Source organism: Pongo abelii, chromosome 10 (genome assembly GCF_028885655.2).
Source record: "Pongo abelii isolate AG06213 chromosome 10, NHGRI_mPonAbe1-v2.0_pri, whole genome shotgun sequence".
Lineage (NCBI taxonomy): Eukaryota > Metazoa > Chordata > Mammalia > Primates > Hominidae > Pongo > Pongo abelii.
Genome location: NC_071995.2, coordinates 31954327 through 32098505, shown reverse-complemented (window position 1 = coordinate 32098505; position 144179 = coordinate 31954327). Strand labels below are relative to the sequence as shown.

The following is a 144179-nucleotide window of genomic DNA, read 5'->3' as shown; positions in this document are numbered from 1 at the left end:
CTGCAGCCGGGAAGGGGCACCGGAAGGCGGCGGTGGCGGGGCGGCCGGGGGCGGAGCGGGCCGGGGCGGGGCGCGGCCTACAAAAGCCACGCGCGGCGCGGTGGGCGGGCCTGGGCGCGAGCAGCGAGAGTCGGTGGGGTCCCTGGCGCTGCAGAGGCCGCGGGCGAGGCCCGGGAGGGGAGAGGGAGGAGACAGGAGGAGGAGACGCGAGTGCGGGGTGGTGCCGGTCCACCTCCGCAGCGCTCCTGCCTCCCCCCGGGTTTGGAAGGCGGGCCCGGGCTGCGGCAGCGGCGGCCTCGGCTGCCTGGGGAGGTGAAGTCGGGCTGCGGCGGCCTCGGTCGGCGCGGCGGAGGGAGGCGGCTGACCCGGCGAGGGTGGGCAGGCCTGGGCGGTCGGCGCCGCGGCGAGGTGGAGGGGCGGCTTGGCATCCCCGGGGCGGGGCGGGGCTCCCGAGGGCCGCGGCCGGTGCGTTTTCCTCAGGTCAGCCTCCCCCGGGGCCTTGCAGAAGCAGCTTCTGCGTCCCCGGGGCGTCTGTGGGAAGGGTAGGGGTCGGTGCCTGCAGGGCTCTCCGTGGCCGCTCGGGAGAGGTGCTCTTCGCTCAGGCTCCCCCGGAGACTTGAGGGGGTGCGCGCTGGCGTGCATGGGGCCTGTTCTGTCCTTGCTTTGGGGATGCTCCTAAGGGGGGAGAAAGGGATACCTCGGGTGCTTGGAGGTCGAGAGATGGATACGTAAGTGCGCAAGGGCCACTGATTAGGGCACGGGAAGGGCTGGCTAGAATGAGCTCTTAAACTGGTTGGGTGTAAGCGGTTTTGGGCTAGTCTAAAGCAAACAACCGAGAATTAACGCGGGGTTCCTGCAGGTTGAGAGAGTACCTGTCTGCAAATGTCCAGTGTGATGGATTGCCTTGTAGGCCCCAGAGCAATCGGGGAAGTTAGCATTCTTGTTCAAGAAGCTGCTGGTTCACTTAGAGCTATAAAAGAATGTTGTGAGTTTGGGATTTTCTTTCAGACGTTCAGGATTGAGGTTAGGGGTGGTGGTGAGGGATCATGTAAAGAGGTTTGAGTGGCTGCCTTAGGTCCCAGTGTGGAAAGCTTATTCTTTTGGTGTCATCACGTGGCCATGGGAATTATTTAGAATGTGATCTGCCCTCATGAGAAGAAAGGAACTCTGAAGCCATTGCAGTTCTTCCTCCCTATGAGGAAAATCGAATTTCTGGAAACATCGTCTATATTGGAGATTTTGCCTACGTAAAGGCTATCCTTATTGGCTAACGGCACTAATTACTTTAAAAGTAGGATGGCAGTACAAGTATCTCAAGCATCATTGGGTTTCGAGCTCACTTCTGTGGAAAAGAGTTTAAGGGAGTGGTCTAGACTTTCCAGGGAAGTTATTGCCTGGCTGTGTCCCTCTAGTCCTAATTTTATACTTAACTTTCCCCCACCTCCTTCAGCCTCATCTGTTTCAATGGTGCAACTCTCTTCATCCCCTTTTGGTTACCAGTCACCTTCAGGCCATTCAGAGGAGGAAAGAGGGGAATATGAAGTCAGCCAAGCCCCAAGTGAACCACAGTCAGCATGGGGAAAGCCAGCGGGCCTTGAGCCCCCTGCAGTCTACTCTGAGTTCTGCTGCATCTCCTTCCCAAGCGTATGAGACCTATATTGAAAATGGACTCATATGCCTTAAACACAAAATTAGAAACATCGAGAAAAAGAAGGTAACTTTTTTTTCTTCCAGTCCTGTATATGCATGATCTTAAAGATTAAGGAGCTGACATTTTTCTTTCAGAGCTCATAGGTGTTCTTTACTAAAAATTTAACTAACCTTAGGTTTAGCTGCTTTAAACAAGCAGGCTACATGTTGGAAATATTAAACATTTTCTGTTTGTCAAAACAACTGAATAAAAATAATCTTCATAGTTAAATTATGCATGCTGCTGTTGAAATGCTTTAAGAGCTAGCTATTTTAGGTCAGATTAATTCCTTATGTAGTATTAATGTTTCTTTTCATGGATGTGTTAATAGCTGATTTTTTAACTTGTTTTCCTTGTGACTTTCTGCAGCAGTTGATATTGCAGTGTAACTGCTGCAGTCGTTGGAAGGTTTAACCGTGGTAGAACTAGAAAACGTTTTACCACTGACTTTTGTGGTGTTAGGTGAAGATTTAAGATTGCTAGGTAAAAGCGTGGTAGTCAGCCTTGTAAAGAGACCCAGGAGTTAAGCCTAGCTACAGAAAATGCTGTTGTGAAGATCTAAATCCTTCTTCATTTCCTGAGTCATGTAGCCTGTGAAACAGACTGCACGTTGCTTTGCTGTATTACGATTCTCTTCTGCTTTTGGACAGGTGAGGTTGAGTGACTATCTGGACCTATGTGCTCTTAAATACTTTTGTGCCAAGACCTAGTTAAACCTTAAAGTTGCTTTTAATGGAGGAGTGTGAAGAGGCTCTTTAGAGTCTGGTTGACTCTTTTTTTTTTTTTAACCTAAGAAAGTAAAGAAGGGCAAGTTGCTAGTAGCTTCTCTGTAGCTCTCACCATTTATCTTTTTAATGCATGCAGTTGATCACAAGTGTGGTAAGGTGAGTGTGCCAGGTCAGCACAAATTCCCTATCACTATGATAAATGGTCAAAGCAGGATCTATTGACGCAGCCTCCCTCAGGTGGAGGAACTACATATATGTTTACTTATGCTGTCTAGCTTACCTATAGTACCTCTTTAATTTTGAATACCTGATAGTACCAGTACTTTTGTTTCAACCTTCTGGGAAAGAATTTTTCCACTAAAGCCAATACAGGAGAAGCCTAAAAAATGCTTTTAGAATACCATAGTGGGTCCGGGTGCGGTGGCTCACACCTGTAATCCCAGCACTTTGGGAGGCCAAGGCAGGTGGATCACCTGAGGTCAGGAGTTTGAGACCAGCCTGGCCAACATGATGAAACCCCGTCTCTACTAACAATACAACAATACAAAAAGAATTAGCCAGGCATGATGGGGGGTGCCTGTAATCCCACCTACTCAGGAGGCTGAGGCAGGAGAATCTCTTGAACCTGGGAGGTGGAGGTTGCAGTGTGCCGAGATCGCGACACTGCACTCCAGCCTGGGCAACGGAGTGAGATTCTGTCTCAAAAAAAAAAAGAATACCATAGTGGGTTTATGTCATTATTATGGGGCCAACAAATGCAATTTATTTTTCATAATTTCCTTAAGTATCAAATATAATATGAAAAATAACTTCAGGGTGAGCCTACTCTAATGATAGAAAAGAATTCTTTATGTTTCTGTACTTGGAATAGGAGTTTCCTTTTAGGAAAATGCCACATAATTCAACAGGTAACTGAACTAATAGTTTAAGCATGAGATTAGAGTAGGACTTCTCAACCTCTACACCACTGATATTTCGTACAGGATAATTCTTTGTTGTAAAGGGCTGTCCCGTGCATTTTAAGATGTTTAGCAGCATCCCTGGCCTCTAACCACAAGATACCAGTAGCACTCTTCACCTCCCTTCCCCCTCCCAAGTTGTGATAACCAAAAATATCCCTAGATATTGCCAGGTATCTTTGGGGGACAAAATTGTCCCCTGTTGAGAAGCTACTGTGTTGGGGACATACGATTTACTAGGTAAGTCCCCATGGGTTAAGTAGTCTAGTTTGTTATTAATAGAGTCATTAAGAGAAAATAGTTTTATTACTGCTTAGCTTTTGTAATTCCAGACTCTTGCGATTCTGTGTATTTTTTCTCCGCTGACTAGAACTCATCTACAGTTGCTACATGCCTTATAGTAAAATGATAGTCTTGCAGATTGATAGCTTACTTCAAGGACTTTGTTTCCTAGAGACAAGATCTGGCATTTACTTTATTTGCTTCTGAATTTTATATCAGACTATGGCAGATACAAGTTTCTCTTTTGTAGCTCAAACTGGAAGATTATAAGGATCGCCTGAAAAGTGGAGAGCATCTTAATCCAGACCAGTTGGTAAGTGGCTTATGATCTTTTAGTAAGACTTGCTGGTTTTCTTTTCTTAATAAAACTCTACATGGATTTAGTGAGACCGGAGTCTTTATAGCACACACACACAGTTAAAATCCATAGTTTGTTCAAAACTGTTTCAGAAGCCTTTGTTGTTTGTGCCTGTTAGATCTCAGATATGACTTTTTTTCTGTTGACTAGAAGATGGTATGCATGGGGGTGTAGATTGTTAAACAGGAGTGAAAGTGTAGACTGTCACTAAGAGTTAACATACAGATTTAAATTAAACTTATGTGCCAGAGTGGACTGAAGGAGAAGAGAAGGCATACTCTACCTTTCAGCTCTTCACTGGTATATTCTAAACCTGACGTCTTTCTGCTCCAAACTGTGAAAGAATATTTACTGTAGCTTACCTTAGTTTTCTCTAGCTGCCTCACCTTAATTCCTTTCATGGTCTCTTCATACTTTTCTATCCTGGGTTTTCGTGTCCCCTCTCAGGAGGCATATTATCTGATAGATATCTGGCCTTTAAAAAAAAAAAACTTACTATAAACATTAGGCTACTTGCATTTTTTCCATCGGTTAACTTCTGAATGATATACCTGGTAATTGCAAATTTTATGTAATTTGTGAAGGAGAGTTTTTGCAGCGCGGAAGGAAAACAGTGCTTCGTGGATGTTTGCCATTTTGACTTGATCATGTCTCCTGGCCAAGAAGGGACACATTTATTTGAAAATTACTTCATCTTGTTTGTGGGTCTTTTGTCTTTATGTTTTTCAACTAAAATCTTTGGCTATACATCATAGATACTGGCATTCAAGGACTTTTCCCATTCCATAGTGACTCCTCTTCACTGACCCAGAATTTTCATGATGTAGTAAGTTATAATTTTGCTGAGACACATATTTGAATTGTGTGAGCTCTGCAAATGATGCGCTCACTTAGCAGGGGAGAGGACTTAGCTGGACATGCAGCATTTCAGCGTGGCTTTGTTTTAAAGTCATGGTGTGTTCAATAACTCTTAAAGTGATAAAACTTTTTTGTGTGTAAATATTCTTGAATGAAGTGTCCTGATAGAGTTGTGTTCTTTATTTTTAAGAAACATCGGGGAGAGGGGGTTGGAGATTGATTGTTCCCATGGTAGCTCTCTAAGAAATGTTAAGGACATGCTATATTTCATTGCTCCAGCCAGGCAAACTTCATTCTCAGTATTTCTTACTGTCTTTATAGCCACATGTTGCTTCTATAATAAACGTATGAACTTTGATATCTGGAGTAATATGCTGACAACTGCCCAATTTATATTGCCAACAGATCAGTCCACTGAACTCAATATTTCTGTGTCCAGTTGCCTATCCGACACTTCATAATTTTTCCCTGTTCCCCAAAACCTGCTCCTCCTCTAATTTTAGCTATGTCAGTTGATGGCTTGATCAACTAGAGAGAGTTTGCAAAAATCTTGGAGAATTTATCTCCTTTCTCCTCATAGCTCACATCTAGCTCATCAGCAAGTCTGCTCACTTCTCCCTTTAAGATAAATCAGGAAACTGACTATTTCTGCCATCTTCATCTAGGCTATATAACCTTTCATCTGCATTACTTATTACAGCAGTAATTACTTCTGCCTCACAGGTTTTTCTATTTCTGCCCTCTCCAAGTCTGTTCAACGTAGTAAACTCAGTGATCCTGTTCTGATGCAAGTCAAGATGGTTATTCCTCTGCTCAGAAGTCTCCATTTGTTCCCATCTGGTGGTAAAATGTCCTTACTGTGTCTACAAAGCCCTACAGAATATCCTTCCCACTTCCTTTCACATTTTGACTCCATTTCCTGCTCTTCTTTCCCTCGCTAGCTCCATTCTACCTACCCTAGCCTCCTTGCTGCTCCTCAGACATCCCAGGCACTCTTCTGCAGGGTTTTTTGCATATGATGTTCCTACTGCTTGTGGTGTTCTTTCTCCTGATGTTTCAATGGCTCAATTCCCAACCTCCTTCAGCCTTTTATTTGAAGGTACCCACAGTGAGATCTGTTCTCACCTCACTATACCTCCATTTGCCCATTCACACTGCTTAGCTCCTTTCCTTGCTTAATTTTTCTTAATAGAAGTTAGCACTTCTCTGACAAGCTATGAAGTTTTATTTTGTCTCTTTCCTACCCTTACAATGTAAGTTCCATGAAAGTAAGGATTTTGTCTGTTCATTGCTGTATTCCTAGTGCGTAGAAAAGAGTGAAGCATGTAGTAAGTAAATAAAATATTTATTACATATAGATTTACTAAGTATAAAATGAATGTTAGGTCTTTAGATGTAACTAAGCACGTAGTTGGTGGTACTTTTGAGAAATCACACCTCATACATGCAATATGTAAGGTAGAAAATTTAGAAAATGCAGATAAGTCAGAAGGAAAAAAAATAGAGTCTTCAGAGAATTGTTACCAGTATAGGCATACCTCAGAGATATTATGGGTTCTGTTTCAGACCACCACGATAAAGTGAAGATTGCAATAAAGCAAGTCACACAAATTTTTGGTTTCCCAGTGCATGTAAAAGTTACAGTTGTCCTATACTGTAGTCTGTTAAGTGTGCAGCACTGTGTCAAAAAGGTACACACCTTGATTAAAAATTATTTTATTGCTAAAAAATGCTGATGATCATCTGAGCCTTCAGTGAGTTGTAATCTTTTTGCTGGTTGAGGAGGGTCTTGCCTCAGTGTTGATTACTGCTGACAGATCAGGGTGGTGGTTGCTGAAGGTTGCAGTGGCTGTGGCAGTTTCTTAAAATAAGACAACAGTGAAATTAGCCACGTTGATGGACTCTTTCTTTCATGAAGGATGTCTCTGTAGTATGTGATGCTGTTAGATAGGATTTTACCCGCAGTAGGACTTTTTTCAGAATTGGAGTCAGTCTTTCGAACCCTGCTGCTGCTTTATCAACTATAAGTTTATGTAAAATTCTAAAGGTTTTGTCATTTCAACAATGTTCATAGTATCTTTACCAGTAGAGTCTATCTCAAGAAATCACTTTCTTTGCTCATTCATAAGAAGCAACTCCTCATCTATTAAAAGTTTATCCTGAGATTGCAGTAATTAGTCATATCTTCAGGCTCTACTTCTAGTTCTCTTGCTATTTTCACCACATCTGCAGTTACTTCCCCTGCTGAAGTTCTGAACCCCCTCAGGGTCATCCATGAGTGTTAGAGTCAGCTTTTCCGAAACTCCTGTTCATGTTGATATTTCGACATCCTCCCATGAATCACAAATGTTCTTAATGACATCTAGAATGTGGGGAATCTTTTCCAGAAACTTTTCAATTTACTTTGCCCAGCTCTATTAGACAAATCACTATCTACGGCAGCTCTAGCCTTATCTAAATGTGTTTCTTTTCTTTTTTTTTTTTTTTTTTTGAGACGGTGTTTCGCTCTTGTTGTCCAGGCTGGAGTACAATGGCGCGATCTCGGCTCACCGCAACCTCCACCTCCCAGGTTCAAGCAATTCTCCTGCCTCAGCCTCCTGAGTAGCTAGGATCACAGGCATGTGCCACTATGCCCGGCTAATTTTGTGTTTTTAGTAGAGATGGGGTTTCTCCATGTTGGTCAGGCTGGTCTCGAACTCCTGACCTCAGGTGATCCACCTACCTCAGCCTCCCAAAGTGCTGGGATTACAGGCATGAGCCACTGCACCCGGCCAAATGTATTTCTTAAAAAGACATGAAAGTCAAAATTACTCCTTGATCCGTGGGCTGCAGAATGTATGTTGTGTTATCAGGCATGAAAACATCATTGATTTGTATATTTCCATCACAGCTCTTGGGTGACAAGGTGCCTTGTCAATGAGCAGTAATATTTTGAAAGAAATCTTTTCTTTTCTGAGCAATAGGTCTCAACAGTGGCCTTAAAATATTCAGTAAACAGTGCTGTAAGAAGGTGTGCTATCATCCAGGCTTTGTTATTTTGTTTATAAAGCACAGAGTAGATTTAGCATAAGTCTTAAGGGTCCTAGGATTTTCAGAATTGTAAAGGAGTATTGGCCTTAAAGTCATCAGCTGCATTATACCCTAACAAGAGAGTCAGCATGTCTTTTGAAGCTTTGAAGCCAGGCATTGACTTCTCATCTCTAGTTATGGAAGTCCTAGATGGCACTTTCTTCCAATAGGAGACTCTTGCGTCTACATTGAAAATCTGTTGTTTAGTGTAGCCAGCTTCATCAATTACCTTAGCTAGATTTTCTGGCTAACCTGATGCAGCTTCTACATTAGCACTTGTTGCTTCATCTTGTACTTTTACGTGATAGAGATGACTTCTTTCCTTAAACCTTATGAACCAGCTTCTGCTAGCTCCCAACTTTTCTTCTGCAGCTTCCTCAGTCTCTCAGCTTTCGCAGAATAAAAGAGAGTTAGGGTCTTGTTCTAGACTAGGTTTTGACTTAAGGGAATACCACTCAAATCTTGTGCACGTCAGCAAAGCATTTGTTTTCTTATTATTCATGCATTCACTGGGGTAGCACTTTCACCCCACACAAGCTCAACCTCTTCCACTATCAACATCTCTCATCAGAGAAATACATTTTTTACTTTCTATGAATCTACGTTGACACATCATCATCACCCAAAGTTCGTAGTTTAGAGTTTACATTAGGGTTCACTCTTGGTGCTGTACATTCTGTGGTTTTTGTTGATGTGTGTTTGTTTGTTTTTAAGAGATAGGGTCTCTCTCTCACCAGGCTGGAGTGCAATAGCACAATATTGTAGCTCACTGCAGCCTTGAACTCTTGGGCTCAAGTGATCCTCTTAGCCTCCTGAGTAGCTGGGATTACAGGCGTGAGTCACAGCACCCAGCTCTATGGGTTTTGTTAAATGCAAATGTATCCACCATTGTAATATCATACAGAATAGTTTCACTGCCCTAAAAATTCTCCGTGCTCCATCTACTCATTCACCAATTCTTTTGTTGTTGTTTTTAATATTGTGGCAGTGTTTCTACTGTACGTGGTCTTTAAAGTTTGGTTGAATTATTGTGTGATAAACTATCTGTGCCTGGTTCTCTTTGAGGTGGGACCTCTTTGAAAATATGCTCTATGTTTTTCTTTGGAGATTGATTTTGTTTACATTTCTTCTGGCATCAGTTTTTAAAAACTTCATTGAAAATCACCTATTTCATTCAGTTTTTAAAATTTATTTGCATAGATTAGGGCCAAGTAGTTTTTAATAAAAGTTTAATACAGCTTGTTTGTGTTGTTACTTTATAATTTTGTGTGGTTTTCTTTCCTCAGTTTACTCTTAAATTATCTAGGGGCATATTCCACCCCCCACCCAAAATCAGCTTTTGGACTTACTTTATTCCACTTTTTAAAAATTTTTCTGCTTTTTTGTTTTTTGGTTATTTGCTTTTTCAAATTGTAAAAATTTTCTAAAATTTCTTGAAGACTGAATTTTCCTTCAAGCACTGGTTCAGTTGTATTTGATTTGATATTGTATTTTCAATATTATTTGTGATAAGTTTTATAGTTTTAGTTTGATTTTCTTCTTTAACCCAACAGGTACTTATAATAATGTAAATAAAACTTGTAATGTTCTATATGGCTCTTGCAGCCTCTTTGAAGTAGTAACTCTTAAGGGATCTGTCAAGGCTAAGCTACATAAGGTTTATGTTAAATTGGTAACATAGATTTCTCTTTTCAAATAGTAAAAAGAATGTCTAATGAAGTTATTTTTGGAGTCACTTTAACTTGTAGTAATTTAATGTAACTTTATAATTTAAATAACTTAAATTGTTACTTTTATAACTTTAGTATGTTTGGTTCAGATCTGGATTTGAAATAAAGAGCTGAGATTCAAGTGAATTCTCAAGCAATAGGCAAGGGAAACTTGATGTCTTTGGTTCTACCGAAGTTTTTGTTGTTAAAGAATTAGAATGTGGTACCCATTTTTGCTGCTGAACTGTGATCCCGTGTTACATTTAATACATCTGTAGTAAACTCAATAAGTAATATAAATCTTCCCTCTTTTGTAATTCTACTGCTATTGGCGTAGTCAAGGCAAGCCACCTAAACTTTACATATGCTTCCTAGTTGATATCCTTGTCTTGAGATCTTACCTTCAGTTCACCAGTCCTGTTGTCTGTGGTGTCCTTTTCTTGAAACAGCTCTCAGTATATGATTTCTTTCAAAAGCTTTAAATTGTTCAGAATCTTGAGCATATCTGATGCTCTCTAAGATCATCTGAACTATCTTTTATTCATTCAACAAGATATATTAAGTATCTACTCTAGGAGGTGCTGTACTTAATATTAGGGTTATAATACCTAGGGGACAAATGTGATCATTACCACATGGAGTCTATAATGTAATGGGGAAGAGAGTGGGAATAAGCAAATACAGATATGATGGATGTTAAGAAGGTGAAGTATAGGATGATAACGGATTGTAATGCAGGATCCATCCTAGTCTAGAGAGTTAAGGCCAGCTTCCTTAAGAAAGGAAGAACTTTAGTTAAGACCTAAAATATGAATGAGACTTAGCCAGTGAAAGGGGGGAGGGAGGAAGAAGAACAGAAGGCTAGGCAGATGCTTGCATGTGTAAAGGCTCTGAGAAGGAACAGATTTTTGGTTTTTTACAAAGAGCTTTTACAAAAACTGTAAAGAAGGTCACGTGGATGGGTGATGAAGCTGGAGGGGGTAGGTCTTTGTACACCATTTGAAAATTACTTTTTCCCAAAGGCATCAGAAATGGTACAGATATGTTTAAGCAGAGAACAACTACAGATTTTTAGTTAAAAAAATCACTTTGCAGTGTGAAGTATGGTTTGGAGATGGTGTATGGATGTAAGGAAATTAGAAAAGAGTTGTTTGTAGTGTAGGTGAATGATTATGGGAACCCTACTAAGGCAGTGGCAGAGGAACTTGAGCAAGTAGCTGGATTTGAGAGGTAAAATCAGCATGGCATGGTAACTGGTTGTAGGAGTAGAGGGTAGAGCTGAGAGTGGTTTCAGGTTTCTTGCTTAAACAGTGGATGGATGGCAAAACCATTTATTAAACGTGGGACCACTGGGGCAGAAGGAGGTTTTGGGAGGATGGAGTAGGATAAAGAGCTCAATTTTGTACTACTGATTTTAATGTGCCTGGGAGACATCAGTGTCTGGTACCAGGTGTTTAGGTAAATGAGTCTGGAGCATGGAGAAGTTTAGCCGATAGAAATATCACCTGTATGACCGCTACTTGAAACCATTAGAGGAGATAAGACTGTCTTGGATGAGAGTATAGAAAGCAGAATAGAGAAGCCTAGGACAGAATCCTGAGGAATTCTGACATTTAATGTTTGGACAATAACGTCTAAAAATGCGGTGTGCTTATTAGGGTCAGGCATCATTCTGAGTGCTTTATACATACACAGTCATTTAAATTGTACAGCATCTTTGTGAGGTAGGTTCTATTACTCCTATTTTACAGGTGCTAAAAGCAGGTGAGAGAAGCTAATGGAAAAATTGCTAGTAAATAAGCAGCTGGAGAAATGGGAGAAAAATGAAAGTTTAGTGTTAGTAAAAACAAGAAATGTCTGTAGAGCAGGAGTGTGCCTTTTAGTTGAAGGCTGCTGCTAAGTCAACCAAAATGAGAGCTATGAAAGATCCATAGCTTTAAAGGATGGCATCAACAATTGCTAACTTCAGCTAAAACAGTTCTGGTGGAATGGTAGAAACAGAATTCAGGTTGATGAGATCTGAAGAACTGGAGACTGAAAACACGTTTGAATTTGTGTAAGGCTGGAGGGAAGTAGTTGTCACAGAAGAATTAATTTTTCTTGTTCAGATTGGAGATGACATGAACTTGTAAAATGCTGATTTAAGCATCAATAGAGAGGGAGCAGCTCTTTGTTAGAAGACATTAAAGACAGAATCCTAAAGTAAAGTTTTGTATGAAGGCACAATTCCGTAGGATCCAGGGCACAGGTAGAAGCGGGGGCGGGGCGGGGGGGGGATACCTTCTTCACTTAGTAAAGAAAGGAAAAATGAAAGGATAGGTCTACATTAGATGATGGAAAGTTGAGGTAGTTCCCAGCTGATGCTGCTTTTCTTGAGTCTAAGTTAATACCATTTGGGAGTAGATATGGAGTATTTCTTTATAGTTTTACATCCCTCTGAGGACTGTATATCCTGGTAATGTTATCTGCTCATTCTTGTTTCTGTAGCAGGAAGATCTCTATACCTTTTTATTATAAAATATATGGCTGAAACAATATATTCCATATAAGTTATAATACGTAATAAAGCAAGCACTAGAACCCAACTGTCAACTCAAATAGTATGTTTCCAACAGTGTTGAGGCTCCTTTCTCGTGTGGTACTTTCTCCTTCTTGTAACCATGACCCTGAAGTTTTCCCTTGCTTTTAAGAGCATTTTTTTTTTTTTGCTGCCCTGTTAGAGTTGCTTTTGTTTGTACCTTATAGTAAGTGGTATCATGCTATATATTCTGCAGTTTGCTTTTTTCACTCATTATATTTAGTATTTTTATATCAATACAAATGCCTGTATTTTATTTGGTTCTCTCTACTTAGTTTTAGTCTGTAAATAGATGGATGCTTGAGGTTTTGGGGTTTTTTTGTCACTATGAAGAATTTTACTTTGAGGAATCTTTTAGGTAGTACTGAGAATCAGGAGTAAGATTTTTTTTCAGGGTACATATCTATCATTAGGCTGTAGGACATGCTCATGATTAACTTCATAGGTAAAAATTCTGAACTGTTTTCCAAAATTATTGTACCAATTTATACTAATACTGATATTATTACATAGGAGTTCCTGTTGTTCTGTACCTTTATAAAGACTTAATATCAGTCTGTTTTTTTCAACACTATTGAGGTATAATATACTTAACACAAAGTAAACCCATTTTAAGTGTGCATTTGTTTATAGTAAATTTGTAGAGTTATCGAACTGTTAACACAGTCTCATTTTAGAGCATTCCTATCATCCCCCCAAAGTTCTCTTTTGTGCTCTGATTTACTTTCTATCTTTAAAAATTTGTCTTTTCTGGATATTTCGCATAAAATAGTCTTCTGCGTCTGGCTTCTTTTACTTAGCATAATATTTTTGAGGTTTATCCATGTTATAGCATGTATCAGTATTTCATTTGTTTTTATTGCTGACTAGTATTCCATTGTATGGGTGTACCACATTTTGTTTATCCACTTACCAGTTGCTGGATATTTGGATTGTTTTCATTTTGGGCCATTATGCTGCTGTATACATTTATATACAAGTCTTTATGTGGACATGTTTTCATTTCTTTTGGGTAGATACCTTGGAGTGTAATACTTTACTATTTTAATTACTGAGGCTTTATAATATGTATTTATCCAGTTGCGCAGGTTCTCCACCTTGTTCTGTTTCAGATTGGTCCTTTCTCTTCTGTATAGATTTGAGTTAAAGTCCCATGAAATGCCCCCCTCTTTTCTGTCAATGTTGTTCATCTGGGAAATCTTTAAAAAAAAGTTTTGCTCCTTTAAATTTCCTGTAGGACATTGCATATTGTTTGTTATAATACTTATTTATTTTTGTCTGTTACAGGTAATTATTCTAAATCTTTCCACTGTATTTTAAATGTCTCGAAGTTGCTTGTTCATCTCTCTGATACTCACCATGCTATTTGTGTAATATGTTTGAGTAGTGAATGAATATTAACAGAGAAATCCTATTGGCTCAGTGCTATTAAAACCAACAGGGCTTTCTGATCTTAGACTTTATAGGGGTAAAATTAGGACTCATATTTCTAATATAAAAATTGAATTTCTGGCATTAGAATAGAATTTTTAAATGCAACTTAATATAACTGGTATTAATACTCTTTCTCCTTTTTCTTTAGGCAAGTACTTTTTTTTGTATGTATAGTAAATAGCCATAAGGTCTTAAATCTCTTCTACTGTATTTAAGAAACACTTATTTTCACATATTTATACTTAAACAGTCACAAAATTGATGTTTTCTTATCCTATTTGGTAGGAAGCAGTAGAGAAATATGAAGAAGTGCTACATAATTTGGAATTTGCCAAGGAGCTTCAGAAAACCTTTTCTGGATTGAGCCTAGATGTGAGTATGTTTTCTTTGCTTTTCCTGAAACCAGTTTTAACCATTGATCTTGGAGAAAATGTCAGTGTGTCAGTGTCTAGTAATGGTGTTTGGTTATTATTCTTCTAATTTCTGCTGATATTTTATCGTGATGGAGGGTTGAGGATAACTGTTGGAGAACTAGTTTTTTCAGATTTCTGTAGTCTCAAGGGAGAACACAAATGGCATCTGAATATGAGACATTGTGAATAAAGCATTAGTTATCTAATGTACGTTATTTAATTACAGAATTATAGAAATCATTGACACAGGGAATCAAACTTTTGACAAGGTATATTTATTAAAGATATTTTAGAATATAGGCTTGTAAATTTATATAAGATAGGCTTCTTTCACATTATTTAACATATGAGACAACAGAGTTGGTAGTCTTCTTGAAAGCATGAAAATTATTAATGGGAAAATTAATGACTCATGTTAGAGTTAAATCTGGCCTCACTACTTGTTAGGTTCTCTATGTTGGCAGTTCAGACTTTTATCTCTGACAAATTTAATCAGTAATATGAAGTCTTAAACACTTCTCAGTGAAGTATTCTTTACTTTTTCAAATCTCAGCATTAGAAGGTCCTTCAAAGGTCAAGTTCCAACAATTGCGGAAATTTTTAAATAAATTCATTCCTGGAGAGGAGAGCATGCCTCGTAAGATAATCTCTTCTATTTTTTTGGATATTTTCATTTAAAAAATTTATATTTTTTTTATTACATTTTAGAGACAAGGTCTCGTTCTCTCACCCAGCCCGGAGTGCAGTGGTGTGATCATAATTCACTGCAGGCTTATAATCCTGGGCTGAAGGGATCTTCCTAACTTGGCCGCCCAAAATGCTGGGATTACAGGTGTGAGCAATCGCCCTGGCCTGTTTTTCTTTATAGTGAACTAAAATTCTCTTCTCCATTCCTCTGGAATAAAAAAAAATTCTTCTGGGCTGGAGACATTTACCATCCTAATTCTTGGCTAAGAAGGATTACAAATATGGTTAGAAGTATACTTTTATGATATTTAAAATTTTCTGTCTTCTGTCTTTACTCAGAGTTATCCAGTAACAATTTAGTTTTTCATTCAGGTCTATATTTTTCTAATATATGGTATTCTTTTCTTCTTTTTAGATTAAAAACGTGTAAAAAATGCCTACCTTGTGCCAGGCACCTGTGCAGTTCCACTTGATTTTTACAATAGTCTGGGAAGTTGCTATAAATAGTCTCATTTTACAGATCAGGAATCTGAGACTCAGAGCAAAAGTAACTTTTTTTTTTTTTTTTTTTTTTGAGACGGAGTCTCACCCTGTCGCCCAGGCTGGAGTGCAATGGCGTGGTTTTGGCTCACTGCAAGCTCTGCCTCCCAGGTTCACACGATTCTTCTGCCTCAGCCTCCCAAGTAGCTGGGATTACATGCGCGACTTATTTTTAAGAAAACTTTTATTTTAGGTTTAGGGGTATATGTGCAGGTTTGTTATAAAGGTAAACTCATGTCATGGGGATTTGTTGTATAGATTATTTTGTCACCCAGGTACTAAGCCTTGTACGTAATAGGTATTTTTTCTAATCCTATCCCTCCTCTTACCTCCACCCTCAAGTGGCTCCAGTGTGTGTTGTTTCCCTCTATGTGTCCATGTGTTCTCATTATTTAGCCCCCACTTATACGTGAGAACATGTGGTATTTGCTTTCTATTTCTGTGTTAGTTTGCGAAGGATAATGGCCTCCAACTCCATCCATGTTCCCGCAAACGACATGATCTTGTTCTTTTTTATAGCTGCATGGTATTCCATGGTATATATGTACCACGTTTTCTTTATCTAGTCTATCATTGATGGGCATTTAGATTGATTCCATGTCTTTGCTCTTGTGAATAGTGCTGTAATGAACATACGCATGCCTGTGTCTTTATGGTAGAATGATTTATATTCCTTTGGATATATAACCAGTGATGGGATTGTTGGGTCAAAGGGTGGTTCTGGTTTTAGCTCTTTGAGGAATTGCCACACTGCTTTCCACAATGGTTGAACTAATTTACACTCTCATCAACAGTGTGTAAGCATGCCTTTTTCTCTGCAACCTTGCCAGCATTTGTCAGTTTTTGATTTTTTAATAATAACCATTCTGACTGGTGTTAGATGGCGTCTCATTGTGGTTTTCATTTGTATTTTTCTAATGATCAGTGATGTTGAGCTTTTTATCATATGCTTTTTGGCCACATATATGTCTTCTTTTGAAAAGTGTCTATTCATCGTGTCCTTTGCCCATTTTTAATGTTTATTTTTCTTGTAAATTTATTTAACTTCCTTATAGATACTGGATATTAGATCTTTGTCAGATGCATAGTTTGCAAAAGTTTTCTCCCATCCTGTAGGTTCTCTGTTTACTCTGTTGATGGTTTCTTTTGCTGCATAAAAGCTCTTAAGTTTAATTAGATCTAACTTGTCAGTTTTTGCTTTTGTTGTGATTACTTTTGGCATATTTGTTACGAAATCTTTGCCAGTTCCTATATTCAGAATGGTATTTCCTAGGTTATCTTACAGGGTTTTTATAGTTTTGTCTTTTACATTTAAGTAAAAGGAACTTATTCAAAGTCATATGGCCAGTAAGTGATAGAGCCAAGATCTGGCTCTAGGTACTTTTTCTCTATATCATGAATATGGTGTCTTAACCTGTTTTTTTTTTTTTCTTTGTTGCTGTAGTCTAGAGGTAGCTCCCAACTCACCACATTTTGTTAATATCCATGAAATTATTTTTAGTTGCCTGTGTTTGAGATTTACTTTCATTTTAGGTGACATGATAAAGTACTTTGGAGGTTGCCTTACTGAATCAAGACCCTGAAAGGTGCTTGGCAGTACTTTTGAGGGTTTTTTTTTCCCCTCTGGTAATTTTTGGGCTCCTCTTTTAAGTTTTTCTTTTGTCAGACATGTTCTATGATAGCCAGTTTTGCAGTTTGTGGAATATTTTCTTTTTTCCCTTCAAAGTAAATTTGGAAGTCCTTCTTTTCGACCTTGTTACATTCTGCTTTGTCCTCATGAGCTCTGTCTCCTGGTAGGGATTCATCATTTTGAGTCTCGATTAAGAAAACCGATTTTATCGGCCAGGCACGGTGACTTACGCCTGTAATCCCAGCACTTTGGGAGGCCGAGGCGGGCTGATCATGAGGTCAGGAGATCCAGACCATCCTGGCTAGGATGGTGAAACCCCATCTCTACTAAAAATACAAAAAATTAGCTGGGCGTGGTGGCGGATGCCTGTAGTCCTAGCTACTCGGGAGGCTGAGACAGGAGAATGGCGTGAACCCGGGAGGCGGAGCTTGCAGTGGGCCGAGATCGTGCCACTGCACTCCAGCCTGGGGGACAGAGTGAGACTACGTCTCAAAAAAAAAAAGAAAACCAATTTTATCATTCAGTACTACTGATTGAGAGTGGTTTCCTTTCCAAACTGGTCCTCAACTGGAAAAAGAGAACAATGTAACCCACCTTTCTAATTTTCATCTAAAGAAGGAGAAATTGGCTCTTGTCCATGGCTTTTCGTGACAGCTGATCATGATCTGGGAGACTTTCCTGATAGTTTGAGGCCCTGATATTTGTCAGACTGTGTGCTGGGCATTAGTGAATGTTGGTAAACAGTAGATGTAGTCCCTGTCATCATAGATGCAGATAAATAAAAAATAGCCAGGGATGGTGGCTTACATCTGTAACCCTAGCCCTTTGGGAGGAGGATTGCTTGAGTTCAGGAGTTCAAGACCAGCCTGGACAACATAGAGAGACCTCATCTCTATTAAAAAAAAAAAAAATTAGCCAGGCATGGTGGCATGTACCTGTGGTTCCAGCTATTTAGGAGGCTGAGATGGAAGGATCACTTGAGCACAAGAGGTCGAAGCTGCAGTGAACCTTGATTGTGCCACTGCACCCCAGCCTGGATGGCATAATGATACTCTGTCTCAAAAACAAACAAAAAACCCAAAAATACTTTGATAGGGGAAGTTCAAGGTGGCATGAGCCCATATGACCACCCAGTCTTACCTTGGGAGACTGGCCAAAGATAAATCTGAGATAATCGTGTGGTATAATTGTCTGAAGATGCCCTGCGAATCAGTTGCTTTTCCCTATACCATGAGAAACTCCAGTGTTTTGGAGAGGTAGGAGTGCCACCTCCGTCCTCTTTTCTTCTCTTAAGCAGGATCAGAGAATCCTATAGTTTTGGTAAGTGTTATTGATGCAGTCTATACTGAGGTCTTGGAAAAAGCCTTACTGAGCCTTTCCCATCTGAGAAAATGTGCTTGCCCATGCAACCTTCAACCAGTCTATTTCTCATTCTCAAAATTTTATCTTCACTTACTATCTTTCTGTCCCTAGCAGTAGCACAAACCATATTTATTAAGTTGCTTCCACATCCCCTAGGAAGGGATTAATTATGCCACAGTGAATCTTTTTCATGAGGTTTTCCCCCCTAATTTTAATCTGTTAGGATTTGTGAACATCTCTTTTATATAATTTAAAATATCAATGCTATATCAAAGTACTTTGACCCATCTATAGGAAAAATCTTAGTAGTTTTTTTTTTTTGTATTTTAATCTTCATACCTTGCGAAATATCCAATATGATGGAAACGTTACAATCAGAAAAACTGTGGAGGGAAAAGACCTTTTAGGTTTCTTAATGGAAAGAGATAGTACTTTTTAGTTAAATGGCAAGTCCTTTCTGGGACCCATGAATATTATGTCAGACTTTAAGGTATTATAATTCTAAGCTTTAGAGTAATCTAGGGCTGCTCAGTCTATATACACAAATTGTTGGAGGGGAAACTTTTTTTTTTTTTTTTTTTTGGGGCAGGATCTCACTCTGTTGCCCAGGCTGGAGTGTAGTGGCACTGTCACCACTCACTGTAGCCTTGACCTCCTGGGCTCAAGCAATCTGTCTACCACAGCCTCCTGAGTAGCTGGGACTACAGACACACACCACCATGCCCAGCTAATTTTTGTATTTTTTGTAGAGATGGGGTTTTGCCATGTTGCCCAGGCTGGTCTTGAATTCCTGGGGTCAAGTGATTCACCCTCTTCAACCTTCCAAAGGGCTGGGATTACAGGTGTGTATCATTGTGCCTCGCCTGAGGGAAAACTTAAGCTCCATTTATTTTCTGTATCTGTTTTGTCAGCTAAATATTGGAGGATATAGCTCCGTCCAGACTGATGGGGCAAATTATTATTTAAAAAATTTTTAATTTTACTTCTGAAACAAAATAACATGTTTGCTGTGGCTGGTTTTTGGCATTACACTTGGAAGACATTTTATGTCTGTTAGCTTTTCAATCCCTTATGCTTTAGCCAGTCTTCTTTGGTTCATTGAAAACTGACCATTTTAGTTTAAATATTTTTTCCCCTGGAATATGAAATTTAAAAAAAATCCTAAAAGGTCCAAAAAGGACTGATACACATAAATGTGAAAGAGTAAAATGTTGAAATGAATATGGACATCAATGATTGGTACTTCGCTACTCATCATGGTGATATTAGCGGTACTAGACGTATCCTGGATTTGGGAGTCAGGTATTTGACCCCCTTGGCTCTGGTTACCTGAGACATACCAGTTTATTACTCAGTGACTTCTTTAGCTCAAAAAGGAGACAGACTAAACTGGTAGTTTGACAGTCATGAGGGTTATCATCTAATCTCAGCTATTTGGGTTTAGACTTTGTAGAACACGTATTGCTAATATGGGATGGTAGAGAATTGTTACCCTTAATTAGCCATTTGTTTTCACAGCTACTAAAAGCGCAGAAGAAGGCCCAGAGAAGGGAGCACATGCTAAAACTTGAGGCTGAGAAGAAAAAGCTTCGAACTATACTTCAAGTTCAGTATGTATTGCAGAACTTGACACAGGAACACGTACAGAAAGACTTCAAAGGGGGTTTGAATGGTGCAGTGTATTTGCCTTCAAAAGAACTTGACTACCTCATTAAGTTTTCAAAACTGACCTGCCCTGAAAGAAATGAAAGTCTGAGGTAAGCTAATGAAAAGATTTTCCTGAAATGAAACACTTGACACTTTAGCTTTTTAGGGGTGTGAGAGTATGTGTGTGTGTGTGTGTGTTAGAGAGGGGAGAGAGAAATTAAGAAAGTATTAATTTGATTAAATATGGAAACTTTGGCTGGCCCAGAGTCTGACAGGGTTGACAGATTGTCTGGAAGGAAAGTGAATGTGAATGGTCTCATTAACATGCTTCTTTACTGTAATACTGATTTTTAAAAAAATGAGGTCTGAGCATCAAATTTTAATCATGTACAAGTATAATATTATATCTATTTCTAAAACTTTTGAAGTAATTTTCTCAGAGTTGCCTTCTTACTCCTGCTATACTTAAGTAGAGGTAAATAATATTTAACTTGGCCGGTGTCATTAAACTTTCAAAGTAACAATTATTTGGTGTTCTTATTATGCTGTGAATAACTAGTGATAAATACATTTGATAGTTTAAAATACAAAACCTGCAAAATGGGGCTTTTTTTCCCTCACAGTGATCCATTGCTCTTTTTGTTTTGATGGAGTAAATCAGCTAGGGACAGATGCTGTGCTCTTGCTTTGTTAGATGCAGGCTATTCCAGCTTCGTATTTGTTAGCTCTACTGAAGTAGAGTCAGATTTCAACGGTTACCAGAAATCAGTCTCTGATCAGAAAGAAGCCTAATAGAACTATTAATTGCCTATGTATAGCCATGTATTTTTTAATTCTCATGCTGATAGTCTACTCCATCATCATCATCTATACAATGCTTCCTTCACTTTTGTGGGTTCAGGGAATGTAGCTTCACTTTAATATACGAAATGTAAGCAAAACATAATTTGTTAAATAAGCTGCTTTCTTTAAAGTCAAATGCGGCTCTTAATATTTCAATTTCACTGTTCTTTTATGTAGGACATACACCTGAACTAATGATACTGCATTGGCAGCTTTAAACTCTTTTTGGTCTATTCTTTAACAGGTTTATTTGGTAAAATCCATATTTTAGTTGTTTTAAGGAAAAATTCTTACATTTGAAATCCTTAAGCAGGCATTTAGTCATCTTGTATACATTTCAATTTTTTTCTTTCCAAAGAGCAAAAAGACAAAATTAACATTTGAATGTCTTGTCTGTTAATGGGTTATATTGCATAAATTGTGCTGCTCCATATATATGTACTTCTAAAGCCACTTTGTTCTGCTGCTGCTTTTCCTTGTCAGTGTTGAAGACCAGATGGAGCAGTCATCCTTGTACTTTTGGGACCTTTTGGAAGGTAGTGAGAAAGCAGTGGTAGGAACGACATGTGAGTTTTCTCTACTCTGGACTTATGCAGTAAATACTAAACTTTATGTCTAGAAGTTTAGTATGATATTGAGGGTCTAAACTGTGTCAGTCCATCAGAACTTACATGTCTGACAATACTATATTCATTGGGAGAATGATCCCTTTGTTTAGTTCTGTTAAAAGCAGCTATTGTATAACCCTAGTCACTAAAATGGAATTCAGGGAGAGTTTTGAAGTGGCAAGTCAATATGATTTGGAAATAGAGCTAAGTACTGGCTTCAACACTAGCTTGATCATTTTGGGGTTCAGTTTTCTATTCTGTGTGGTAGTACCTGTTCTATTTAAGAATCTTAAATTCATACATTGTTAATATCAAGGCTTATCTACCAGATCAGCCTAAGAATATATGAATGGTTTTATAGTGTATTGAAACATTGTTGTCTATTGATCTGGAAGTGGTCTGTGGAAAGAGAGTTCTTTTGGCTTGCTAAATAGACTTTGGCCAAATGACCAAATACAGATGACTGGATATGAAGTACATAGCTTTGTGTACTAGCTTAGAGTAATGAAAACTCACTAGAAGGTAGTAAATATTTTTGTTACCAGTGATTGCTTCCTTTTTAAAAAAAATCCAAGTATCTATAACTATCTTAAGATTTCTAAGTTCGTTCAAGCTTAAATCAAAATTAAAAATTTATTTCTTGGTTAGAATGCAAAATGAGTTTAGAAAATAGTTTGGCAGTATTTTAATAAAATGAAGCATACACTTATAACCCTAAGCAATTAGTCTTCTAGCTAAGATAAATGAAGACGTGTTCATATAAGTACTTGTACGTGAATGTTTATATTAGCTTTATTCAGCTGATAAATTGATAAAATGTGGTATACCCAAGCAGTGGAATCTACACACCAATAAAAAAGGGACGGAACTATTGATACATTTAACAACATGGATGAATCTCAAAATAATTATGCTGAGTGAAAGAAGCCAGACATAAAATGAGTACATATTGTATGATTTCATTTATATGAAATTCTAGAAAAGACATAATGGGATGATAGCAGGTTATTGGTTTTCAGGGGGTCAGGGGAGGACGATTAATTGCAAAAGGGGTAGTAAGGAATTTTTTGGGTTGATGAAAATCCTCTATGTCATGGTTCTGGTGGTAATACAACTAAATATCTGTTAAAACTGTACAGTTAAGATAGGAGAATTTTGCCTGTAAATTATATCTGAAAGCTGATTTTTTTTAAAAAAGACAAAATCTGTCATAGTACTCCTATGAAAGAAATAATAGACTCAAAATCTATGTCATAGTACTCCTGTGAAAGGAATAATAGACTCAAATGAAGTACGGAAACTCTGCTTAGTTTGGGATTATGTTTTTAATGGATTTTTAAAATAAAATGACTTTAGACCTATTTGTAGTGTAGTGACTTCAGCATCATTTTAAGGTTTTTCTTGATCATCAAATGGTCAGGTGATAGGAATGACAAACAGCATAACTCGAGTAAAATCTTCATGATGGAGTTTTGTAGTTTAAAAATACTTCAGAGTTTGTAAAAGATAGGGTTTTCTAAAATAGATTAATAATATTAGTAATCTAATAGAGATTGTCCAATATAGGATTTTCTAACCCAATCTAATAGATAGATTTTGAGGAACTGACTTTTACTTCTCTAAAGCCTTAATTACTTGGGGAAGATAGAGTGGTTGCTAGTTGTGATGTCTTGGGAGCAGATAGGAAAAATGACTTATTTCTCATCTCAGGGAGTAGATGTGTACTTTTGTGACATATTTGATTAGGGTCTCTGATTTTTAGTCATTTTTCAAATGGTGGAAATGGAGGTCCAGAGAAACTTAAGTGACTTGCTGAACTTTTGAGATTCTGATCTCATTAAAATTCATATTGATTCAGCATAAAATAAAGATGGACTGCATATTTACTTTTCATGGTACTGACAATTTCTCCAGTTAGTACCATGAAAATGTAAACTTGTAAACTGTTGTAACGATGTACTATGTACATCAATGTAAACTATTGTAACAATGTACTACAACTAGGATATAATTAGGATTTCTATTCCCAGTAATTTTGAGTTAGGTCATGTGACAACTAAGTCTTAATCACTCTTTCTTAGACAAACACTTGAAAGATCTACTGTCTAAATTGCTGAACTCAGGCTATTTTGAAAGTATCCCAGTTCCCAAAAATGCCAAGGAAAAGGAAGTACCACTGGAGGAAGAAATGCTAATACAATCAGAGAAAAAAACACAATTATCGAAGACTGAATCTGTCAAAGAGTCAGGTTTGTTGTGACCTCTGAAAATCCTTATAGTGGTTGCATTTTTTAATACCCCAAATGAGTCACATATTGTGCAGTGATTGCTTTATTTTAATTTGTTAGGTTCTACATGCATGGAAATCTTTACTTACCACAGGATAAACCTAGGTTTATAAAACATCTCTAGACTTTATCACCATGATTTACCGAGTGAAACTTACTAGAAATACTAGTTTGTACTTTGTCCCAAAAGAATACATTGGTTAAAGGAGGCATTTATGGAATTTGAATAAACTTCTCTGTTAAACTACTAGTAGGATAATTCTGTTTAAAATTGTTTACAATGGAAGTTATAGTAGAAACCAGCACTGTAGTGGAATGAGGGTGTAATTAACCTAAGATCGAATATCGATTCAGGGGAAAAAAGTGCTAAAGTCAGTAAAGAAAATATACTTTTAAAATTACCATTTGCCTGGGGAAGAAATATTTTGAGTAAGTGGCACTTCTGCTTTTGTTTGCTAAAGTTGGATTTATTAAAGAAATATCTCTTCTAAGGAGGTAGTCCAGGCAGGGTTCTGGTAGCCATAAGCAAGAGTCAAACCATTTTCCATGTTTATTTCCCCTTAGTTCTTAATACTAAGTGCAGTGCTTAAGTATCTCCACTCTCTTATCCCCTCCTAACCTTAAACTGGCTTGTAAGAGGTTTTTAAGGGCTCTATTTCAAGCTGAGATGACCAATTTTTACCCCATGGGACATGAGCTATAATGCTAACTTGAAAAAAAGCTGTGTTTTAGGGTAAGAAGAAATAGTCTTATTTTCAATCAGATATCAGTTTTAAACTGAAACTTGACTTTCGTAAAGTGTCTTACATAAGGAGAGCTACTAGTTTGAAGTAGCCTCAGACCACATGCTTTGGACTAATAAACAATAGAATTCCTCTTGCCATCAATATACTTGATTGTATTACCCTTTTTCTGTTACGAGTCTTCTGAAATATGTTGCTAGAATGAATTATAGTTGTAATCTGTCTAAAAACTTACAGTTCACCTAGTATTTATTCAAATTCTTTTTATCATCCCAGAGTCTCTAATGGAATTTGCCCAGCCAGAGATACAACCACAAGAGGTGAGATACTGAAAGACAATTTGCTGATGTTGATTTTTCAGCCTTTTGCATAGGGTTGTGGTTGGAAGCTAAGGCTCTGGAGCCAGACTGCCCGAGCTTGAACCCTGGTTCTGCAGTTTACTAGCTTAGGGACTTTGGGCAAGAAATCTGGTCCAGCTGTGTCTGTTATCCTCATATGTAAAATAGGGATAATGATAATGACTACTTCATGGGGTTATTGTGAGGATTAAAGAGGTTGATCTAAATTCTAAATTACTTAGAATTTGGCCTGGCACACGAACTGCCCAAATGATAGCTATTTTTGGCTCCTGTGTTAGAGGAACTTTAAGATGCGCAGGACTTTGCTCTCTCCAGAATTTACTCACATTGGCAGCAGAAAAGGGTATTTGTTCTCTTTCTGAAGTGACGTTGAAATTCATGGGAAGCTGAAAAGAACGGGAGATTCAAAAACAGTGTAATTGATGTATAAGGGAAATAAAGAAAACACTGGTAACTTAGGAAACGTCAGGTTTAAGGTTACATAATTTAACTTTGAAGTTGAACTATCTTCTGCCTTTTAATGTTTGAGGGAGTCAACTGGGGAGAAGGGTCCTAAGGCTGGCAAAGGCGGAACAGCCTTGGTAGAAGAATCCGAATCAAGCAATTCTTGCCAGTCTTAGGCAAGTCCAACAGAAGTTGCTACTTTTGAGGTATTGAAGTCTGTATTTCTGTTAATTGAGGAAAAAGGAATGGACAGAAAAGTAGGAAAGTAGGAAAGAGAAGTAGGAAAGTCTTTTCAAGTAGAATAAGGACAGAAATTTCATATTAGTGCAACAACTTAGATCAAAGGACATAGCAATACTAATAGAGTTGGATATTCCCTCCAAGGTCTTCTATGAATTTTGTGACTTAAGTGCATTGTTTCTGTATCTAGTTTCTTAACAGACGCTATATGACAGAAGTAGATTATTCAAACAAACAAGGCGAAGAGCAACCTTGGGAAGCAGATTATGCTAGAAAACCAAATCTCCCAAAACGTTGGGATATGCTTACTGAACCAGATGGTCAAGAGAAGAAACAGGAATCCTTTAAGTCCTGGGAGGCTTCTGGTAAGCACCAGGAGGTATCCAAGCCTGCAGTTTCCTTAGAACAGAGGAAACAAGACACCTCAAAACTCAGGTCTACTCTGCCGGAAGAGCAGAAGAAGCAGGAGTTCTCCAAATCCAAGCCATCTCCTAGCCAGTGGAAGCAAGACACACCTAAATCCAAAGCAGGGTATGTTCAAGAGGAACAAAAGAAACAGGAGACACCAAAGCTGTGGCCAGTTCAGCTGCAGAAAGAACAAGATCCAAAGAAGCAAACTCCAAAGTCTTGGACACCTTCCGTGCAGAGCGAACAGAACACCACCAAGTCATGGACCACTCCCATGTGTGAAGAACAGGATTCAAAACAGCCAGAGACTCCAAAATCCTGGGAAAACAATGTTGAGAGTCAAAAACACTCTTCAACATCACAGTCACAGATTTCTCCAAAGTCCTGGGGAGTAGCTACAGCAAGCCTCATACCAAATGACCAGCTCCTGCCCAGGAAGTTGAACACGGAACCCAAAGATGTGAGTTGATCTGTATTATTCTGCTTCTGTCAGTGTAGGCATAAATAAGGTGTTGTGGTAGTGACTTTTTAGTTCTCTTTTATTTATTTGTTTATTTATTTATTTATTTTGAGATGGAGAAACACTCTGTCACCCAGGCTGGAGTGCAGTGGCACGATCTCTGTTCACTGTAACCTCCGCCTCCTGGATTCAAGCGATTCTCCTGCCTCAGCCTCCTGAGTAGCTGGGACTACAGGCGCATGCCACCACGCCTGGCTAATTTTTTGTATTTTTAGTAGAGACGGGGTTTCACCATGTTAGCCAGGATGGCCTGGATCTCCTGATCTCGTGATCCAACCGCCTCGGCCTCCCAGAGTGTTGAGATTACAGGCGTGAGCCATTGTACCCGGCCTTAGTTCTCTTCAAAACCCATGTGAAGTTAATGTATAAAATATTTCACCCTCTTTAGTGGGTAGATTTATTGTTTTCCCTTGAAAACTGGGAGTTAATCTAGTCTGTCTTTGAGCCTAATCTGAGATGAAATTTCTGCAATTATAAAATGTTGTTTTAATGCCAAATTTTAACAATATAACATGATATGAAAATAGTAGATAGTTTAGATAAGACCATAATGCCATAATGTGAACAAGTGAGTAATGTAAATGCTTGTCACAGAATGGGAGATATTGTATTTCATTTGTTGTCATTTACCTGCTATATGAATAACTTTTTCTGACAAGTTATATTTTTCTATATTCTCTCGCTTCTCTTCTGCTCATTTATGGTCACTCAGTTTAGCCCAGGTCTTTATGAAGAAGGTTTATGGTGGTTGCAGATATTTTAGTATTAGGGGAAGGATTTGAATTAGTTCTCTATTTCCATTTCAAAATGAGAATTTTTCCAAAGATAGGAAAACTGTTGGCCTTAAATATTTTGTAGTTAGGTTTTGGAGTACAAGATTCAGTTAAAATATAAGGCCACATTCTTTTAAGGGTAAATAACCTATTTCAGGTAAATAACACTTACATTGACTAATTCTTGGGTACAGTGCTATGTTAGGGTTGCCTTTTATTAAATTGTAAATTACTTATTTACTACTATTTATAATGCAAACTTGTTACCACCTCATTTGCTGAGATATGTGAACTTGTGCTTCCAGTGTTCTCTATCTCTGTAGAGTAGTCTTCCTTGCACATTTGTGCTATTTTAGCTAAAGGCTTTCTGATAAACCATTGGCCCTCTAATATAATAATATGAAAAACATTTTTCTTGGGGAAAGCAAAGCATTGCATTTTATAAGTAAATTACCCTTGGCTTAATTCTTCTGTATGGGAACAAAATTTTAGAGTTATTTGGCTATTTTGCTCTCCTTTCTGTCTCTTTTCAAGTTGCTAATATTAATTTTAGCTTCTTCCTGACCCTACAGAAGATGGTCAGCTTTGTTTTATTAACCAAATACCACACAACAGTAACTGTAATATAATTATTTTGAAAAACATATTTAAAACCCAATTTAATATCTCAAAGCTGCTTTTAAAAACCTGGTTTAAAATTCTAGTAGGTGTAGCAATGCAGAACCTTTATCATACCAGAATATTATCATGCTATTTGATGAATTGCATTTAAAATCAGTGTTACATATTTGGAAAGGTCAAAACATATTTAATTTGCTTTTGTGGCACAGATAGCTTTATATTGAAGTTGTAGCGTCTTTCAGTTACTGAGAGGAGGGGATACTTCTATGTGTAATATAGTATTTTTCTGTCTTTCTTGGAATCTGAGCTGTCTAGAATATTGACTAAGTACAGTCAAGTGCAGAATATAGTTCAAAGCCAAAAGACTAGATAACATGAAACTAATCACTAATGTTCATACCTTCCTCCTAAAAGAGTCCCATATGTATTCACTTACGGTCTCTTAACTCTTATTTTATCTGGTACCTTTGACAAACTTAGCTGTGTATCTTTGAGAATTAGAAGGTGAAGAAGAGGAGCTAGTGGAGAATTAGACCAAGTAACTGTAAATTGGTCTAATTCAGGATGTGCAGCAATTTTAAGCAATTTAGGATGAATATCAGTAGCCCCCAAGAGTGTACTTACTTTATAACAAAATATAGTGTATCCCCCTCAATTTTAGGGTATGTGTATGTATGTACTTAATATGTATTTACATTTTGATTTCTGAAATCAGATACATCTTTAAAATGGGATGTACATTTAATGTGGTAGTAGTAATTTTTGTCCTGGAAAAAAAAATCATTGGTATGTCTCATTGTCAGTGGCATCTTATCCTAGAGGACATATGGTAACTCATGTCCATAATGAAAACACTCTTAACAAGGAACTTCTGCTAGATCTTCCCTTTAAAAGGAATATTTTGTGTTTTAGAAACAGTTCCATGAAAATTGTGAAGGCGAAAAATCTGTTTAAAGTTTGCTTATTTAGAAAAGGTATTTATGAGAAAATTCTTTACCTGTGATAAATGAACATTGCTGTTTTTTCTTTTCCTTTAAGATGTAGTGATAAGCTGTTTCCTAGATTAGGCTCTTGAATTTGAATTTCACTCTTACACATTATGGCTTTATCTTGTAGGTGCCTAAGCCTATGCATCAGCCTGTAGGTTCTTCCTCTACCCTTCCGAAGGATCCAGTATTGAGGAAAGAAAAACTGCAGGATCTGATGACTCAGATTCAAGGAACTTGTAACTTTATGCAAGTATGAGTCATTTACAGAATCTTAAATGATATTCATGGGGGTTCTGATTGGAAACATTACAGTGAAATTATTAAGAGCATAGATTATTCTGTCAAGTCCTGGCTCTGCTGCCTCCTAGCTCTCCTAGCCTGGAGTTTAGGCAAATTACTTGATTCTGCCTTAGTTTCTTTATTTGAAAAATGAGGATTATTGTTCCTACTTCCTAAGTTTGTTAGAACAAAAAAAAATGAATTAAGCATGTGAAAAGCTTAACTTGCTCAAGTATCATTACTGCTATAGATGATCAGTACTGAGAACTGTGAGAACCTACTCTGTGTCTGGTATTGTTAGATACCATTGTAGTACAGATACAGAAAATAAGACATTCATTGCCTTCAAGGAATTTATATTCCAGTTGTAGAAGATTGTAAATTTATGTTAAATCAATAGTTAAATGATAAATTGTGTTATACAATATGTTTAAGTTGTGAGATACAGACACAGAATTTGAGAATGGTATGAGATTATTGAGGGCTAAAGTCAAATAAGTATTTTTGTTTAGTAAAAGATTCTGAGCTTTGAATATGGGCCTGGGTTTAAATTCTGTTACTTACCAGCTGTTTATTTAACCTCCAACACTTAATTTGCAAAATGTAGGAATTGCCTGTACCATCAGATTAGTTGAAGATGTAAGAACTAAAATGCTCCCTGCAAATGTGTAGCTTAAATATGCAAAATACTGGAAACTTTTCTGGGAGAACCGAGATAGGCAGATAGAAGAGAGTGATTTCTCATCTTGAAAGTGTTTTAACAGCATGAGCTAGTAAATGGTTGAGATAAATAGATGCTCTTTGGTTGGTGTAATAAAAATGGGGGTTCTGATTAGACTAGGATTGATGGCTGTGTTTAGGACCTTAGTAAGGTCAAGAGTTTCTTTTCTGACGTAGGCCTTAGATTTACTATTGTAGGCTTTTCGTGTTGTTTAAAGATAGGGTCCCACTCTGCTGACCGAGGCTAGGGTGCAGTGGTGTGGTCAAAGCTCACTGCAGCCTCGAACTCCTGGGCTCAAGCGATCCTCTTGTCTTAGCCTCCTGAGCATCTGGGACTACAGGCACATACCACCATGCCTAGCTAATTCTTTAAAAAATTTTTAGTAGCAACAAGGTCTCGCTTTTTTGCCCATGCTGGTCTCGAACTCCTGAGCTCAAGTGATCCTTCTACCTCAGCCTCCCAGAGTGCTGGGGTTACAGGTGTGAGCCACTGCGCATGGCCTACTCTTGTGGTTTTAGCACTCTATACAGCCTTAAGTTATGGCAGTTACTTTAGATTTTATTTTTAATTCTTAATTTCATTTTCTATGGACTAGTTTTGGCATCTTGAGACAGTGACTAGCTAGATACCTATAGCTTTAGCTAGATATGTGTAGCTAATAGACTATAGGCAGCATCATGAATAATTTAATGGTAATTGCTTTTAAATGAGTAATCTCTGTTTCTACTCTTTATTTAAAATTGTATCTTTAGGAGTCTGTTCTGGACTTTGACAAACCTTCAAGTGCAATTCCAACGTCACAACCGCCTTCAGCTACTCCAGGTAGCCCCGTAGGTATGTAATCATTCTAAAGACTTGGAGCAAACGTCTTGAGCGAACAGCTGTTTGTTGTTGTTGTTGTTGCCTTTTCAAATAATTTTATTTTAGATGTCCTAATATGTTGGTGTATTAATTTATTCTAACTGTATCCATCTGTTACCAGTTATATGTGGGTAAATTACCATTAGGACATTAGTGTACTTAACTGACTTGTTTTCAGTTTTTGGAGAAAGGCTCTGGATGGGTGAATGAAAATACTCAATAGCTGTTTTTGTAATTTATGTTGTTGGAGTGAATTCTGACTATAACTTGCTTGACTCCTTTGGACTCTAAATCTAGTGTTGAGGCTTTTGGGTCTTAACTACGGGTGTGATTACCACAATGAAGTGTAGAACAGTGATTAACACAGTAACTAACAAAAGAGCCTGCATTCGAATCTGGTCCGATGCTTCAAAGCTTAGGCTTTTTGCTCCACGTTTGTTTCTTTCCAGAGAGGAGTGACATAAAGCTAGTCCAGCTTTAGTGAGCAGTATACACCAGCTTGAAGGTTGGTGTAGCAATTCCTGGGTGAAGTAAGAGTAAACAGAGAGTAATTAATAAGAGTGATGGATATTAACAAGAAGAAACAAAACAAACTATATAATTGAAAAGTATGTTAATATATATAATCAGAAAAAAACTGAATAGATGATCCAGATAAGATTGACTTTGAAATTTGTGAAACTTAAGTTTATCAGTTAATTACTATGCATGGTAGCCTGGGTCTTACCTTCCGGGTCACTATTATCAGTTATTTTTAAATGTCTTAGTTCTTTTCTTTTGGAAGTCTTGAAATGCTACTTTTGCCCATTTAACCTTAAAGCATCACTCTGTGTCACCGATGGAACTAGTATTTTCTATTCTTCTACAGTTCTCTTTTTAAAACTCTAATAGAAAGTGCATGATGAACTTGAGACCTAGTCCTTCCAGCTAATGCCTTTTTTGTGAAGTGTAAACTTTAGTTTCCTCCTAGTTGATATGCGTAAGCTTTTGTCTTCCCTCAGTAGTTACTGTTTATTTTACTCCTTGCAGCATCTAAAGAACAAAATCTGTCCAGTCAAAGTGATTTTCTTCAAGAGCCGTTACAGGTAACTTTCCAAATTAATTTTTTGTTCTTTGCTACTCAAGGAAGAAGCTCTTGCTTTGGAAAGAATAATCAGACTTACTGATTCTCATGTACCTAATGAAATTATTAAAAGTGTTCTAAGCATATCTAGTTTTGTAGATTAAATACGACTTGTCCTAAAATGATTCCCTGATGACTATGCTGAAAACATATAATACAGGTTTGCTGACTTTAGTTAAGGGGAGAGAGCAAGCCTGAAGAAATCAGACGGTACCTTGTCTAAGAATATTATGTTCTTTTGAGCTACTTAAGTAATTTAGTTTATTAACATAGTAAAGTGTCTGAAGAAAGAAATTAATTTTTGTTGTTGTTTTGTTGAGACAGAGTCTCGCTCTGTCACCCAGGCTGGAGTGCAGTAGCATGATCTCGGCTCACTGCAGTGTCTGCCTCACGGGTTCAAGCAGTTCTGTGTCTCAGCCTCCCGAGTAGCTGGGATTACAGGCGCCCGCCTAATTTTTTTGTATTTTTAGTAGAGACAGGGTTTCACCATCTTGGCCAGGCTGGGATTACAGGCTGGCAGTAGCTGGGATTACAGGCACCTGCCTAATTTTTTTGTATTTTTAGTAGAGACAGGGTTTCACCATTTTGGCCAGGCTGGTCTTGAGCTCCTGACCTCGTGATCCACCCGCCTTGGCCTCCCACAGTGCTGGGATTACAGGTGTGAGCCACTGCACTCAGCCTTAATTTTCAAACTGTATTTGTTGAGCAGGGTATATTGGGGTTTTTCCTACTTTCCTCCAATTCACTCACTGCTTTTACTAAAGCAGTTACATTTTCTGTTCTAGCTGTTTAGGGTTCTACATAAGGCTTTCAATTGACAAGTTAAATTTTTTGAAAAGCACTGGTCTAGTTTAGTAGTTCTCTGGTGGAGGCTGTGGGATGGCTGCATCGGAAGCCCCTGGTCACTTTAATAAGGTATACATTTCTAGATAAGACCTTAGACGTGTTGGAGCAGAATTTTCTAGGGTTTTGCCTATATTTTTAAAAGCCTCCTGGATGAATCTTCATACCCATTTTTTGGAACATTGGTTTCAAATGTCATGTTTATTCACCAATAACCCACCTCCAACTGGTCTACTTAAAAAGCACTAATTTGGAAGCAGGAACTGCCATCACTTCTAAATAAATACTAATGTAAATGTCTTTGTTATTAAATGAACCTTTTAACTGAAATTGAAGCCATTTTAAGATTAACTGTCAAGTAGCCTAAGATGCCTTAATTTAGCATCTGTGAATCTTCCCTTAGCAACAGAGTTAGTTATTTTCCCACAACAGCCAGTTCTACTTTTCTTGGGCACTTGTCTCATTACTTTAATGACAGAGCCAGAAGAAAGACCTAGTTTTAGAAACACTCGAATCTTATAATGGTTCTAATATTTTGGCCAGATATAAGTTACGCCTATTTACTTGGGTAATATAAAATGTTCTAAAGGATTTCAAATATTTTTTTCCATAAGATCTTAAAACTCAATCCTCAGTCTCCTTCCTAAAAAGCAACATATCATAATGCCTCCTTCAAGAAGGTCACTGAAACATAATTTCTCTGTTTTGTAACCCTTCATTAGTTTCCAGTTCACCTATTTTATTACTTGGGCTTCTGAGAACCACATAGAAGCATTTAGATAAAAGGCGTGGATTCACGGACACTTTAAATCTTGCTATTGCCAGATTTTTATGGGTGTCTCTCTGCTGTATTTGAATACCTGTTGTGCGATAGAATTCTTTCCTAGCCACTGTTTTCATTTTCTGTTGGTTACAGTTGTCACAACTTTTTTTCCTAATGTGCTTTCTCACAATTTTTATTTTACATATGCTATCAGCTTTGATTTTTCACTAGAATTTTTGATGCCATTCTGATTTATGTAGAGCTTATTCTTCCTATTTATATTTCAGCCTGCCTCTTTAGGATGCTGATAGCACTTAGCATGAAAGCACAGTTACTATGATCTCTGGCAGAGCTGTGCCTACAGTGTTAAATGTACCCAGAGCTCACCTTCCCGTGAATGCTATCTACTACAGGGCCAAGAATCGGTGAACATGGGATGAGATGTGTAGTTTTGGTAACCAGGCCTGGACAGGCAGTGTAGCAGGCTGCTTGAGTTTGAATCTCAGGTCTGCCACTTAACTGCAGTATGATCTTGGGCAAATGTCTTAACCTTTCTTTGCCACTGCTTAATTGTCAATAAAATGAGAATAGTACCTACCTCATAGATTACTGTTAGGATTAAATATATTAACATGTATAAAGTGTTTAGCAGAGTGCTTGACACATGTGCGTGTTCAGTAAGAGTAACATATTAGGAAGGCCAGGGCCCAAGAAATATAAAGTGAACAAAATGTGCCTTTTACAATATTTTGTATTTTCCTGTGTCTAGGCTACTTCTTCTCCAGTTACTTGTAGCTCAAATGCTTGCTTGGTTACTACCGATCAGACTTCTTCTGGATCTGAAACAGAGTTTATGACCTCAGAGACTCCTGAGGTAAAAGACTAATTGTCTTAATTTCTTTTGTGTCTTAAAGAATAGCAGAACCAGTTTACCTTATGAATTACAGGCATGATTAGCTGAATGATGTAACATTTATACTTTATTAATGTATCACTTTCTATAGATATTGTGATTTTGGAACTTATACGGGTAACTTTATTGTAGCTTTGCCATATAAATAGATTTAATATGGTATTGCCTTATCTAGTGCAATAAATGTCCATTTTTAATCTAAAAAAATGAAAAGTGTAGGTAGCATTAAGTCAGATTTCTCACTGTATTTACACTGAAGGACTTTTAGGAGAAAAGTCTCTTATTTGTATAACTGAAAGCTCAATAACTTTATTTTATTAATATTAGCACTTACTGAGTTGGAATGAGTTACAATCTTGTTTTGGCTAACTTTGTCAAAAATATTTTGGGTCAGGTGCAGTGGCTCACGCCTGCAATCCCAGCACTTTGGGAGGCCGAGGCAAGTGGATCACTTGAGCTCAGGAGTTCAAGACCAGCCTCGCCAACATGATGAAGCCCCGTCTCTACTAAAAATACAAAAATTAGCTGGGTGTGGTGGCGCATGCCTCTAGTCCCAGGGACTCAGGAGGCTGAGGCCAGAGAATCGCTTGAACCCAGGAGGCGGAGATTGCAGAGATTGTGCCACTGCACTTCAGCCTGGGTGACAAAGTGTTACTCTATCTCAGAAAAAAAAAAAAAAAAAAAAAGGCATTTTAACAGTATTAGGTTTGTGCTTTCAATTTCAATTCTAAGTTAGTTTTTACTAAGTTTGAGTAAATCCTTGAGATGGACATAGGATGAATTTTGAGGGGTAATTTAGCAACTATCAGGTATTTTTTGTTAACTATTATAGAAGAATATGTATTCATTATAGAATATAAGAAAATATAGATAATCCTTAGTTTTTATGGTGATGACTTGATCTGAATTTAAATTGTCTCATTCCTCATTTTAAGAAGAGGAAGAAGTGATTGTTACCAAGTAACTCACAGCTGTCTGCTTCACAATCTAGTTGAGATTGGTTTTTGGTATTTTTTTTAAGCCTTTGGATTTATAATCTGTTATGTCAAGAACTTGTGGCTTCCTTAGGTAAGGATTACTTAAATTGGATCAGAGTTGTTTTCTGTTTTAGGTAGCTGACTTAGAAACCTACTAACTAATAAGTCTTTAAAATAGAGAAAAATTAACACTAAACAACTAACCCAAGTTTTTTCTTAAATCCAATTCTGATGTATACATTTTGAATAATATTAGGTTCTTAACTGGAAATTACCATTTCAGGGTTTGAAAAGGACTAGGTGCATATAAAAAGTTCAGCCCCTCATCTGTTAGACTGATTATTGGTAAGACTCTTTGACTTAGTCAGCAAGCTGTGCAAAGCAAATACTGGTATGCATCCTCAGCAATTGAGATTTGAAATTGTAAGCAAAAGCTGTTCTTTTGCATTCCTGTGTCCAAATGTCATCCTAAAGAACTTGCTGACTTATGCCAGTTTGGGTTTTAGAGTAAGTTAACTGCTTGTTATATGGCAGGTGATTGGCTGATGCTGCATTTCTTCCCCCCAGGCAGCAATTCCCCCAGGCAAGCAACCGTCTTCACTAGCTTCTCCAAATCCTCCCATGGCAAAGGGCTCTGAACAGGGCTTCCAGTCACCTCCAGCAAGTAGTAGTTCAGTAACCATTAACACAGCACCCTTTCAAGCCATGCAGACAGTGAGTATGAAACATGAATGATGATTGCAGTTCATTATTCCTGTTAAAAGCCATTGTTTCTCTTACATAATTATTGGATACTATGTAAAAAGTTTGCCTTTTGTAAAATTTATTTGGGTTGGTAGAATTATATTTGGCCAATGGCAATACTGTTTGTGGCAGAAGAGTAGGAAATCCACAGCCTCTAGAGTTTTAAATGGGTGTTTTATCAGAGCATTATTCCTTCTTTTAGCATTAGTAGCAGGCAAAGCTGAGGACCCATATTAAACAAACAAAATGTGTGGCTGAGAAACAGAATTTCTAGCAACAGCTTATTAATACTAACCATTACTAATATCATTACTAGTGTTATTCCCTAACATCAGTAACCTGAAATACCGGACACATACTTGGGTGTTCTGTCATTGCTGAAACTTTCATTTTATTTTATCCTGATCTCAAGATGGTTTTTGGAGATTTGTTCAGATTTATGTGGTGTTTTGAATTACATATTTTTCTACAAATTGTAGTTAAGGCTTTTTTAAAAAATAGTATTACAGCTAGTTTGGTATGTTTATTCTCTAAACACAAACTAGTATAAAACAGTTCTTTGGGGGGGGAAAAAGCCTTAATGAGCCAATAAGTACCCTTCCTATTGGTGCTTAGTGTCCCACTCCAAGCACTTTGGAGTGATGGTGGTAGTGGGGCCAGTGGAGTAGCATGGAAAGCAGGCACCACCCCGGGAGATCGGCTGGTGAGTCCAGACAGCTGAATTCACTCACCATATCACTTAGAATATCTTATTTCTAGATAGAATAGTTCCTTGCTTTCACTCTTTTCCTGTCAGTTCATCCTGCACAGTATAGCCATGTTGGTTTTACCTTTTCTTTTGTCTAATTAAAAGCAAGCAGTGTTCCATTACAGAATGAAATTTAGTCCTCTGTCTGACACTCAGTACCTTTTCAAGTCTGGTATAACCTGTCACACTAGTCCCCTGAGCTTGCCTTATATATTCTTGTCACAGTACCTTTTGCTCATGCCAATCTGTTTCCTCTGCCTGTTTGAATCCTACCCAGTACACATTGGTTCTTACTCATTTATTGATTAAAGAATAGTTACAAAACCAGGCACTGTTCTTAATCACTGAGGTTGTAGCAGTGAAAAAGGAAAAGTATGCTCAGGAAACTTAACAGTTTAGTATGGAGGTAGGAGGGCTAGGGAGACAAATACCTGTATATCAGGTGCTGTGTGATGTAAAGAAAAATGGAGCAGAATCAGGGAGCTAGAGAGTCATAGAAGGACAGATCATTGCTTGCCACATGGTAAAGATTCAGTAAATGGTAAAATATTTCATTCATCTTTAGTTTTTGAAAAAAGACTCCTTTCCCTTGTATAGCTTTTATTCTCAGCATTATTATGATAGCATAATAGCAGGAAGATTAACTTTTGCTCTTAGGTGTAAATTCTGTCAGGAATAAGTAGGAGTGTTTTTTTGTTGTTTTTTACTACGGTAAAATGTATGTAACACAGAATTTACCATTTTAACCTTTTTAAAGTATACAATTCAGTGGCATTAAGTACATTCATAATGTGCAATCATCATCACTACTTTCAGAACTTTGTCATTATTCCAAACAGAAACTCAGTACCCATTAAACAATAACTTCCTATTTGTAACCCCCTCCACAGCTCTGCTAACCTCTATTCTACTTTGCTTCTATGAATTTACCTATTCTCCCTCATATTAGTGGTATCCTACAACATTTTTCCTTTTGTATCTGGCTTACTGCACTTTGCATAATGTTTTCAAAGTTCATTCACGTTATACAGTGTATCAGAATTTCATTTTTGTATGGCTGAATAATCCATTTTATGTATGTACTTCATTTCACTTATCCATTCATCTGTTGGGAAATTGAGTTGTTTGTACCTTTTGGCTATTCGGAATAATGCTGCTAATGAACATGGGTGTATAAATATCTGTTTGAGTCCTGCTTTCAATTATTTTGGGTATATACCTAGAAATGGAATTAGTGGATCATATGTTAATTCTGTACTTTTTGAGAAGGCAGCATACTGTTTTCCACAGGGTGACTGCACCATTTTGCATTCCCGCCGGCAATGCATGAGGGTTCCAGTTCCTCCGCATCCTTGCCAACACTTATTTTCTGTCTTTTTGATAATAGCCCTGCTAATGGGTATAAAATTTTATGGCATTATGGTTTGGATTTACATTTCCCTAATGACTAATGATGATGAGCATGTTTTCATGTGCTTATTTGCCATTTATCTTCTTTAGAGAGATGTCTATTCAAGTCCTTTGCCTGCAAAATAGAAGTTTTTGAATGTACAGTTTTGCTGGATACCACCCTCAAGCATTTTCTTTGAAACCTCCCAGATGACTCAGTGTGTCCTTGTCTTTTAAGGTATTTAATGTTAATGCACCTCTGCCTCCACGAAAAGAACAAGAAATAAAAGAATCCCCTTATTCGCCTGGCTACAATCAAAGTTTTACCACAACAAGTACACAAACACCACCCCAGTGCCAACTGCCATCTATACATGTAGAACAAACTGTCCATTCTCAAGAGACTGGTAAGATCTTTGCATATGATATTTGGAAGACTTAGAGGGACAGCCAATTGAATGGACAGCAAGTCTAGCAAGTCTGTAGTGACACTTAGAAGTATTTTCCTGACTAGTAAGCATTATTTCTTCACATGTTCCTCCAGTGTTGAGAAAAACCTAATGCCCTTTTCTGTGTTAAGTTTACCTATTAATTTTAATTTTCGTAGAGATAGAACTTAGATGACTGATTTAACCTTGAAGTAGGTTTGTATTTTTAAATCTGTTTGCTTTGATTACCACAGACAGTGATTGAGGTAGATGGGCACTATCTGGCTGCTTATATGAAGGTTTTGAAACCATTCTGTTAATCCTTTTAACAAATGGTTATCTGTCCTTTTCTCTTTTATCTTATAATAAAAGATTGAAGACTGTGAAGATATGACTTAGTATGCTCATTGTACTATTTGCTTAGAGATGGGAGGCTATTTTGATCTTTCATGCTGTTCTAAATCATGAAAGAATAGGTAACTTTGTACTCATTTCTTAATTTAAATTTAAGAAGCACTTGTAGATTTTTTTGTATTGGTGTTTCAGATCCCTATTGAGTTTTTTAACTGAAGTCAGAGCAAATGAATTGAGCATTCTGAGTACTTGGCTAATCAAGTGATGAAGAGGTAGTAATATAAATTCTGGAACCTAGGCACAGATGACCTTATTCTATTCTCCCCTCTACTGTTGAAAGACAGGGCAGGTGACTTACGTAAGGGATATTTTTGTCAGGTGCCTTCTCAGATACAGTATTAATTAGAATCCATTTTCTTTTACTCCCTCATCTGGAGTAGTTAGCCTGCTTTTTAAAAATTGTCGTGAAATATACATAACGTAAAAATTACCATTTTAATCATTTTTAGCTATATAGTTCTGTGGCATTAAGTACAACCAAACTGTTGTGTAATTATTACCACTGTCCACTTCCAGAACTTTTCATCTTCCCCCAGCTGAAACTTTGTAATCATTTAATACTAACTCCTCCTCCTCCTCTCCCCCCAGCCCCTGGCAACCACCATTCTACTTTCTGATTCTGAAAATGACTGCTCTAGGTACCTCATATAAGTGGTATACAATATTTGTGCTTTTGAAACTAGCTTATTTTACTTGGCATGTCTTAAGGGTTCATTCATGTTGTAGCATGGGTCAAAATTTTCTTCCTTTTTTAGGCTGAATAATATTCCATTATATATATGAATTACGTATTTGAGTCATGTAGATGAATTATATATATGAATATATATCTCCTATTTATTTTTAAAGGCAGCAAATTGTATTAATGATTTTGATATATATTGGCTTTTAAGTGTAAAGACTATTACCATTTAACTCTTGGACCCTAAAACCGTTTTTCTTAAGCAGCAAATTATCATCCTGATGGAACTATTCAAGTAAGCAATGGTAGCCTTGCCTTTTACCCAGCACAGACGAATGTATTTCCCAGACCTACTCAGCCATTTGTCAATAGCCGGGGATCTGTTAGAGGATGTACTCGTGGTGGGAGATTAATAACCAATTCCTATCGGTCCCCTGGTGGTTATAAAGGTATGCCCCGAATACAATTTAATTATACTGAATTATTTTGTCTGTGTGTTTACTTGACTCAAACCATTTTTACCTAACCTTGCTCCCTTTGTCATTTACAATCTAGTAGAGAATTTCCTGTTTGTGGATAATAAAGTATTTTTAATATACCTATTCTCCATAACAGAGGAACTAATTTTCTGTATAAAAAGCAGATTGATTTTGTGACTTACTGAAGTGGGAAGTTTCACCATATTGTTTTACAAAGGATGAATTTTCATATTTGAGTAATGTTTTTCTTCTGTTGACTTAACTCTGCTAAAAGTGTATCATATTTATAAAATGCCCATTTTCTAGTTATTTCTAGTTATTTGTTAGATTATGTCACAAAGAAGAATATAGAATTTGAGGCTATAATAGTGATATTCTCTTAAACTTTTGTTATGGTTCCAAGTATCCTAGTCACTACTTATTAACAAAAATACTCTAGACAGGCTGGGTGCAGTGGCTGATGCCTGTCGTCCCATTACTTTGGAATGCCAAGGTAGGAGGTTCATTGAGGCCAGGAGTTTGCGACCAGCCTGGGCAACATAGTGAGACCCTGCCTCTACAGAGAATTAAAAAATATTAGCTGGGCATGGTGTTGTGCACCTGTAGTCCCAGCTACTTGGGAGGCTGAACTGGGAAGAATGCTTGAGTCCAAGAGTTTGAGGTTACAGTGAGCTGTGATCTCACTACTATGCTCCAGCCTGAGTAACAGAACGAGGCACTGCCTATAAAAAAGCAAACAACAACAAAACAACCTTAGACAGAGGCCCTAAGTACCTAACTGCCCTACCACCACCCTTTCCCAACCCCACCCTGCATTTTAGCAGTAGTAAATTTATAAACCTGGCTTATTTGAAGACAGCAATGTTCTATAAATATATGTTTTACTGTGGAAGCAATATTAGTAGAGTTTGCTTAAAGAGGGCATAAGTCTAATGATGGCATTATATAATCAATTTAACTTTTAAAGCAATATAGAATTAGACTGTTTAAAAGTTTAATATGATTTTGTCCATAATCTTATGTAAGTTTGTTTATTTATTAGGTTTTGATACTTATAGAGGACTCCCTTCAATTTCCAATGGAAATTATAGCCAGCTGCAGTTCCCAGCTAGAGAGTATTCTGGAGCACCTTATTCCCAAAGGGTAAGTAAGAATTGTTATCATAGTTGAATAGTGGTACAGTTGTTGATGTTAAGCTGGTGATTGAAGTATATCGCAGAGTCATAATTTGTTTTCTGAAAGTGCACTCTTAGTTTTAAAACTACTTGTAAGTCCTATGGAGAAGAGTTGAGTTGGAAGCTTTTTCCAATTACCCGAGAAAGATAAATGATAATTGCTTGTTATGTGGAACTTAGAAGGTGTTAAGGACGTTATTAATCATGTTGTTTGCATTAACTCATTTGCTCTTCCACCTCACAGGAGAAATGGGTTCAGAGGTTAAATAACTTACCTAAGGTCACTCATCAAGGAAATGGTAAACTAAGATTAGAACGTGACTTTCTTACTCCAGAGCCCATGATTTTAACTTTGCTACATTGCCTTCAGCTTAACTTGCCTAAATAGCAAATGTAGCAAAGCCCTTTTTCGTAAGTTTTTTGTTGTTGTTTGTACTTACTTGAAGAACCCAGCATATTTTCTTTACTACATATGATAAAAGACTCATAAGAGTATGTTAGAAATTCCACTTTAACAAACCTTGGGAACTTACGGATTTGAATCTATAATACATCAGCATATTCAGTTTTGAAGTTTTACAAGCCTTTGAGTATGTGTATGGTACCATACTGAGTTCTGTTGGTAATGTATAAAATACCTATCCTTGAAGAACTTACAGTTACATGGGGTAGGATGGATATCCACACAGAGGCAGTATTGAAAAGGGTGAAGGCCGGGCCTGGTGACTCACGCCTGTAATCCCAGCACTTTGGGAGGCTGAGGCAGGTGGATCACTTGAGGTCAGGAGTTCGAGACCAGCCTGACCAACATGGTGAAACCCCATCTCTACTAAAAATCAAAATTAGCCGGATGTGGTGGCACACGCCTGTAATCCCAGCTACTCAGGAGGCTGAGGCAGGAGAATCGCTTGAACCTGGGAAGTGGAGGTTGCAGTGAGCAGAGATAGCGCCATTGCACTCCACCCTGGGCAAGAAGAGCGAGACTCTGTCTCAAAAAAAAAAAAAAAAAAAAAAAGAGTGGGAAACACCTTAGAATCTAAATGCCTTGGGTTTGACCCCTCATTTATCACTTCTCTTGCCATGTGACTTCAGATATGTTAGTAAAACTTTTTGAGCTCTAGTTCCTCATCTGTTAGTTTTTCATCTAACACTGAGGTTTTCTCCATGAGATATTCTGAGAATTAAATGAACTAAAGCAGCTAAGTGCTTAGCACTACAGAGCCAGGTGTGTACATCAGCCATGCAAATATTAGATGTTATTATGTGATCCTCAGGGAATGTATGTGAGGGGAGGATGTTTATTAATACAGACTTAGGTGAAAGAACTGTCTCTTCTTAATACCACTATTACAGTATTTTGTGTGCTCTTTTACATTTTTCCTGAGGAACAAGAAATTGATAATGCTAGTTGCTATTGCAAAGGGGTGACTGGGAGTATGGAGTAAGAGGCTTTATTATTTTTATTGTGTACCTTCTTGGCCTGTTTCAATTTTTATTGCATATAATAATGACACCAATAATTATTCTTTTCATGAGTTGTATGAAGTTTGGCTTCCTTCATACTTGAGTTTGTTTGAAGTACTGCCCCTGGAACATTTTTTCTTAATATATTAGATTATATTTCTAGGCAATAAATATATTTATACAATATAATTTTTTATCAACTTCTTAAAAAAAAATTCCCAAACCCCAACATAGTTGGTATTAGTCTTCCCAGTTTGGTGTATAAATAGAGCAAGGTTGAGAAAAATCTGTGTTCTTGCTTTATGATGTCCTTTTATACTGAGATGAGGGACAGAGGACCATGCCACATTTAAAAATTTCTCTCATTACCTAGCATTGTATCTTTTACATAGTATTCTCCAAGTGCTTTACTGTTTTTCAGGTATTAACAGATCTGATTGGTCAGGTTAATTAACAGATGAAGCAAGTAATGCCACTGTTGCCCTTGCTTTGTTTTTGTTAGTGTTTGGAAACATCTGAGCCTCTTTGGTTGCTGGGGAAGGCCAGGTAAAGAACTAAGGGGACTAATCTTATTTGCCAGCCAGTAGTCCTGTGTAATAACCAATTATAGTCCTGAATTTTTAATGCCAAGGTAAATATTATATGTTCACTTTAGGATAATTTCCAGCAGTGTTATAAGCGAGGAGGGACATCTGGTGGTCCACGAGCAAATTCGAGAGGTAAGGGTAATTAGCTGAATAGTTTTCTTACCCAGAACATGTCTCTAGTTCTTTCTGCATCCTCTACCAAGTTCTTTCCAAAGCACATTGCTTTTTAGCATTTATCTTGTTGAGGTTTTCAATTTGCTTGAATGTAGTACTAAAGTACTAAGGGAGATACTAGACCACTAGATAGGCTATGGAAACCAATTGCAAATTGAATTAAAAGGGTGGTGTTTTTTAAAAATCTGCTTGACACTAGAGCATATTTAACCTTATATATTCACTATGCTGATTTCAAATATTTTTCATGTGATTCAGTATGGTGGTTTTTGTAATAATGGGTACTTCTTACTGTAATGTCACTGCATTAATAGATTCAAATAAGCAAAAATTAAGACACCGTGACTTGAGACAAAAGCAGAATAGTTATAACACTTTTTAAAATGTGAAGGAACTATTAAAAGTTTGTATAAGGGAGAAAAAAAATCATTGAAGAGTAACTTTGTCACAGGAAAGCAATCTTTTCCTTCTGAAAAAATAGCTGGTATTCAATTTGCCTTTGCCTTAGTCTGAGCAGTGTTTTTGTGTGCACTTAAAACATTAAAAGTGTATGACTTGGAAATAAAAAAAAACAAGCATTCATCGTGGGACTTAGTTCCATATCAATATATCGCTGAATGGCTAGTGGCTAGTAGTTCTAAAAATTGGTTCTTTTATGTAGTCTTCATTTTCTTGAGACCTTCTACATTAGCTGCTTTGTAGAACGATCTCTGAGAAATTAAGAATTATGGGAGGAAGATGAAGTAAAAAGTGTTCAGATCTGAGTTTTAAACTTTGCTAAGTTATCTAGCCTTTTGGGGGCTACATTTTCTTAATCTTAAAAAAGGATCAATTAGACAAGATTATCTTGGACCTTTCTGGCTTTAGAAGAGTATTGTAAAAACCTAGTGCCAGAAAAATCTAGAAAAGTATAATCTAGCTATATATTGCTTTTGTTTTGGAATTTACTATAAAATGTATCTTTGTCTGTTTCAGTAGCCGACTAATGTTAAATATTGTGTTCAAAGCTAACTGCTTCATTATGAGAAACTCACTGTTGCTAATAAAACAGCAGGGTGGAGTGATTCTTCTCAGGTGAGCAGCCCAGAAAGAGACAACGAAACCTTTAACAGTGGTGACTCTGGACAAGGAGACTCCCGTAGCATGACCCCTGTGGATGTGCCAGTGACAAATCCAGCAGCCACCATACTGCCAGTACACGTCTACCCCCTGCCTCAGCAGATGCGAGTTGCCTTCTCAGCAGCCAGAACCTCTAATCTGGCCCCTGGAACTTTAGACCAACCTATTGTGTTTGATCTCCTTCTGAACAACTTAGGAGAAACTTTTGATCTTCAGCTTGGTAGATTTAATTGCCCAGTGAATGGCACTTATGTTTTCATTTTTCACATGCTAAAGCTGGCAGTGAATGTGCCACTGTATGTCAACCTCATGAAGAATGAAGAGGTCTTGGTATCAGCCTATGCCAATGATGGTGCTCCAGACCATGAAACTGCTAGCAATCATGCAATTCTTCAGCTCTTCCAGGGAGACCAGATATGGTTACGTCTGCACAGGGGAGCAATTTATGGAAGTAGCTGGAAATATTCTACGTTTTCAGGCTATCTTCTTTATCAAGATTGAAAGTCAGTACAGTATTGACAATAAAAGGATGGTGTTCTAATTAGTGGGATTGAAGGAAAAGTAGTCTTTGCCCTCATGACTGATTGGTTTAGGAAAATGTTTTTGTTCCTAGAGGAAGGAGGAGGTCCTTACTTTTTTGTTTTCCTTCCTGAGGTGAAAAATCAAGCTGAATGACAATTAGCACTAATCTGGCACTTTATAAATTGTGATGTAGCCTCGCTAGTCAAGCTGTGAATGTATATTGTTTGCACTTAATCCTTAACTGTATTAACGTTCAGCTTACTAAACTGACTGCCTCAAGTCCAGGCAAGTTACAATGCCTTGTTGTGCCTCAATAAAAAAGTTACATGCACCTTCAGTGTTCCTATTTAATTAAACATTTAGTTGAGATGTAAAAGATCTGCTTTTTAATAGTCATCACTGATAACTCTTGAATGGTTATTTTTTCATGGGCTCATGCTATTATTTTAAAATAAGACATATATAACAGTTCCTTCTAGGGTTACTTTTCTCTGATATTATACATGCCATTCATCAAAACATTTGATCTGTTTTCCATGGGCCAAATCATGCATTCTTCTTGAAGCTATTCTATTTTGCAGTAGGGCATGGGCTTCCTTTAGTTAGCTATCTCTGGGTAGCTACTACATATGTAGTAATATACAATAGGAGATACACAGGTAATACTACTGGCCCACCATCAATAAGACTTACACTTTCTAGTGGATTCTCAATTTAATTTGAGCAGGCAAAATGCTAAGACATTAAAAAGCAGAGGCTTTGTGGTCAGGCAATGCTGTGTTTCAGAGTCCTGATTCTGCCACTTAGTAGCTAATCTTAGAGAAGTTATGTTACCTCTAAGATCTCTCTCTCTTAAATACTGTTTCTCAAATGTAAAATGTGAATGATGATAGATTACCATCAGGACAATTGTGAAGTTTAAGAATATATCTAAAAGACTGAACGTAGTGCCTGGCACATACACATTTAAGAAATGCAGTAAAATTTAGTGCAGTAAAATTTAGCCATATGATACTTTCTCACACTTAAAGCTTGTATGTCTTCTTCAGTAATAAGTTTTTTTATTTCTCAGTTTAAATAATAATTTTTGGCCAGGCGCAGTGTCTCACGCCTGTAATCCCAGCACTTTGGGAGGCTGAGGTGGGCAGATCACTAGAGGTCAGGAGTTCAAGACCAGCCTGGCCAACATGGTGAAACCCTGTCTCTACTAAAAATACAAAAATTAGCCAGGTGTGGTGGTGGGCGCCTGTAATCCCAGCTACTTGGGAGGTTGAGGCAGGAGAATGGCTTGAGCCTGGGAGGCGGAGGTTGCAGTGAGCCGAGATCATGCCACTGCACTCCAGCCTGGGCGACTGAAAGAGACTGTCTCAAAAAAAAAAAAAGAATTTTAAAAAGTGAGCATTTTGGTTGCATTTTCAGGACTATATTAAGGGTTGGAGAAGGGCGTTATTACACATCAATTAAAGCAACTAAAGCAAGTTATTTTCTGAGGCAGAAAATAATTTGCCGGGTCTGACCCGCAGACCCTGGCTGAACTACAGATGAAAAAATGTATGCTGACACAGGTATTTTGCCTGACAGTGTGACGAGGGGACTCAACTGCTCAGCCCTGCTGACGAGAGAGTACAGCAAGAGTGAAGCCCCAATAAGCCAGCGATATTTGTATTTATTTAGTACAGATTTAATGACGAAGGCTTTGAGTCAACACACTTGTGGGTAATTAACATGCCTGCTCCCCTCCCCCACCCACCAAGAGAGCAGTCCTGTGCGCGAATGATTAAAGGCCAGGTTCCAGGTTCCGAGGCCTGAGTAAACTAACTTATCTAGATCAACTTCTTTACATTCCCTTGTTATCTAACCTAAGCTTTTAAGAGAATTCAGCTACCTTCAGCCAAATTGTCTTTTGAAGCTTTTGCAGAACCTCCTGGCCTTCCAAGAAGGTTTGCTTCTTTCTATAATTTCCTCTTATAATTTCTCCCACCACCCTGTCTGAACTCTTACAATAATTGTTTTGATCCTCCTCTCTGAGGTGTTGAGTAATCTCACGAAAGTGGTATAAGAGCATTACGTTTATTACAGTTACTATTTTTGAGCTGGGTGTGGGTTCAGCAATTACACCCTGAAGCCATGTTTAACTCTCCATGGCATTAAATGCTAGTATAGTGTTCTCAAGATAGAAGACGTGATTTGATTCAGTACCTCACATAACTTTTTCAGCTTATGGTAGGAACTTTGTAGGGTAGGGATAATAGTATTCCAGTTAAGAAAATTAGCTCATGGCTTTTATGTCCACAACACAACTAAAAAGCACATAGAAAAGCGGTAATATGATTAAATGATGGAGGGGAAAACTTGATGTTTAAGAACAATTGGTGATCAGTAGGGCCTTTCACTAGCTGTGGATTTCCTACTGCATTAAAGTATTCAGCGTATTTTTTTTCTTACACACATAATGTTTATTTAAAATACTCTGGGCAACTCTATATTTTTTTTGAGATAAGTGTCCAACATCAAGAGATTCATTAATTAGGGTATCCCCTTACAATAAGAGTCATATTTTAGGAGAGTATTTGAAATGTTACTTTGCTAAGTATAAAGATAATGAACTAGACATTTTTTGACTTATAAGAATGAATGGACAAGATATTTCATTCTGAAGCAGTATAACTTTGAAGCTAGTTCTGGAAGCTATTACTAAAAGCAGATGTCTTTACGGAAAGATGTGCACATACACAGAATTTACATACATTTGTAAGAGATAGAGTAGGGATCCAGAGATATCTAAAGTCCATTTATGGACCTTGTGGAAAGAACTTGTATTTTGCTGGGAAGGTCTTATTGTGGATATGGCTGACATGGAGAGACATTCCATATAATTATTCCATATAATTATCTGAATATACAAATACTTAGTTGTTTTACTAAAAGCAGAGATGAGGGAGGTAAAATAAGTTTCCTGTTTACTAGATTCTCCTCAGAGTTTTTTAAGTCTTTTAGTCTTTTATTAAGTGATGTCTCCTCCCTGCACCCAAAGTTGTGAGCCACTGACTTTTATCTCCTCTAAAATGATTTGAGTAAATGCAGGCATTTAAAGCAGGATGTTTTTTGAGAGGTTTGCTCACTTGTTGCCTGTACTAGTTATCTGTCAACCATCCCATTTTTCTGTTTACCTTTCTCAATTCCATAATAGCTTTATTTTTACAATCCTATGACATCACATACTGTGTTTTTATACTCTTAATCTTTGCTGTTTGCACAGTTAAACTCTTTAGCTTTAATGATCAGTGTTCTATTGTGAGCCTTATGATAACTAGAATGTTATTTTATGTATTTTAAAGGTGAAATAATTGTTAGCATACACAAAGTGTTTCCATATTGCTAGGTACAGTGGCTTATGCTTGTAATCACAGCACTTTGGGAGGCCGAGGTGGGTGGATCGCTTGAGCGCAGGAGTTAGACCAGCCTGGGCAACATGGTGAAGCCCTGTCTCTACAAAAAGGTAAAGAAATAAGCTGGGTGTGGTGTCGTGCCCCTGTAGTCCCAGCTACTCAGGAGAGTCAGGTGGGAGAATCACCTGAGCCTGGGCGTTGAGGCTGCAGTGAGCTGTAATTGTGCCATTGCACGCCAGCCTGAGTGGCAGAATGAGACCCTGTCTCAAAATAAAATGTTTTTCTGTATGACTTATCTCCTTCTCTGCCAAATACTTTAAATAATTTTGATGAAAAATTTAGCTCTCTGGTTTCTCTACTTGCTACTCTATATCAGGGGTGTTCTTACTGACCACTTTTGTGATTAGGCCACAGTAGCTTTGTTCTCATTTTGACAGTTTACAGGTACAGCTCATTTGCTACCAGTGCAAGATATTGAATGCTAGATTATAAAATGATTGTATTCATTATTAATACCAAGTGGACTTAGCCTCAGTAATTCTGTTTCTCAAGCATTATTCCTTTACTCATTTTATTTCAAAGACCCTAAACTTTGGTAATGATTAGTCTTTCAAATATTTGGATGATCTGATTTGTATCTGACTCTGGGACTACAAAGATGAACAACATTCAAATATTCAGACACCTCAGGTGTGTCCATTTCACCCACTGAGAGCAAGTCTCTTCTTTAATTATTCATTTGATTTTTATCACACCTTTCCTTCTCTCTGTTTGAAAGTGTTACTATTCAAAAACTAGATTTTTGGATCATTTCTATAACTTTCTTATCTTTTCTCTTGTTTCTGATTTTTATTGGGAGATTTCTTTGACTTTATCTTACTACCTTTTTATGAAGTTTTAAATTTTCATTAACATTCAAAATTTCTAAGTAGACCTGTTATCTGAATGTTCATTACATACAGTTGTCCCTCAGCATCCATGGGGGATTGTTTCCAGGACCCCTACAGATACTAAAATCTGCAAATGCTCAAGTCCCTGATACAAAAGGGAGTAGTGTTTGCCAATAACCTCCACACATCCTCCTGTATATGTTAGATCATCTCTAGATTATTTATAATATGCTGTGTAGATGCTATGTAAATAGTTGTTATACTGGATTGTTTAGGGAATAATGACAAGAAAAAATGGTTTGTACATGTTCAGTATAGAAGGAAGCATCCTTTGTTTCCCTGAATATTTTCAGTCTGTGGATGTGGGACCTGTGTATGTATTCTGTTCTTGTTTCATGATTGCGTTATTTTCTCATTACTCTAAGGATAGTTTTTTAAAAGGTTTTTTTGCCCTACGTAGTCTATTTACTACACTTTTTCTGTTCTATTCACTTAACTGCATTGTTTTATTTGCTCAGAATCTTGTGATAATTGGCTGACTGTTTAAGAATGGAGCACCAACCCCACACCTATTGGGGGGTCATCCTGGAAGGGCGTCCAACAAAGTTGGAGACCCCAACTCTGGTGTGGGGTGAAAAGCAGGTCAAATTCAGGTTTCAAGACAGGCCAAGCTCAGTACATTTTCTTGTCCACTGCCTCAGTTTACCTACATTCAGAAGATGGTCCAGGAGGAGTTGAGCAGAGTTGGCTCCAAAACATTAGGGTGCTAACAGCAAAACAATTCAAGACTTCATCTTGCTGTATGCCAAAATAATTTATGTTTATCTTGAGAGATAGGGATGAGTGGATGGTGGGTGCATGGTGGAGATCTGAGGAGCCCTGTCCAGAGCCCCATCTTAGGGGGATACAGAGGACTTCCTGCCTGCTCACGGCCCCCTCTGGCCCTCACTTGGCATGCACAGGTCACCATCCATAGCAATGATGCTTCATGGGTCCCGAGGTCTAGGTGAAGGGGAGAACTGACCATCCTATCCCAACCTCCTGGGGCCTTCATGCTTATGTTCTTATTGAAGAAATACAAAGCCCTCGAGATTCATGTAACTGTATGATGGAGAGAAGAAAGTACCTAATGTTTCCCAAAAAGGCAGTATATTTTGTACTTTGTGAAGTGTTGATTAAAATGAAGGGGAAAAAACAGGAAGAAAAAAAAAAAGAATGGGTCACCAAAAAGATGACTGGAAGCTTGAATGTAAAAGGTAGGGCTTACTCATTTGGGGCTTCGTGATAGCATTATTTTTTGTCAGAGTAGGGAACACCAATGTAGGGGTATGGAAGAGCATTCTAAGTGGGACACAAAACCCAGAAGCCCTAAGGATAAATTAAACACACAGAGTTTATTCCCACAAGACTTTTGATTGGAGGAAAATATCAGCATCAAAAGACAAAATGGCCACCTGCAGTGGGAGGAAATCAATAAATAAAAAAGGGCAATGGATGTGAAGAGGCAGTTAATACATGAAAACATTTTCAGTCAGCGTATGTAAGGTTTTAAGGCACATACTTTGGCAAGCATGTGGGGAAATGGGCATTCATGCTGTAGTTTGGAATAAAATTAGTATATTTTTGGAGAGTAAATTGGTAATGACTGTTAAAGTAAAACACAGACACACACACACACACACACACAGACACACACACACTCTTTTGACCCAGAAATTCCACTGCTAGGAATTTGCCCTACAAAGAGTAGAACAGAATCGATAACATCTCATTTGTGTGAAAAATCTTAAAAAGCATATATCTGATTGCTTGAACTTTTTCTGGTAGGATGTACAAGAAATTTGAAGGTGTTAGTTTTAAGGAAAGGGTTTGGGGCTTGTTGGGGGAGGAAGACTTGCTTTTCATTCTGAACTTTAGAAATTAAAAGGTATATATCACTTTTTTGTTAAAAATTTTAAACTAAGAGATAAAATGGTAGGTTGCTATAGGGGAACCTACCCTGCCTGTCTTTCTTTGGATAGTTTGAGGGTTTATTTTAATTATCAAGTCTGGGATAATACTTTTAAAAAAAAGCCTAAGTACTTAAAAGCCTAAGTATTATCCACAATACACTAATTTTTGCATTTCACTTAATATACTGCCATATATGTAACTTTTTTGTTGTTTGTTTTTTGAGGTAGGGTCTCACTCTGTCCCCCCAGGCTGGAGTGCAGTGGTGTGATCATGGCTCACTGCAGCCTTGACCTCCTGGGCTCAAGTGATCCTCCTGCCTCAGCCTCCTGTGTGGCTAGGATTAAAGGTACACACCACCACAGCTAGTTAATTTTTGGGAAGTTTTTTGTTTTTGTTTTCGTTTTTTTGAGACAGAGTCTGGCTCTGTCACCCAGGCTGGAATGCAGTGGTATGATCTCGGCTCACTAAAACCTCTGCCTCCTGGGTTTGTGCAATTTTCCCTCAGCCTCTCAAGTAGCTGGGATTACAGGCATGTGCCACCATGCCCGGCTAAGTTTTTGTATTTTTAGTAGTGACGGGGTTTCACCATGTTGGCCAGGCTGGTCTTGAACTCCTGACCTCAAGTGATCCATCTGCCTCAGCCTCCCAAAGAGCTAGGGTTACAGGCATGAGCTACCACACCCAGCTGTCTGGGGGTTTTTTAAAGACGAGGTTTCACCATGTTGCCCAGGCTGGTCTTGTATTCCTGGGCTCAAGTGATCCACCAGCTTCAGCCTCGCAAATTGCTGGGATTATAAGCGTGAGCCACCAGGCCTGGCCCATATATGTAAACTTATTTTTTCCTTACAGTGGCCTTGGTGAGGTAGATATTGTTTTAGGGGATAAGAAAATGGAAACTCTTGGAGATTGACTTTCTAAGGCCACTATCAAAAGTGCTGAGCTAGAGTTAGCTCTCTCAAGTCCAATACGGTGCAAAATTCTCTGCAGTATCTACTTTAGCTCTCTAGTGCTGCAGCTGTTAACATATTTTCCACTGCTGTCTCATTCATATGCTTTTGGTGCACTATGGCAAACTAGACACTTTGTGAACTATATGAACCATTCAGTTGAGGTTGTCTTAAGTCATAGTTTCTCAGAGGTCCTGAAGCTGAGGAAGGGGATGGCCTCTTTTTCAATGTGAAAAGTGGAAAGCCCGAGGAGGTGAAGAAACAACATCTTGAAGCCAAATTTATTTGAAAGTAAATATTTTTTCTTCTGTCCTATTTAGTACTACTATTTGTATCTTGCATCCTTTCCCATCACTGCTATCATTGTAGCCTCTGGAGAAGAAAGTTGCTGGCTCCTGTTTAGAAACTTTGTAACACTGCTCTAACTCCTATTACTTTAGCTTATGTATCACTGATTTTTTGTTTTTTAAGAAATTCCTCTTAACAATTCCTGTGTATTTTATATTCTCTATATATTATATATATAAATTCCTCTCTCTAAATTCATATATATATATATGCTCACATATACAGTTGACTCTGGAACAACATGGATTTCAACTACACAGGTCCACTTAAATGTAATTTCAACCAAATGCCAATAGAAAATAGAATTTTCACAGGATATGGAATCCGAATATAAAGGAGGGCTGACTTTTTGTATCCTGGGGTTCTGTCGGGCTGACTAGAGGACTTGAGTATACACGGCTTTGGGTATACATGGATGTTCTGGAACCAAGCCCTTGGGCATAGAGGAGATATATTTTAAGTGCTTATGATATAGAGCTCTGCCAGTATAGACTTTTTTTTTTTTTGAGATAGCGTCTCACTCTGTCACTCAGGCTGGAGTACAGTGGCATGATCTCAGCTCACCGCAACCTCTGCCTTCTGGGTTCAAGTGGTTCTCCTGCCTCAGCCTCCCAAGTAGCTGGGATTACAGGCATGTGCCACCATACCCGGCTAAGTTTTTGTATTTTTAGTAGAGACTGGGTTTCACCATGTTGACTAGGCTGGTCTTGAACCCCTGACCTCAAGTGATCCACCTGCCTCGGCCTCCCAAAGTGCTGGGATTACAGGTGTGAGCCACTCACCCCGCTGCTCAGTTTAGACACTTGGAGCAGAGGTCTTTAATGATAAACTTCATAGTATTTAAGAGATGCATTATTAAACTTACAGATAGGATTTTTAAGTGTTGGTTTTTAACTCTCATTTTCTCTTTACTGTATGGATTAGATTCAAGCTTACTAACATACACCAACAGATGAGCTGCTGCCAACAGATGGGGAGGACAGCTGTGTGATATTCCATTTAGATGACTAAAATGTTAAATCTCAAAAAAGTCCACAGCGTCAGTGCTTGGAGTAAAAATTACTTTCTGTAATTTGAGCTGTAATCATGCCAGTTATTCTGTATGCTGTATTTCTAGGGTAATGCCATCCACTTCTATGATGTCAACTGCCCTATGTGCACATAAGGCTTACAGCTCTCTTAACTCCATCCCTTTATTTCTTCCTCTTCCACCGGCCGTAGCTTCCTGCCTCCTCACTCAGCTCATTGATGAGTTATTCACTGATGAAATCTCTAGCCATGTAAACTATAAGCGCTTCTAGTTCAACACATCCAAAGGCTAACTCATCTTTCCTCCAAAATCTAGTTATGTTTTCCCTGGTTAATGACTTCCATAGGTCATCAAAGCTTGAAACTTTAAAATCATTCTTGACTTACCTTAGTTACTTTGTATACCTAACCCATCACGAATTACTGTTGATTCTTCCTTTGAAATGGCTTATATCTTTTGGCCTTCATGCCTATTGTGGATATCCTGTTTTGGACCCCTTCTCTCTCACATGCATTCACGTACTCATTCAACCAGTGCTGACGGATTTTTTATTATGTGCCAGACATAGTGTGAGATGATGTCTGATTCAGCAATTTTGAATAAGGCGTCTCTTCTCTTAAATAGACTACAATGATGTGTTTATTGCACATGTCCCATGGGCTTATCTCATCTAGTCCCCACAACAGCTCTTGGAAGCAGATGAGGAAACAGGCACAGAGAGGGGAGGCATATTTCAAACCATGAAAATACAAGACAATATCACTGGTTCAAATTCATTTCAGGTATCAATAAATATAGAAAGCCTCTCATTATGCAAAGTGAAAAAAAAAGATTCAAACAATGAGTCATATGTAAGTTGAACATAAATTATAGTTTAGGGAAAACCATTTTAAAACGCTTGCCAAGAAATCTGAGAGCAGAATCCGAGAGCTCATGGCTTTTTCTGATCTTTCCTGTTTTCTTGGCCACCCCTAATTTGATAGCATTGTATTTTAGTAACTTGTCTTCAGTGAGTCTGTCCAAAGCATACAAAGTTTTCATGGGAACATCAGCTCTTTTTAATTACGTACGTTGGGTAAAATTTTTATTTTGATATAATTGTAGATTCACACGAAGTCGTAAGAAATGATACAGATAGATCCTATGTACGATTTTTCCAGTTTCCTTCAACAGTAACATCTTGTAAAACTATAATACAACATCACAGCTGGGATATGGACATTGATACAGTCAAGAAACGAACATTTCCATCATCAGAATTCCTCATATTGCCCTTTTCCCACTCCCCCCCTTGCCACCACCTCCACTTTAACCCTTAGCAACCATGGATCCTTCTATATTGTTTAAATTTTAAGAATGTTATATAAATGGCGTTTGACAAGATGCAACCTTTGGGATTGGCTTCCTTCCCTCAGCGTAATTCTCAGAAGATTCATCAAGGTTGTTGCATGTATCTTTTTTTTGTTGCTCAGTAGTATCCCATGGTATAGATGTACCATGTTTATTTAACCATTCACTAACTGAAGGATATCTGGATTGTTTCCAGATTTGGGTTATGATGAATGAAGCTGCATATACGCTCACAAGGTTGTTTTTAAGAGCACAAGGCTTCATTTGTCTAGGACCAATGCTCTGGAGTGCAATTGCTGTGTCATATGGTAGTTGCATATTCAGTTTTTTAAAGAAACTGCCCAATTGTTTTCAGAAAGGCTGTATCACTGTACGTGTTACCACCAACATATAAGTGATCCAGTTTCTGTACATCCTCACCAGCGTTTGGTGGTGTCACCATTTTTGATCTCTCCTTTTATGTTATTGGGGTAACTGCCTTAAGTCTCTCCCTTCTCCAAACTATCATCTTCAGTGCTATCTGAGTTCAGTTTTAGACATGTGTCTTAAGTGATTTGAGGGATAGATATTGGTAGAAATGTAATAGGCATTTGGATATATTTAGTTTAAGGGAAGAGATCTTACAACGAGTTTTGTAAGCTATCTTTGTTTAGTTGATGGTTAAAGTTATATAAGTGGATGAAATGACTGAAAAATGGGTGGATGAGAAAGAGAAGATGGCTGAGGACAGAGTCCTGAGAAGCGTCGAAGAGTTGGGCGATTGAGTAATCAAAGGGTTAGGAATGTATTCTATAAGAGAAAACAAGAAAAGAGATAATTTAAAAATAGTATGAAATATGATACCAGATATTAGAGGCTGGGTGTGGTGGCTCACACCTGTAATCCCAATTTGGGAGGCTGAGGCTGCCAGATTGCTTGTGCCTAGCAGTTCAAGACCAGCCTGAGCAATGTGGTAAAACCCTGTCTCTACTAAAAATAAAGCTGGGCGTGGTGGCATGTGCCTGTAGTCCCGGCTACTTGGGTGGGAGAATTACCTGAGCCCAGGAGGTCGAGGCTGCAGTGAGCAGTGATCATGCCTCTGCACTACAACCCAGGCAATGGAAGTGAGACGCCCTCCCCCCAATCTCTCAATCTCTCTCTATACATACACACACACACGCACACATGAAAGAGAGAGAGAGACAGAAAATTTAAGATGAGACCTAAAAATGTCTCTTGCAGTTGGTATGCCCCTAAAGAGGTCGGTGTTCATCTTTGCTTGGCAGTTTTAGTGGGAAATGAGGGGGAGAAGCCTGGGGATAGGTGGTTGAAGCATGAATAGGAAGTAAGCTGACACAATGAATGAAGACCATTCTTGGGAATGAAGTGGAAAAGAATGAGCAATAATTAGCATTACTGAAGATTTTTTTTTTTTGCTGGGGGAAATGTTTTTAGGCTGAGGTTGAATCAGTGGAGGAAAAGAGGCTGAAAAAGTAGGAAAACTTACACATTGTCAACAATGAGCACATTATAATGACTAAAATTTATTTTAAGGAAAAATGTACTTAAGAGAGGAGAGATTTATGGAACAGGGTCCTGGAGGAGATGGGAGAGAATGGGGTTCAGACTGGAGAGGAGATGAAGAGGGATAAGCAGAGATGAATTTGTTGTTGAGCCTGAGGGTTTTGCTCATCTTTGCAGGGTTTGGTGAGAAGGCGTAGGGAGCTTGAGAAGAGTCCTGAGAGTTGAAACGCCACTGAGGGAATGGAAGATAGTGCTGATTAAAGGCAAGGAATAGGAATAGGATGGTTGCATCTGATTAAATAACACATCTGATGTCAGTTTGCACAGTGGGTCAAGGCTAGAGTTAAGAAGCTGAATTGGGGGTTTAATAGCAGAAAATGATGTGTAGTGAGTAATGGATAGACTAAGAACTGAAGTAGTGATTGAATTGGAAAACAAGCTTAGAATTTTTGAGGAAGAGAGAAGTGGAAGAATTGGTTCTAATTATAAAAGGATATTGGAGTTAAGATTTTCAGAGATAAAAAAAATTTTAGACAATCATGATGTCCAAGAGAGTGGTTTAGTGAAATAGTGTTCATAAGACTCTGGAGTGCTAAGAAGTTTATATTTTATCTTGAAATTGATGAGAAATCAAGGAAGAGACATAGTAATATTAACTTTTCAGAAACTTTCTTCTGATGACAGTGTGAATAATGGATTAAAGAGGGGCAGTACTGGAAGCAATTAGACATGTTAAATTCACTGTGCAGCACTTTTGCATCCAACTGAGGGGGAAGCTTTCAAGCCACCAAGTTTTCAGCCGCATGTTTTCTACTCTGTCGATTGAACTCAGTTAATTGACCCAATCTATCTTAATTATCTGCTCCTGAAAAGATCACATCCCCTCAGCTGTGTTTTGCCCACATCATCATCTTTATTAAATGTAATTAGAACCCTCTCTTCTGGGTTAACCTCAGGAAAAACCAGCTCCTTAATATTTTCATGCCATTGAAATTGTGGCGCCAGATATGGCCACAGTGGAGAGAAACAGTATAACTTTTCTCCTTACCTTTCACTACATTTTTGAGAAGGTCTGAAAATTTTTCATAAAACTCTCAGGGATGTAGTTTTCAGTTTCTGTGACCTTTGTCTTTCTGAAATGGGAGAGGTTCCCTTGTCCCCCTCACACGGCGTGCATTGGGGGTGTGGCTCGCTTCTTCAGTGCCCCGCTGCTCAGACCTCTAGAGAAGCATACAGACGGGCAGGCTGTGGGGCTCCGACCCCTTGACAGAGTCTAGGGGTGAATGTTTACAGCTCCTGAAGCCCCAGTGGGTGTGTGTTACAGGATGCTTTTTTAGTTTGCCTATAGGGGGCTTGTGTTAACCAGCTCAATTAGACCCTCTACCTTGTCGCGAAGACAGCGAGCTTTCTGTATCTTGGGTTCTTGCCTTGGTGTACCAGAAGAATTGGATCACACGTGGGCTTGGAGAATTGAGTGCAAAGTTTTATTGAGTGGAAGTAGCCCTCAGCAGATGAGGCACCCAGAAGGGAAATGGTTTTCCCGTGGAGTTGGGCCGCTTGGCGGCCCGGGCTCTTTTCCGACTGCCCAGGCCAAACTCCGCGTCGTTCTGCCCGTGAATGGCCTGCGGATGTGCCAGCGAGCTCCTCTTCTTCCACTCTTATGCTCCTCTGGATGTCTGGCTGCCTGTGTGCCTGCCTGCTAGGGTCTGGGGTTTTCATAGGCACAGTATGGGGGAGTGGCAGGCCAGGGTGGTCTTTGGAAATGCAACATTGGGGCTGGAAAGCAGACGTGCCAGTCCTCACCTAGGCTGGTGACCTAGGGACCACACACTCCTCTACCCAGCACTTCACTTCGCCCATCCCTATCATTTAAAGGGACCACGCTCTTCCCTTTCCAGCACTCCCCTATCATTTCTACACTGTAAATATCTTTTTTATATTTGTCTCATCTATCAGGTTGTGAATTCCTTCACGTTAACTTGCATGGAATTCATCTTGTTGTAATGTGGTACCTAAAAATCCTAGTACTCTGGTTCAAAAATATATGTTTAACAAATGTTCAGTGAAAGCGAATGAATGAATGAAAGATGACTCCCACACACGGAGGAACCCTGTCCTCCTGTAAGGTACATGATTTGAAGGTCCCAGCAAGTCTATCTTGGAACAGACCCAGTTGCGATGCCCATACAGTTCTCGGACTAACAAAAAGTGTCACACCATCCAGATATGCTTAATTTGGAAGCAGCTGTAAGGAGACTCCCGGCCAGCTCAAGTTTCCTCACCTGGGAAGAGGCGGGAGGCTGTTTACCGTACGGGAGCATGGCGGCCGCCTGCCTGCGTTCGGGAGCGCAGGTTCCTTTCCGGGAAAGAAGCCTAGGTCGTTTTCCGTACAGCAGCGTGGCGGCCGCCGACGGGAGGCGGTCATGGCATCACGCCCGGGGGAAGAGGCCGCCGTAAAGGAAGCTCTGCTTCCTCTTCTTCCTTCTCCCGCCTCCCACCGGCTGTCGTAAAAGGGTGAATGGAGAGAGAGTTGTGGGGGGGAAAAAGGGAGGACAGGGGGCGCGGAGTCAGAGTGGCGCAGCAAGTGGCCGCAGGTGGCGACGGTGGCGGGGGGTGGGGTGTGAGGTAATCCAGGGGTCGTGGAAGAGGAGGCTGAGAGGGTCAGACGAAAACTAAAGCTGCAGTCCGGCCTACTGTTCCGGGGGCCGCGGAGCCCCCACCCGGGGAGATGGACCTCAACCGGATCATCCAGGCGCTGAAGGGCACCATCGACCCGAAGTTGCGGATTGCAGCCGAGAACGAGCTCAACCAGGTGAGGAGAGGGCCTTCGGCGACCCTCTTCCGCCGAAGGGGCGCCCCTGCCGGCTGGCCGGGCTCCCCCTCCCCGGCGCCCCTCGTCCTCACCCCCACCGGGCTGGGACTGACGCCTCACGGCTGGTCCCGCTCTCCGCCCCCGCTGCCCCCCGGTCCAGTGGAGCAGGGCTCCCAGGATCTTTGCCGAGCAGCTCGCGCACCTGTTGGCCACCTTTGCACCTTTTCGTGTCGTCTTCCTTCTCCAGTGCAGTTTGTTCTGCCCACTTGGTCCGCAAGAAGCAGTTTTTGCAACCTGTGCTAGTGTTTTCAGGGTGTGATTTCTTTTCCTTAAGTGCGCGGACTTGGGGAGCAGGTGGGAATTTTACTTACAATTCAAATCTGAGTTCAGCTTTTCTCCAAACCCAGCCCTTTTTAGGTGTTGCTGTAGAGCACGCTGCCCACCGCCTCCTCCTGTCGGGTTGGCAGGACTGTTTTGACACCGATTGGCCGAGTTTTCCGGAGCGCTGGGCAGTGCTGTTGGGAGAGTGCTCTGGGAAGAATAGGCAGTTTTCATGGTGATACTGCTTTATCTAAGACACATCAAAGTAAGATGTGTTTGGAGAAATTTCTTATAAATGCTAAAATGTGTAAGACTTCTTTTTTTTTCCTCCGTCTCCTGTTCTTCCTAATTAGCCTTGACGTCTTTCCAGCGTTACCCCCACACTTCAAAATTTTAATGATCCCAAACTCCAGCTTATTTCTTCTTCCCTACCGGTGCTTTAAGAGCTACCACTGGGATGGAGCAACAGCTGTTTTAGGTTGTGATGACCTGTAAAATATAAATATTCCAAAATCAGCGGTTCTCAAAGCGTTGCCCAGGACCTGGAGCTTCAGCATCACCTGAGAACTTACAAATTATGCAAATTACGGGGCTTCAGTCCAGACTTAACGAATCAGAAACTGTGGGGGTGGGGCCAGTTGTCTTTTAACTAGCTCCCCCAGGTGATTCTGTGCCTCCTGAAGTGTGACTAAAGTGTGACTGTCCTAAGTAAATGTTTCTGTTGTAATTGACTTTAAAAAGCTGCGTGTTGGGAATCTTTGAAAAGGATTATTTTAATAGGAAATCTAGGTGGAGTTTGGAGTAGGTATAAATGCAGGATTCCCCAGAGATAAAAGGGAGAGTGAAAACACTGCCAATGGAGAGGAGGTTGGGTTGAACTAATGCCCAAAGATAATGTACTGGTGCCTGAAAAAGAAATGGACTGTCACTTAGAATAGGGGGAAGTTAAAGTCAGTACCTGTCCCAGGCTTTGCAGAGTAAAAGTACTGTATGTTGGCTGGCTGGAAGAATAGTAATCCAGGGGTTAGTTAGGAAGAACAAAGCAGGAGCTGAATTTGCAGTCCACTAGTATGAACAGGGGAGTTGGCCTGTTTATGAGCCCCTTCTCACAACGAGGCCAGGTGTTTCTTTGATATCAGGTTACACTTCCCTGCCCTTCACCTAACCTTCATTTCTTTCTGATTCATCAGTATATAAGTACAGTTGATGTTATAGAAGTGGAAAAAGTACATGAGAAAGCCTGCAGAACTAGGAGACGTTTAAGACCCAATCCTATTTTTTTTTCCCATGGTATTTCAGACAAAAGCAGGCACGTTCAGGGTGGTATGGCTGTAGACTCTTGATGGTAGTTCAATCCAAATCCATTCCGTCATCACTCTGCCCTGCCCCATAGTGTCCCACCTCATCACAGACTGTGATTTCCCCAGCAATTTCTAAAGGTAGCTTATTGCTGTACCACTCATTTAGCATTTATATTTTATATAAAGCATAGTGAAATGCTTTAAGGTTTTTTGAATCGGCTGTAAGTAGAACAAAATATAATGTCACCTAACCGTGTAGTAAAACATGCTTATGATGATGGGTTTTGCCTGCTTGTCCTTTGCCACCACTGTAACATCCGACTTTGTTGGATAAATGGGTGGGTAAATCACCATAAGTGGTTATGGTCCACCTCTTTGACTTTAGTCTAGGTCTCCCCTTAGCAAGTATGTTCTGCATAGGGAATGGGAGCAGCTTCTGCGGTATACTGATGGATCTGTCAGTTGCCGTTTAGAAAAATAAGCAGCTTCTGCACCACAGCCTGTGTTCCAATGGATAAATTCTCATTTGGAGCTATATAATTTTTTCAGGCCAGCATTTTTCTGTTACTAGTGAGTAGTTTTCTGACTGCTATTTGTGATATTGTTTCTGTGGGAAAATGTATTTGTAGTTTTATCTCAGGATATTGAGTGAACCCTATACATCTTATTTTCTATAGACCAGAAGTCCCATTAGAGGCAGCATAGAGGAATAGGAATGGGTAGGTACCTTGCTTAAGTAATTCATCCAGAAATGTGTCCTCTTTTAGTAAATTATCCTTCACATGGCCTCGGTAGGGAAATAAGTTTTTACTTTCATTGCCAAGCTTTGGAATCTCTGCTTTCCATGCATGTGTACGTGCCATTTTCATTACTCTTTATTAAGATAATTTGTTTATATAAATAGCACAGATATATTTATTGAGTTAATATATTGCAGATATTGGTAAAAGAGTTTGTTTCCATGGAGCTGGGGATACAGACAAGTAACTAATATAATTTCAGGTCGTAAGTGCTGTAGAGAGTAAAGCCCGAGCAAGAGTGTTGGGATGTATAGCCATTCTCTGAAGAATGGCATTGAGTAGAGAGTTGGATGTTGTGAAGGAATGGGCCAGGCAAAGAGCTGAGAGAGGAACAACGGTTCAGAAAAGTCCCTCAACTTGGCATGCTGGAGGGCTAGAAAGGTTAATGAAGCGGAGCAGTGAGTCAGAGGATGGGAGGAGACATCAGTTTTTTGCTTTATGAGTTCTCATAAATGCAGAATTTAGTTAAGCAAACTGGGTATTTGCAGAAAACTTCACAGATACAAAATATCCTCAGGAAATCATTGAGAAATTAGTCTTATTTATTTTTTAGAAACTTGAAGCCTCAAGAGGCACAAAGAAATTGAGTAACTATTTCTGAGTAAAGTAGTATGAAAATATATCTGACTTTATCTCTGAATGTTTTAGCTGGCCAAGTTAATATAGAATGAATCAATGCTGAAAGAAGACAAGGTTTCTGAAATTTTTTAAAATGGCAAACAGTTGCAAAAAGGGGAGTTTCAAAATGTGTACAATGGCAACAGTGTTGACATAAAAGTAGTCTCTGCAATAGGTATATTACTTTCAAATAAGTAGCATTTATTTAAGTGTAAAAGTTATTTTGTATGTGTGGAATAAGATTTTTAAAACAAATAACGGAAATCAGTTTTTTTATGATTAGAATAAACTGTATAGATGTTTTAATCTTTGATTCATGACAAGCTCTTTCAGTATTTACAAAGTTATAAACATGAGTTATAATGCATATGTAGAAGGTGAAGGCTGGGTGAATCTGTGTTAATTTTGCCTCCTATCAACTGTTAAAACAAATCTGTTTTCTTAAAAACTGCTTTAAAATTCTGATGGTTTCAATTATGGATAAAAAAGAATGTACATGCCACAGATTTGCGATCTGAAGACTACACAGGATGAAAGGAAGAAAATTATAATTCAAAATTTTTTGAAGGATATATAGGAAGATTTGGAAAGCACAGTGTTCTTGGATGAAAAGGATTAATACTTTTAAAATGCCAGTTGTCTCCAAATTAATTTTTTAATCAAACATTTACCTTCATAGATGCTATTTTAATTTAAAAAAATGAATAATATGCCCAAACCTAGCTGTGTATTGAAAGGGATACCCCCACAGATCCAGGCTCTGAGGAGAGGGGTGAGCTGAACAGACTCTCTGGGTCATTGTCTGGTTTGGCCTCACTGGAATTTGAGTCTTTTCAAATGAATGTCAGTGGACAAAGGCATATGTGGACTCTGGAATGTGACAGGACTGTAATATAGTCCAGGTACTGTACATCTGGATATAACGTGATCCGAAGGAGTGGATGCTCTGTATTTTTTTTGCTTTGAAGGTCCCCATCGCCAAACTCAGGAGCAGATCAAAGTAGAGCACACCTGTGGGATGAAGTGACCCAGGCCACAGGGTAGAGCAGGAGCTTCATCCCCACAGGCTCACTTAGGCATTAACTGTAAAAGATAGTACAGCAGTAGAGGGCAGCTGGTGATGACAGCGCGCTCAACCCCGTCTCGTGAGTCACACTGTTCCAATCTGGACTGGCTTCTCTCCATTGCTCATGCTCAACTTTGTAACATTATCTTCTCTGTTTTGCTCTGTTGGATCTCCTATTTCCTGTAGCCTTTGTTTTTTTGTTTTCTATTTGTCAAAAATACCATAAACAAAATTGAAGCACAAATAATCTAGGAAGAAATACTTGCCATGTATGGGTCAAATAAAAGACTGAGATTTTAAATTCATAAATAGCTCTTAGAATTTATTAAGAATAAAGCAAATACTCCATTTACAAAAGGATAAAGGGAGTAAGGAATTTGTAGAAAAAACAGCCAACAAAGAGGAAAACATCCAACCTCCTTAGTAATAGAGAAAATGCAATTTAAAACATTAATAAAATTTTAAAGTTTCAAAGGAATGATGATACCTGTATTAGATAGATGGACACTATCATATGCTGTTGTTGGGAGTGTAAATTGGTATACTGCTTCTGGAGACCATTCTGACAATATGTTAAAAAAACATAAAAATGTTCATATTCTTTTATTCATCAGTTTCTGCTCAGGAAAGTTTTTTGACTTGAAGTATTTTAGTAATCTTCATTTTGCGTTGAAGGGTTTGTCTCAGTTTAAAAGTTTTTCTTTTATTTGGACAGTAACGTATTCAGTAACCGGTGCTAACTTATAAGCTACTCACTTATATTGCCCTATTTTATAAAACATTTCTTTGTAATTTCAGTCCTACAAGATTATCAATTTTGCCCCCAGTTTACTTCGGATTATAGTCTCTGACCATGTGGAATTCCCAGTACGACAGGCAGGTGAGTTGGTTTTTTATCCTTTATAAATTTATTTATAGGTGAGAGTAGAATGAGAGTTTTATTTTAATTTTACATATCTGTAATTTATTGAAAAATTCGGAAGCACTAGCACTCATGAAGTATTTCCAGTGACTTAAAAACTCACTTTCTTTTTCCCCAGAAATTTAGACGTAGATACTGAGCTCTCAAATATCTTCTAGCTCTTTTTTTTTCCTCCTCTCCCTTTTACCCACCAATTCCTTGCCTCTGTAACTTTGCCCTTATTTTTGTTAGCTTCCTCAATTTTAATAGCTGATCTCTCTAATGTTTTATGATTTCTGGTAGCCTAGCCTCTGGGCCCATAGATTAAAACCATGAATTTATATATGTGAATTCGAGCTCTGTTACGTGGCAAATCATGGAGGTAATGTGTTGCACAGGTGTTCCTAACCCAGGTGACTGCGGAGCAGGACTATGTTTTAAACATGAAACTTACTTTTAAGTCTGTGGGATCTTAGGTTGTTTCATGATGTTGTACATTGTTCTTTTATCTTGTTTTTTTTATGGACTGGTCATTGGAGCCCAGAAGATTAAAAATTAGAGCCTTAGAGGATCATGAATTTTCAAAAGATAATAATCAAAAGCTAAAGGAGGTAAACGACAATAGCTAATTAAAAATAAATATTTAAAAATACTTGTTATGTAAGTGACATATACACGTAAGTAATTTGGACAATTTAGAAGAATACAAAGAAGGAAGTAAAATTACCCAACATTCATCACTCAGAAATGGCCATCATTACTCAGAAATGACCATCATTAACGTTAGGTGAACATTAGCCTTTCCATGTGTTCACGTAGAAGGATAGATGAACAGTTTCAGAGAAATGGGGTCATAATCTACATGCTGATGAAAGTATTTAATTTGAACATAGAATAAAAAGATAAAGAAATATTAAGCTTTGGGAAGATTTATAACACTATATATGATTTCCTAAAAGATCCCTTTGTGGTTAAGATAAAAAAGAAAATCCTATGGAAAAACACTGATGTTGGAATTATTTTTTGCTTTTATAAGGTTTACAAGACTTCTGTGTAAATTTTTGAAACCACAATTCGCACTTGTTTCATCTTTGTTTTATAAAATAGGGCTGTTCTGGAATAACATTTTGTTGAATGGAACCTATTTTAAAAACCTAAGTGTTTATAGGGCCATTGTAAAGTTCCTATGAAGCATTTAAGAAATAACATTTTAAAAGATCTTAAAACAAGTTTTTACATTAATGTCTTCCTTTAATGACATGGAAACATTAGAAAAACACAGTTTATACCTTACATTGTTCTTAATACACCCAAAGATGACTGCCATCAGCTTTGATGCATGGCTCTCCAATTCTTTTGTTTATATTACACATGCTATTTTACAGTTTCCTTTTTTTCATTTAACCATGTACCCTTGAAGATTGCTCCAAGTCAGTGCACATAGATATTTCATTCTTTATAACAGCTGTGCAGTATTTCCTTATATAAGAATTACCATGGTTTACTTAAACAATTTGATATTGAGAGACATTTCGCTTATTGTCTTGTTTTTCATTGTTGATAGAAGCAATGCTAAATGAGTGTCATTTGATATGTATCTAGGTACTTGTGGGAATGTTTTTATAGAATAAGTTATAACAAGGGAAATCCTTGGCTAATGGATATTCATGACATTTAGAATTTAGAGTCTTCTCACTAAGTTGCTTTTGCTTACATTTTCTACCAACAGTGCATTAGAATGCTAGGTTCCCCAAATCCTCACCAACTCTGTACAACTTAATGAAGTTTTGATGTAAAATGTAAACAGCATTGAAAGGCATTTTTTTCTTCATAATTTGTTTTTTCATAATTTAGATTTCAAATCTGTTAACTACAAGATAAAGTTTATCTTGGTGATTATTTCCTAACTTATTAGGACAGCCTTCTTAGAGCAGCCATTTTTATCATACAATCTGAAATACATTTATAAAATTCTACATTATAACCTAAACTTAAGTGGTATTTATAAATTTTCTGCTCTGTTTAATCTATTATTAAAATACAAGGATGCTCCAAGACACCTAGACAGATAATTTATCTTTAGCATGACACTTAAAAAAGAATGTTGTGATTTTTGCTTTAAAAGAAAGCCTGTATAAAGCTGTAAAAAAAAAAAAAAATGCTAATGCTAAGTGGAAATACATCTGCAAAATACTTTTTCTCTTTTGCTTGTGGGCAGTCTAAAGTGTTCTTGCTACCATCAAGCTTGCTCACTGCTGAATGTCCTTTCTTACCTTACTGTGAGTTTTCAAGAAACAGGAAAAAATTAAGTATTTTGATGTTGCCAAGCAAAACAAAAAAATTTGAATGTTTGGTCTGCTGCTTTTCTTTTGAGGTGTTGATAAGCATAATAGCATTATTAATATTATCATGTGTGGTGAAGGAAGCCTATCTTAAATTTAGGATAGTTATGATCTGGAATTTCAAATCACTTTTGTTGCTAATTTTTTACTTCTTACCTCTGAAATGAAGAGACTCTTTGGTAAAATTTCTTTAATATATGTAAATTTAGGCTCAGAAATGTACTTTCTTCAGTGCATTTTGGAGTTGCTACGAGAAGGAGAGAGTAGTTTGGATTTAAAAATGGTGGTTGAGAGGTATTAGACCTGAAGAGGTCATCAGTGGTGACAAATGTGGGACTGTCATTTAAAAAAATAGCATGGTTTTTGATTTCTATAAGTTTGCCTGCTCCTTGTTCTTTCTTTTTGTTTGTATTTCCAAAGGATGGACAGGGAGAAGATATAACAATTCATTCTGTGGTTATTTGTTTAGAGGTTATTTGTTAAGATTGATCTGAGCATTGCAGAGTGCAGAACCTAGAAATAAACAGAAAGATGCCTCTGTTAAAGTCCAGAAGCACTTTAAGAAGCTTTTATTAACATTCATGCATTTTATTTGTAGAAAGCTTTGTAGCTTGTACTCAGAATCTATTTAATATTATTTTGATAGAATTGACACATTTGTTGTCTAATCTAGCCTTTCACAGAGTAATAAGGGAGAGAAGGGCTACAAAATTACAATGAAAAACAGCAAGACTTACAAACATCAACTCAAAAGCATGACATTCTGCCCACTGAGATAACAGTACTTTCTCCACTTTGAGGTTATGAAACCCAATTGACTTCTGTAGCTGTGTCTCTGGGTCCAGCGCTTAAGTGACGATTCATTGTGCTGAAGGAGAAAAGTGCGTGTGTGTTTTTAGAAAGTTAATTTCAACTTAGATGCTTAAAATGGTGAGTGGATTTTGTAGGAAAACTATCTTAGAGCAGCCATTTTTATCATAGAATCTGAAATACATTTATAAAATTCTGCATTATAACTATCCTAAATTTAAGTGCCATTTGTAAATTTTCTACTCTATTTAATCTATTATTAAAATACAAGGATGCTCTAAGACACCCAGACAGATACAATAAATTTAATATTTCCTTTATGAATTGGATTAAGATGATATTAGTTCTTTGTTTCTTAGTTCTGTCAAATGGTTTGTATTTAGGTACTTGAATTAAATGATTAAAGGGAGGTTTTTTAGATTGTTGGTTGATATGGTAACAGTTATCTTTGGTATTTTTCCTTTATCCTTAGTAATCCATAATTATCCATCATAGTAATTAAAATTTTCTTTTTAATATATTTTCAATTTTATTTTACCTCATTGTACATTTATTTAGGCATATACAAATTAGTATGCCTTTTTTAAAGCCTGTCTTGTTTGATGCACCATAATTTTTAAATTATAACTTTTCAGTTATAAAATTAATATTAATAGTATTTAATGACTAAATCATAAATAAGTCCATGATTTTACCGTGTCTGTATTTTTACTGTCTAAAGGTTGCTTTTCTTTGTTTTCAAGACTATTTCTATAGGGATCAAAATGATTTTGTGAATAATATAGTTGATTTTTCTTTTTGCCAAGATTGATCCTGTGAAATCAGGCTGGGCGTTCATGCCTGTAATCCCAGCACTTTGGGAGGCTGAGGTGGGTGGATCACTTGAGCCCAGGAGTTCAAGACCAGCCTGGGCAGTATGGCGAAACCCTGTCTCTACAAAAATACAAAAAATTAACTGGCGTGGTGGTGCACGCCTGTATTCCCAACTACTTGAGAGACTGAGGTGGGAGGATCACCTAAGCCCTGGAGATGGAGGCTGCAGTGAGCTGTGATTGTGCCCCTGTACTCCAGCCTGGGCGATAGAGTGAGACCCTGTCTCAAAAAAACCCCTAAATCCTGTGAAATCAGTCTGAACTGCTGACAGGTTGGTTCATATCCTTAGATCATTCATTCATTATTTTTTGAATAGTCTATACATTTTTATTGAATGTGTACTCTTTGCCAGTCACTGTTACGTAATATAATGACTATACCCGATACAACATGGTACCTAGTCTAGAGCCTGTGTGGTCTGAATTAAAAACAAGTTAGGGAAAAAAGAAAGCCCTAACACACATCCCCCTTTATATAATGTTTGTTTTCACCCAAATAAATTGAAATCATAGATGGAACAGTTTTTCAGAACTTTAGCTACTCAAAACTAATGAAAGAGGAGCTTACCAGATGTCAAGTTCATAATTTCACTAAATTTCTTTTATGTTTTAGCTAATGTAGAATGTATTGGTGTATTCTTTATGGTATAGTGCTTTGACTACCCAATTTAGTTTTTTTTTTTTTGTTCTTTTTTTTTTTTGACGGAGTCTTGCTCTGTTGCCCTGGCTGCAGTGCTGTGGCATGATCTCAGCTCACTGCAACCTCCACCTCCTGGGTTCAAGCAATTTGCTGGAATTACAGATACCTGCCACCATGCTTGGCTAATTTTTGTATTTTTAGTAGAGACGGGGTTTCACCATGTTGGCCAGGGTGGTCTTGAACTCCTGACCTCAGGTGATCCGCCTGCCTCGGCCTCCCAAAGTGCTGGGATTACAGATGTGAGTCACTGCGCCGGGTCACGAATTTAGTTATATGTTAAAAGTTGGGTGGGGAAAGAAGAGAAGCTTAAGGGAAGAAAGTTATGCTGCTTTGCAAATCATGTATCTTTATTCTTTACACACACACACACACACACACACACACACACACATTAAGTATTTACTTACATTCACTGTTCAACTGGGATGGTTAGAAAGCTTTACATTCTGGCCAGGTGCAGTGGCTCACACCTGTGATCCCAGCACTTTGGGAGGCCGAGGCAGGCAGATCACCTGAGGTCAGGTGTTCGAGACCAGCTTGGCCAACATGGTGAAATCTTGTCTAACTAAAAATACAAAAATTAGCTGGGTGTGGTGGCACACGCCTGTAATCCCAGGTATTTGGGAGGCTGAGGCAGGATAATCGTTTGAACCTGGGAGGCAGAGGTTGCAGTGAGCCAAGATCTTGCCACTGCACTCTAGCCTGGATGACAGAGAAAGACCCCGTCTCAAAAAGAAAAGAAAAGAAAAGCTTCACATTCCTTCTTAAAATGCTGTAGCAGTGTGTCAGCCTGTTTCTTTCAGAAGCCTTTGGTTAAAGGTAGAAAACGATTAAAAAGAATAGAACAAAATCAGATTATGTATTTTGATAGATGTGAACATATAAAAATTTCCTGAGCTTTTTTCCAAAAATTTTTGACGGCTGATGTTCATTTCCCTATTATATTTACAAGTAGTAAATATTTCAAAAAGGTTGGATGAAAATTACCAATACTATAAAAAGAAGAGATACTCCAAAATGCTAGTGTTTGATAGTAGCCAGTGGGAAAACAAAAAACAAAAAAAGCCGTCTTCATGAAGGAAAGTAGAACTTTACCTGTTGTTACCTCAGAATTAGGCATTGCGAAAAGTATGATTTTATGATCTCAAAGTATGTTTACTATGCATTATTTCTAGATAATTTTCCTGTCCTGTAAGCTCTGGGTCTTGACTTAATGAAATGTTTTCTGCTTAGACTAGCTGAAGTGAAACCTTTAAATTCTTATCCACTTTCCCTTCCTGATTTGGTTGTTTATACCTGTAAGAGTATCCATTTTTGCTGGGTTTCATGTTTAACACAGAAGGGTGTGGACTTTCATGCTCTGTAAGGCTGAATTAAAGCCATCCTTTTTGGTACTGCTACATTAGCATTTTTTCTCAAACTCAGCTGCCATTTACCTGAAGAACATGGTGACACAATACTGGCCAGATCGAGAACCTCCACCAGGAGAAGCAATATTTCCATTCAACATTCACGAAAACGATCGCCAGCAAATACGTGATAACATTGTGGAAGGAATAATTCGGTCTCCAGATTTAGTGAGGTATGTGGTGCTATATCTTTATGATTACTAGAAAGCATGAAATGCTTAGATCTGAGGGTAGGTGCTGTTGGATCTAATCCTCGGCCTCATGTTTCATTTTCTAAAGAGATAAAGTAATAAAGAGGGACACTCAAAGAATATTATTTTACTTAGTGGTCTTTGCATTTGTAATTCTTTGCCTCAAGATATTTTGGAAAAGATTTTGTTGCCATATGTTGCCACAAAAAGAGGTAAGATTTAAAAAAAAATCATACTTAACCAAAACAATTGTGTAAGTCTTGCTACTTAAATGACCTTTATTCTTAGTAATGGTCTCTTGAGTGTTTTTACTACCTGCTTTTCTTTTCTTTGATACAGAGAGATTGATTCTGGGAATTTTTACCTGTCACCTGTCTTAATCTTTCCCTGTATTTTTATTCACATTTATGAATTGAGCATGCTTTCCTTCAGAGAAGACAGGATAGAGTAGGTATAAACTAGAAGAACTGTCTCCAGTTTTTCACAGTCATAGATTAGATGCTGTAGAGCAGTAGTGTCCCTCAGAACTTTCTGCAGTGACAGTGTTCTGTGTCAGTGCTATCTAATATTAGCCACATGGCATCAATGACTGTTGAGCACTTGAAATGTTGCTAGTGTAACTGAGGAACTGAATTTTTAATTCCATTTACTTTTGATTCATTTAAAGTGTGCATATGTAACTAGCAGCTGCTCTATTGGACAGAGCAGCTGTAGAGTCATAAAAATTTTGCAATCTTAAAATAGGAGAAACAAATTCTTTTCAACATACAAGATAGTAATTAGGTATCTTTTGAAAATGGAGGGACAAATAGGTGAAAACAGAGGTAGAGGAATGAAATTTTTTAATGTCAAGAGGTTGAATATAACGTTAGCCCTGAGTATCTAATAGCCATCATGACATAAGCAGTGGAAAAGGAAGGAAGTACGACAGGTAACAGGAAGGAGAACAAACATTGAACTTTTAGAGCAATTAATTTGTTAAGAGGAGAAAATAGGTGTGCTGGTTAAAAAAAAAATCACTATTATTCTCATTGGTTGCCCAAATGCCAGTCATGGGACTGATACCCCTGTGGTACCATCATGTATCCATTTATTTTCAAAATCTTAAATTTTCAGATCTCCCTTAATCTTCGAGTGGTTCTACACAGTAATGCATGAAGGATGGCCTTTCATAACCATCCTTTGCTTGGAATGAGAAAGGACTGGGAGAATCAACCTGAAGATGAAATTTTAAAAAATGAAAAGCTTCAGTTTTATTGTATACAAATATGACATTTATTGTTTAAAGGAGCAGCTACTACTGGCACTAAAGGAGATCTTTTATCTTTATTATGGGACAGTTCTCTGTGGCTTTGCTGCTTTTATGTCCTTAAGGCTTAATTATAATCATTGTTGAAATTTCTTCCACCTATTCTCAAAGTTTAAGAGTATTACAAAGGGATTTTTCAAATAGATTTGATAACGTGAAGAAAAGGCATCATTTTGTTTAATTTTACCAGTTTAAGTGAATCTGAGTTACTGGTTGTTCAACTGAAAATGCTTTATTTTTTTTTTAGTTGCACTGTGGAATCCTAATTTTGCCAGGTTTGTTTTCTAACCATTTGAAAATGTCACATAAGGTCATATTTGGTGATAACATTGAATTGATAGTTTGTAGAAAAGAAATTTTTCCCCCTATTTTCTTTTCAGTTCCAGTTAAAGTTGAAATCTCATTGAGGAAATGATTATTGATCTATGTTATCAGATAACTTATTTTAGCATTTAACTTTGTGGTTTTATTAAAGGAATATTTCCTTTTTCTGTTTTATGTCTCTTCTGTTGCCTTTTTCATTTATTTCTTTGGAAATAGCTCTTAGCTCTCCTCTTCAGGAATTGCCTCACTAATACATGTTTGTTTCTTATACTTGGGGTACAAAAATTAGTATCTCAGACTGCTATGGATAGATTCAACATACGATGTTGGGTTTTAATTGATAATGGATGAGTTCAAGGTTTTGGCCCATAGAGAAGCTTCCCACCATTATGTAGGCCTTCTTTGTACTTACTTGTACCATCTTTAGACTAGGTTTGTCTGTTTGAAGTGTTATTTTTTTCCCCATTTAGGATATGGTAACCAAAATATGAGATATAATAAACTGGGAAATTTTACAGAGTGGAGGTAGATTCATTGGAGTTCTTTGAAAATTTTAAACTATTAAAAAAATTTTTTTAAACTGTGTTTAGGATAAGATAGTTTGAAAGGTTTCATTCATTTTAGAAACTCACCCATTCTGTTTATTTTCAACAAGTTGAGCCACTGAGGATGTTTTTTAGATATGTCTTTTTTCCCCTACCCCACATATATAATACAGGTAAATAGAAGATAACAAACTTTTATGTAAAATATTAGCAGTCTTTGAAACATAGTATTTATAACTACTTAGATTTTGGACTTTTCTTCCCTACCTTGTAGAGTCCAATTAACAATGTGTCTCCGTGCCATCATAAAACATGATTTTCCTGGTCACTGGCCAGCAGTGGTCGACAAGATAGACTATTACTTGCAATCACAGAGCAGTGCAAGCTGGCTTGGCAGTTTGTTATGCCTGTATCAACTGGTGAAGACATATGAGTAAGTTGGTTTCCATTGGCTGAAGAAAGCAGCCTTGTGTAACTTAGAAATAATTAAGTTGCAAAGAGTGGTCTGTTGTGGATGTTCTGCACAGGTTATCAGATTAGTTTGGGAAATGTTGGGTTAAACATGCTTAAATGTGTTTATTTGCTGCAGTTATTGAAATAAACTTTAATGTGCTGATGGATATTGCTAACCTCTGAGACAGTGATATAATATGAAGCACATCTCAAACTTGTTAGTTGCACAGTACCATTTATTAACAGCTTTCCTTGGAAACTCTGATATAGAGATACCTTAATATTTGTCTTCTAGGGAGTATATTAAGTAAACCAAAACATTTACTTTTTTGGATGCAAGATAGAAAATGTTAACGTTTCTTTGCTAATGACATTCTCTTCCATAAAAGCAGCTTGGGTAGGTAGAGGACTAATAGCACACTTAAGAGTATTGCTTTCTGGTTTCTAGGAAGATTGCTACATGTGTATATAAAGTCCTGTAGTTCTTCTTTTAAACTGGCTAGTTCCTACTCTACTTATGGAATTTATAGAACATGTTTTAGATTTATGGCAATTAAAGTGATCTAAGAGCACCTAAATTGTAAACTATTTTAACTGCTCAATTCAGGGTAATATAATAAAAAAAAAATTCCCCCCCATATTATTTGTTACATAGTTTGTCTATTTAAAATAGCATAGCAACTTATATTTTATAGTAAGAATTTAGGCTGGATGAAAATTAATTTAAATACTAGAAACATTCATGTAGGAAAACTGCAAAATGGTCTTGGATTGTTTTAAACTAGTCTAAATCTTTCCAGAAAGATTTTAGGTGTTGTGCCTAAAACAGGATGTGTTATTTTAAATTTCTTTTCAACTTAATTTTAGCAATTCAAACAAACTACAAGCCAATGTTAATGATTTTGTTTTGTTAGTTTTATGTATTTAAAAAATATTTTGTAATTTATTGTTGATGGTTCTTTGGGTGGGAAAAATTACTTTTCTGTTTTTGTCTTTGCTTATGTAGATATAAGAAAGCAGAAGAGAGAGAACCTCTTATAATAGCAATGCAGATATTCCTGCCTCGTATTCAGCAACAAATCGTGCAGCTCCTTCCTGATTCCTCCTATTATTCTGTATTACTGCAGAAACAAATCCTGAAAATCTTTTATGCACTTGTTCAGGTAGGTTTCTATTGCAGAAAACAAATATGAAGTCCTGTATTTCTGCCTGACACATGGAAAGTGCTCAATAAGTGTCACTTATTATTAAAAATTATTTTGTATTGTCCCATATATTTCTTTAAAAAATGCTTATGAGGAACAGGTTCACAGAAATTAATTGCCCAAGATCGTCTCAATGGCATATCTGCCCCTATGTGCTTTTCACTCCAGTGTCTGAAATCATGTGTAAAGCAGAACCAGGGTAGGTAAACCTACCTGCTCTAAAACCTGATTACTTGACTTATCTGTCCTGTAGCATTCCTGCCTATAGATTAGTTATGATTACAAGAGAAGAAGAAGGAAAAGAAGAAGAGAGTCCCTCTTCTATAGGGAAATCATATTGATGGTAGTTTCTTTGCATTTGACTCAAAGCTAACAGAGGATTTAGGGCTCATTTTCCTTGGTTTAAAATACTGCCTAAAAAAAAATCTGAATGCTATAAGGGATACCAACATGGGAATCCAGAAAGAAATGAGAAGATAGAGATGAAATATGTTTGAAATATAAAAATATTTAACATCAAATCCTTGAAAGACTTGGGTAAATTATTTAGGTCTGATTGGAGGTAGAATAATTGTTTTCAGTCTTAACTGTTTGATGAATGAATTAAACTCTATTACATGCTTTCTAGTTGAATTTGTCATGAGAAGAGGATGGTTTTGTTGAGCTCAAAAACCAAGATAGTTTGGATCCATCCTTGGCTTTTCATTGACTTAGATACTTAAGCTATTTCAAAATATTTTATTTTAATAAAGATTTATATTTTTATTAAAGCTTCATCTTTTAAACTTTTAATAGGGATAGTCTGAGGCAGATTTTTTTTCCCCCAGAGCAGCCTTTTTGCAGGGAAAGAGAAGAGGGAAGGAGGCAAATGTGAGAAGAGAAGAAACTAGAATACTAGGAAAATATGTTCTCTCACTTGTTTTGAAATAATATTCAGAGGCCAGACTTCCTTTTTCTATTGGGAGAAACAGCTAGAAATTGGGAAGTAAGACAAAGGCTGATGAAATAATTTTTCTAAAGCCTCTACCTCTAATTGGTTTGCTAAGAGGACAGAATCTACATATTTTTCTCAGTCTATACTTGCTAAAAACCTGAAAAACCTCAACATTTGTAACCATTTTGGTAATCTATTATGTACTAATACATTAATATTCTCCTCTGGGAAGTAGAAATTTAGAAGGCATTAGGAGCCACTATTACAATGCCAACATAAGTAAAAAGCAATAATATGAGAAGGAGCAGACAATTTTGTTTTTAAAAGTATGAGCAGCCGGGTGCGGTGGGTCAGGTCTGTAATCCCAGCACGTTGGGAGGCCAAGGTGGGTGGATCACCTGAGGTCTGGAGTTCAAGACTGGCCTGGCCAACATGGTGAAACCCCATCTCTAGAAAAATACAAAAATTAGCCAGAAATGATGGCGGGTGCCTCTAATTCCAGCTATTCTGGAGGCTGAGGTGAGAGAATCGCTCGAACCCAGGAGGTGGAGGTTGCAGTGATCTGAGATTGCACCATTGCACTGCAGCCTGGGTGACAGAGTGAGACTCCGCCTCAAATAAAGTAAAAGTATGATACAACAGATCTTGTCTAAGTAGCATAATATTTATACAGGACACTTGGATATTCTATACATAAGCTCAGCCTAACCCTCAGCCTACTTTTCTGTTCCCTATATCAAATCCAAATGGCTTCCAAATGCACTTAGAATAAAGTGCATTTGGAACTTTTTTTTTTTTTTTTTTTTGAGATGGAGTCTCGCGCTGTCGCCCAGGCTGGAGTGCAGTGGCGCGATCTCGGCTCACTCCAAACTCCGCCTCCCAGGTTCACACCATTCTCCTGCCTCAGCCTCCTGAGTAGCTGGGACTACAGGCGCCCGCCACCACGCTCAGCTAATTTTTTGTATTTTTAGTAGAGATGGGGTTTCACCGTGTTAGCCAGGATGGTCTTGATCTCCTGACCTCATGATCCGCCCGCCTCGGCCTCCCAAAGTGCTGGGATTACAGGCGTGAGCCACTGCGCCCAGCCTGGAACTTCTTAATATAGCCCATGAAGCCCTTCATCTCCTCATCTTCTTCTCTTATTCCTACCTTTGTACATGTACAGTCATGTATTACTTAACTCTGGGGATGCATTCTGAGAAAATGCATTGTTAGGTAATTTTTGTCCCTCTGTGAACATTGTAGAGTGTACTTACACAAACCTAGATGCTATAGCCTGCTACATACCTAGGCTGTGTGTTGTTCCCAGGCTGCAAACCTGTACATGTTACTGTACCAAATACTGAAAGCAGCTGTAACTCAATGGTAAGTAATAGAAAAGATATGCTAAAAATACAGTATAAGATATTTTTTAAAAAGCACTCCTGTATTGGGTACTTACCATGAATGGAACTTGCAGGACTGGAAGTTGCGGTGGGTGAGGTAGTGGTGAGTGAATGTGAAGGCCTAGGATGTTAGTCTATGCTTATAAATGTTGAACATTTAGGCTACACTAAATTTATAAAATTTATCTGCAATAATAAATTAACCCTAGCTTAGCTTACTGTAACTTTTTTACTTCATAAACTTTAAATTTTTTTTTTTTTTTTTGAGATGGAGTCTCGCTCTGTCGCCTAGGCTGGAGTACAGTGGCGCAATCTTGGCTCACTGCCACCTCTGCCTCCCAGGTTCAAGCAATTCTTCTGCCTCAGCCTCGATTTACAGACGCCTGCCATCACGCCTGGCTAATTTTTCGTATTTTTAGTAGAGACGGGGTTTCACTATGTTGGCCAGGCTGGTCTCAAACTCCTGACCTCGTGTTCCGCCCGCCTTGGCCTCCCAAAGTGCTGAGATTACAGGCATGAGCCACCACGTCTGGCCACACTTTAAAATTTTTAACTTTTTGACTCTGTTGTACTAACACTTAGTTTAAAATATTAACATGTTGTACAACTGTACAAAAATATTTTCTTTATATCCATATATTAAAAGGTTTTATATTTTAGAATTTTATTTTTTTTCAAACTTTTTCATTAAAAGCTAAGACACACCCACATTAGCGTAGGCCTATGCAGGGTCAGGATCATCAATATCACTGTCTTCCACTTCTGTATTCTGTCCTGCTGGAGTGTCTTCATTTCAGGGGCAATAACATGCATGAAGCTGTCATCTATGATAACAATGCCTTCTGGAATACTCCTGAAAGACCTACCGGAGGCTGCTTTAGATAACTTAAAAAAAAAAAAGAAGGAGTACACTCTAATGATGAAAAGTATTGTATAGTAAAAATATAAACTAGTAGTATAGTTGTCATTACCAGTTACGTACTGTATAAAATTGCTATACTTTATACAACTGGCAATGCAGTAGGTTTATTTGCACCAGCATCACCACAAATATTTGAGTAATGCATTGTGCTGTGACTTTAAGATGGTTACTATGTCACTAGGTGATAAGAATCTTTCAGCTCTGTTCTAATCTTATGGGACCATTGTTGTATATGCAGTCTGTCACTGACTGAAACATTTGTTACGTGGTGCATGACTTTATATACATTTTTTCCAGTTAGAGTGTAAACTTCGTGAGGGCAAAGATTGTCTCTTATTATGTCTGTAGCATGTAGCATGTAGCATGTTTTGTACTGAATGCATGTGGAGGCAATATCCCTCTTCTGCAACTCACAGTACAGCAGAGGTGAGCCATATATCTGTGTAGTACAAAGTGGACTGTAGTTATTATGCTACAGTGTAGAGGAAAGTAATTAAAAAAAAGTTTCATGAGTGTTTAATGAAATAAATATTTTCATCAAGGTGGTTAAAATGGAAAGTTTGACCCTCAAAGGGGTAAGTCATAAACATCACTCACTTAGAATCTCATGCTGAATAAATGAGACCTCAGTGGTATTCATTTGTTTTTCCTTTCAAAAAGTAGACCCAAGAAACAACTCATGGCAGGTAGTCTTCTAAATTTAAAAATTTAAGTCATATGAATCTATTTTAAGTTAGGTTGAACTATACAAGATTGCTATTTTCATTCTCAAATGTTAGCCGTTTCATATATTTTAGCCTTACAATATAGATAAAATTGATGATTTTTTTGGATGGGAAGAATTACTATTCATGTTGTTGTTGTTCTTCTCTTTTCCAGTATGCGTTGCCTCTTCAGCTAGTGAATAACCAAACCATGACAACATGGATGGAGATCTTCCGAACTATTATCGACAGGACCGTTCCTCCTGTAAGAAAAAGCTTTTCTCAAGAAAAATAGGGGAAATGGGTTTGGAATGTTTGCGGTAGACTGATTCATTATCCCTGACTGCTCTTTGAAAAAATTTACTACTATAATAAAATAAATTAATAAAATAATTCATAATACCATTTTTAGAAAGCTTAGAAAAGCAATTTAAATCCTACCAAAAATGAAAACTGTTTTTAAAACTTTATATTTATTTCTCTAGTCTTTTTTTTTTCCCTCTGCATCTATATACAACATATTTAATTTATAAAAGTAGTATATGTTGGCTGGGCATGGTGTCTCACACATGTAATCCTAGCACTTTGGGAGGCCAAGCTGGGAGGATCACTTGAGGCCAGGAGTTCAAGACCAATCTGTGCAACATAGTGGGACCTTGCCTCTACAAAATGTAAAGAAAAAAGAAAAATAGCTAGATGTGGTAGCATGTGCCAGCTACTTGGGAAGCTGAGGCGGGGGGATCACTGGTAGTTTGAGGCTGCAGCAAACTATGCTTGGGGGACAGAGCAAGACCCTATCTCAAAAAAGAAAAAAAAAAGAAGTATTTATTGATACTATTTTGAAATTCAGTTTTGACTTAAAACTTACAAATATTTTTATGATTATGAATGCTTTTATACTGTCTTTTTTTTGTTTTTTTTTGAGACAGTCTCGCTCTGTCGCCTAGGCTGGAGTACAGTGGCATGATCTTGGCTCACTGCAAGTTCCGCCTCCCGGGTTCACACCATCCTCCTGCCTCAGCCTCCTGAGTAGCTGGGACTACAGGTGCTCGCCACCACGCCCGGCTAATTTTTTTTTTTTTTTGTATTTTTTTTTTTTTTTTTTAGTAGAGATGGGGTTTCACGGTGTTGGCCAGGATGGTCTCGATCTCCTGACCTCGTGATCCACCCACTTCGGCCTCCCAAAGTGCTGGATTACAGGCGTGAGCCACTGCACCCTGCCTATACTGTCATTTTTGTTGAATGTTTTACTTGCTGGATGTTTAGGCTTTAATTTTTTAGTGTTTTAACTCTTAAGAATGTACTTAAATTTTTGTGCACATATATGATTATTTTCTTTGGATAAACTAGAAACATGGAAGGCTTTTCACTAATCTTGCAGAGTGCTCTTCAAGAAAGTGTGCCCTCAGTTACACTTTAATAAGCAGTGACTGAGGATGCTTGTTATGGGTACACACTTAATTCTAAGTTTGTCCATTTGATAGGGAAAAGATAGTGTTTCATTTTGATCTGCAATAATACTATCTTTAATTTATCACATTAATTCTTGTATCTATTAAAATTTTAGTTTGTCTTAAAATGTGCAGTATTATTTCTCTTGTCCATATTGTGAGACAAAGTATTTTGACGTTTAGCTTACATACATAAATGCACAGAACTTAATGACTAGTTCAGTGAATTTTGACATACACTTGTGTTATCACCCAGATAAAAATGTAGAACCCTTTCCTCATCTCAGAGTGTCCTGAAGGAACCATGGTGTTTTGTATTTTGTCCTCTACTTATTTAGGCCTTTTGAAGATAGGAGGTAAATGTGAACAGCAGCATTGGTTAGTTGAAATTTACTTTGCTTATTTAATTCCTACCTAGCAATCTATAAAGTAAGAATTTTCATTTGTATAGCAATCTAACTACACATTAATATGACTTAACCTGTATCAAGATTTATCTTGCCTTTGTTATTCACATAAATACTTCTACTATGCAGAACTTTAATCTGGTAATTTTGTCCTGTTAGGAGACTCTGCACATCGATGAGGATGATAGACCAGAACTGGTATGGTGGAAGTGTAAGAAGTGGGCACTGCATATTGTAGCTCGGCTGTTTGAACGGTAATTATCTGTTTATTACATTGATGATCATGCAGCCAGTATCTCAGTATCAGATATGATTATTTGTCTTTAGAGCCACCGAGAGCCAAGAGTCACTCTATTTAAAGTAGCTTAACTTTAATCATTGGCTTTGAGATCATAATGAAGTGGGTGGTCTTCTCTGGATCTTTTCTATTCTTCTGTGAAAAACTTGGAAAAATAACATTGTTCAGCCCATTGGTAATATCTAAGAATTATGCAAGAAGCTGCATGGTCACTCAACTCCGTAATAATGTCAAATTTAATTTTAAAAGCATTTATTGAAAAAAATCTATGTCAGTTGTAACATTTTAATTTTGAATATTCACCCTTTAGGAGCTCTTGGTTTAGCAAGTAAAAGCTTCTGTCTGAAACTTTACAGTATGGCCCATAGTCTAAGTACAGGTTATCTTGATTTCATTTTGTGGCTTGTGGGAAAAAAAGGCAGTGTTAGTTTTCTGTCCCAGTAGATTCCATCTTTGAATAAGGGACTATATTTAAATTATTAGCAAGCATGCTGTTTGTAAAATTCATGTTATTTGTACATTTTCTCTTTCTATTTAAGATATGGAAGCCCAGGAAATGTCACAAAAGAATACTTTGAATTTTCTGAATTCTTTTTGAAAACCTATGCAGTGGGCATTCAGCAGGTAATAAGCTTATGCTTTTAAAATAGAAGAATGGTTACTACTGAAAGTAAAGTCATTTCTATCTACTGGAAGTAGGTTACAAACATACTAATTCATTACATATTTATAGAGGATGAAAGGACAGTTCTGGGAATCTATTACAGTGCAATTAGTTTTAAAACCAAGTTTCCAGTGCAATTAGTTTTAGAACCAAATGTTCCGAGACAGCCACCACCAGAACTGAATCCTGGACTCTGGACTCAAACCTTTTAAGCTGATAGTGGTGTAGCAGTCACCAGTATTAGATTGGGTTCTTCTATTAATTCTCTGACCTCTTATGAGTTTTTTGATCTTTATTTCTTCACCTCTTTGTTCTAAGTTTTTATTTTAGAAGACTTATATAATATGAATTGGTCTATATGAAGAGTAGTTGAGCTTATTAGACATCAAGACTCTTAGCTGAGAACTTAAACATTTCTATGGAAGTTTGGGAACCATTCTATATAGTGAAAATTAGTTCCTGAAACAATCCAAGTTGATATAATGTTTAAAAATTTTAAAAGCTACAAAGGACAAGTGGTCCATGAAAATTGGTTGATCAGTGTTGCCATTTAAATCATATTTTTATGTTTCAATACAATTTATTAATTATTGACCACTGGCTGTGTCAGGACCATATTGAGGAAGCAAAGACTAATTAGACATAGGGAAAAGCTTTAATGACATAGAAGGTGTTTCTAGATTTTTTTTTTGAGATGGAGTCTCACTCTGTTGCCCAGGCTGGAGTGCAGTGGCACAATCTTGGCTCACTGCAACCTCTGCCTCCTGGGTTCAAGCAATTCTGCCTCAGCCTCCCAAGTAGCTGGGATTAAAGGCACACATCACCACACCTGGCTAATTTTTTATATTTTTGGGTAGAGGTGGGGTTTCACCACGTTGGCCAGGCTGATCCTTGAACTCCTGATCTCAAGTGATCCACCCAACTTGGATTCCCAAAGTGCTGGGATTACAGGTGTGAATCACCGTGCCCGGCTCTAGATTTTTTTTTTTGAAATAGCTCTTTATTGTCAGCATTATAATGTTAAGTACTTAGAACCTGTTGTCTTGAGATGGAATACTTCCTTTTATGTGTTATCATTTTGCCTAGTAGAATGCTTTCTAAAAAGTACAATGCAACAATTCAGGAAAGCTGTAGTTATGTAGTTGAATTTCTCACAAGTTATTTTGTTGGCTGGTGAGACAATCTATAGGGAAAATTAGTGAATAAAACCAGGACAATCAGGAAGCTGGTCAGCTGTCTTCTGCCCCTTCCACTGCTGTCCACTAATGTTAAACTCCTTAAAGTATCTTAAAGTTAATTTCCACTTGAAGTGTGGTGAGTTGATTTTTTTTCAGTGTCATAAACATGTATGTGTGTGTATACCTGTATACACATATAAAAATGCCATTATATCCGTGTTATAAACTCTTGGTACCATGGTTATTTAAGGATATATTCCTGATACTTAAAAATAGTTTTCTTATCAGGGACTCTTCTTTCCCCCACTGTTGTGTAGGGAGAGAATCTCCCATTTCCCATCTCCCATCACCCCTACTTTGTATGAGCCACATCTGTATTAGAAAGAATCATGTTCAGTATCATCCATTTCTAGCTTGCATCACAGAAGGGGTTTCTACATGATGACAGGACTTCCGACAAATTTGGTAAACCTGAGTTTTAGGAAACTTGAATAAAATCCATATTCTGAATTTATAATTTCTGTACCTATTTTGAAAGAATGCTTTTTATTTATTCAGCAACTCACTTATAAGCTTGATATGGTGAAGAGCTCTGGAGACCAGGAGTTGGAAGGCAACTTTCTGTAGTGAAGAAAGTTGCCTAAAGGTCCTTGAGCCAGTCAGAGCTGCTTTGGCATGGCTTTTTCCTTATAAATAATTTTTTTAAATCAGTTTTTAAAAAATAACTTCTCAGTTGTGTTATGTTTACAAAGACCTTCTGTGATCTGAGATTATAAAAGAAAATTCTCCCATGTTTTCTTTAAGGAATCCTGTGCTGTCATTTTTTGTCATTGTTAAAATAGTTCCCCATCTGAAGTTTATTTTGGTGTGAAGTTGAGGGAGTTAATTTAAATTTTTTCAGAGGGCTAATCAGTTATGCCAATACTATTTTTTGAACAACTTTTCTCTTCTAATTTGAAGGAGTCTTTATGAAATAATGAAACATCTTTGTGCTGTCTCTTGTTGTATGGAAGTTTTTAATGTTTATTTAGTCAGATCTGTTATTGTAATTTTTTTTTTTTTTTTTTTTTTTTTGAGGCAGAGTCTCACTCTATCACCCAGGGCTGGAGTGCAGTGGTGTGATGTCAGCTCACTGCAAGCTCCGCCTCCGTGGTTCATGCCATTCTCCTGCCTCAGCCTCCCGAGTAGCTGGGACTACAGGCGCCCACCACCACGCCTGGCTAATTTTTTTGTGTTTTTAGTAGAGACGGGGTTTCACCATGTTAGCCAGGATGCTCTCGATCTCCTGACCTCGTGATCCGCCCGCCTTGGCCTCCCAAAGTGCTGGGATTACAGACTTGAGCCACCGCGCCCGGCCCCTGTTATTGTAATTTTGTAAACAGGAGTTTTAACTTACTTTGAAGAGCTAGCAGTGGAATAGAAATTTAGACTTTGCCTGGAAGTTACAATGAGACACCGTTTAGTTCAATATAACATGGACCTATCTAATAATTAAAGCTGTTTATCTGAGCTTTCTTACAAAAGATTGATTTTTCTCCCAAATCTGTTAATTTTTCTATGGATTCTGAATTTTAGGTCATGCCAAAAATGGCACCTCCCCCTTTTAACCTTATAATTGTTTATGTTCTTCTGTATTTTGTATTTTCTTATAGGTGCTACTAAAAATTTTAGATCAGTATAGACAGAAAGAATATGTAGCTCCCCGTGTTCTCCAGCAAGCATTCAACTATCTCAACCAAGGGGTGGTTCATTCTGTAACCTGGAAGCAGATGAAGCCACACATACAGGTTAGTGTCAGAGAGCAGCTCTCCAAAATTATTCTCTGGTTAAATTAGGTTTTCTAGACAAAGTTAGTATTACTAATCCTATATTTTACATTTTATATGTATACATTTTACCATTAATAATTTCTAATGAGTGAAGTCCTATGTCAGATATAAAGGGCTTAGAAATTTAAGCATTTGAGAAAAGTGAAGCCTTCAAGTTTTGAGTCGGGAGACCTGGATTCACTTGATCTTGCTTAATCTCATTAAGCCCCATTTTCTCCTCTATTAAGGCACATAGTGTTTTTCTATCCTTATCTAAAAGTTGCTAGGATTAAATAAGGTATTTTGTGAGAAAGTATTTTGAAAACTTACCAGGGCTCTACTAAGGTAGTGTTATTTTGCAGGAATTGAAGACTGATATGTGACCGTTTTATTTTGTAGGTATGAGCAAGGTTTTTATTTCTTTTCTTGGATTGTTAAGTTCAGTAGCATCATTGTTTCTATATCAATTGTTTGCCTAAAGGTAGAATTCAGCATTGTTATTTAGCTAAAGAACAAATGGGAATGGAAAATTATAGGCCACTAATAAATAAATACTTATTTGTATACAAATAATTAGATAATTCGACAATGTTAGGAACTGAATACCTACTCTGTCTCCCAAACTGTGAATTCTTAAATTTTATAAATGATATCTGAAAAGAAAAATCTTTCACTTTGCTGTTTGCTGTCCAGGACAGAATTTTAGTGTTATTACCTGTCTTACCAACAGATATCTTTTCTTTGATTTATGTAGATATCTTAATAACTATTTGATATCTACATAACTAATCACTTTGATCAAATAGTGATAATTTCTTTGCAATTAATAAAGATACTGATTTCATTTGCTGTGTTCCTGTAAAGTAAGGGTGAGTTGTGATAGCATTTCTTCTTACTTCATACCTTTGGCTTTATTTTTACATAGCTGTAAAGTAGGAATAAGAAAACGCTGATCCTTAGGCTGAATTTTTTCACTTAGAATTATTTAATTTGGAATAAGTGGTAAGAGATGATCCTGTTTTTATATAAATTGTTGTTAGAGCCTAAAAGGGCTTAATAGAACATTAGTAGCAGTGCACAGAGAGGCTAGTAGATAGGACTTTTCTCTAACTGAAACCTACATTTGTAGAGTAGGAAATTAGTTTCTTTGGGAATAGAAGTAAAGAAAATTCCAATTTTTATTTTTTTATTTTTTTGTTTTTTTATTTTTTTGGAGGGGAATCTCACTCTGTTGCACAGGCTGGACTGCAGTGGCATGATCATGGCTCACTGCAGCCCTGAACTCCTAGGCTCAAGAGACCTCCAAGATGCACGCCACCATGCTTGGCTACGTTTTTATGTATTTTTCTGGTGATGGGGTCTTGCTACAGTGCCCAGGCTGGTCTTGAACTCCTGGCCTCAAGTGATCCTTCTGCCCTTGGGCTTCCAAAGAGGTAGGATTACAGACATGAGCCACCATGCCTGGCCCTTTAATATTGTTAATACATGGACATTTAGGACTAAAATGGAAATGTTAAAAAAAAAATTTCAAAATAAGGACTATAATAGTAAATATAACCTTGACTTGACATTTTACACACACAGAGTTTGGAAAACTAACATCATAAAGGCTGTCAACAAGTACGTTATTAGTATTCCTCAAACTTGAATAGCCTATACCCATTTGTTACTTTTTTTTCCCTCATTTTAGAATATCTCTGAAGATGTGATTTTTTCTGTGATGTGTTATAAAGATGAGGATGAAGAGCTGTGGCAAGAAGATCCATATGAGTATATAAGGATGAAATTTGGTAATTGAGATGGTTTTATTTCTCATCAGTTGCTGGATATGTAAAGTAATATAACTAAATTTATATTTTTAAGCAAATGTTATTACTTTGTTAAATCTCCCAGGTTCTGCTTTGCATGATATAATCTGAAACTTTGAGAGTTTGATGTTATTTTGTTGAACTAGAGAACTTGAGATTGTCAGATGTGGGAGATGAAAAGCCACCTTATTCGTCTCTCTTACGGGTGCTCAAGTTCCCATGGAGCCATCTGTTACTTACGCTGTTGTGATGCTGATCTGCAGGGACCATCCGTTTTTGTGCCTTTTGGGAGACTCATTTATAGATTGGGTTGTTCTCATGTGGGAAATACTTTGGATTTCTGCATATTTTAGGGGTACCCCAATTTGGTTTGCTTGCTTATCTGAGAGACTTAAGTGTTCCACAAGGGAAATAAATTTCATATGGGGGCCCCACTGTGTGTGGTCCAGTTCTTTGGGTGTCCTTTTAACTTGGATCTTCCTGGAAACTGTTGAATTGTGTAGGTGGCCTGATTTATTCCCTTTTATTCCCAGTTTGTATTAATTGCTTCATGGAACACTCAAGCACTTAACATAGCAAAATATTAATTTGCATACCTATCTCCCACGACTTAGAAGCTTTCTGAGGACAGGAATTTTACCTTCTTTGCTTAATTTTGCATTTTCTATCTCTTCTACACCTCTGCATTCCTCCACTAGTGCTTGGCCTCCAGTATGCCTTCAATAAATGTTGAAACAAATGATTGCTAAATCTAGCGCTGCATGCTGAAAGTGCTGTAATAAAGCAGTGCTTTCCTCTTAGTTGAGCCAGGTGTGTCTAGCTATGTAAGCTAAACCTACTGGTACAGATGCTAGTTTTTTGGGCTGTGTTTTTACAGAGCTTTGTGTTTATATTATTTGAGGATCCTGTTTTCTCTTGGAGACAAAGTATAAGAAAAGCAAATCAATGAGAAACATTTATCATCTGCTTGATTTGTTATTTTTCTTTTGAAAATCATTATTCATATGTGTAACTTATTATTTCCCCTTTCTTATGCCTTTGCTTTTCTAGTTTGCTTTGAGTGATTAGCCAACCATTCTTCTCTATTTTTTTTTTTTTTGTTGTTGTTCCAGTGATCCTCCCACCTCAGCCTCCATGTAGTTGGGGCCACAGGCATGTGCCACCACACCTGGCTAATTATTTTTTTGCAGAGACAGGGTCTCCCTATATTTCCCAGGCTGGTTTCGAACTCCTGGCTTAAGTGATCCTCCTGCCTTGCAAGGCATTCTTTTAGTGTTTACTTCTTTCATAATACCTATGTGTTTTTGTGATGTACAGAGTATTTGTTTAGCTTTCAGAAAGTTACCATTATTTATATATTCTTCATATCTGATAAGATAGGTATAAATATCCCAGTTTTTAGAAAATAAGAACTCTATGTCTGTTGATTAACAGTGGGAATTTACATTTTATTGTTTAAAAGTGGATATGGGTAATTCAAAACTGACTAGCTGAAGTGAGTTTTCTTTAATCGTTTCCTTCTGTAGACTGGAATGCAGTGGCTTTTATTTGACATGTGTATTTTACTTTTGGGTAACCACAGGGAAGAACAATTACTGCGTTTTCTTTTTATATGTTTGGCACTTGCAATTATTTACGTGAAACAAAGCATTCCTATCTAAATGTATTGACTGATTAATAATAATATTTTAGTTTATTCTTTTTATCTACTCTTTAACCAACATCTCCCCACTTCCCCCAATAATGTTTTTTGATTTGGTAAGAACTAACAAGAGCTCAGGCTTTGATGTTAAGATAGCGTGGGTGTGAATGCTGGTTTGGTCACTTACCTGCTGTGTGACTGTGGACAGGTTACTTAACCTCTCTAAAATTCAGTGCTTTCAGCTGTCAAACGGGTGATGATAATAGTGCTGGGAGGATTAAATGGGATAATACACATGAACTAACTGCTTAGCATAGAATACTAGATGCTTCTAAAACTGTGGCATACTGCTTGGCACAGAGTAAGTACAGTACTCCAAAAATGTTCTTATTATGTTTGTATTTTATATTTTGAGGTAGACTTAGATTTGGTTTTATCTTTTATATTTAAACAAGGACATATCAGATACCTCTCAAGATTTCAGTTTCTTATGTAAAACTGCCTATTCTGAAACTTGTGAAAATGTTCATGGTATTAAGTGATATATTAAGTTTTAGATAGGCATATACTCAACAAAACTTGCTAAACCTTCGTATCGACAGAGCCAGGCATGGTCCTAGCAGTCCCTCAAGGCTTTTATACTTGCTGTTTCACCTGCTTGGAGTGCTTTATCCATGGATTGCTTTCTCCCTCATTTCATTCAATTTCTGCTTAAATGTTACCTTAACAGAGTTGGAGAGGCTTTCGCTAACACCCTATTTAAACTAGCACCCCATACTCTGTCACTCTGTCTCTTTACCCTATTTTACATTTGTTCTTAGCCTGACTTATTATGTGTGTATATATGTGTAATCTGTTTCTTTGTCTCAGTACGTAAGCTCCGTGAGAACCTTTTTGTTTGATCTTTGTATCCCCAGGGTCTAGAACGGTACCTGGCACATAGTAAGAGCTGAGTGAATTTTTGTTGTTTTTTGATAGAGATAAAGCACTTTTTCTGTTCTCAGTGAAACAGATGTGCAAATGCATTGTTTTCTTCAATATAATAGTTGGAAAGGACAACCTGTAGAGTTTGAGGAACATTGTTTTGTGCAGGAGACAGCAATGTTGTGGTGCCACTGTATATCCTTAGCTTTTTAGTGCTGTCAAGCAGTGTCATATGTGGACGGTTTTATTTTTTTGGTTTGGAATAGCGGTCAGTCAGGTTTAAAATCTAGAATAAGTAATTATATTTTCACTAACATGGTTTTAACCTTTTAAAATCTTAGATATTTTTGAAGATTATGCTTCTCCCACCACAGCAGCCCAGACTCTTTTATATACTGCTGCAAAGAAAAGAAAAGAGGTATTTCATTTTTGTTTTTAAATCCAAAACTGAAAGGTGGCCTGTGTTGATTTGATACTCTAGTATATCCCCAGTATTTGAGAAATTATGTTGTTATTCGTTATAATTTGTCACCTTAAGAATTTTTTTTTCCTCTCCTGGTGAGGGGAAAGGGGGTATCATGGTTATTTCGTTTTCTTAATAAATTGTACTTTTCTTATTGAGCTTATAGTTGCTTGATAAAACATAATAAAATGGCTTTATTTTTAAAAATTTGTGCATCATAGTTAATACTATAGTAAGACAATGAAAGTTCATGTAGACTAAATGGATTCTTCTATTTCTTTAGGTGTTGCCAAAAATGATGGCATTCTGTTATCAAATCCTAACAGACCCGAACTTTGACCCTAGGAAGAAAGATGGAGCCCTGCATGTGATTGGTTCCCTAGCTGAGATTTTACTGAAGGTTAAGATAATCAAAATTTAATTTACTTAATAACATTGTAAAGCACAGGCAAATGAGATAATATGAAAGTTATGGTTAATTTAAAGCTGGTGACTACCTCTGGATAATTGAGTTCACAACTGTCCTCCTTTCTGTCACCTGTTTCTTTAATTAAAAAGAAAATTTGACTGTTTAAAGTTTTCCGTATGAAACTATTGCTATGTGAAAGGGATACAAAGTATCTTATGTCTACAAAATCAATCAATATCAAACTGATCTAAGGTAATATTTGTCTTGTTTTAAAACATGCAATATACAGGTCAAATAATTTTACAAAATTAGAAGTATATTAAATGCAAGTCATAGTAAACATACTTGATTAGGAAGCGATTCTTACATATGAAAAATAAATTGATAAGTTGAAATTTGTTTCCTAATAGAAGAGTTTATTCAAGGACCAAATGGAGTTGTTTCTACAAAATCATGTATTTCCATTATTATTGTCTAACCTGGGATATCTTCGAGCTAGAGTAAGTTTTTCATATTTCTGTCATGTATCTTAAATCTTCATAAGATAATTATTCAAATAAATGTTTTTGGATAAATTGACCTTTTACCACATATTGAGATGAAATAGAGTCAATTAGAATGTCTGCCTATGGTCACATCAGCTGAATAAAGGACAAACTATTAAAGAAAAAGATTTATGGGCTGGGTGCAGTGGCTCATGCCTGTAATCCCAGCACTTTGGGAGGCTGAGGCGGGCAGATCACTTGAGATCGGGAGTTTGAGACCAGCCTGGCCAACATGGTAGAACCCTGTCTCTACAAAAATACAAAAAATTAGCTTTGCTTCATGGCAGGCGCCTGTGATCCCAGCTACTAGGGAGGCTGAGCCAGGAGAATTGCTTGAACCCGGGAGGCGGAGGTTGCGGTGAGCTGAGATTGTGCCACTGCACTCCAGCCTAGGCAACAGTGAGACCCTGTCTCAAAAAAAAAGGAAAATATTTATGGATTTTATTTCCTGCTGGTTTTATTTCATTTGTCACCCTAGCCTCACTTGCTGCATATGTAAAACATGAAATGAGAAAGGTGATTTTATAGCAGTGATACAATTTAAATTCACTAATGGATTTATTTTGTGTATAAAATGACATGAAATTCTAGATTGGCTAAGATTGAATTTGATTTTCAGTATATTAGGTAGATTTGCCTTAGTGAAATGGAGAGATTAATAATCCATGTGAAATTGTGCTCTATGTGTATATTCTTTTAGAATCAATATATTTTATGGAGAAATAGAAACAGGACTTTTATTCAAGAGCCTAGTATTTTTCTTTATAAATATATCAACACAATGTCTTGCTAAAAACAACATATATTAACAATGCCTTGTACACTAGAAAGCATTTTATAAAATAATAGTTACTAGCGCAATATCTGGGCAAATGTGGACTAGGGACGCTGAGGGCACATGAGCATTTTTACAGTGGGGCTCCTACCTTTGAGAAGTTATATGAATTGTGATTCTCTTGCTAAAAGTCTTTAGTAACTAGAATTAATTTCTGTTGATTGTGTTTGATGCACACAGAGAGTAAAATATAATAATGATTCTGTGGTCTAATAGTTAAAATGTGATCATCTATACCAGGTTTAAAATTTTTGGTACCTATGTGAGTGAAAAAAAGGAAGCTTACTAAACCAGTTAGTGTAAGGGAAAATAATGTTTTACCTAAGTTTGACAAATGAATTTCAGATACTGGTTTGGAGTTGCTTTTGCATATAACAAATTAATTGTGAGTTATAATATTTATTAAAAGTGTAAATAGATTTTTGTCAAAGACATATTTGGCTTCTTTTTCTCTTTCCTATGAAAAATGTTATTGCATATGGGTAATTTAGAAGTAATGAAAATGCCTTACTTGTAAAAAGGGGGATGTAGAAGTTAGAAACTAAGGATACTATGTTACCCCAAAAGCAAACATTTCTTCATAGAATTGATATTTTACTAAGAAGTTCTTATATCTGTGATATCATTACAGAATGCTGTAATCCTAATAGCTCCCTACTTACCTTTTTTAATAATACAGTCTTGCTGGGTACTTCATGCATTTAGTTCTTTGAAGTTCCATAATGAGCTCAATCTACGAAATGCAGTTGAATTAGCAAAGAAGAGCCTGATTGAAGATAAAGAGATGCCTGTCAAAGTTGAAGCTGCCCTTGCTCTTCAGTCCTTGATTTCTAACCAGATACAAGGTAAAGCCAAAATACCTTTTGGACGTTTTCTCAAATAATTTCATTTACTTTCTTCCCTAATGAAGATGCATCTCCATGTCTGAGGGTTCAGGGTTTGGAATTCTGAGGTTTTACCCTCTCAGAATTTTGTAGGAATTTATTCTTGTCCTTTTTAGGTGTTCCTATTGACTATAGTTTTTAGAATTTTAGGTTAGGAAACATGTTAATCATTATGGGGCCCTAGGATGGGCTGGGTATAAAGAGACCTGGGCCCAGTTTTGATTTTGCTCCTAACTTGCCATGGAAACCTGGGCAAGGTGTGTGATCTGTCAAGGCTCAGGTTTCCACATAGGGGAGTTGGACTGAATGACTTCATGATTCCTTTCACCTCTGGGATTCTGATTCCCCTAGTTTTGAAAGTAGCAAGTAGTATTTCTAGTGAGGTATAACAGATGTCTCATTTGTTCAGAGTGTTCTGATCAAAGTTCAAATAAACCTTTGAAAGTAAGTTCAGCTTTATGAAGAACATGAACGTAGTTTGCCTCTATTCAACAGTGTTTCAGTGGGAGGATTGGATATTGTACACATGGCAAGGGAGGGTGGTAGAGATGGCCTGGGGCAGGGAAGGGGCCCCATCAGTATTCAGGATAGTCTTCGTGTACATGATTTTTTATAACTTGTCATGAGAACTGATTCATGTTTTCCAAGTCATTCTGATGACCAAGTGTATGTATAATTAGAATTTCTCAGTGGGGGCTATTAGTATTTTGGGATAGTTTCTGCACAGGACAGTTCTCTCCTGTGCAGAACTTCTTATCCTTATATTACTCTTGGGAAATTGATATATTGGTGAACATTATTTTGGTACAGCTTTGTAACTTACCACAGAGCAAGTGTGTATCTAGAACCTGATTTAGGTATTACCCTGGGTCACTTGACCTTGTGACCAAGTTAATTCCTTTTATCATCTGGGCATGGTAATTTTATTACTTTTGTTTGTTTTATTGAATTAGCTAAGGAATATATGAAGCCACATGTGAGGCCTATTATGCAGGAACTGTTGCACATTGTTAGAGAGACAGAAAATGATGATGTTACTAATGTCATCCAGAAGATGATATGTGAATACAGTCAAGAGGTAGCCTCAATTGCTGTTGATATGACCCAACACTTGGTAAGACCGGGCAGTTTTATGTTAATTTGGTTTAGAAACCTTGAGTAATCTAAATAAACTCCAAAATATGGAGTTCAGTTTTATTGTACAGTCATGTGCTGCATAACAACATTTCAGTCAATGACAGATTGCATATACGATGGTGCACTCCTAAGATTATAATACCGTATTTTTACTGTACCTTTTGTATGTTTAGATACAAATAATTCCATTGTGTCATGATTGCCTAAGTATTCACTACATTAGCAAACTGTACAGGTTTGTGGCCTTGGAGCAATAGGCTATGCCATCTAGATTTGCCGAAGTACATTCAATGATGTTCAAGCAAGGATGAAATTGCCTAACGACACATTTCTCAAAATATATCCATGTTAAGCGACGCATGACTGTAACTGAAATATTGATAAAAAATTATTCTGATATTTCTATAGTTCATTAGACTTTAATCACATTTAGGATAATTTCTTTCATCTAGAATATTCTGAAATTTTATAATATGTGCCTTCTAAAGTTTTAATTTCTGGGCTTTGAATCAGGAAGCTCATTTCCTTCAGTTTGGGGCAATTTATTGTTTTACTTTTTTGATAAATTTCTCCTATTTTTTTTTCTGTTCTGTATTTCCTGATGTGGAGAATCACATCTGGACTGTGTCTCTAATTTTTTTAAAAACTTTTCCTCCTGTTTTCCATGTCTGTTTTTTTTTTTTTTTTTTTTCATTTTCTAAGTGATTCCTTGACTTCTCAGTCTTCTATTGCATTTTTCTTTTTACTATTACTTGATTTCACTTGTCCTAGATTGTGATTTTACTTGCTTAGTGACAACCAGAAGTTAAATATTAGCTCTCTGGATATAATAGCTAATGTAAATAGCTATATTTAAAACATGACAAGTTCTGTTATTTTAAGAAGAGAGATGATTCAGTCAGCAAAGTGCAGACTTCAAAGTTTGAGTAATGCAGACTTCAGATGTGTGACACTGCCATTTTGCTAACTTTTATAAAGCAGGGACGTAACAGTACTACTAATTGCGGAATACTTTAATGTTATTTTCATAGGCTGAGATATTTGGCAAAGTTCTTCAAAGTGATGAATATGAAGAAGTTGAAGACAAAACAGTAATGGCTATGGGAATTTTACATACCATTGATACTATCTTAACAGTTGTAGAAGATCATAAAGAGGTGAGATTTCTTTGTGGTTTATGATATAATAGTAGCATTTAACTGAAATTTATGTGATCAGTGGCCATGAATTTTGAAGTCTCCACTTTTAAATTGCTACTTAGTTATGTTGCTAGGCTTTAAAAATTGCCCTCACGTTTTATAGAAACATATTAAAATGACTGAGTAACATTATAATATTACATCATAATATTTGTAATATAATGTAAATATTATAAAGTATATAGTACAATCCTTTATATTAACTTGAGTTCAGTTAATCGTATCTGCTATGTGCCAGGCTAGGTTCTTGGGGAATACCAAATTGAATAAGAAATGAGCCCAGCTTTCTGGGAACCAACAATCTAGAATTCTTGGTAGAGAGTGACAGCAGTTCAATCACAGTGGCAAGTGTTAGGTAATGGAACAGAATTCTGATATAACAAGTACTGTAAAAATGGAAAGGAATAAGTGAAAGAGCTGAAAAGCATATTTACTCAACTGAATTCCAGAGTGTTATTGGGATAAGACTTTATAGAGCTATTTATCTAGTGCTTTCACATCCATCAGCTGATATGATCTTACTAGTGCCACCATGACATAGCTAGCACAGGTAATGGTAGTCTGTTTTGCAGAAGCGGAAAACAAAGTTCAGGTGGATTTAAGAAACTTGCTCATGGTCCCAGAGCCAGTAAGTTGTACATTTGGGTTTGTAGACAGACCATATTGATAATGTATCAGTTTATCCCCATTTAAAACCTACAGCTCCTTCCCAAGTATCCCATGGCCTCTCCTTAACTCAAATTAGATTTTTGTTCATTGCTTCTGTGAGTGCAAGTTGACTTGTTTGGCACTGATGGCAATTATTGTTTTACAAGGTGAGCACTTAGGAAGCAGGTGCTAGTACTACTTTTATTTGTTTATTTAATTTTTTGAGACAGTCTCACTCTGTCACCCAGGCTGGTGTGCAGTGGCATGATCTTGGCTCACTGCAACCTCCACCTTCCAGGTTCAAGCAATTCTCCTGCCTCAGCCTCCCGAGGAGCTGGGACTACAGGTGTGCACCATCACACCCAGCTAATTTTTATATTTTCAGTAGAGATGGGGTTTCACCATGTTGGCCATGCTGGTCTTGAACTCCTGACCTCAGGTGATCCACCCGCTTCAGCCTCCCAAAGTGCTGGGATTACAGGCGTGAGCCGCCATGCCTGGCTGCTGCTACTATAAATAGCATTGTTAAACCATGTAGCTGTTGGTTTTTTTTTATTTTTGTGGTTTTTTTTTTTTTTGAGACAGAATCTCGCTCAGTCGCCCAGGCTGGAGTGCAGTGGCTCAGTTTCCGCTCACTGCAAGCTCCGCCTCCTGGATTCACGCCATTCTCCTGCCTTAGCCTCCCGAGTAGCTGGGACTACAGGCGCCCGCAACCACGCCCAGCTAATTTTTTTGTATTTTTTTATTAGAGACGGGGTTTCACCTTGTTAGCCAGGATGGTCGCGATCTCCTGACCTCGTGATCCGCCCGCCTCGGCCTCCCAAAGTGCTGGGATTACAGGCGTGAGCCACCGCGCCTAGCCGTAGCTGTTGGTTTATCCTGTGTTTATGACGTGCCAATGGAAGCTGACTTGGTTTTTTTTTTTTGTTGTTTATTTGTTTGAGACAAGTCTTGCTCGGAGACGAGTCTTGCTCTGTTGCCTAGGCCGGAGTGCAGTGACACAATCTCAGCTCACTTCAACCTCGGCCTCCCGGTTCAAGTGATTGTCCTGCCTCAGCCTCCCGAGTAGCTCGCCTGCCACCACGCCAGACTAATTTTTGTATTATTAGCGGAGAAGGGGTTTCACCATGTTGGCCTGGCAAGCCTGGAACTGCTGACTTGAAGTGATATGCCCGCCTTGGCTTCTGAAAGTGCTGGGATTATAGGCTTGAGCCATTATGCCTGGCTGACTTGGTTCTTAAAAATGGCTTGATAAGGCCGGGCGCGGTGGCTCACGCCTGTAATCCCAGCACTTTGGGAGGCTGAGGCGGGCGGATCACGAGGTCAGGAGATCGAGAGCATCCTGGCTAACACAGTGAAACCCCGTCTCTACTAAAAATACAAAAAATTAACCGGGCATGGTGGCGGGTGCCTGTAGTCCCAGCTACTTGGGAGGCTGAGGCAGGAGAACGGCATGAACCCGGGAGGCGGAGCTCGCAGTGAGCCGAGATCGTGCCATTGCACTCCAGCCTTGGGGACAGAGCAAGAGTCTGTCTCAAAAAAAAAAAAAAGGTTTGATACTCTTCTGGACTAGTCTTCATTTGCCTAAAGGGCTTAATTTTTATTTTCATTTTCATTATTTTATTTATTTTCATTATTTTATTTTTGTGTCCTTCTGTATTGAAACTATATGGTCCTCTTGGTAACAGTGAGATGTTACAAATTAAATTACAAGTAAATTTAAGGGATAGTTCTTTTGTCTTATACTTAGGACTTGTATTTTAAATTTGAAGAGACCTTAGAAATCACCTCGTCCAGTTTTCATAAGTGTGTGTGTGGCGTAGTAGAATGAGCTGCAGGGATAGTTTAAAAACAAAACAGCATCTTTCTGTTTTTATTTTTTCTCTTGATATTAAATTTATTTTGAATTCCAAATAATGTTAAAGGGACAGGTGAACTTATTGTGATTATCAAGAGAGGCATGGGTGAAAATTGAGGCACACTAATATAGCATCCTTACCTAAAGACAAAAAAAATCTAAAGCCTTCAGCTAAATGGCTTTACCAAGGCCATGAATAATTACAGGCAAAACCAACTGGAATCTTGGTCTCCTGACCAAGATTTTGAGCTTTAACTTATTAAAAGCAAACTTTGAAAACAATATTTCCTTAAAAGGAAAAACCACATTTATGAAACACTGACAAATAGTGTATGAAACACAAAATTGTGAATCTAAAATAGGTGCTTAAGCATATGCATTTTTGTTTAATGGTTTTAAGCATATTGACAGTTTTTTAAAGTGGGAAATTTTGGATCATTTGAACCTTAAGACAGTAGTTTAAGTTGAATATTAGAATATACTTGGCAGTTGAAATAGAACATTTACATGAAAAATGTAACCCGTCATGGATTTTAACTTATTTTAAAATATTTGATACAAACATATGTTGAAAAATTCAAAAGATGTGAAAAGAAAATTCAGTGAAATTTTACCTTCTCACTCAACGCCCCAGCTATCTAATTCTCCTCTCTGGAAGTAGCTATTTTTTTCCTTTTTTTTAAACCAGGTTTTTGGGTCCTTCTAGAGATTTTTCTGTTAACATACAAGCAAAAAGTGAATGTGTATATTTTTCTTTTACGAAAATGATAGCATGCTATACACAGTTTTTATTTGCCATTTTTAACTTAATATATCTTGGTGATCCTTCTATGTCAATCAGTAAAGTTATATATTTTTAATGGTTGCTTAATATTCCCTTGTATGATGTGTCAAATTTATTTCACCAGTCCCGGTTTAGTGGATATAATTTAACTGTCTCTCGTTTAATGGACATTTGATTGCTAGTAATCACAAACATTGCTGAAATGAATGAATGGCCTTTTATGTGTCATTTTGCACACATAATATGTGTGAAGGGTAAATCTCATGAAGTGGAATTGCTGGTTTGCATCGTGATTTGTATGGGTAAGTTTGAAGGATGTTGCCAACTTGTCCTTCATTGTGTGTACCATTTACACTCCAGAAATCAATATACAACAGGGTCTTTCTTCCCAGCCCCATAATTGTGATCATTGCCAGTCTTAATAGGTCAAAATTGTTAATGTTGCACTTGGAATTTGTACTCTTACCATGTATTATAATGAACATCTTTTTATAAACACAGGCAAAGATTATAAAAAAAGAAACACATTTGTTTTCTACTGTATTTCAATTTTTAAAAATTCACTAATTTTATATAAGGGGAATTTGATCTTTGTGATACCATGTGAAAATATTTCACTCATTTTTTTTTTACTTCCCCATGCCCCATGCAAAATTCTTTAATTTTTTAGTCAGATGATTTCATTCTTTTCATTTCTTATTTCTGGGCTTTGAGTCACTTTCCCTTTTCAGGATTATACAAGAATTCTTTTTATTCTTTTTTTTTATGGTTTATTTCTTCACACTGAAATCTTTTATCTATTAGGAATTTATTTTGGTATAAAATATATGGTAAGGAACTAATGTAAATTGTTAAGTTATGGATTTTACCCCCATTTCTGTCAGTCTATTTTTCAAAATTTTCTGATTATTCTTGCATGTTTAGTTTTTCACATGAAGTTTAGAATTGTCACGTTACCATCTCAAAAATGTCTTGTTGATATTTTTATTGGCACAATATTAAATTTATATATTAATTATGATAATTTTAAGCTTAATATTTAAAATTTATCTTTAGATTACCCAGCAGTTAGAGAATATCTGTCTACGGATCATTGATCTTGTTCTGCAGAAACATGTAATTGGTAAGTTCAAAGGTTAAATAAAAAGATAAATTGAAAAAATTTTAAAAATTTGAACTCAAAAAAGTATAATTTTAGCCCTTCAGATTTAACAAGATGGACAATTTTGAGAAAGAGAAGCATAATCACTTTAATTTTTGGATGTCCTTTCTAGTGTTAAATATCTGTATTTTCATTCAGAGATAAAAAATTATACATCCAATGAAGAATTTTTGGTTTTAGAATTTTAAAGGACGGTAATTTTAAATTGTACATTGCTAGAAATGAACTGGGATGAGGTTTAGGTGAGGTTACCTTAATCTGTGATTGAAAAATGTTTAATAGGCATTTTTTAAAATCAGAAATGTGAAATGGCTGGGCACCGTGGCTCACACCTGTAATCTCAGTAGTTTGGGAGGCTGAGGTGGGTGAATTTCTTGAGCCCAGAAGTTCAAGACCAGCCAGTGCAACATGGTGAAACACTGTCTCTACAAAAAATAAAAAAAATTAGCTGAGTGTGGTGGCATGTGTCTGTGGTGCCAGCTACTCAGTAGGCTGAGGTGGGAGGATCACATGAGCTTGGCAGGTAGAGGCTGCCATGAATTATGATTGTGCCACTGCACTCCCCCTGGGCAACAGAGTGAGATCCTGTCTCAAAGTATGAATTAATTGTCCTACTATCTATTATGGTACCTGACTTCTGAGTAGAATCAGTAACTAATGCTAGATGTTACAAGCTGATGGGAATTTTGTAGAGGAGGTGAGTCTTCCATCATATTCAAGCATTTTGAAGATGCTAGCCCCACGTCATGTGGGTGTGAGAGAGATGCAAGCTGTGTAGTACTCAGATAGAAGGATGCAGGAAAAGCATGTCTCTGATTAAGAGCAGTTGTCTCCAGGCTTTTTATTGTTCACTCTGTTAGTAAAAAGTTGAGCATGCACTGCTAATATATGTGAATAATATTTGAAGAGTACTTGAATATAACATGGTAGATATAAACAGTGGGATACTATTCAGCCTTAAAAAGGAAATCCTGTCGTTTGTGACAACATGGGTGAACCTGGAGGACATTATCCTAAGTGAAATAAGCCAGGCATGGAAAGACAGATACCACAAGATCTCAAACTCATAGAAAGAACAGAATTTAGTTAGCAGGAAGTGGAGGGAGGGGAGATTTTGGTCAAAATTGTGACCATAGTTAATAACAATGTATTATATACTTGAAAATTGCTAAGAGTAGATTTTAAGTGGTGTCACCACAAAAAGGTATGTGAAGTAATGGATGCCAGATTTAGTCATTCCACGAAATACACTTATTTCAAAATGGTGTATAAATCATAGATACAATTTTTATTTGTCAATTAAAAAATAAATATTTTTAAAAAGTACATCTTTTAGTAAAAAGACCAGTGGTTGCCAGGGCTTGGGGATGGGAGAGAGGGAGGGATGAATAGGTAGAGCACAGAAGTTTTAGGCAGTGAAACTACTCTGTATGATACAATAATGATGAATACGTCACTATACATTTGTCAAAACCCTTAGAATGAACAATGCAGAGTGAACCTTAATGTAAACTATGGCCTTTAATAAAGGATTTCTGAAAGTTCTGTTTTGGCTTATTTCACTTAACATAGTGTGTTCATCTCTGTTGTTGCAAATAATAGGATTTTCTTTTTTTTTTTAAGATGGACTAGTACTCCATCATGTATATATACCACATTTTCTTTATCTGTTCATCTGTCAGTGGACACTTAGGTATTTTCATATCTTGGTTATTGTGAAACATGCTTCAGTGAACATAGGAGGGCACATTATCTCTTCAAGATCCTGATTTTAATTCCTTTGGATATATACCCAGTACTAGGATGACTTGATCATATGATAGTTCTATTTTTAATTTTTTGAGGAACCTCCATACTGCTTTCCACAGTGGCTGTTTTTACTCTCTCACCAAGAGTATACAACAGTTTCCTTTTTCTCTACATCCCCTCCAGCATTTAACTTTCGTCTTTTTTGATGATAGACATCCTCGTAGATATGATGTGGTTTTGATTTGCATTTCCCTGATGATTAGTGATTTTAAATTTTTTTTGTATACTTGTTGGCCATTTTTATATAATCTTTTGAGAAATATCCATTCAGTTCCTTTGCCCATTTTTAAGTTGGGTTATTTTCTTTCTACTGAATGGTTTGAGTTCCTTATATATTTTGGATATTAAATCTTCATTTGATATGGATTATAAATATTTTCTCTCATTTTGGAGGTTGTCTGTTCTGTGAATTGTTTTCTTTGCTATGCAAAAGCCTTTTAGTTTGATGTAATCCTATTTTGTCTGTTTTTGCTTTTGTTGTGTGTGCTTTGGGATCATATCCTCATATCAAAAAAATTAAAAAAAAATCATTCCCCGGACCAGTGTTCCAAATTTCCATGAAGCTTTTCCCCTGTGTTTTTTTCTAGTAGTTTTATCATGTCAGATTTTAAAGCTTAAGTATTTAATTAATTTCAAGTAGATTTTTGTATATGGTGTAAGATGGGATCTAATTTGATTTTCTGCAAATGGATATTTAGTTTTTCCAGTGCCATTTATTGAAGAGACTGTCCTTTCTCCATTGTGTGTTTTTAGCACCTTTGTTGAAAATTAATTGACCCTAAATGGGTAGATTTACTTTTGGGCTTTGTATTAGGTTCCATTGGTCTGTGTGTCTGTTTTTATCCCAGTGCCATGCTAGAACTTTTAGAAATTCCATATTTAGATAATTTATTTTTCAAATTATTTTCTTACATAAATTATTTATCAATATTTGTAATTTCCATTTTATTTTGCTAGCTTTTGAATATATTAAGTTCTAAGTAATGTTAGAGAAACTTTAATCAAGTTTCCAGGGTGAACACTAGTTTTTATAAGAGGAAAAACCTTTCAAGTGAGAATTCTTTGCTCAGTGGTATAGTAGGAACTATTTGAAATTTTTGTTGAGATTTGTGTTTCCTGGCTGTACATGTAGATATAATTTACTTTTGACTGAGGATAATGACATTTGTGAGTATAAGAACATTTCCTTTTGACTCTTCTACTTTATAGTGGGTCTTGTCTTGATTAACTTGAAGAATACTGTACGTTTTACAAGTTGTCAATGTAAATTGACAAAATACTGCCCAGTATATAGTTGTTAGTAAAAGTATAAATTTGAGTTAGGTAGATACTTTAGTCTGATATAATTAAGCTCTCCAAAGAATACTATTAATTATTTGTACATTTTAAATCCTCGACATAAAAGGAATGACAATCTATTCCTTCTTGTATCTATTTCTAATACAGTTTTATAAATACAGATTATAAAATAGAAAAAACTTTATTTTTTCAATAGTATAAGAAAGTTTAGTGAAAACAAATTTTTGCCTTGCCTTATTGAACAGTGGGGCAGATCTTGGTAAGAAATGGAAGGAGACAGATACATAGCCGAAGATACAAATACCGAGAAAGGGAGGCTTATGAGTACATTGGATAGAGGAAGACTCTGTGTGCGTAGGTAGTCTAAACCCTCCTCTGTGTGGTCTTTGTTTTAACTTTTGCTATTTCCTAGCATTCTAACTAGAGATTTTCTTTCTTCTAGAATTCTATGAAGAGATTCTTTCCCTGGCATACAGTTTAACCTGCCACAGTATTTCCCCTCAAATGTGGCAGCTTCTAGGTATACTATATGAAGTGTTTCAGCAGGATTGCTTTGAATACTTTACAGGTATGGCTTTGACCATATAAAATTTTTGCTTTTCTGTGTCTAGATATTACTTCCTGTCGACACCTGAAATAAAAACACATATGATTCCAATATTGATCAGAAAACGTTTTTATTTCCCGGTCACATAAAAGCTGGGGCTATTGTAGCAGTGTTTTTCAGCCCTAGGTATATGGGCAGAGGAGGTAGGCTGTATTTCTTATTGAGTCTTAAGTTAGTTTATGACCAGAACATATATCCATATGTTAATTTAATAAGTATCTTATGGACACCAACTATATTCCAAGCCCTATTCTAATCTTAGCAATCCAGCAGTGAGCAAAATAAACAGGCTTTGCCCTTTTGAAGCTTACATTCTAATGGGGATGATGGGAGGGTAGGGAATCACTCAGACAAATGAGCAAGAATCACTCAGACAAATAAGCAAGAAAATATAAAATATGTCAGATAGGGATGAGTGTGTAGTGGAGAAAGGGAAAAAATTCCGCACAATTACTCCATAAATAATGAGCATCTTAGTCTTTCTGCTCCACATTTTCCCCATCTATAAATACACATCAGACTTATTGCTTTCATTTCTAGCCTTTTGTGGTTGCATGGGAAGATACTAATGTGTGGGTGCTACAGAAATATGATTTCAGTGGGAATAATTTATTTCTATTCCTGTCACTCAAGTCTCATTGGGATTTTGATTTTTTTTCAGACATGATGCCTCTCCTGCATAATTATGTGACAATAGATACAGATACCTTACTATCAAATCCAAAACATTTAGAAATTCTTTTTACAATGTGTAGGAAGGTAAGCATGTCCTAATCTATTGTTTCAGTGGTTCTTACTAATGTTTGCCTGTTTTGCTTCAGGATACTTTTTCAGTTTGTTTCTTACACATTTAGTTCTGCATTATCTTCATCAACATATATTTTTTCATTTGTATTTTCAAAAGGATCTTTGGGATTTGAAAGTTTCATATTGCGTGTCGTGCTTATGAATGTTTGCCACTTCTATATCTGTACTTTTTATTTTTTGTTTTTTCTTTTGGACATGAATTTTCTACTTGATTAAAGTGCTAGGAAAATTAACCACACATTTTGTTAATCAGTGACAAATGGAATGATCTTTTTTATTTTTTAATTTAATGTATATATTGGAAGTCACTAGATGTAGGTAATTTGAGCATAAACAACATAAGATAAAAATTATAATAGTTGGAAAAGCATCATTTAACAAGATAATCTATAATCTACAATCTACATAATGGCTACTGTTATCCTTATACACAAACATGATTGTCTACCATATTGTCTTTGCCACAAGATAGATTTGGCCCAGTATTGGTTATCTTTTGGGATCTTTGGCTAAATAATGTTTTTCTTCTCCTTTAGGTAAATAAATAAGTAAACACACACACACACACACACACACACACACATAAATATGAAACTGAAACTATATTGCATAAAACTGGCAGGCAGATTTTATAAAGCTCAAATAACCAGAAACCAAAAAGTTTGGCTGTAGAGCTGGGAGTGAAATAGCTAGTGTACAACCCCCCCAACACACTTTTGTTTTCCTCACTAGAACGGGTGTACCCAAAATCTGGTAAGAGCTCTGCAGTGATAATCAGTAGATCTGGTTTAGGTCTAGGTCTCAGTTCAGTTCTAGAGAGTCAGGGAAATTTTGGGAAGTCAGTAAGCTGCTTCAGGTATAAAGTGAAGGGGCTGAACTGTGAGTTGTAATGATTCATTTACCTCTGTGGATAACCCATGTTGTTAAATCATAATCACCGGGCAGTCTTCAGTTTTCCCTGTTAGAGAGGTAGCTGATAGAGAAAGAGGGAAAGAAAACAAGTAAAACAGTTCTGTGTATTCCATTAGTAATTCACAGCTTCCCTGTATATTTGCAGATATAGTAAAATTGATATTCACAATGATTTCGTTATACTTATCAAGTAGTTAAAATATATTTCATATTCTTTTATGAATATGAAATACTAGTTTTAATACTAGCTAATATTTGTTAAATTCTTATTGTATACCAGCCATTTTCTAAGCACTTTCTATAATATTAACCTTTATGACAGTATGAGGAAGGTATCACATTTGTATCAAAAGGAAACTAAGACATAATTTCTTGCACTGTGCCTGAGGTTAGGAAATAGTTGTAATCACATAGCTACTATGTGTTGGAGCCAGATTTGAACCTAATCTGACTCCAGAGCCCATTTAAAAAATTACAAGATACATTTTTGTTTTCTTTCCTTTTGGCAAACCAAAACAAATGGTCCCCAAGTAAATGCAATTTTGAGAAAAGGGAGTAATTATTTTTCTTTCTGTATCATACGACCCTGTGAAGTAGGTTCTTTTATTCCCATTTTATAGATGGGGACAGTCAAAGAGGTTAAGTAACTTTTCTAAAAACACAGCTAATAAGTGGAAGAGCTGCGGTTTGAACCTAAGCAGCCTAGTTCCAGAGTCCATTCACATTTAAAAGCTAGACTGTGATATGCTGTCCTAGAGATAGCATTTTAAATTTATGTAAATACAGTTGACTCTTGGCTTTGCCTGATATCTGCTTATCATTCAGCTCACTATTTTCCAGCTTCCAAAATGTGTATTGCTGTTATCTCTACTTTTTTCTGTCTTTGTATATATACATCTTTAAAATCTTTTTATTGTCATTTTGATAGCATTTTGGGAGAGAATGAAGTTAAATGGGAATGTTAAATCTGTCAGAATTATCTGGAATTTCTTAATTCATTTTTCTTAAATTTTATTTTTCTAGAAAATCATCTAATCTGAGTTTTTAAATGTAAAGAATATAGTGTTCTTTATAGTATTATTTCTAATCTGTCTTTTGTCTGTATTTGTCTCTTTCCTAATATTTGTAATGTTTTGCTTTTTTTTTTTTCTTCTTAAAAATAACTTATCTAAAAGCTGCTTACTTCATTAAGTCTTTTTTTCAATGAATTTGCTTTTGGTTCTCTCTGTTACCTCTTTTTGTCTATATTTTAAATTTCTGGCCCACCCTTATTTCTTTAAGTCTGTTCTTTTTCTTATGTCTTATATTTGAATCATTAATTCTTTTTACCTTAAACAATTTTTAATATAAGCATGCTCTAGGAACATTTTTGGGAATCTTATTATAAGGCAGTCATATTCCACATTTTGTGTATGAACATGTACATTGTGGAATTGTTTATAATAGTGAAAATACAGAATTAATAGGGGAACTGTCTGATAACTTTGTTATATTCACCTACTGTCATATTGTATAGTTATAAATGGTTACAATGTCCGTGAAAAATATTCCTAATTATTAAGTTCATGTTGGAGAATTGAAAGGTGTGTAATATGAAATTATGGTGGTTATGAAAAACATGGGTTCATATAGACCAGGATTCAAAAGGAACAGAAAAATAGTTTCATTGTTTAATAAGAAGATTATTTTGTTTTGGTTTTGATTTCATTTTGTAGTTTTGGTGCCTTTAAAGGGAAGCTTCATTTATCTGGAAAATTAGCTCATATAGTCTACTTTATTAATCCAAGGTCAAATAAGTGAATTATTGCTCCTTATAAGAAATGAGATGATAGATGGAATTTATTTTGACCATTCTTCTTTGGGTTGGTGAGGTAAACTTGCACAGCAAGCAAAGCTGTGGTTCCTATGGCTGAATTTATATGGGACATTTGTGCATGTGGACTTGATTAACCTCTATGCAGTGCCACTTGTTGCTGAGCTAAATTGTAATTACTGCAGGTACTATGTGGAGATGCAGGAGAAGATGCAGAGTGTCATGCAGCTAAACTTCTGGAAGTCATCATTCTTCAGTGCAAAGGAAGGGGAATTGATCAGGTAATGTACGTCTGGAAAGTGCCTTACTTGATGGTTACATTTGAAGTTTACATGCCTGCTTGACTTCATTTATATTATGATGAAAAATGGAAAGGACAGCCTATAGATTGTGCTTTCTGGTGCAAATCCTGTTTAAATGACAAAAAGAGCCAGGTAGTTTGGAAACTGTGCCTTGTATTGTAGCTGAAAAAGGTATGCACAGAAAAATACGTAATAATGTAAGGGGCGGAAATGTGTAAATTCTACTCAGTTGGAGTCTCAGAGATTTCATGTTCCCTTTGTTTTTGTGTATCCTATTTAAATACTCCTAGGTATCTTTTCTAACCAGAAATTAAGGCACTATAGAAAAAAATATTTCTTGACCATTTTAAAAGGCTAAATTTTATACTTTATATTTTTCATAAGTTATAAATTTTTAATCTTTTTTTCAACAAGATTAATGCAATTTTTGATACTATTGTGGTATGTTCAGTAACTAAGAAAAATGTTGAAATATTCAAGTAAAATTGAATTTTTCTTTTCTATAAGTTTTGCTTTATGTATTTCTTATAATAGTTTTGAGATATAATTCACGTTCCATACATTTCATCCATTTAAAGTGTATACGTACATGGTTTTTAGTGTATTCACAGAATTGTGCAACTGTTTCACAATTTTAGAACATTTCATCACCCCTCTCCCAAAAACCTCATTAACAGTCACTTGCCCCAAGCTCTGGGCAACCACTATGACTTTGTCTCTATAGATTTGCTTATTCTGGGCATTTGATGTAAATGGAATCATCTTATATGTGGTCCTTTGTGACTGGCTTCTTTCACTTGTCATAGGTTTTCAAAGTTCATCTGTGTGGTAGTGTGTATTGGTACTTTATTTCTTTTAATGCCAAATAATATTTCGTTGTATGGTTAAATCACATTTTATCCATTCATCAGTTGTTGGTCATTTGGGTTATTTTTACTTTTTGGCTATTATGAATAATGCTGTTAGGAACTTTTGTGTACAAGTTTTTGTGTGAATATGTTTTCATTTCCTAGGAGTGGAATATGGTCATTCTGTGTTTAATCATTTGAGGGACTGTCGAACTGTTTTTAAAGCAGCTGCACCATTTTCCATTCCTACAGCAATGATAGAGGGTTCCAATTTCTTTGTGTTTTTGCCAGCACTTATTTCATTTGTGAAGTAGTGTCTCATTGTGGTTTTTATTTGCATTTTTATGATGGCTAATGATCTTGAGCATGTTTCATGTACTGATTAGCCTTTTGTATATCTTTTTTTGGAGAAATGTCTAATCGGATCATTTGCTCATTTGTAATTATTTGTCTATTTATTGAGTTGTTGGAGATCGTTATATATTCTACATTGAAGCCTGTTATCTGGTATCATTTGCAAAATTTTCTCCCAATTTGTCTTGATGGTGTCCTTTGAAGCACAAATGTTTTTAATTTTGATGATGTCCATTAATTTTTTTTAAAAAATTGCTTGTGGTTGGTGTCTTTTTTTTTTTTTTTTTTTTTTTTGGAGACAGGGTCTCATTCTATCACCTGGGCTGGAGTGCAGTGGCACAGTCTTGGCTCACTGCAGCCTTGACCTCCAAATCCTCCCACCTCAGCCTCTTGAGTAGCTGGTACTGCAGGCACGTGCTACTACACCTGGCTAATTTTTGTAGAAAAGTCCTGGGACTACAGGTATGAGCCACTGTGCCCGGCCGTTGTCACATTTAAGAAACATTGCTAGCTCCAGTGTCATGAAGATTTATCCTCTTTTGTTCTAAGAGTTTTATAGTTTTTTTCTTACATTTAGGTCTTGATCTATTTTGAGTTAAATTTTGTACATAGTGTGAGGAGGGGGTCTGCATTTTAATTCTTTTGCATGTAGTTATGAAGTTGTTTCAGCACCATTTGTGGAAAAGACTATTTTTTCCCCGAATTGTCTTGGCATTCTTGTCAAATCAGTTGACTATAATGTGAGGGTTTTTTCTGGACTCAGTCTATTTGATTTATGTACTTATCTGTTCTTATTCCAGTACTGCATTGTCTTTATTACTTTAGCTTTGTAGTAAGTTTTGAAGTCAGGAGGTTTGAGTCCTGTAACTGCATTCTTTTGTGAGATTGTTTTGGCTAGTCAGGGTCCGTTAAATTTTCATACGAGTTTTAGGATCCGTTTGTCAATTTCAGTAAATTAGCCAGCTGGGATTGTGACAGGCATTGTGCTGAATCTGTAGATTAGTTTGAGAAGTATTTCTGTTTTAAAAAGTCTTTCAATCCCTGAACATGGGGTAACTTTCTTTTATTTAGGTTTTCTTTAATTTCTTTCAACAATATTTGGTTGTTATCAGAGTATAAGTTTTTCAATTCTATTCCTAAAATATTTTTATATATTTTCTTTTTGACGCTACTGTAAATGGAGTTGTTTTATTTTCAGGTTTGTTGCCAGTGTATAGAAATATAATTGTTTTTGCATGTTTATCTTGTATCCTGCAACCTTGCTGAACTGATTTATTAGTTTTAATGGTGGTTTAGTGGATTCTTTAGGATTTTCTGTAAACAGTATCATATTATCTACAAATAAGAGTTTTACCTTTCCAGTTTGGGTGCCTCTTATTTTTTTGACTAATTGCCCTGGCTAGAAGCTGGAGTGCAACGTTGAATAGCTGTGATGAAAAGAGACATCTAATCTTGTTCCTGGTCTTAGGAGGGAACACATTCAGTCTTTCACCATTAAGTCTGATGTTACCTGTGGGCTTTTCATATATGCCCTTTTGTCAGATTCAGTTCTTGACTGTTGCTAACTTGTTGCTTTTATCATGAAAGGGTGTTGAATTTTGCTGAATGCTTTTTTTTGCATCTGTTGAGAGGATCATGTGGTTTTTGTCCTTTTAGAATAGAGATGTATTGCATTAATTGATTTTCAGATTTTAAATCAAACTTGCATTCCTGGTATAAATCACACTTTTCAAATATGATCTCTGTATATATTTCTAGATTAAATTTCCTGGTAGTTTTTAAAAAGTATTTTCGTGTCTATGTGCATAATATGTATTGATCTCTAACTTTCTTTTCTTGTGATGTTTTTTATCTGGCTTTGGTATCAGAGTATTGTTGGACTCATTAAATGAGTTGCGAAGTGTTCATCCTTTCTCTTTGTTCAAAGAGTTGTGAAGAATTGCTCTTCTTTTTTAAATGTTTGGTAGAATTTAGCAGTGAAACTATCTGGGCCTATTTTTATCTGTGTTTTGTTTTGTTTTGCTTTTGGTGGGTAGTTTTAAATGGCCAGTTCAGTCTCTTTATTTGTTATAGATCTATTCATAATTTACATTTCTTTTTAAATTCATTTCAGTAGTTTGCATCTTGGAATTTTTCAACGTAATTTATCTAATTCATTGCATGTGGGTCATAGTATTTCCTTGTCTTTTTGTTTCTGTAGGTTCCATAGTAATGACCCTGTTTTGTTCCTGGGTTTAGTAGAGTCTTCTCTCTTTTTTTCTTAATTGACTAAAAGTTTATCAATTTTGATTTTTTCAAAGAGCTAACTTTTGGTTTTGTTCTCTGTTTTTGTTTTCCATTTCATTAGTTTCCACTCTAATCCTTGTTTTTTCCCGTCTGCTTGTTTTTCGTTTAGTTGTTCTTTTTCCAATGTTTTAAAGTAACAGGTTAGATTATTGATTTGAGATGTTTGCTTACACTTCTTAAGTCCAGAATTTCTATTTGGTTCTCTCTTTCTCTCTCTCTCTTTTTTTTGTCACCCAGGCTGGAGTGCAGTGGCGCAATCTTGGCTTACTGCAACCTCCACCTCCTGGGTTCAAGTGATTCTCGAGCTTCAACCTCCCAAGTTAGCTGGTATTACAGGCTTGCACCACCACACCCAGCTAATTTTTGTTTTTTTAGTAGAGATGGGGTTTTGCCTTGTTGGCCAGGCTGATCTCGAACTCCTGACCTCAGGTGATCACCTGCCTCAGCCTCCCAAAGTGCTGGGATTACAGGCGTGAGCCGCCGCACCTGGCCTGGTTCTCTTTAACAATGCCTGTATCTTTACTGTAATTTTGTCTTTGAGATATTGTCTCATAGCTTTCTTTAACAGTAGTTTATTTTATTCTTTAAGCATTATGATGGCCGATTTGCTGTTTTCAAAGTTCATCTTTGTGGCGGGGCGCAGTGGCTCACGCCTGTAATCCCAGCACTTTGGGAGGCTGAGGTGGGTGGATCACCTGAGGTTAGGAATTCGAAACCAGCCTGGCCAACATGGTGAAACCCTGTCTCTACTAAAACAAAAATCACCTGGGCATGGTGGCATGCGCCTGTAATCCCAGCTACTTGGGAGGCTGAGTCAGGAGAATCGCTTGAACCCAGAGGCGGAGGTTGCAGTGAGCCGAGATCGGGCCATTGCGCTCCAGCCTAGGTGATGAGCAAAATTCCTCCATCTCCAAAAAAAAAAAACCAAAAAGCAAAGTTCATCTTTGAGATTTGTTTGGACCTGAGGGGGCTTGCTTTGCCTGTCTCCTTCCTTGGCCATCTCTGGTGAACTGCTGGCCCATCTTTTTGCTCTCAATAGAGCTTCCTATTATTTACTTACCACCAAAATCTTCATTATTTTTGAGAATGACTTCTGCCTACGCCCAAGCTTTATTGGGGTATTAGTGACAAAAAAAATTATGACCTTTCTAAAAAATCATAAAGTTTTACTGATATTTATTAAAAAAAACTTTTTTTTTTTTTTTAATGGAGATTGGATCTCTCTCTGTTGCCTAGGCTGGAGTGCAATGGTGCAGTCGTATCTCACTGTAACCTCAAATTTCTGGGCCCAGGTGATCCTCCCATCACCTGGGACTGAGTAGCTGGGACTGACTACAGGCATATGCCCCCATGCCCAGCTCATTTTCAAATTTTTTGTAGAGATGAGTTCTCACTATGTGGTTTTGGCTGCTCTCTAACTCCTGGCTTCAAGTGATCCTCCCGCCTCAGCTTCCCAAAGTTCTGGGATTACAGGTGTGAACTACCAGCTGTCCCCGACAGGTATCTTTGAAGGCTCTTTTTCCCCTTTGTTATTATGTACTTTTTAGGTGATACAGTGGAGGTGAAAAGAAATTATGATATTAACAAAATAAGAAGGTAGTAAAGCACAAGACATGAGTGGGGCTAAAGAAGTATTTAGTTCTGTTGACTGGATTTTGGAGGGTTCTGAGCTATAGGCTTTAATAATGGAAATGTAGGTTGGGGAGAGGTTCAGAAGACTATAGAATAAATCCGTACCAAAGACTTTAGAATCCATTCTCTATGCCAGAAGCCGTCAAGCTATGGCCTGTGCTGTACCACAACGTGGTGGAAGGTCAAAGGGGAAGTGGATATATGCGAAGGGGCAAAACCCAGGGGTGTCCTTGCTTTATAACAACCTACTCTCATGGGAACTAGTTCATTCCCACAAAAAGTAATTCAGTTGTGCCAGAGTGATAGTGAGAAGTCGCTCATTACATCACAACAGGAGAATGGCCCCAAGGCATTCATAAGGGGTTGACCACTACCATGACTCAAACACTTCCCACTAGGCCCCACCTCCCAAAACCTGCCACATTGGGGATCAAATTTCAACATGAGTTTTGGGAGGACAAACCATATCGAGACCATAGTAGTTAGTATTCAAGAATTTGTGTATCAGAAAGTTGAGGACACAAGGTGATCTCTCCTGTTAGTGAGGTTACCATTACAATGCACTCAAGTACAGCTGAAGGACTGTATTGATTGGCATTCAATTCCTCTAAATTTCCTGTAAATTAGTGATTACATTTAGTGTTGTCTTGGATTCAGGTTTGACTCACCAGGCTAGAGTGCAAATGGCACGATCTCGGCTCATGCACTTCATGGGTGATGGTGTGTAATTTTACTAGGAGGCACAGTATGTCTGGTGGTCTCTCATGATGTTAGTGTTGCTGATGGTGATCTTCTAATTCTGTCATTTCTTCTTTAGTAGGTGAAATATTGCTATAAAGGGAAATGTTTTCTCATAAATTATCAGGTTACTCTGAGAAACAACTTGAGTATTTCCCTTTATTTACCATTATTCAAGATAAGTTTCTTACCTAGCATTCTCCAAAGATGATCAGTAAAATGTTTTATTATGTTGTTTGGTGTTTAAAATTTTTAGTATCCTTATGAATGTATAGATCCAAATTTACTCTATGTGTTTCAGTGTATTTTAAGTATACATAGTTTCATTTTTGTCCCATGGGAGCCTCTTGAATTTGTCTTATGAGCCCTTTTAACCTGATTCTAATAGTCTTTGGTAGTTTCCTTGCTGTCTTGGTATGACTAGATATTCCAGGCTTATCTTATAGATGTCTCGTCCTAGCCTGGGAAATGGTATTCAAGACTACAAGCTGGGCACAAGGGATATTCATTGCCATACATATATATCTAAAACATATATATGTATAGTATATATGTGTGTATATGTATAAAATATGTACTATTTATATATCATGTTAATAAATTGATATATAATTAGCTACATATATACTAATGCATATTAATGTATATAACTAATATATCGCTATATATATTCATTGATATTGGATTGGTCATTGTTTCTACAAAATAGAGCCAAGAAATATGTTGTTTGGCTTTTTTTAGTCAATAAAACATTAATGTACACAGATAATTCTGTTTTTAATTTTAGATTTGGGGGGTACATGTGCAGGTTTGTTATATGGATATATTGTGTGATGCTGAGGTTTGGGTTTCTATTGAACCTGTCATCCAGATAGTGAACACGGTACCCAACAGATCATTTTTCAAACCTTGCCCCACTCTCTCCTTTACCTCTTTTGGAGTCCCCGTGCCTATTATTTCCATCTTTATGTCTCTAATACTCTAATATGCACAGATTTTTTTTTTTTTTTTTTGAGATGAAGTCTCGCTCTTGTACCCCAGGCTGGAGTGGAGTGCAAATGGCACGATCTCGGCTCACTGCAACCTCCATCTCCTGGGTTCAAGTGATTCTCCTGCCTCAGCCTCCCGAGTAGCTGGGATTACAGGCGCCTGCCACCACGCCCGGCTAATTTTTGTATTTTTAGTAGAGACGGGGGTTTCACCATGTTGGCCAGGCAGGTCTCAAATTCCTGACCTCAGGTGATCCTCCCACCTCAGCCTCCCAAAGTACTGGGATTACAGGCACCTGGCCACTGCGCCTAGCCACACACAGGTATTTCTAATTCAGATTCATGACTACATTCTTTATCCTTAACCTACTTGAATCTGTTCTGTATCTCCCACACCAAAAATTCTGGTTCTCATCTTAATTACTTGCTTCCTTTATCCCATTAATGGATACATTTAGTCTCAGACTAATTATACCAACATTATTACCAAGAAATGGTTACTACTGTTTGTTTTTTTTAGTAGCTCTTTTTATCTCTAAGATATGTTCATCTGTTAGCAATATACAGTGAAAATACAGTCAAATAATTAAATTTTAAAGTTATTAAAATAATCCTTATTTGGTTGATTCACTTACTTCAATTTATCTTAATTTTTAGAAATAGCTTAATTTGCACTCTAGCCTGGGTGACAGAGCAAGACTCTGTCTCCAAAAAAGAAAAAAAAAAAAAGAAATAGCTTAATTTTTTGGTAACGGATATGTGAACCATAGACACAGTTCTAAGGTCTAATTTATAAGACAAGGTATATTCAGAGAAGTCCATCTTGCACCCTATCCCTCTACCCTTCTTCTCCTTCTCCGTTTCTTCCCCTAGTTTTAGTTCATCCTTTCATTAAAAAACAAAAACAAAAAAAGATACTCTCTCCTTGCCTTCTTAGGTAAACGGTAGCATACTATACATTTTCTGTGTTGCCTTCTACACTAAGTAACATATCCTGCAGATCACTTGATAGTAGCATACAGAGATATTCTGCATTCCTTCTGCAGCTGCACAGTGCTCTAATTGTGCATTTACGTAGTTGTCCAACCAGCTTCCGTAATCGATTTTGTTTTAATATAATGGAATTCTTTTAGTTTTACTAGTTCTAAAACTTCGCAATTCCTTTATGTTCTTATGGTTTTGTGTGTAATAGTAAATATTTGTTAAAATGAAACTTTATTTTCTATTTATTTAAATTGACATAATTGTATGTTTATAGAATACATAGTGATGTTTTGATATAATGTGTAGTGATCTGATCAGGGTAATTAGCATATCCATTGTCTCTAACATTTATGGCTTCTTCATGTTGGGAACATTCAATGTCCTCCTTCTAGCTATTTGAAACTATGTATTACCGTTAACTATAGTCATCCCATAGTGCTATAGAACACCAGAACTTATTTCTCCCATCCAGCTGTAATTTTGAACTTTAGTTTTAAAACATCTCAAAAAGAGCTTTTCAAACTTAATTTATATTTTCTTGTGGCTGCATTTATCCACAACTAATTATTTGACCATGGTAATAATTTTTAACATAGCTTGTATGTGTTATCTCAAATTAGAACACAGAATATGTTGTATCAGCATAAGTAGACGTAGAGTTAAACTAGTTATCTCATTTTTGTAAAGAGCTTTATAGTCTTAAAAGTATGTGTAGTCATGTATTTTGATTTAATATGTTATCCTAAACCAGACTAATAGTCTGCTGACCCAAATATATACCCAATTTGGCCTACTAAAAAGAAAATAATAAATATAACTCTTAAATTTCTACACAAAACCTTGATTTTTTTAAAGTGTAATTTAAAAAGGGGCTTATAGTAAGACCTCAGATTTTATTTTATACAAATCATTTCAGCTCATCCCCTTTAACTGAAAATAACTATTGGGAAATAGTTCTAGTAAAATTTGTTCGTCAATATTGCACCTTAGAATTGGAGTCAGATTTTATTTTAATGTTCAGGCTCCACCATTTTTTCTTCAGCCTTTTTCATCTTATATCAACAGGAATTTCTTTCTCAAAAACAATCTGATTACATCATAATTATTTTCAGTCCCATTTATTTATTTCCAATTTAATTTGTCAAAGAAAATGACATGCAGTGATTTCACCTTAGATGTGCAAGTGGCTGTGTCCACATAGGGATTATTGACACTATTTGAGCGTGGACTCTTACAGGACAATCTTCAGCTGACTTTAATTTACTTAAGAAGGAAGGAGATTTTCTGGCACTGCTATAGGACTTGTTTTTGTCTATTTAGTCTCTAGGTTTTTATAATAATATAAATCTTTTAAATACCTCTAAAATGATTTAGTCAAAAGTCTCATTGCCATTAAGACTGTCTTATTTATTGAGAATGCTCTGCCAATATTCAGCTTTCTATAAAAGTTACTTGGGCTATCTGTGTGGTTGACTCTCTTTTGCTTGTCTTCTAGTGCATTCCACTCTTCGTTCAACTTGTTTTGGAGAGATTAACTCGAGGGGTCAAAACTAGTGAGCTTCGTACTATGTGTCTTCAGGTTGCGATTGCTGCCTTGTACTACAACCCTGATTTGCTGCTACATACTTTAGAACGAATTCAGTTGCCTCACAACCCTGGACCTATCACTGTACAGTTTATAAATCAATGGATGAATGATACAGATTGTTTTCTTGGGTATGTGTCTTTTGGATTTTACACTGCTTTTCTGTTTCTGGAAAGTTTGCTTTTTAATATTTGCATATAATAACATGTACAAAGATAATTTTCATGTCTTAGGAATTATTTTTAGTGTATTTTTAATATTTAATTTTTAGAGGATTAAGAATGCATTTCAGCAGGGTAATCTAGTGGAAAGAATGCAGGCTCTGAAAATTTGATGTAGCCCTTTTCCGTTTTTTTTTTTTTTTAAACACAAGCGTATCATTGTATCTCTAGGCAACAAGAATTAATTGTCTGTCTGGGTTCCATGATTAAGTGTCAGTAGGTAAAAATATTCTAAATGGAGTTGGATTTCTAAGGATGGTACCCCTCTGGCAAAGATCTAATGTAATGTCACAGAATGTTTAACTCTTTGCAGATCTCAGAGATGCCTGTTCTCAAAAGTGGAGTCAGAAGGCTTGTTATTTGTAGCCGAGGTGCTGCCCCAGTAGGAGAATTTGGTTTTATGTGGAGCACTCTCCTAGTTTTCAAAAATAGGAAGAGTGAGGCCGGGCGCAGTGGCTTCCGCCTGTAATCCCAGCATTTTGGGAGGCCGAGGCGGGTGGATCATGAGGTCAGGAGATCGAGACCATTCTGGCTAACACGGTGAAACCCCATCTCTACTAAAAAAACTAGCAGGGCGTGGTGGTGGGCACCTGTAGTCCCAGCTGCTCGGGAGGCTGAGGCAGGAGAATGGCATGAACCTGGGGAGCGGAGCTTGCAGTGAGCTGAGATCGTGCCACTGCACTCCAGCCTGGGCAACAGAGTGAGACTCCATCTCAAAAAAATAGGAAGAGTGAGATTCCAACTAGTGTTATGTGCCCACCTCAGGTCACCCAACACAGATTAGTGATTGTGTTATGCTAGAAATTGAGCTAGCTGTCTAATTCGTTTTAAAACACTATCTAATATATAACTGGAAATTAATAGTATTCTTTTTAAGTTTTGTGAGAGATCATTTAGAAAAATTTCCTGAGAGGAACAGACTCCCCACAGTGGTTAAGACACTGCTGCCACAGGCAGGAGAAGATGGAGGCCTGGATTAAGATGGGGAGTTAGGAATGGGGGAACGTATTTACAAGCTGCTATGTGTGTTCTAATTTTTCTACTTGCAGGACACTGGAATTTATCCCTGATTGAGATTTGTTATTAAAACCTTGAAGGGAAGAACATACTTTCAAAGAAATTGTTGTTAAAGTTATCTCTGAGAAGGATTTAGGGAGTAGAGATTTGGTCATTTAAAGTTAAGCGGTTGGTTCTCTTATGTCTTTATTAGCACTGGAAGCGGTCTCCCTGCTATTGTGTAGACTGGGAGTCGTTGGGTTGTGCTTCCTTGGATTCTTTTGAGCTCTGCTTGATAATCATCTTTTCTGCTGTGATCCATGTGGCACGTATTTAGGGGCTGCTTGGATGAGAAGGTCCTCAGGTCAAGTACAGTTCTGTTACAGCATACTAGTTGGGCATTAGTGACTTGAATCAGTCAAGGAACGCAAATAATGAAGAATAACAGAAGCCTGTAGAATATTCATTATTGGATTTGTTATATTATTCTCACTTTAAACACATTGAATCACTGCAAGTGAATTTTTTATTCACACAATTTTAAGAATGTTTTGCCAATGTAATCTTTTAATTCTTAATTTTTTAGTTTTAAGCAACTTAGAGGAAGTGTTTAGTAGAAAAATGTCTAATGTTTACTGGTCAAACTTTTTTTCTTTCTGAATAAAATTTTCCTTGTCCTTATATTTTTCTTATGCTATTTTATAGCACACAGGACTTTAGTAGACTGCTTAAATTAAGTTATCTTACTAGATGCTGAGTTTTTGAAACATCTTTCACCTCTTAGGGTTTGGGTAGATTATGTGTGCTGAGAAACCTTGTAGATCAATCTAATAATGTTGGAAGAGTCTAAGAAACTCTTCATTCCCCCCCACCATTGTATAGGACTTTTATGCTCTCAAATATAGGTATTTCTGCTTTATTAAAACTCCTTATGCCGAGGCCCATATATAACATTTATATTAATCATAAATTGATATTATAGCAAGATTCACCATGTTAATTGCAGACTCCCAATAGGTCTTTGAAAATAATTGGTTTACAAAATTTGATTTACATAGGATTTCATACAGTACAAAACAGGGAATGTCTCTGTATGATACCAACAGATGAACCTTAGAGTATGCCTTGGACATTTCTTTTTGTAGTTTCTCTAGAATTTGTTCTTTATTCCACTTCTCATGTCTACATTTTTTTTTTCTTCAAAATTTGCAGGCATCATGACCGGAAGATGTGTATAATAGGACTGAGTATCCTTTTGGAATTGCAAAATCGACCTCCTGCAGTAGATGCTGTGGTGGGACAGATTGTTCCCTCAATTCTTTTCCTTTTCCTTGGCCTAAAGCAGGTCTGTGCTACTAGGCAACTGGTAAACCGGGAAGATCGTTCAAAAGCAGAGAAAGCTGATATGGAAGAAAATGGTAAAGTCTTCTAATTGAAATGAATGTTACAATTGATTTTTATTTGTGTATGCATTTTATATGAATACTAGTCTATATGGAGACATTAAACAGATTTACATTCTTCGGCCTGCTACACGTATAACAAATATTTTGGGCTTGGTTGACTTGCTATTAATTGTATCATGTGATATAAATTTAGATTTGTGTACCTTCTGACACCTAATATACTCAGTGATTTTTTTATGGAGCCTAATAGATGTTGTTACACATTAGGAAACACATTTATAACAATCAAATGGTCTTGACTGTAAGTTAGCAATCTAGTATCTAACTTTCTTGTTTGTGCTAACAGCCTCGTCAAGGCAGCAGCTATGAGTTAAATGAATCATTACATTAAGAGCTGAAGTGTTAGTACCACAGATTAGTAGAGAGTGTCTTTTTTTTTTCTTTTTTTGGAATGGTTCTTAGGTGACTCATCAAAAATTATATTTGAGAGAGATATTTGTGATTTAAATATAAATTAAGGTAAAGTACATAAATGAAGTGGATATACTTGAGAATCAGAATAAGATTGTTAGAGTTGAATATTAGACCTTTGTTTTGTTTAATGATGAGATTGTGGAGCTACTTGCTAAAGACTAGGAAGTAGCATTCTCCAATTCCAGGTGGAGTTTTTCCTCTCCTGGTTAAAAACAGATACTTCGTTAGCTGAGAAAAATCAGAACTCTTCCTGGTAAACATACAGCTCTATTTTTGATGCTAAATTCTGTGATTTTAGCATGTGTAGATTTAAAACGCTTTTAATTGGCATCATCCCAGTTTGTTCATATACCAGGGATTATAAACTACCCTTTTCTCCCCTCCTCAGCACAAAATACAGCTTCTAATTTGTTTTCCTGAAATCTGTGTAGGTCTTTTGAAGAAATGCTTCTTTATTAGAAGTGCTGCATGTGTGATTTTTGTTTTGTTTTTAGCTAACTGTGTGTCAACAGTTGTAGAATTCTTTTATTTTTTCCAGTATGTTATGATCTCTAATTTCTTGTTTTGGCAACTCTTTATTGGCTTATACTATATGGCTTGAGGGAAAATTTTCTAGTAATATCCCAGACTTTCTTGTACTTCCTGCTAAAGTATGGAATGATTAACTAGTGGAGGTATTTCTCTGTCTTTTTGTATTAATAGTTATAATTTGCTATGCATTTTTTAGTGTATTTGGTCCAAACTATGGTTAAGTGCCTTATTCCTAAAACTACCTAGTTCAATCTACCTGCTTCAATATGGTGTGTCTAATAGACCTGGTTTTAGGTTAATATTACCTGGTTTGGGTTTACTCCAGGATTTCTCTCTTGATTTTTGTTCTGCATTTACTGCCTTCCTGTTCCAGTAGTTCAGTTACAATCTAACTGCTAGGAACAGATTGACACTGAAAATAGATACAGAATCCATGGTGATACATAATGTAGTTCAAGTTTTCAACTTTTCAGGCGACATGTAGCTATTTTTCTTTACATTTTTGCTATTTCTTTTTATTATAAATTAGCAAATTATATATTTATGGAGTACAAAGTGATGTTATGATTTGTGACTATAATGTGGAATGATTAAATCAAACTAATATATCCATCACCTTAAATACCCTTTTTAATGGTGGGAACATTTGAAATTTACAGTCTTGCCAATTTTGAAATGTACATTTACTATTAACTCTATTCACCATGCTGTACAATAGATACCAAAACAAAACAAAACAAAACAAAAACCTAATTCTTCCTGAGACTTTGTACCCTTTTACCAACATTCCCTCATTCCCACCACCTCCAGCCTCTGGTAACCACCATTCTACTCTTTACTTCTATGAGTTTGATTGTTTTAGATTCTATATATAAGTGAGAACAGGCAGTATGTGTCTTTCTGTGCCTGGCTTATTTCACTTATCATAATGTCCAAGTTCATCAATGTTGTTGGAATTGACAGAATTACCTTTTTAAAAGTTGAATAGTGTTTCATTTTAAAGAATCCACATTTTCTTTATTCATCTGTTGTTGATGGACACTTAGGTTGATTGTGTAACTTGGCTATTGTGAATAATGCTGCGATGAACACAGGGCTGCTGACATCTGTTCTACGTATTGATTTAAAATATTTTAGATATATACCCTGAAGTAGGATGGCTGGATCTGTATTTTTACTGTTTCTACTGGCAGAAATGATCTCATTTGGGCATTTCTAAGCAGTTTATAATCAACTCAGTTAATTAAGAGGACTGAATTCTCAATAGGAAGTCATTGTTTAAAACACATGCACTGACTGTACAGTCACTTTTTTTTTTAAACAAAGGTAATTTTGAAATCTGCAATTGAATACTATTCTTGTATTAATGAACTTCCATAGCCTAACAGTAGTAATGTTCATCTGGATAACAGGTTTAGGGAACTTGTTTTCAGTGAGGAGGATAAGGACATTCTCAACTTAGCAAACTCTACAGTAAAGATAAGGTTTATTTATTTTATTTTTTATTTTTATTTTTTGACTCTCCTCTTTAGACCAGGGATAAGATTTATTTTTATTAAAATTTTGTGGAAGATTTTTTCCTTTCCAGAGTGTAGTTTTATAGTCTTTGGTTTTTGTCGTGAAGTTTTATATTTTGTCCTTATGTGTTTTGATTCCTTTTAAATAATTAATGGGTTCACAGAGGAGATTTCAAGTGATGAAGAGGAGACAAATGTAACTGCTCAAGCAATGCAGTCAAATAATGGAAGAGGTGAAGATGAGGAGGAGGAAGATGATGATTGGGATGAAGAAGTATTGGAAGAAACCGCGCTTGAGGGGTTCAGTACTCCACTTGACCTTGACAATAGTGTGGATGAATATCAGTTTTTTACACAAGCTCTGATAAGTATGTCTTTACTCCCCACATCTTCTGATTTTTTTTTTCTAAACTCTTTCTTCATTTCTTCCTGTTTTGATAGTTGCCCAAGATTGGTCTAGATTCTTTTAAAAAATTTTTTGTTTATTCCTTATGATAGAAATCCCCAAACATACATACATGAAATGATAGAAATTAAAATAATGAAACACCTATCACCCAATCCTAGCAGCTTTCATCATTGAGAAGTAGCAGGGTGAGCCTGTAGGTCATCCTTGCAAAAGTAATATGTGGAGTATCTGTGTATATTGTTCATCCTTTAGGCATAAATGGGCAAGCATTTTTATAGCAAAGAATGAAGTGCTTCAGGCATACATTGCTTAAAAATTGTGGCTAACAACCTATTAGTTATTCACAATCCCTAGAATGAAATTGCTGCCGTAAGAGAGTGGCTTTTTACTTTGTAAGTAATTTGCCAATTTTATACAACAAAGAACAGTATAATTACAGTTACAGGACTCATAAATGATTGGGGGGAGACAATATTTGCCACATATGCATAATAGGCGTAATGTACACAGTGTACAGAGGCCATCCTCAAATGCATAAGACCAGTAACCTAGTAGAAAATGGAAATGGAAAATTTACAGAATAAAAACAAACCAATGAGGATATTTGGAAAATTATTAAATAAATTATTTTAAATCTCATTAATATAGATTATTTGTTTTATGGTTAGATAGTATTTCCATAGTTATATTGTAATTTAGTTCCACTGTGGGACATTTAAGATTGTTTCCAATGTTTTTACCATTATGAGGGTTATTAAAATGAACATCCTTATATGTAAATGTTGTTACTAATAAGGCAATATTAGCTTAATATATTGGTGTTTTTTAGTGTTGCTACAAATAACATTAATGAAGAAAAAACTACCTAGATGTTCTTATTGAAATTCACAGGAATTGGAGGCAGAGAACACAGGAAACTATATTCCAAAGCATGGGAAACGTAACAGCATAAACGTGGAGATGGAAATATGGAGGATGTGGCCTAGTGTAGTTCCAGACATGGGTGTGTCATAATCACCAAGGAAGCTTTTAGGTCTTGAGTAGAATCTCCGGAGATGTATTTTTAAAGATGCTTCTCAAGTGACAAGCAACTTTAAACCAGCATGTAGGGGCCACTGCTTAAAGACTGTGAAGGAATACAGTTGGGCTGGGCTATAGTGGCCTTGAATTCTGGACTGAGGTGGTCCATCCCATTGCCCATTGGAATAGTGTTGAAAGTTGTGTTCTGAGGCAGTGACCTTTTAGATGTGGTAATTCACTTCAGGGGAGTTACCCGGTGATGGATGATGTGCAGAAAAAACTGGAAAGGACTAGATGTGGGAGCCAAGTGTTAGAAGTTCACTTTATTAATTTAGATGTATAGAGACCTGGAATGGGGAGGGTGACATTTGATGGAAAGCAGCATATAGATGAAAGACATTAAGAAAGAAGCAGAGCTTTGGGTGTGGAGAGGGCATGCTCAGGGATGTTAAGGATGTACAGTAGTTGACTGGGAGACTAATAGAACTGGTGAGATAAATGGAGAGATAGAAGGTTTGGGAGGAAATTGTTAAATTTGGTTTTAGTTGTGTTGAGTTTGAGATGAGCTATTCAAATGGAACAGTCCAGGAGGCTTAGGGGAAGGTTTTTCCTAGAGGTACAGATTTGAGTCCTTGGGGTGGTAGCAATGCTAAAGCTGCAGGTAGTATGAAAATTCCAGAGGAAAATGGTAATGAGTGAGTACTGGTGTTCTGGATTTTAGAGGACATCCATAGAAGACAGCAAAGCAGACAGAGAACTAGGCAGACTAGAGATTTGCAATGTCCTAACCTTCCTTTGATTTCCCACATAGCTGGGTACTAAGTGGGTACTCAGAAATAATCCTTTGTTGGCATAAGTTTCATTACCTTGTGTGTGTTGTAGTACTATACTCTTTGTCTCTTACTGTCTGGGATAATTTCTTTGTAATTTGATCATGTTACTACTTGTTCTCTAAATTAATAGTCACTGTACCCTCCTGTCTTTTCCTCCCAAAATGCAATAGCTGTGCAGAGTCGAGATGCTGCCTGGTACCAGCTGCTGATGGCACCACTCAGTGAGGATCAGAGGACGGCACTGCAGGAGGTGTACACACTGGCAGAGCACCGACGGACGGTGGCAGGTCAGCCAGAGTAAACTCCAGAGTGGAGTGCATGTGTCAGAGTGCCAACAGACAGCCTTATTTGATGAGCCAGGTGGCACCTAAACACTGTTTTTGAAATTGTTAGGAGACTCACACTTTAAGATAATAAGGAATTGTCATTATTGTATAATTGTTTTAATCAGTCATGATGTCTTAGCTTTGCAAAAACCTGCACATTAATATGTATCTCCTAGTGGTATTCTCATTCACATTCTTATCCTATGTTGGAGGCAAAGGTACAAAGTAAGGGTTGGGATAAGTCTTGCCGAGGGAGACTTAATCAGTTGGATCACTCCCCTAAACATTTCAACCATGGGCCAAAGGGACTTGACGAATTCTTGCAAGGAGCTTGTGTTCCTGGAAATGGAATGCTCTCCATTTCTCATTGTTGGGCTTTATTTGACATTGTTTCTTGTTGTTGACTTTCAGTTTTTAAGCTGGAGGAATTATTCTATGTTGATTATTGTAGTTACTTGTAGATTGTCATTGGAAAAGATTTTGTAGTTACAAAAAAATTTTAGTAGGAAACATGGCAAACTAGACATCTAGAGTTTAGAATGCTGGTTCTTCTGCATGGACTTAGATTTTCAGTTCTGTGCAGATTCTCAGTCAGCCCTCCTGATATGAGAAGTCTGGGCCCCCTTTCAGCAGTAGAGACAGTGAAGTAGGATCCACCTCTGAGATGTATTTTCTTTTCACTCGTTTTTTGCAGATCTTCTGATGGTAGTGAACATACCACCTTATTGACATGGGTCTGTTATTCTTAGTTATTCTTTGGCAGGATAACTAATACTACCAGTCACATTCTTTCACAGTTCTAAGCATATAAAGAATCTGGCTCCTTTGAGTCGTCTCCAACTTTGTCACCTTAAGCATTCTTTTTTTTTTCTTCTCCCCTTTTCTTTTGAAAAATGCTAGAGGCAAAGAAGAAGATTGAACAACAGGGAGGCTTCACCTTTGAAAACAAAGGAGTCCTCTCCGCATTTAATTTTGGGACTGTGCCCAGCAACAACTGAAGGAAAGAACATCAGCTGACCAAATGTCATCGCTGCATTTTATTTCACAAAAGGAGTGTGAGGGTCAAGGGGATGAAATGAGGGGGCTGCTTTTAGGGCCCTCCTGCTGTACCAGTTACCATCTGGCATTAGGCAGCACTTTTATCTACTCTTTCCCCTTTGACCTTTGTCACCCTGAAATATATATTTTAAACAGCTACTGTAAGTATGAAATGAAAGAAAAACAATCATTGGACTGAAAAGGACAAACCATATGTTCCACAGGCTGAATGCCCAAGATTGTTTTAGAGGATTGGATAGACTTGCACGTCTCAGGTTTTTGCCATGCAGAATCAATGGATTTATGCGGATAACAGTGCCTTCTGTTGTACATGAATTATCAGAAAAAAATTTTTGGAGTGCATTGCAATTTTTTTTAAAGCATAAAACATATTTCTAGATACAACATAAACCTTGGTTATATGTCGACTATTCTGCATTTTACTCTGTGAATTTATTGTTAGGCAGTTACTGCAAGTCACTCTGGTTTCAAAATCTTCACTGCTCCCTCTGCTCACCCTGCTGCTGGGGGGCTTTTTTCAGGGGTTGTATTATAAAATATGCACTGGCTCTGGTTTTTCATAAGATGTTTTGTGGCTTTTTAAAGAAGTGTCTTACTCCCTCTTCTCTCATTTTTTTCTGCCTTGAAAAGGGGTGGTATTTCTTTTGGGGTCAAAAAATACACATATCAATTTCACTCCTAACCTTGTAAGTTCAGGACTCATTTTCTTGGCAGCAAGTGGCAGGGGCTCTTTAGTCACTGGAGTTAACAGTAAGTCTGAGTATATTCTGAATAATGTAATTATGCAATTAATTGGTAATCATACCTAAAGCACATTGAACTTCTAAGAGAAAGGTGCTACGTAAGCACACTGTCTTTCTGGATGGGGACTTGTATTTTAAATAACTTATCATTCCAGCTGTGTTGGACTAGGGTCCAAAGCATTTTATATATTTTTTTAATCTAGGAAAAAGACCCAAACAAATCTAACTTCTTGCTTTCTCACCTATTTGAATTTTCTCCTACCTAATTTTTTTGTGTCTTTATTATAGCTCAGTTTGACTTCTCAAACTTTTCAAGGGTTGGGGCAGCTGCACTTTTAGGTGGCCTATAGGAAATATTGCAGATGGAGATTACAGTGTTTTTCTGACCTGGTTCAAGACCAGAACATGGGTCATATAGGGTTTTTATTCAGAAAAATGAAAATGTATCTTCAGAACTTAACATATTACTGGATGTGATACAGATTTTCCTTTCTGTGAAATTGAAAATTCACAAAAATTCACAGCTTAAATTTCCCATCAGTGACTGGAGGAATTTTTTTCAGGTGCTTCTGATATTACCATCCCTTATGCATATTAACTCTTTAAAATTTTAGGTTAAGTAATCTCTATAGAAGTAGCCTGGAAAACCATGAGTTTTGGAGTTCAGTGACCCCCTGCTTTCCTCTGCCCCTCCCTTCCCAAGGCATTGAAGCTGAATGTGCCAACTGGCAGTTAGAAGCGAAAGATGGCATTGGGAGAAATTTTAGAGAGCTTTCAAACTCTTTATTCTCATGTTCCACGTGGTCTAATTTTAACATAAATAATATGCCTTCACACTGGATTGTAAAAGGCATGTGATTTTTGAGATTTTATTTTGTGATGTATTGTCTTCTGCAGTATTAAAGGGAAAGAGGTATTAATGTGCATTGCCCTACCTTGTTTTTGAAGCCAGGGTAGTTGTATGATTTTGTTACCAGCAGTGCTAACCTGAATGTGACCTGGTTACCTTGGAAATGCAGGAACTTATATGAATGTACTATAAAATAAAATGCGGACTGATTCCCAGGATTCTGAACTCTTCTGTGTGAAATGTTTTCTGAAATGTGGAGGTGCTTTAAGCAGTTGATAATAACCCATCAGTATGTTTTCCTGACACCTGGGGACCTGAAGCAAGGTGGACTGTAGGTCTGGGAGGGTAACCAGGGCTTATCAGGAACAGCTAATACATGGGGAGAAGTAGGGAGTGAAAGCCCATCTCATGAACCAGGAGGTCCGCATAAAAGAGTGTTGGAGCTCTGGAAAGGCACAGGGCGTTCAACCACAGCAGGACCTTGAAGGAAAGGAAGATGTCACTAAAATGGTGCAATTTTCTGATGGGTCTACTATCAAATTATTACTGGTCAAAACTGGACTGGTAATATGGTAATGGATATGTTCTTAGAAATGCTTCATGGGCATTTTGTTATCGTGTGAGCATCCTAGAGTCTACTTACACAAACCTAGATGGTGTAGCTTACTACGCACCTAGGCTACATGGGATAGCCTATTGCTCCTTGACTACAAACCTGTACAGCATGTTACTGTACTATACTGAATACTATAGGCAATTGTAATACAATGGTAAGTAATTATGTATCTAAACACAAAAGGTACACTAGAAATGTGGTATAAAAGTTAAAAATGCATGAATGGAGCTTGCAGGACTGAAAGCTGCTTTGAGTGAGTGAGTGGTGAGTGAACATGAATGTTTAGGACATTGCTGCAGCTGCACACTATTGTAGACTTTATAAAACTGTATACTTAGGCTACACTAAATTTATAAAACAATTTTCTTCAATAATCTTAGCTTACTGTAACTTTTTGTGAACTTTTAACTTTTTAGCTCTTTTGTAATAACACTTAGCTTAAATCACATTGTACAGCTGTACAAAAACATTTTCCTTTTTAATATCTTTATTCTATAAGCTTTTTTCTATTTTTAAAATTTGTTTACTTTTTAAACTTTGTTAGCAACTAAGACACACATTAGCGTAGGCCTACATAAAGTCAGGATCACCAATATCCCTGTCTTCCACCTCCACGTCTTGTCCCACTGGAAGGTCTTAAGGGGCAATAACATGTATGGAGCTGTCATCTCCTACGTAGCAATGCCTCCTTCTGGAATACCTACTGAAGGACCTGCCTGAGGCTGTTTCACAGTTAACTTTTTTAATAAGTAGGAGTATGCACTAAAATAACAAGTATAGTAAGTACTAGGTGATAGGAATTCTCCAGCTCCATTCTCTTATGGGCCTACTGTCATTTATGTAGTCCATTATTGACTGAAAGTTCATGGGGCACATACTTGTACTTGCATGATGGTAAGACCCATTACATTGTTAATCAGTGAAAATTCCTAAGAAAACAGTTATTTTAAATTGTCATTAAGTAATATAATGAATTATAGTACAGTTTTCTGTTTAGCAAGGGAGACTGAATAATCCAGGCATAAAAGGGAAACTTGGCCATGTATTAGGACCATGTGCGTGCATGGGTGTGTATGCATGAATGTTTCATGCATTAAAAATTATTCCAGATGAGCCTTAAATAGCAGTCTTTTCTGTTCCACCTTACTCTCTCCATTGAGACTGCTGTACAAATGCTGCCTGGGTGAATTGGGAAATTTCTAGGCAGTCTGCTAGCAAGAAAGGCTGCAAAATCAATAAATAAAGAGATGGCTTATACTCTGTAGATAGACTATGTTTGAGGAAGAAGCACAAAGGGCAACTATGGCTGATCCTGTAGCCAAGAGAGGTGTGTAGGTGACAGAAGGCATGTGTCTGGGTGGTCTGAGAGTCCAGGCCAGACAGCCGTGCTGCTAGAGGAAGGAAAGGGCTGTCTTGTGAAGAGGAGGGAGTGCAAGCCCAGACATCAAGGAGGAAGAGAAGGGGATATACATGCTCCTTGCAGGACACATGGGAAGAAGCTCATCTTGGAGGTCATCCAACTTGAAAAAGATTTCACAAGTAGATGGGTGCCCCTCAAGAGCTGGAAATTGGAGGCTTTCTATAGGCTATGCAATATGCAGGGGCTGAGAGCAACTCAGGCAGGAGTGACCTTATGGAGACTTTCCCCACTGGCTCTCCCTAGGTATGAAGGGAAAACCTGGGGAGAAAGGGAACTACACAGTAGGGCCTCACAGGCACCTGTGCACTGTGGCCCAGTGTCTCAACACATCACTCTTAAATTTAGAGTGACCCACCATTCCTACTGCCTAATGAGTGTGGGCAGTACCCTCAGTTTCTCTTCCTTGCCAGTCATTTCTCTTTTGAGAACTGCCTGCAGCTGGACCCTCATCCCTCCTGATTTCCATACAGTTTGACTCTACTTGTCTTCAGCATGCCAATGAACTAGAATGCCTTCACATGTGGGTAATCCCTGCCGTCGGAATGAGCCCTTTCCTCTTGTCAACACCACTGGTATGTGTTTTGCTTGGCCTTGAATTGCTCACACCATTGATTATAGACTTGAGGGCAGAGATTATGCTTTATGTGGTATTAATACTTTGTAGACATGTTTTGTTGTCTTTGTAATGCCCTGCATCTGGTGGCTAAGCATGGTAAATAGAATGAACACATGAACAAATGGATAATTGACGTTCTGCCAATGAGTTTGGATCTTAGAGGCATCTCGGAGGCCACAAATAAGATCTTGGAGATAGGTTCCTGTGGAGAAAACAAGTGTGCAACAGCAGCTGGATGGTGAAGTAGATGTATGCCACTGGAAGGGAGCTGTTGTCTGTGGGTCACTGTGCCCCCTACTTTCTGTTCCTAAATCTAGTGCACAGTTTCTATGTGCAGCAGCATTCCAGGTAGGTTATTTTTTTCAGACCTCTCTTTCTGTAGTCTGCATGGCAAAGCACCCTTCTTCTAACTCCAGCTGTTCTTTTCCTTTCCTTTCCCCTTATGGCCTCATTCTTCTCTATTTAATTTTTAAGCTTGTTCATCTTCACTCCACTTCCTCACTCCCCAGACCCAAACACTTACTATGTCTCACTGATTCGCTCTTCAAAATGTATTTTGAGTCTCTACTTCTTTCGATGTCACCTTAGTGTAAGCTACCACCATTGCTTTGCTAGAATATTCTAGAATCTTCAAATATTAGCTTTTACATCTGCTCTTCTGTCCCACAGCACCATCCTTAACCTATTCACACAATAGAATGATTTATTCAAAGTGCAAAATATTGATTGTATGAAAAACCTGATTAAGATCCCTTAATGGCTTTAGGATAAAGAAAATCCTTAACATGGGTCATAATGCCCTAAGTTTATTTTACTTTATTTTTAGAGACAGGGTCTCACTTTGTTGCCCAGGCTGGAATGCAATGGTGCGATCACAGTTCACTGCAGCTTGATTCCATGGGGTCAAGTAATTCTACATTAGCTTCCTGAGTACCTGGGAGTAGAGGCAAGCACCACCATGCTTGGCTATTTTTAAAATTTTTTGTAGAGACAGGGACTCAATATGTTGACCAGGCTTGTCTCGCACTCCTGGCCTTGAACTATCTTTCCACCCTGGCCTCACAAAGAGCTGGGATTGGAAGTGTGAGGCCACCTGGCCACCCTAAGTAATTTGGCCCTTCCTCAGCTATCTCATTGTGTGCAACTTCTTGGAAAGTACGCTCCAGTTGCCTTTTTTCACTGCCTCTAATTCACTGGTTTCTTCTTCCAGTTGGTTCCTGGGCTTTTCTTTGATTGAAGGTTTTAAATTACTGATTCAATCTCCTTATTTGTTATTGATCTGTTCAGGCTTTCTATTTCTTTTTGATTCAATCTTGGTAGCTTGTATGTTTCTAGGAATTTATTCATTTCTTCCAGGTTGTCAGATGTGTTAACATGTGATTGTTCATATTCGTTCCTTTTAAAAATTTCTTTGGCATTGGTTATATCTCCTATTTCTGATTTTATCTTATTTTTTCCTAGTTAAGGGTTTGTTGATTTTGATTATCTTTTAAAAAAAACTTTCAGTTTGTTGATTTTTCTTTTGTTTTCTGGTCTTCATTTATTTCTGCTCTAGTCTTTATTATTTCCTTCTTTCTGCTAGTTTTGGGCTTATTTCTTTTTTCTAGTTCCTTGAGGTATAATGTTAGGTTGTTTGAGATCTTTTTTAATGTAGACATTTATACACTTTTTAATGTAGACATTTATACACTTCCGTTTCAGCACTCCTTTTGCCGCCTCCCGTAAGTTTTGGCATGTTGTGTTTTTGTTTGTCTCACAATATCTTCTAATTTTTAAAATTTCTTCTTTGACCTAATGGTTGAATATATTGTTTAGTTTCCATGTATTTGTGAATTTCTCCAGTTTTCTTTTATTGATTTCTAGTTTCATTTCTTTGTAGTCAAAAAAGATAATTGAAATTATTTCAGTCTTCTTAAATTTGTTAGAACTTGTTTTGTGACCTTGCATGTAATCTGTCTTGGAGAATCTTTCATGTGCAATTGAGAGTAATTTTTATTCTGCTGCCATTAGGTAGAAGGTTCTCTACATGTCTGTTAGGTCCATTTGGCCTATAGTGTTATTCAAAACCACTGTTTCTTTATTTCTCTAATGTCTGGATGAACTATTATTGAAAGTGGGGTATTGAAGTCTCCTAATACATTCTACTCCTGTCTATTTCTCCCTTCATATTTATCAATGTGTGCTTTATATATTTAGGCGCTCTGATGTTGGGTGCATATATAATTGTTATGTCTTCCTGTTGAATTGACCCTTTCATCATTATGTAATGACTTTCTTTGTCTCTTGTGACAGTTTTTGACTTAAAGTCTTTTTGTTTAATATAAGAAAAGCTGCTTACGCTCTGTTTTGGTGACTATTTGCATGATATATCTTGTTTCATCCCTTCACTTTCAGCCTATGTGTGTCCTTAAATCTAAAGTGAGTCTTTTGTAGACGCCCTATAATTAGATCTTGCTTTTTAATCCATTCAGCTACTCTATAACTTTGATTGGCAAATTTAATACATTTACATTTAAAGAAATTATTGATTGGTAAGAACTTACTACTGCCATTTTGTTCATTGGTTTCTGTTTTGCGGTTCTTTTGTTCCTCTCTTCCCCTCTTGCTGTCTTTGTGATTTGATAATTTTTTATGGTTATATACTCTGATTCTTTTCTCTTTTTTGTATCTGCTGAAGATTTTTTCTTTGTAGTTACTGTGAAGCTTGCATAACCCTCCTTAGAATTGTACCAGTCTATTTTGAGCTGATAACTTCAATCACATACAAAAACTACACTTTTACTCTCCCATTCCCCACTTTGTTATTGATGTCAGAATTTGCTTTTTATGTTGTGTATCCATTAACCAATATTTTGTGGTTATATTCTTAATACTTTTGTCTTTTATGCTAGGGTTAAAAGTGATTTATGCACCACCATTACAATATTACATTATTCTCTATTTGTCTATGTATTTACCGTTAGCAGTGAGATTTATACTTTCATATGCTTTTGTGTTGCTATTTAGCAAGAAGCTGATTTTTTTTTTACTAATACAAATTGTGTACTTTTTTCAAAATAAGGAATTTGTTGTATGTATGTATTACACACAGATTTCCAAACCAGATAACCCAATGTTGGCCAATCCCAGTAATCAAAACTACAAATTTAATTTCATAATTTTTAGCTCCCTGCAGCTGCTGCTGTCAGACAACCCTCAGCTGGGTGGTGTCAGGATTGGTAGCATTTTCAAATAAAACAAGATATTTAACATCAATAGGTACCAGCAAGAAGTGTTTATTTCTTCATGAGGGTGTTGTCTACTTCGGGGGAATAAGACCAATTTTCATTTTGCTAGTTAAATGGGTTGCATTTGAAACCTTTGCTGTGAGGCACCATATTTCCAATGAGTGAAGTTTTAGACTCTATATTTAGTACTGCAAGTACCATTAATGGGGTTGTGGCTGGGCAGTATAGTCAAGTGATTCTCTGAAGGCAGAAATAAATAAGGAGCTTGTTTACTTTTTCAGTATAACTCCACTTGTTAGGCTTTTAGCCTCTTCTTTCAACATAGGTTTAATAAACAGGGAATAATCTTAACTAGCCACCACTGCCAGGTGGTGCTACTTCCCTTTCTGCTGTTTCATGATCCCACCACACTGTGTTCATCCTTACCAGTGGTTGTCCTGTGATTGGCTGCTGTATTATAGGCTGTGGTAAGCAGAATAGCGACTCCCGAACCACGACCCCCAAACATGCAAAGATGTCTATGTCCTAATCCTTGGAAACTGTAAAAATGTAACTTTACATGGCAAAGGGGAATTAAGATTCCAGATAGAATTCAGTTTGCTAATCAGCAGATCTTAAAACAGGGAGAGTATCCTGGGTTATCCACATGCACCCAATGTAATCATGGAGTTTCTTAAAAGTGGGAGAGGGAGGCAGAAGAGAAGGCTGGAGTGACAGGATTTGAGGACTGAGTCCATTATTGCTGACTTTGAAGATGGAGGAAGGGCACTGGGAGCCAACAAATGCAGGTGGCCTTTAGAAGCTGGAAAAGACAAGGAAACAGTCTCCTAGAGTCTCCAGGATGAAATGTCGACCTACCAACACCTTCATTTTGGCCCAGTGAGACCCATCTAGGACTGCTGACCTCTAGAACTGTAAGATGATATATTTGTGGGTTGTAAGCCATTACATTAGTGGTAATTTGTTACAGCAGCAATAGAAAATAAATAGATTGGTGGAGGACAGATGCAGGAGAATTCTCATCTTTGAAGACTGAAGTATTGATTAATATTTTGGGCTGGACATTTAAATTTCTAAATCAAGACTATGTTTTACAATATTAAGTGATTTTGAGGCTTATTTCCTAAGCGTGATCAGAAAATCCTCAGGTCTGCTAGGAATTGTTATCTAAAAGCAGAGAAAAACTTTTTCCAGTGGATAAAATTTAAAGAGAGAACAGAAAACAAAAATAAATTTGCATTTTGATTACATCCCTTAGGCTGTGATTGTTTAATGTACTTCTTATAATAGCATAGTATCTAAACAAATGTAAAATATTATAAATGTAATATTTTCATTTATCAAATATCTCTTTAATCATTCAGCAAATATCCTGACAGTTTCTGAGCCTTGTTTGTAAGATTTCCTTTTAGTTCTGTGAGAACCTAGGATCCTTTCATTGAGTTCCTTTTCTACTTAAATTAGCTAGAGCTGGCTGCTGTTGCTTACAACATAGAACACTAACTGAGGTAGGAGACACACTAGCACTTTGCATCTAGAGAGATGTGTGACTGCGGATGGATTATTCTTCGCTTGTGATATCCAGCCTCCCAGATGGCCCCCTGAGATTCTTGCTGTCCCTTGACTAATTCCCTCACATTGTTCTATGGTTGGACTATGAGTTTAGAAGCATGCAGGAGAAGTTATGGGATGTCACTTCCAAGATTAGGTTATGAAAAACTGATTTCCTTCTTGGGTGCTTTATCTGATACTATTTGCTCTAGTGTCATGGCTCATAAGCCATGTCATGAGCAGCTTTATGGAGAGGCCTACATCATTTGGAACTGAAGCCTCCTTCCAGTAGACATATGAGTCAACATGGAAGTAGATGCTTCAACCCTTGACAAGTCTTCATAAACTTAGCCCTGGCTTGACTACCACCTCATGAAGGCTCTGAGTCATAATTGCCCAACTAAGTCACTGCTGGATTCCTGACTCTCAGAAACTGTGAGATAAACAATTATTGTTTTGAGCTGCTAAATTTGGGGACCATTTGTTATGCTAATATGGATAACTAATACACGTTCATAAACCCACTTTGAGAGGAGATAAGGTGGTAAAGGATGGAGCATTTTTTTCTTTTTTATGTTTCTAAAGAGGAATTTTTTATGCACTGTGAAGCTTAAGAGAAAGCTGGTCAGATTATCTGTATCTGTGTAAGGCTTAACTATGACTGCAGAAATTTGGGAATTAGCCCTTCTGACAATTTAAGAAAGGGATTTGAAATTAATTAGGCACCTGTTATTAAATAGGCATTTCATTATGTACTGTTTCAGTCAGTTTTGCTGCATAACAAATCACCCCAAAATTTGCGGGCTTAAAAAAAAATAATTTCCCTCCTTCCCTGTTCTGTGGATTGATCAGGTGTTTTTTTTGTTTTGTTTTTTGGCATTGTCAGGGCTCACTCCCACAGCTGCATTTAGCTGCTTGATTGCCTGGGGCTGGGCTCATCTGAGTCAACTAGGCCCCTCTCTCCATGTAGTCATTCATCCTCAAGGAGAAAGACCAAAGTTTTTCACATGATGACGGCCACTTCACAAGAGAGTGTAAATAGAAGCTGCCTGACTTGTTATGGTCTAGCCTTTGAAGTCACAATATCACTTAGGTTGCATTCAATTTTTTTTTTTTTTTTTTTTTTTTTTTTTTTTTTTTTGAGGTAGGGTCTCTACACCTAGGCTGAAGTGCAGTGGCGTGATCACAGCTCACTGCAACCTCTGCCTCCCAGGCTCAAGTGATCCTCCTACCTCAGCCTCCCAAGTAGCTGGGACTACAGGCACATGCCACCACGCCAGGCTAATTTTCTGTGTTTTTTGTAAAGACAGGGTTTCACCATGTTGCCCAGGCTGGTCTTGAACTCCTGGGCTCAAGTGACCCACATGCCTCGGCCTCCCAAGTTGCTGTGATTACAGGCATGAGCTACTGTGACTGGCCTAGGCTAAATTATATTATAATAAAACAAGTTCAGCTCAGATTAAAGGGGTAGAGAAGTAGATTCTACCTCTGGATGGGTGGGGTGGCAAAGTCACTTTGCAAAAGCAGGTGGACTCAGGATATTGTAGTTCACTGGGAGCCATTATAGTAAAAATATACCACAATCTGCATTCTCTCCCAGTAATTCAAGTTCCTTCCCAAGACTCCCAAAGTCTCATCCAGTTATGGGGTCATACTCAAAATCCGTTATTTTATAATCTGTCTGCATTAGGTCCAAAAGCAGTATGTGCTCTTCTTGATGCAGGCACCAGAGAACTAAAAGAAGTTTGCTGCCCTCCTCACCTCCATCCAACACACAAAGGTGAGGCAGAGAAAGAATATTCACATAGGTATTCTCATTTAAAAAAATGTGAAGAATGGAAGGTACTTAGCAATGATTAGCCCATAGAAATTTTGAAATCTATCTGGACACACATTGCCAGGACCCATTGCTTTGGTGACAGGGAATACTTGATGAGAACTCACTTTGCTTCCTTGGATTGATTGTCTAGTCCTGTTTTTTTTTTTCCCAGCTTTTGGATCTGCTGTGATATTTGGGTTCTGCCTTCCGAGACGTTTTTCCTTTTCAATAAAAATGGCCCATCTTTGTAGCTAAGTAGACTTCTCAGCTTGCTTACCAACTATAAAAAATTTAGCCCCAAACTCTCTTCATTGTGAATGGTCTTTCTCCCTTCTAATTCAAACCAGTGGTGGTCTCACCAATATAATTCTCTCAGAAACTTTGTGGGTTTGCTACGTGTCTTATTGGGGTTTACTCCATACCCCAAAGCTATAATTCTTTTTGAGACAAACCTCTCCAATTTGACCCACAGGTGAGACAATGTTTTAAGTTTCTTATAAATCCTTTTACCTTGCTGAGAAATGTCTGCTAGGTGCTCCCTTAAATCTGATGTCTTAACAAGAGATCTTGGCTGGGAGTGGTGGCTCACGCCTGTAATCTCAGCACTTTGGAGGCTGAGGCAGGCAGATCACAAGGTCAGGAGATCGAGACCATCCTGGCTAACACAGTGAAACCCCATCTCTACTAAAAATACAAAAATTAGCCGGGAGTGATGGCGGGCACCTGTAGTCCCAGCTACTCAGGAGGCTGAGGCAGGAGAATGGCCTGAACCCAGGAGGTAGAGCTTGCAGTGAGCTGAGATGGTGCCACTGCACTCCAGCCTGGGCGACAGAGCGAGACTCTGTCTCAAAAAAAAAAACAAAAAAAAAACAACAAAAGATCTTACCACCAGCCACATCTTTGATTCAACACTAAGGTCATCTCTCATTTTGATGATGTTTTGCTGATTAGAGATATTAGAAATACTGAACAGTTTTCTTTCCTTATCTAGAACACCCTAGCTCTTTTTTCTCTAAATTTGACTTGCAAACTGAACAATTCTTTTATCTTTTTCTTTCCATGCTGCATCATACACAGCTTAAAAAAAAAAAAGCCAACTGATTCTCCCAAATTTTGCTTTTAAATCCCCTTTGCCAGACTCACAAGTTTATTAGGTGGATTTCTTAACCTTCTGAGTTACCATGGGCAATAGTTTTACTGATTTTTCCTCTCCTACAGAATGTGGGCCATCCTCTCTCCAGTTTCTAATAGTTACCTGATACCACATGTTTAGTTTTTTTGTTTGGTATAATAGCACTCCACCCCTATCTCAGCCTTTATTGCATAACTACTCCAAAGTTTATGGCTTAAAACAACAATGATTTATTATTTCTTAGGGTTTTGTGGGTTGGTTGGATACTGCTGCTGGGCTTGCCTTGCATGCTGGGCCTCTCTATTTGAACATTCGTCTTCAAGGAAGCTAGGCTGGACTCCTTCACCCAGCAATGACTGTGTTCCAAGAAAGCAGACATGGGTGCTTGTAGGGGGCTTCTCCATAGCCCAGCTTCAACAGTCACACAATGCCACTTAGGCATCCTGTTGGCCAAGATGAGTCACAAGGCCATCCCAAATTCAAAAGGAGGGGACACAGACCACCTCTTCATGAGAGATAGCATCTTTTTTTTTTTCTTTTTGGCGGAGTCTCACTCTGTTGCCCAGGCTGGAGTGCAGTGGTGCGATCTTAGCTCACTGCAACTTCTGCCTCCTGGGTTCAAGCTATTCTCCTGCCTTAGCCCCCTGAGTAACTGGGATTACAGGCTCATACCACCATGCCCGGCTAATTTTTGTGTTTTTAGTAGAGACAAGGTTTTGCCATGTTGGCCGGCTGGTCTCAAGCACCTGAGCTCAAGTGATCTTTCTGCCTCAGCGTCCCAAATTGCTGGGATTACAGGTGTGAGCCACCATGCCTGGCCTGAGATAGCATCTTCCTGAGGAGCCTGGGAAGATAGAGTTTACAGTCTGCTAAAATCATACATCTTGTGGGTATAGAAATCATCTTGGAGTCAGATGTTTCAATCAGCTCATGAAAAACAGCTTTCTAATTTCAGGGAAGCCCCTTTTAACTTCCCCTGTCTTTTTTTTTTTTTTTTTTTTTTTTTTTTTTTTTTTTTTAGACAGTGTCTCACTCTGTAGCCCAAGCTGGAGTCCAGTGGCACGATCTCGGCTCACTGCAACCTTTGCCTCTGGGGCTCAAGTGATTCTCTGGCCTCAGCCTCCCAAGTATCTGGGAATAGAGGCATGTACCACCACACTTGGTTAATTTTTTTTTGTATTTTTAGTAGAGACGGGGTTTCACCATGTTGCCCTGTGTGGTCTCAAACTCCTGAGCTCAGGCCATCCACTTGCCTCAGCCTCCCAAAGTGCTGGGATTACAGGCGTGAGCCACCCCACCTGGCCTGCTTCCCACTCTTTTCTAAGGGAGAAGTCTGTCGGCAAATAAAAGTTGACATGCCTTCTAACATCGTTTCTGTCTCTTGTTGCTGTTTATCTTTGGAAGTGGCCTGCTTAAAGATACATATTCCATTTTAAAAAGCTATGATTTGGGGTAAAATGTCACACAAAGCTCAGAAAGCTCCAATATTTAGTAACTTGTGAAAATGTAGAAACTGTGAGAAATATTGGGGTAAAAACATAGTGAAGAAGAGAGCAAGGGAAAGATCATTAAAAATAGAAATTGAACAGAAAACAAAGGATAAACATGATTTCCAGCATGAGTGTGAAAACACTGGTTTCTCATTTTGACAAGTGAGGCAGAAGCCTTTACTTCTGTTTATTTGGGGGCTACAGAATGGAGTGTTTGTGTTATCTGAAATAGTGTCTTTCTTCTAACCTAGGGTCCCATACGTTCTCCTATGCTTTGCAATATAAATAAAGGCAATGCACACTGAACTGCTAGGAGAACAATCAGGCATTATCCAGAACACAGGAGAGGCAATGCAGACATCTCATATGAAGCAGAACTAGGCAATCTCTAAGACCCCTCCTCACCCCAAAATTCAACGATAGGGTAAAATTCAAAAGTGAATATGATAACTGAGTTTTCCTAAAATGGCCTCAGTTGTCTACTTTCAAAATAAGCTACATTTAAAAACAGATATGACAATCTGTAGCTTAGATTCAGTTTGCATCTGTTTACAGATGTATGCCTTTGTTCTCAGGGACTATCATTTTTATTTTTAGCCAGATTTTTTTTTTAATATGTAAAACTTTCTACAAATGAAAAGACATGATCTAACTTATAGGTTATATTTATATGGTCATAAAACCCCATTTGCAGCTGTGGCTGAATGAATTTCTCACATATTCAGGCATTATCTTGAGTTATACTTGTTAATACGCTCATTTGTAGTAACGGATGTATCTGTTACTCAGTGGGTCAGCTCTACTAAGTCACGCAACTGAGACAGTTCAATAGATCAGTTTAAAGTTCATGATAAACTTGCACTGCTGCAAAGCTTTCTCAGAATCATTTGGGAGTATTCATAAGCCTGGCATGCCTTCTGCCCTTGGGTTCGATTTTTGCCATCTCATGTTTATATTCAACTTTGAAATCTGCTTTTCAGTGACTTCTGGGTTTAGAATTCACTGTGGGCTTTAAAGACAAGAAGAGAATTGCTCATATAATAACACAGGCTTTTGGCTCCTCAGATCTTCTGTTGAGCTGTGGCTTGGCAATGGTGACACTGTTAATTTTATTCTGCCATGCAGAGAACCAGTAAATTAGAGTAATGGGTTGTGCTGTCAATCAGGTTTAACAGAACCTCTAAGAGATTTTGCAAGGGAATGAAATCAACATGGTCCAGTTGTACTATATCATGATTAACAGTATACCTTAATTAAGGAAACATGTTTTTTAAATGCTGTAAAGTGCATTTCTTTATGGTGAATATATTTTCCACTGCATGCTTTCTATACAATTGTAAATATGGTCCTTGGGGTATTAATTTATGGCCCTTTTAAAGCAAAGTTTAAGTACAGAATTTAAAAACATATATATATATATATGAGAGAAAGAGAATGTCTTAAAAATGGAGTGAATTGCCTTTGCATAATTTCCTCTTTTGAGAGCTGTAGAAATGTGCAGAAGTCACCAGAAATCGAGAAGAAAGGACGTCTAAAAGTCACCACAGAAGAATATGAACATGAGCAGGGCTGTGGCCAGCTTCTGCCTTGGCGGTGCACACTGGGCAAACAGGGGAAGGGGACTGGGCTGTTTGTCTTCATCCGGGGGCCACCTTCATTCTCTGTTACTAATTCTGGACAGACCAATTCTTGTCTCCTGTATTTCAAAAAGTATTTTTTTTTTTTTTTTTTTTTGAGACGGAGTCTTGCTCTGTTGCCCAGGCTGGAGCACAGTGGCGTGATCTTGACTCACTGCAAGCTCCGCCTCCTGGGTTCATGCCATTCTCCTGCCTCAGCCTCCCGAGTAGCTGGGACTACAGGCGCCTGCCGCCACGCTCGGCTGATTTTTTGGATTTTTAGTAGAGACGGGGTTTCACCATGTTACGAGGTCAGGAGATTGAGACCATCAAAAAGTATTTTTGCCCATACATGTTTCTTGATACTCTGTAAAACATTCTGGAATTTTAAACCCTTAGTATGTTGTTTCTTGCCTTTTAAAAGAGCATTTATGAACCAACATATCTTTTAAAGGTCATTGATACCATTTTTAACAAGCTTTTGTACTTTATCATTCTCATTTATCTTCCATTTTCTAATTTTTCTTTCAGTACCTCTTTATTTCCTTTTACTCCTATCTGAAAATTTAATTTATATTAGAAACATACTAGCTATACATGCTAAGCTCATTAAATATCTACTAGAGTTTTAGAGATGGAATAGTTCTTAGTCTGGTTCACCCTGAGTATTTTGTCTATCTGATATAAAAGAAGCAACAGATAGAAGGAGAAGAGTAGATGAGGAAACAGAGTGGATAATGGCATAAGTCATGTTGTCATCATTGGGAAGGCTGGGAACAAAGTCAAATCCTTCTGCTGAAAAACTCTCTTAACCTACACACTCCCAAAGGCTTTGTGTGTATGTGCGTATTGGGAGGTGGGGTGGTGGTCACTGTGGTGGGACTGATGCCAGAGATGCCATATTTTTCCTTTGCGCTTCTCCCCACCCCACCCTTGCCCCAGGGCTCTGCTTTGTGCTGATCACACAGTAGGTGGGACTTGTGAGCACTTGTAGTCAGTACTTGTTATTTTCGGACTTGATTATCTATCACTTTTCTCAGTAACTATAGAACGTAGCCAATAGGAGATCATCCTTACAGCCCCAAAGGGCAGAAAATGAGGTTGACTTAATCATCCACTTGTTAGCGCACCTTACTCTATGAACTCAAAATGCAGTGGAGAGAAAAGGGATGGAAGAAATTTGTTCATAATGAGCAAGCTAGGAAGACTGCTGCTAGGTGATTTGAATTTTTTAATTTAAATATTTTAGACATAAAAAAGTATTTGAGGGGTTGATAGCTTTGGAAGTTAAAGGCTGCTATCAGCCTGACAGAGCAGTTCAAAAAAACAGCTTGAGGATATCAATGATTTGCTTATCTTTATTTTAGTTTCCAAAATTTCAGATGGACTTTGTGAATTGAGACTCTTAGAAAACTGCCAGTTTCTACGTTTTGATTTTCGTGAAAATCAGAACCAAAGAGGAAAAGGTAAGCGATGATATTTTTGGTTTAAGAAATGAAACCAAAGTGTCACGGTGCTACTGAGGTACAGTTTCACATTCTTTTTTCAGAAGATTAGCCAATAACAAAATGACTCTGTTTTATAGAACATTATTTTCAGTATTAGATATTACTAATTAAGTATTAGACAAAGCTGTTTAGCAGAAAAAATGTGATTTTTCAGACAGCAGAAGTTGAGGAAATCTGAGCTTCTGCGTTTTGACACTGACTGGGTAGGACTTTCTTTGTCTATAGAACAGGGATTTGTAGAGGAAGACCTGGCTGCCTTGGTGAGTTACACCCTCTAATCGTAAGCGTGACGTTGTATAAAAGGAAAATTGTCTTTATTCTTAGGGTTTTTTTTTTCTTTTTTACCTTGTAATTTAGCATTAAAAACAGGGAGAGAACATGCCAGTCAGAATGGCTATTATTAAAATGTCAAAAAACAACAGATGCTGGCAAGGTTGCAGAGAAAAAGGAACGCTTTTACACTGGTGGTGGGAGCATAAATTAGTTCAGCCATTGTGGAAGACAGTGTGGCAATTCCTCAAAGACCTAAAGACAGAAATACCAATGGGATCAACCCAGCAATACCATTACTGGGTATATACCTCAAGGAACATAAATCATTCTTTATAAAGATACATGCATGCATATGCTCATTGCAGCACTATTCAAAATAGCAAAGACCTGGAATCAACCCAAATACCCATCAGTGATAGACTGGATAAAGAAAATGTGGTACATATACACCATGGAATACTATGCAGCCATAAAAATGAATAAGATCATGTCCTTTGCAGGGACATGGATGGAGTTAGACGCCATTATCCTCAGCAAACTAATGCAGGAACAGAAAACTAACACTGCATGTTATCACTTATAAGTGGGAGTTGAATGATGAGGGAGGCAACAACACACACTGGGGCCCATCAGAGGGAGGGGTTGGGGAGGGAGAGCATCAGGAAGAATGGCTGATGGATGCTGGGCTTAATACCTAGGTGACGGGATGATCTGTGCAGCAAACCACCATGGCCCTGGTTTACCTGTGTAAGAAACCTGCACACCTGGCACATGTACTCCTGAACTTAAAAGTTGAAAAAACAACAACAAAAAAAAAACAGGGAGAGAAGAAAAAGAGCGTGGTTATGCAAAAATTATTTTACTTAATTTTTTAACCCAAGTTATGTTATTTTATATTTATAGAAATGCTCTATTCTTCAAAGGGAGCTTTGTTCTTGAAAGATAGTGCAGCTGTGCCTCAGGCCATGCTATAACATTTTCAGAAAACCACAATCAAGAAGGAGTTGAAAAACAGGGCACTTAGAAGTCTCCTCAATGGGTAAAGGAAAGTTAAAAACTTTGAAACTAGTTGCCTGGGAAACTGCTGACTGGGGTGGGGATGACCGTTAATGGTATTTTGGACTAGGCTTCTTTTTTGTCTCTAAGCCTCTATCACTTCGTACTATGAATACAATTTTTTTTTCCCTTCTGCTGGGCTATGAGGGAAAGCAGTTTAGAAGGGCAAAGTGGGTCTTGTCCCTGGGAGGTGGGAAGCTACAAGTGGCCAGCACTCCTGGTAGTTCAGGGTGGTGCAGGATGAGATGGAAGCTGGCGGTGGGGATTCGGGAGCTCTGTTAACTGCCAAATGGTTGTCTGCATCCTCTGTCCCTATTTCGAAGATGTATTTAGGGAAAACTTTGCATAGATCTCCTCCTTAACAAGACCCCTTTCCCTTTTTTGAGATGGGGTCTCATTCTGTCACCCAGGTTGGAGTGCAGTGGCACAATAATGGCTCACTGCAACCTTGAATTCATGGGCTCAAGCAATCCTTCCTCCTCGGCCTCCTGAGTAGCTGGGATTACAAGCACGCATGACTATGACAGGCTAATTTTAACAAGCCCTTTTGTACTGTTTGTTTCTTTTGGTTACTAGTCACACAGTTCTTATCTTTGCATGCGAGTAATTTTTCATTCAATACTGGAAATTGCGCAAAAAAAAAAAAAAAAAGAGGCTCCTGTTGATGATGCCATTCAACAGAGGAAGTTCAAGTTTTTCTTTGCTAAGAAATTAGAGTAGAAGAAAGGGAAAACTCATTTTAATCCAGTCAGGGACTGAGCTGAGTTGAGGTTAAATGGCAGTTTTGGAAAGATTTCATGGCTCGTCCCATGTGTGCTCCAATACCTAGTGTGTGTCCCTTCAGAATTTTTAGTTCAGAGATAGGTGGGTCTTTGTGGTCTCAGCACCAGTGGACTGTGGGAATTTCTGTCCTGTCTTTCAGAGGTTTTCAGCTTAGCACTTTAATCTCCCACTGTGTACATCTTTGGAATTAGCTGAATGCCTTGAGAAGGGAGACCAGCTCTCAGGTTTCCAATTTTGTCAAACCAGGTTTTAAATGGCCACCCAAAGCTGTGTTAGTTTTTCTTTCTCTCCAGGAGAGACCCTCTGTCCAGACCAAGACTAGATTCTCTGACTCTAGCCAGTGCCCAGAATTGGCAAATATCTCCTGGAGAAGGCAGCTGCAGATTCTCAACTCATTTATAAAAGGTTTGCTCACTTCTTAGTCCCTGGAATTTCAGTCCCTCTAGTACTATATACTTTTGCAGCTCTCTGATACATTAGAAAATATGATTTAAAAAAATGTATCGGGTTTTGTAATTGTTCTCAGTGTGAGCAGTTTGCTGCTATGAATTCCATCATGTCCAGAAGCAGAAATATACCTAATGTATTATATTGTTTGTCTTTTTATGTGTGTTCTTAGTTTTGCCCATTTGGTCTGAGTTGGACTGAGAGAAATGAAATAAAGTCTCCTACTGCTGTTTCCATCTGTTTCTCCTTGTGCCTCCTGTGATTTCTGTTTCATCAACATTGCTGCCACATTGTTTAGTATAGAGATATTTATCACTGTTATATCTTCATTTTGGTTTGTATTCATTAGCATTATAAAGTGCGTTTATATATTTATTATATCTTTTTAGCTCGAATTCTGCCTTCTCTCATACTGTACTATAAACACCACTTTCTTTTGGTTTTGCACTTTTCTCATATGTTTTGGTTCATCTTTTTATTTTTAACTTTTTGGAATAATTTTGCTTTCAAGGTGCCACTCTAAAAAAACAGCTTCATTGTGATATAAATGATATACAAAAAATTATACATATTTAAATACAATTTGATGAGTTTGTACATATGCATATACCCATGAAACCACCACCACAATCAAGATAATAGACATTTCCAT

At 37.3% G+C, this 144179-nt stretch overlaps 2 protein-coding genes and 1 long non-coding RNA gene across 59 annotated transcripts; 2 read left to right on the top strand and 1 right to left on the bottom strand.

Moving 5' to 3' along the window:
• The first annotated feature begins 108 nt into the window (after positions 1-108).
• On the top strand, positions 109-45516 carry CAPRIN2 (caprin family member 2). Of its 50 annotated transcripts, none has more exons than XM_054527042.2 (20): positions 110-312; positions 1451-1714; positions 3910-3972; positions 13951-14037; positions 19047-19139; positions 19816-20054; positions 21271-21353; positions 23477-23644; positions 24703-24746; positions 25660-26337; positions 28908-29030; positions 30533-30614; positions 31671-31726; positions 34140-34244; positions 35828-35974; positions 38380-38548; positions 39929-40114; positions 41187-41287; positions 43439-43502; positions 44596-45516. In XM_054527042.2, exons 2-20 carry the CDS (start codon positions 1538-1540, stop codon positions 45162-45164), a joined length of 3234 nt encoding a protein of 1077 aa, XP_054383017.1. In that variant the 5' UTR covers positions 110-312; positions 1451-1537; the 3' UTR covers positions 45165-45516. The 50 variants fall into 50 exon arrangements, with proteins under 50 accessions (XP_063568168.1, XP_054383017.1, XP_054383027.1 ...); XM_054527047.1 differs by having other exon boundaries at positions 140-312; positions 1501-1714; XM_063712097.1 differs by lacking the exon at positions 19047-19139 and adding an exon at positions 43286-43329 and having other exon boundaries at positions 140-312; positions 39932-40114.
• A 13463-nt stretch (positions 45517-58979) lies between these two features.
• On the top strand, positions 58980-126191 carry IPO8 (importin 8). Of its 2 annotated transcripts, XM_002823074.3 has the most exons (25): positions 58980-59407; positions 64312-64393; positions 70564-70720; positions 73191-73349; positions 74376-74532; positions 78695-78784; positions 80537-80631; positions 81215-81299; positions 84170-84304; positions 86016-86115; positions 89041-89117; positions 89446-89562; positions 89982-90071; positions 91631-91796; positions 92789-92949; positions 94004-94129; positions 98518-98584; positions 102174-102299; positions 103000-103097; positions 106056-106151; positions 115499-115719; positions 118018-118223; positions 120898-121101; positions 123166-123282; positions 124222-126191. In XM_002823074.3, exons 1-25 carry the CDS (start codon positions 59324-59326, stop codon positions 124317-124319), a joined length of 3114 nt encoding a protein of 1037 aa, XP_002823120.1. In that variant the 5' UTR covers positions 58980-59323; the 3' UTR covers positions 124320-126191. The 2 variants fall into 2 exon arrangements, with proteins under 2 accessions (XP_002823120.1, XP_009245863.1); XM_009247588.3 differs by lacking the exon at positions 84170-84304 and having other exon boundaries at positions 59097-59407.
• LOC129049093 (uncharacterized) lies at positions 65435-96534 on the bottom strand. Of its 7 annotated transcripts, none has more exons than XR_008511882.2 (6): positions 95583-96534; positions 91614-91717; positions 84656-84800; positions 80979-81077; positions 78619-78782; positions 67307-67624 (listed from the first exon to the last, which is right to left on the bottom strand). It is a non-coding gene; the product is annotated as an uncharacterized LOC129049093 (long non-coding RNA). The 7 variants fall into 7 exon arrangements; XR_008511884.1 differs by lacking the exon at positions 67307-67624 and adding an exon at positions 77569-77778; XR_008511881.2 differs by lacking the exons at positions 80979-81077; positions 84656-84800 and adding an exon at positions 65435-67269 and having other exon boundaries at positions 67494-67624; positions 95583-95728.
• Positions 126192-144179: the final 17988 nt, after the last annotated feature.

Coding starts and splice junctions, on each gene's coding strand:
- IPO8 (XM_002823074.3), top strand. CDS start 59,324: ATGGACCTCAACCGGATCATCCAGGCGCTGAAGGGCACCATCGACCCG. Junction 70,721..73,190: donor CGGTCTCCAGATTTAGTGAG/GTATGTGGTGCT, acceptor CCTACCTTGTAG/AGTCCAATTAACAATGTGTC. Junction 106,152..115,498: donor AAGGAAGGGGAATTGATCAG/GTAATGTACGTC, acceptor CTTGTCTTCTAG/TGCATTCCACTCTTCGTTCA.
- CAPRIN2 (XM_054527039.2), top strand. Junction 29,031..30,532: donor GAACTTGTAACTTTATGCAA/GTATGAGTCATT, acceptor TTGTATCTTTAG/GAGTCTGTTCTGGACTTTGA. Junction 38,549..39,928: donor TGTCCATTCTCAAGAGACTG/GTAAGATCTTTG, acceptor GTTTTTCTTAAG/CAGCAAATTATCATCCTGAT.